The sequence below is a fragment of the Prionailurus viverrinus genome, unplaced genomic scaffold (assembly GCF_022837055.1).
Source record: "Prionailurus viverrinus isolate Anna unplaced genomic scaffold, UM_Priviv_1.0 scaffold_42, whole genome shotgun sequence".
Taxonomy (NCBI): Eukaryota; Metazoa; Chordata; class Mammalia; order Carnivora; family Felidae; genus Prionailurus; species Prionailurus viverrinus.
Genome location: NW_025927609.1, coordinates 2,081,801 through 2,209,495, shown reverse-complemented (window position 1 = coordinate 2,209,495; position 127,695 = coordinate 2,081,801). Strand labels below are relative to the sequence as shown.

Here is a 127,695-nt window from a genome sequence, read left to right as displayed (position 1 = left end):
TGGCGGGGACAGACAGAGACAGGGATTGGGAGGGAGCGCCACACGCAGGCCCAGGCTCGCTCGCCCTGTGCCGCGCATGGACGGGGGTTGCAGAAGGACCCCACCCAGGCAGGGTGGGGGAGGCCGGGCAGGGGCTTGCGCGCCTGTCTTCCGTCTCTCACTCCCGGCCCGGTGCCAGCCTGCGTTCCCATTGCCTGGAACCTTCCCCGGGGGGTATCTGGAACCGTAAACAGTAACACAAGTGACCAGGGCGGCCTCCCAGGTGGGCCCGGCCCAGAGCTGACATTCCCGCAGCGATCCTGTGGCTACTTGTTCTTGTCTGTCTCTCTGCGGGGGCGAAGTCTGTCTGGCTCGTCCAGCTCTGGAACGGCGGCCGCCTTTGTAATACCCTGAAGCGTCTGTGTGCCAAGCACGTGAGCGGTTCGTGCTGGAATGAGCCAGCATCACGGGTCTGGCAGACACACACCAGCCTCACTGTTTTCCTGCTGTGGACAGGCGGGCGGCTCAGGCAGCAAGCTGTCATTCTCTGTCCTGGAGGCTGCATGTCCGAGGACCAGGCAGGGGCGGGGCTGGCTCTGTCCTCCCCACCCCCGCCCCGCCATAGTCCTCACCTGGCCCTCCCTCTGCGTGTATCTGTGTCCTGATCTCTTCTCATAAGGACCCAGTCACATTGGGGTCGGACCCACCCTTGTGACCTCATTTTAACCCAATCGCCTCTGTAAGACCCTGTCTCCAGATGCCATCACGTGCTGGTGCTGGGGCCACTGTCGCATGCTGATCACCTGGCCTGTTCTCGGTAAGGGTCCTATCAGAGGCTGGGCCCAGTGCCTCGGGGTGTCTCCTCCACCCGCCCTGAGGCACGTCTCCTGCTCTCTGGCCTCCGTAAGTCACACGTTTGGGGGCTGTGGTCAGAGTTGCGCCTGACCTCCCCCCTGCTGGGCTGGTTCCCTGGAAAAAGTCCCTTACCCCTGTTAGCAATGGGGTGAGTACTTTTTTCTCCCCAACGCGGGGACACAGTTAGGCCAGAATATCAACAACAGCTCTTCTGACCCAAAGAGGCAGCAAAGGCCTTGTGGACAGGCCAGCGCGTGGTTGGAGGCTCATTGTCACTGTTTTGAAATTATTAACAAGTTACGAGCAAGGGGTCTGAGTTTTGATTTGTGCCGGGCCCTGTGCCTGTCCTGCCCTGATGTGCCCGGGCCCGTGTGGCGGACTGAGGGGGCTGGGCAGGTTCAGGGTCCAGACGTTACCACCATGTGGGTAAAGAGCCTGCTGCCCGTGGACGTGCCCGCTGGGCTCAGAAAAGGCAGTATTCCTGGCCAGAGACTCAAGATAGCAAATCAGGACTGGAGATCCCGCCCGTAATCTGAACTGGACCGAACTCATGCCTCATAGGCGTACCTGGGACAGGCGCTCTGTGTCACCGACTGCGATCCAGTGCTTCGAGCACAGTTTTGAGGGCTGCACCTCCGCCGAGTTTTACGGGACTCTGAAAGCCCGTCTTGGTGGCCTCTCACAGGGGCCGCAGGGACGTGCAGAGTTTCCCCAGCCGCCACCCACACACTGGCCCCAAGGTGCTTGATAACAGGTGAACCCGCACGATGTGCTCACGCAGCCCAGCCAGGGCGCCTCAGCCCCCTGGAGAGAAATACCCCGCCAGCGGAAGCCCGTTCCCATGTGATGAGGACAGCTGTCCACCCGTCCCAGAGCCGCCGCTGTGTCCCTCCCTCAGCGCACACTCCCTTTGTGACCTTCCTTTGTCTAGTCACCTGCTCACTGCCTGCCGCCCCCACACCGTGTGTGTTGGGGGCAGGTCTGTGTTGTACATGGTGAGGCCCAGGTCTACCAGGGCCGGTGCGGGGGCGGTTGCTAAGCACCTGCAGATTTAGAGAATAGGACTTTGAAAATGAACCAAACATTCAGTATCCAAGGAATATTTTGAGAAATAATATTATAGCCACAGATTGGGATATCATCCAGACAATAAAAATGACAAGTACAAAGCTGGTGGGTAAACCAGTGAGTATTCGTTTAAATTAAATTTGCTTACTTGTATATTTATATTTACATGTATAATATCTATGTATACACACATACATATATAGAGTACATATATATATATATATATATATAAAGAAGGTATATAGAACGTACGTGCACAGGGTACATACAAAAGGAGAATATGTGTATGTGTATGCATACACGCACATATGCGAGTGTGTGAATATGTGCACACGTACGGGTGTGTATGGGTGTGTGTACATGCGCAGAGAGAGAGAAACACCAGAAGAAAACACTGAACGGTGAAGACAGGCTGTTAGAGCAGGGATTATAGGTGACTTTTCTTTTGTAAAGTGTTCCGTCATTCAGACTGTTTTTAAATAACTGTGAAAGTCCGAGTCTTGAAAGGCACCCACTTCGTGCCGGGCACGCGTGCCTAGGGCTGGGAGCCCGTGGGCGGGGATCGCCCGCCCCCCCGGCCGGAGCCCAGGCCTGCCAGTCTCCACAAAGCCTGTGCAGGAGGGAAAGGGTGGACAAGTGAACGAATGAGTGAGCGAGCACTGCCTTGCCATCCCACGGTTCAGAGTGGTGTTTCCCACTGCAGAGCTGGGGCTTTGGCTCCCTGTTCCCTGAAGAGCCGTCACGCTGCCAACGGGCACCGACCTTACACAGAGGTGAGAGGCAGCCTGGGAGACGCTACACGGGCGCTTGGGAGGACAGGGTGGCACACCTCCATGCGGGGCCATCTGGCCCTGGCTGGCACCTCCACCGTCCCACCCTATGTTCCCAGGCTTTCTGGTTGGGCCCCAAACACCCTACAGACCTGTCCCCTTCTCTCCCATCACCACTGGCCAGCACTACTTGTGCCTCCGACGATAGCCCCCCACCCCCACTGCCTCTGCCCCCTCCCTTCCTTTCTCCACCCAGAGAAACCTTCCGGAAGCCCCGTCAGAGGAGGGGATGGGGTGGGGGGCACGTGGGGCCATTTTACTGATCTCTACTCAAGTGCACGCAAAACCCACCACAGCGAAATAGGGAAGCCAGCCCAGGAGCAAAGACAAGACCCCACCGACAGGCCCTCTGGCCTCCCCCAGGCTGCAGGCAGGTGATCACAGCTGCTAATTCAGCCTGCAGCCGCATCTGCTGCCAACCTTCCCAGAGGACACATCTCAACACTCACTGTTGACCCACGCCACCTCCCCGGGTAGGTCCCCGTGTCAGACTCTGTACCCCATTTGCAGCACCCGCGTCTCCCAGTGGCCCACAGACCATGAGCCAGGGACAGGCAACCCTGGAAGGGGTCTTCCTTGTGGCTGAGGTGCAGGCATTCTGGATGCTTCCACAGCGGGTGCAGACGACCAGGTTGGGCAAGTTCAGGGCCGGGGTGGGCAGGCCGGGGGTCTCCCAAGATGTCTGCAAGCCAACTCCCATGCCTCGGTGTTCAGAAGATCCCCAGGCCAGCGTTGGGTGGTTCTGAGGCCTCGGCAGATGTGCCTGCCGGGGACCCTACCTCAGTGGAGGGGAGGGGGCCAGCTGGCGGAGGAGTAGGTGCGGCCCCTCCGTCACCCCAGCAGAGGTCGGGAGGTCTGTTCTTGGGGCAAAGCAGAGTGTCTGGACCCGAGAGAGCCACAAACAGTCGAGGCAGCGGCTCCACACGGAACGCGCGTGGCCAGGTCACCACAGGCAGGACGGTGAATGTCGGGACTCATCCCATCTCTTCATTCAGCTCCAGACAAGAGACTAGAAGCTTCTTCCCTTGAGTCTGACCAGCCTGAAAGGACAATGTCCCCCGGGGGGGGGGGGGGCGACAAATGGCCCCACAAGCTCCCCTACCAGGCTCAACGACTGTAAATCCCCTGTCACAGCCAGAGGCCTCACTGCTTAATCACAGACACCCAGGGTCCCCAGACATTCGGAAGGCCTCTAACATGGCTGAGACCAAGACGAACAAAAAGAAATAAGGCTGAGTGGATGAAACAAGAGAGGGAGGGAGGAGAGAATGGTAAACAATTAAATGAAACCAGCAAGACCCTTAGGGATTCTGGCCCTCTATCTACGAAAGAAGAATAAAACTCTGTTAAAATAACACTGAGAGGGGCGCCTGGGGGGGCTCAGTCGGTTGAGGGTCCAATTTGATTTTGGCTCAGGTCATGATCTCATGCTTGGTGAGTTCGAGCCCCACGTTGACAGACAGCTGATTGGTATTCTCTCTCTCCCTCTCTCTCTCTCTGCCCCTCCCCCACCTTCAAAATAAAGAAATAAACTTGCAAAAAAGGAACATTCAGAGAACAGCGGCTCTAGGAAATCATAACTGCGCCAGAGGAAACAAAGAACTTCACACAAGATTGGGATGTCAAGGGAGAGATCTCTCTCTGAAAGCAGAGCAGCAACGAGCTGAAAAGAGGAAAGTACAGGCAATATACAAGGCGATCAGCACCCCCACCCGGAAGTCCAAGCTGTAAGTGGCAGGTGCTCCAGGAAGAGGAAATTGTCCCAGACAGAAAACATGCACTTCTGCCCTGGGAGGGGCAGTGCGGGCCCAGCCCCGCGGTGGGAAGCAGGCCCGCGAGAGGCACTTCATCGTGGGATTCCACCACCCGGGAAAGGAAGATTCTACGGGCTCCTGGAGAGAGAATACCGGGTCGTGTGCAAGCGAGGAGGCGTCAGAGAGGCTTTGACTTCTCAACAGCAACACTGGAAGCAACAGAACAATGGAACAGGCCTCGGCACTTGTGTAGGAAGATGCTTTCTCACCTACGATTCTGTATTCAGCAGACCTTCGTTCAGGCGTCGGGGTGCGTAATGCCATTTCCACACATGCAGTGCCTCCCTCGGGTGCTGGATCAGGAAGCTCCTAGGAGATGTGACCTGCCCACATCTGGGAGCTGGTGGCCCTGAGGATCACCAGGGCCACTGACGGTGGCAGAGATCCCAGGGTGACAGCTGTGCACCTGACGGTGATGGCCGCCGTCCACGCTGGGGCAGCAGACCTCGGGGCACAGTCTGAGCACTCTCTTTCCTCAGAAACACATTGTCCCCACCATCGTTCCATCTTCTTCGTCTGGGGGCAGAGGGGCAGGTGAGTGGCCCAGACTCCTATCTGACCTGACTCGGTGTAATTGTGACTGATAAGGCTCCTAGTTCCCCTCTGGGGTAACAGGAAATATGTATTTGTCTTTTTTTTCTCCCACAAGAGCTCCTAAAACCCTGGGAATTTCCTCATGTAGGGGGCTGAGAGGAGCACTTTTTGTTATTCATAACAAGCCCCCTCCAGCCACACCTGAGATTGTGGCAGCGAGTGGACTGTTGGGGGATGAGGGCTGGTCACCAGAAGCAACCAGTGATCAGAGAGTGGGGACTTTCAGCCACCCCCAACCTCAGAGAGAGGTGAAGGGCCAGAGATTAATCACCAACGGTCAGTGGTTTAATCGGTTGTGTTAACACGCTGGATATTCCCTAAAAACTCTAAGCACAGGGGGTGGCACACTCCAACTCCATGGGACAGAAGCTTTTGCACTTGGGACCCTTTCAGACCTTGCCCTATGGACCTCGTCATCTGGGTGTTCATCTGCGTCCTTTGTCATACCCTTTACGATAAAGCATAGTAGGTAAAGTGCTTTCCTGAGTTCTGCATGAGCTGCTCTAGCAAATTATCACGCCTGAGGAAGGGGAGTCCTTGGAACCCCCAATATGTGGCCAAGTCAGGCAGAAGTGTGGCTGACCTGGGGACCCACTACTGGTCCCCTGGCGACCGCCTTGCCCATGCCTCCCTGGAAGGGACTGGTGGTGGCTTTAAAACATGTCAGCACGTTCCTTGCTATCCGTCTCTGAGAAGGGCAGCTTTATACCTCATAGCTCTTCCCTTGAGCGTGGGCTGAACTTAGCCACTAGTTTCTAATGAATAGAATGTGCCGGGAGCACCTGGATGGCGCAGTCGGTTAAGCAATCGATTCTTGATTTGGGCTCAGGTCATGATCCCAGGGTGGTGAGATCAGGCCCCGTGTCTGGCTCTGTGCTGACAGCTGGTTGGGATTCTCTCTCTCCTCTCTCTCTGTTCCTCCCCTGGCTCCTGCTCTTTCTCTCTCTCTCTCAAAATAAATAAATGAACTTAAAAAAAAAAAAAAACAACAGTGCTGGTCATGCCATGTGTGACTCCTGGGGTCAGATCATCAGGAGCACTGGGGCTCTCCCCGGGATGGCTTTCTCTGGGGAAGTCGGCACCATGTTTGAACACGTGCAAGGAGCCCTGTGGTGAGGTCCCACCCACAGCCACGTTCACAGCCACGTCCACAGCCACGTGCAGTGTGATCCCAAGCGGCCCCTCCAGCCCCAGTCGAGCCTGCAGATGACGTAGCCCCAGCTGACTGCAAACTCACGAGAGATCCTGAACCAGAACCGCCCATGAAACCACTCTCAAAGCCTTGGCTCTCAGAAGGAGATACCAAATGCATGTCGCTTCACAGGCCTGCAAGTTTTGGGGCACTCTGTCACGGAGCGACGGGATCTGACACCATCAGCTCTCAGGGAGACGGGCAGACGGTGGCCCAGAGAGCGTTCCATTTGGCTGGGAGCCCTGAGCCAACAGTGGCTACAGCGGCCTTTCCTTGCCCAGTGACCCTTGTTTGCCACTTGGCTTTTCACAGCTAAACCATGTGTTTTTAAGCACACACACAGACGCACTCACACGTGTGTAAAACTAGAATGTTCACGCTCTCCATCCTGGGCACAGAGCTCACTGTGTTCTCACTTCCACAGCTAAATAAGAGGCATGGTCCGTGTTCACACTCACCACTCGCCAGGCCCCCTGCCTCCCTGCCAATCCCAAACCTCTACTCTTCCCCCATATTTCTTTTTCTGTGGAAAGAAATTAAAGATGTTTTGTCTTACCGTCTTCATTCATTCCTCCCATCATCGTTATTGTCCTCGTTTGCGATGCAAACCCTCAGCAGGAGTTTTAGGCACACAGAAGAATCGAAGAATCGTCAACAGGTGCCAGGCTGGAGGGTGGGGTTCCAGGACGCATCGTCCTGCAAAACCCACCTCTGCTCTCTGTGACTAATACCTCCCGGTTTCTTCGCCCCCAGAAGAGAATGATTTTAGGCAAACCGTTAACAGAACGTAACACACGCGAAGAAAATGCACAAATCATAGGCGGTCAGCTTGCTGAGTTTTCATAGTGCACACAGTATGTCGCCACTCAGCTCAAGACACACAGTGTGACCTGCCTGCCAAGGCTGTCGGCCGCCAGCCCCGGGTCAGGGCTCCCGGGATGGTTGCTTTGCCCCAGAGCCCTTGATTCGGTTTCCAGGGATTGTCACGACCAGGCTCCCCGAGAGCAGCAGCTGGTCTGTTCTACTATCCCGGCTGGGTCCCCACTCCTGGGGGCCTGACTCGCAGGAGGGGCTCCATCATTCCACCTGACCATGCAAGGTGGAGGCCCCCGTCCTGGCCCAGGTCCCACCCCCACGTGATGTGGGTTTTCCAGGGGTCCAGCAGATATTTGCGGAAGTAAGGAAACAATGAATAAATGAAGGCTGGCTGGTTTTCCTGACCGAGCAGCCGTGTCCTCTCAGTGGGCCCGCGGCTGAAGACTGAAGGCCCTCCCTGGGTGCCTGAACAGGAGGGAGGGGTCCCTGGGCTCCTGCTACCAACTTCCAGAGAAGCGGAGTTAAAGCCGACCCTGGCCCGGAACTGCAAACACTCAGGAGTGCGGCAGGGGGCTGTTTGTGCGACCCCCGCCCCCAGGCCTCCCCTCCCGCTCGGGAAAGCTTTGCTGCAGGTTGACGGCGCCTGGACTACAGACGCGGACCCCGGGTAACGCGGCGCGTTGGCGGATCCGAGAGGTTTGGGGACCTGAACAAGATGCCAGGTCGGGCCGAGGTCGCAGGGTCCCCGGCGGCAGGGGTGCTGCCCGGCGTCCTCGGACCCGGGCCTGAGCCAGCCCCGCGCCGCACTCCCCGCCCCGCCGGCGCCCCCGGCCATGACCTCACACGTGGCGCGGGGCGGGGACAGCGGCGCGGGGCGGGCCCGGCGACAGTGCGCGGCCCCGGCGGGAGCGAGCGCGGCCCGTGTCGGCGCCGCCATGGCCACCGTGGACCTGGAGAAGCTGCGAATGTCCGGGGCCGGCAAGGCCATCGGCGTGCTGACCAGCGGCGGCGACGCGCAAGGTGGGCGCGGGCGCGGGCGCGGGGCCTGTCGCCGGGCGGGGGGCGGGGGGCGTCCGCCGGTCCCCGGGTCCCTCCGCGCACGCCCGTCCCCCTCGGCCGCGACCCGGGGGCGCGCGGCCCGCCGACCCCGCGCTGCAGCCCGCGCTCCCGGTGCCGGCGCCCTCCCCGCCCGCCGCGCCCCGACCGCCCTGACCGCCCGCGGACGTGCCTCCGGCCACGGCCTCTGCGCCCCGCCCCCCGCCTCCGGGGGTGTGTCTGCGCGGCCGCCCTGGCCCCGGGACGCGCGCTCCCCGCGTCCCTTCCGGGCAGCGCGTGTCCGGACCCCGTTTCCCGGAGGTCGCCGAGCCGAGGTCACTTGGAGCTGGACAGCCGCCTCCCCCCTCCCGCAGGCGCGGAGAGCCTCGCCCTTCCTGGTTCCGATACCTGGGGCCTTCGTGCCGCCCCCGAACCGCCGCCTCCCCGGCCTTCGGGCAGCTCTGCCGCCGCACCCCCTCCCCCGTCCCCGCCCCCGTCCGGGCTGGCAGCGCTGGGAGTGGCGGACACCCAGAACAGCCCTTCTATTTGGAGGCCTGGGTGGGGAAGAGGGCAGGATCGGAGGTGTGCTGGCTGGAGCTTGGGAAGTTTTCTAGAGCTGTTCTCACCTGCTTGGTGCAGGGGAAGCCCAAGCAGCCTTCTGGTGGCCTGCCCTCCCCCCCATCCCTCCACCCCAGGGGTCCTACAGCCCAGCCCTGGCAGAGCTGGGCTGCTGTCTATCCCCGTCCTGGAAGCCTGCTCTTGTCCTCGGTGCTGCGCGGTGGGCCTCTGGGCTGGGAGGGCCGGTGAGGCACCTGTCCTGAGTCCCAGGAGGAACCCGGGACTGCTGTGCGGTGGGACCAGGTCTGCCTCGGACCCTCCACCTGGGAGCCCCTGGGTGCCTCCCTCCAGATGAGGGAGTGCAGACACACCCCTCTCCTCCCCTGACTCCCCATCCGGAAGCAGGGAAGAGGGAGGAGGAGGAGGCTTTCCCAAGCCCAGGAGGGCAGAGTCAGCTGCTGTCTCCAGTGTGTGCTGAGCCCTCTCGGCCTGGTGTGGTCAGCGGGCAGCGTGCCCTGCTGCACGTCCACAGCCCCTCGTGGCCAGAGCACTTGGTGCCCGTTGGCCGGGCCTGTCAGCTCCTGAGGGCATGGCCCAGGGGCTGAGGTGAGCAGCCGTGGAGTGGAGGGAGGCCTTGCAGAAGCATCACCCGTGAGATCAGACCATGGGAAAGGCCAGACACATCCCAGGAGCGCTGGGTCCCTGAGTCCCTTCTTCCATGATGGAACGGCAGCCCCTGAGGGGTTGAGAAGGTGAAACGGCACGCATTTAGGCACGGGTGCAAAGCCCTGTGGACGGCGGGGCCTGCCCTCTCCCGGCACAGACTGAACAGAGGCTGGGGGATGGGTGGGGGCGGCTGAGGGGTCAGAGAGCAAGGGTGCTGCCCGCCTGACAGGCGGAGCGGGTGAGAGCGGAGCCTGTCTGAGCTGCGGGTCTCCACTCGGCCAGCCCGGCCCTGGTGCCTCGGCCATCTGGGTCGTGCTTCCTGGACGCGGATGCAGGGTGGCTGTCCGTGCACCTGCGTGCTGACCGCGGCCACCTTGCCTCGACCCTCTCCCTGCCGGCGTCCTCACTTCCCCAGACCCGGGTGGCCTCTGCGTCTCTCCTGTGTGCTCTCTGTGACGTGTAGGTGGGGGACCTAAGTTCCACAGACTTCCGGTTTAGGGCTCAGGGCCGACCCTGGAAGGAAGGTGCAGGGGCCAGCTGCTATTCCGGGGAGAGTGGAGCCTTTCTGTCCCGTAAGGCCCGAAACCAGGCAGTGGGTGCCCACCTTGGGCCGGCCCGCTCTCTTGCCAGGGCTGCCCTGACCATGTCGCTCCAGAGGGCAGGTTCTCGGTTTAAGGGTTCCCCATTGCCTTCCAAATAAAGGTTGACCTCCCGTGTGGGTGCCGGGCAGACAGCCGCCGTGCAGAGTGGGACCCGTGAGGTGCACTTCCCCCCGGATGCCAAAGTCCGCATTTGTTGGAAGGTGCGAAAACCAGACACCCTCATGGAGCCGAGGGCCAGACCTGGTCATGGTTGGGCCGTGACCCGAGCACTTCCCCGGGGCCTTGGTTTCCCCTTCTGTAAACAGAGGCGGGGGGGGGGGGGGGGGTGCAGCCTCACCCTTCCTGTCAGCCAGTTGTTCAAGGACACAGGAGCACTTGGTGCAGAAGTGACTAGAAGACTGTAAAACGGCACGGTCTGCCTGCCGCCCCCACCGTCGGTCTCCCCTGGGGCGAGCGGGGCCCTCCCTGCCCCCCAGAAACACGCAGGACCGGCCTGTTCCCGGTGATCGGTGTGGCCCGGGATGTCCTGTCTCTGTAGGCCAGGACCCGCCCGCTTCCCTCCCCCTCTCAGCGTCCCAGCCGGCTCTGCTACAAGTGAACCCACAATTAAAGCTGCTTGTCTGAGCCCAGTGTCACTGCATGGCCACCACTTTCTCACACGTTTTATTTTTCTGGGAGCTGCTGAAAAAAGTCACGTGATGAGCAGATGCGTGGACTTCACAGCGGTCCCTCTGGCAGCAGGGGGGTGGGTGGTGGGTCCCAGGGGTGGGTCGGGGGGGGGGGTCTGGGAGGGGGATCCAGCATCCGGGAGGCGGCAGCCTCCTGTTCTTCTGAACACCCCCCCCCCCCCCCCCCCCCCCGGCTTAGGGCTGGGGTTATTTTGAGAAAGAAAAGCAGATTAAAGGACAATTAAAAGGCCCTTTTAAGACACAGCACAGGGAGGTGTGCAGGGCAGGGGCAACCCGCCCTCAGGCCAGCCTCCGTGGGGACAGCACAGACCTGCTCTGAGTCTCGCTGAGACAGAACCGGGTCTGAAAGGCTGAACGTGTTAGCATAGCATAGCCCCGGAGGCCCTTTGCTGTCTGGGGCTCCAGGCGGGCCCGCCGGGCAGGCTGTGAGGCGATCATGACTGCGGGGCTGGCCCGTCCAGTGGCACGCACAGCCGGGGGCACCCAGAGAGACCTCCAGCTGGACGGTGGGCCTGGGTGCCCAGCCTGTGCCCTCCCACCCCCCGGTCCCCACCTGTGCCCTCTGTCCTCACCTCCTGTGTCAGAGGTGGGGCTTGGACCTTGAGCCCGCAGTGGGCCCCAGCTGGCCTCACCCCAGGGTACCAGGGAGCAGAAAGCCTGGGCCATCCAGGGCCAGTGAGCCAGGTGTCTGGCTGGGGGCCTGGGGCTGGGGTGGGGACGTGGGGGGAGGACACTGTGCTGGCGTCTCATCGAGGGCACCCCAGCTGTTGGGTGCACGGTGCCCTCTGGGCCCCTGCCCTGATTTTGTTCTCTGACACTCCACTTCCCTCCCTTTGGGGGTTCATGGGACATTTGTGATTCCTTTAGAGATAGGGTTCTCTCGCTAAAGTCAAGCGTGAAAGCTGTGAGCGTGGCCGGCTCGGGCCCTGGCTGGCCTCTGTGCTCTGCCCCCGACATCTGGGTGCCCCTGCACTTGGGCCCCCTGGCAATGGACATCGGGCAGCAGGACCCTCCGCTCGCTGTGACTGAGGAGGTGTCCGGGGTACATCCTGCTGCCGGCCTCCCCCGCTGGGGCTCCCCAGGTCCTCTAGCCTCCCTTTGAGACCTTGGCTTCCCGTCTGTAGAATGGAGAGAGTGGCGGGCGCACCTGCTTTCCGGGGAGCCCCGTGCCGTGAGCCTACACTGGCTCCTCCTGAGGGCCGCCGTGCAGCTGGGGTGTCTGGGGCCTGCTGTCTCCCCACTGCCTTCCAGGCCGCACACCCGGCGAGGCTTGTGTAACCGGGGTAAAGGGCCAGAGATGTCACTTTGGGGTCACCACGAGGAGCCCACACACTGTGAGGGACCCCAGACGCTGTGGAGCCCCCGAAGGACACCGAGCACATAGGCCCTGCCTGCCTCCACCAGCTCAGGGGCCAGAGAGGGGGGCCCGGAGGGCTTGGACGCACCCAGTCTTCCTCCAGGGAAAAGGCTCCGTGAGCATGGGACAGCACGGGATGTGTGTGCGTGCTCCGGGCGGGGACTGACAGGGAGGAAGGCGGGATGAACGGGGGGGTGGTCCTCTGGGGGAGACCAGCCTGGGGCACCTCCGTGATCTGGCCCCCAGACCCAGTGTCAGAAGATGGGACCCAGGGGGCGTGGCTCTGGGGCCACTGGGCAGGGTCCTTGCGGCCTTTGCCGAGCCTCCGTGGCTGCTGCTGTGACCATGTGGCCACTGGGACACTTGCTCCCTGGGCCAGGCCCCGTCCCACCGTCAGAGAGCAGCGGGGGGACCACTGTGCAGCCCCCACAGGGCCGCCCCCAACAGCTGCACTGCATCTCGTAAGCACCACTGTATGCTGGGGCCCAAGGTCACGGTGGGGGCCCGTGACCCCCGTGGAGGGGACCTCAAGCAGACCCCTCTGCCCTCTGTGGGTGTCAGTCTCAGAACCAGCCGTGAGGAAGGGGGCTGAGATTCCTCTGGGCATGGAGCATTTCCCTCCTGCTGTGCCTTCTCCTGCCCCCCGGGCAGCTGCCAGGGCATGGAGGGGGGTGTGGCTGGGTGACGGGGAAGAGGGGGTCCTGCTAGAGTCTGGTGGCTTCTGTTTGCACGTGTGGGCTGGAGGGCAGGAGCTGGGGCCCACTTAGCTGCACTGCCTGAGGCTGCTGGGTCCCCTGGTAGAGGCCGCCCCGGGGGCACCGTCCTCTCCGGGCTCACAGCCCTCCCCCGGGGGTGGGGGGGGCAGGGAGCTCGTGGCCTTGGGCCAGTGGGCACTGTCCTTGGTGTGCTCCCTGAGCTGCCCCCCAGTGCCATGGGCTGGGGGGTTCTGCAGCAGAGGGGGAGAGGTGGGTTTGGAAGGTGCTGTCCTGTGTCTCACGGCCCCTGCTTTTCATCTTGGGCCAAGCACCCACCTCGTCCTCCCCCAAGGGCAGGGCCTGGCCTGTGGGTCTAGGAGGCGGGCAGGGGGCGGGGGTCACTCTGCTGAGCTTCAGGGGCCGCACGGGGAACCTGGGAGCGGATGAGGCGGTAAAGGGTCTGGAACGTTCGCACACACCTGGTCTCTGGCTCGGGCCACTTCCGAATGGCTCGTCTGGGTCTCTGGCTCGTCCCACTTCCGAATGCTCCTGCTGCGGCTCACCTTGCGCCTGACCGGGCTCCCCGGGGCTGGACCTCGAACCCCTGGCTCGGTGCCCTGTGAGGTGCAGGGGAGGAAGGCCCCGGGTCCTGATGTGTCTGTACCTCCACTGATGGATGTCACCCCGACCCCCTTGCAGGTATGAACGCGGCTGTCAGAGCTGTGACGCGCATGGGCATCTACGTGGGAGCCAAAGTCTTCCTTATCTATGAGGTAAGGCGCCGTGCAGGGTCTCTGGCCCCCACACCGCCACTAAAGGGGGCCGTGCACGGTGGGGAGGGACTGGGCCACCTGGCCACTGGTCGTGGTTTAGAGAGCAGGGATGCTGACGTGGGGGCTGGTTAGGACGTGACAGGCGGGGAGGGGCTGGGCCCTGGCTCTGGGGAGCGGGTAAGGAGCCCACCCTGGGTGCTTGTGGGGGAGACCGCAGCCCTTGACATGCAGGAGGGTAGGAAGCTGTGGCCCTCAGGGGTTTGGGGCCTTAACCCCCACCAGTTGTCCTTCTGTTGGCTTCCTCCATCCACTCAGCCCTCCTGCACCCTTAGCAGCACTGGGCACACCGTGCGTGTGAATGTGTGTGTGAATTACCTAGTAATAACAGCTGGGCAACAGAGTATCACCGGGTAACCGAGTATCACAGGGCAAGAGCATCATCGCTCCATTTTGTTCTGCAGAATGGAGGCCCCTTGCCCCCCCCCCACCTATTTCAGGTTTGGGGTGACCCTTCCCTCCAGCCTGGTGCCCCCACACCCACACATGTGGAATCCCTTGCACTGTGTTGCCTGTGTTGTGTTACTTTGTTTTCACTTTTGACTAGGACCGTAGCAAACTGTAGCGACCCCGATCTTCCCTGCCACCGCGGGCTGGCTCCGCGGCCCCTTCACCCCCGCCCCAGGGTAGGCCGGTCCACACCCTGCGCTGGGTGGTGCAGGGATGTCGGAGGCAGTGAATGAGCCAGTGGTTAGGCAGCCTCCTCCCATGGGGCTCTGGACCCTCCGACCAGGCTTGGGTGGCTGGGCTCCTGCAAAGCCCCAGGTCTCAAAGTCTCAGGAGCCTCACGGGGCGGGGGGCCCACGCCCTGGTAATGGTCTAGAATGTTCTGGGGGACAGGGTGGGATTCTCAAGGGAGTGGCCTCGTTCCATGGACAAGCAGCCTCCAGACAGGAAGGTCCCCGCCCCTCCTCCCTGGGCTCGTGTGCACGTGACAGGTGTGTCCTTCATCTCCGTGACCTCCGTTTCTTCTGTTAGGTGGGGATGTCGGGGCACAACTGCTGTGACATCGTGAGTGAAAGCACTCGTCACACAGTCGTGACACCACGAGGGCTCAGGAAGAGGGATTGCTTTTACTGGCCCAGGAACCAACACCAGACCTCACAGATTCGCTGCCAGAGGGCTGGGCCCGCACGAGGGGCTGGAGAGGGAGAAGGCTTGGGGGGCGGGGTGATACGAAGTGCATAGGAGCATGCAAAGACATTCTAGAAGGTTCCGAGGCTAGGAAAGGACAATTGTGTCAGTCAGACTTTGATTTCAGCTGAGCTGACCGGCTGTCTCGGGGTTCCCGGGGATGCTGGGCGCACAGTGGGGCAGGGGCCAGACCGGCACTCTGCTTGGGCTCGGTGCCCAGTCCTGGGCTTTTGCAGACTGAGATCTGCCTGTTTGTAGCTGCTTGCTCTGGGCAGGGTCTGCTGCGGGTTTTCAGGTCATTTTCCTGCCTTTTTCTGCACGGGTTGTGGGGAGGGGCTGGCTTGTGTCCTAGTGGCAGAAAATTCTGGAGGGAGTCGGGGAGGCAGGGGGGGTAAAGGTCCTGGCCTGGCCTAAGTGGGAGAAAGTAGCTTGGTGGTCCCTCAGACTGGGGGCCGCGGTCCCTCTGTGGCCCCAAGGGCCTTCTTCTGGTTCTGGCTCCTGGCAGGGGGGTACCTGCCCCCCACCTCCACCGCCAGGAATGGGACCATTTGCCCTGTCTGCCCCAGAGCCCCGCTGCCCAAGACCCTGCAGCCCCGGGTGATGAAACAGGGTGAACTGGCTGGAGGGGACGAAGCAGAGGGGACGGGGCAGATATCCAGAGCCACACTGGGCTCTGGCCCCAGGCAGGACAGTGGCTCACTCACGGCTTCACTGGAGGAGCTGGGAGGGCTGCAGGGAGGCGGTGGCCCCGTTCCTCTCAGCGCAGTGGGGCTGAGTCTTTTCGCTGTTTATAAGTGCACGTGCCTTACGTCCAGACGGTATGGAGACCTCCAGTTAAGACAGGTGGGCCCCCTGATGGCAGGACAGGCCTCCTCCCAGGGCCGTCCAGGAGGCAGGTGGCTTGTGTCCCAGGGAAGCAGCACAGGGCCATCAGGGAAGTCAAGCCAGAACCACCTGCAGGGACTGACGCGCAGCCCCCCGGGATGGAGACTGGCCCAGAAGTCCCGGCCGAGTTGCTGGTGGGCGGGGAGGGGACCACGAGCATGTGTGGCCATGCGGTCCGCTGCTCACGCACCAGGAGACCACGGGCATCCCCCTTGGGCGTGTGTGTTCTCAGCAGCCTCGTCTCTAAGCCTCAAACTGGAGACCTCCCACATGCCCATCAGCAGCGGACAGATCGCAGCCCTATGGGACCGCATGATGACAGGGACCCATGCAGACACCGGGCTGAGGGGGAGGAGCCAGACTCAAGAGCAGACACTCTGGCTGTCCCCCCCCCCCGTCCCCCCACCCCATCCAATCAATCCCTTTAGGAGGCAGGATGGCGGCTTCCTCTGCGACGAGGGTCCCGGGCAGAGGGCCGCTGGGCACTGGGCTCGTTATGTTGCCGGTCTGGGTGACCTGGTGTGCGTGGCTCCAGAACTCAGCAGGCGGCCGGCTCCAACACCAGCCTCTGCCCTGTGTAAACTCTCTGATAAATAGGCTCTCGAGCCCTGCAGAGGGTGTTCTGGAAGGACCAGCTGGGCACCTGGGTCTCTCCAGCCAACAGCCCGTGACCGCTGGCTGCTGGCCACCCCGCTTCATCACCCAGGGCCCGGGGCTTGGCGGGGGGACCTCGGGGGGCAGGACCCGTGGGCCCACTTCCAGCCAGACGGGGTTTGGGCAGAACACCCCAGTGCCCTGCCCGCAGCCGACGGTGCTGTGGGGCGCCTGTCTCGCCCCGCCCCTCTCTGGTTTCAGGGCTACGAGGGCCTCGTGGAAGGAGGCGAGAACATTAAGCAGGCCAACTGGCTCAGCGTGTCCAACATCATCCAGCTGGTAAGGCCTGCAGTGGGACGGCCCCTTCCTGCCCGGGGGCACATGTGTAGACACGTGTGTGCGCGCCCACGGAAACACACACGCACGCCTTGCACCTCGGGCGGCTAGGCTCCAGACTGACCAGGTCATCGGCTGCTCCGGGGTCATGGGGACACTCGACAGGTGGCCTCTGCGACAGGAGATGACGGAGCTTTCAGAGCAGGGTGGGCAGGGGGGCAGGACTCTTTGGGAGAGGTGTGCCGTGGCCTCTGGACGGCCTCTCCCAGCCTCCACCTGGTTTTCCCCGTGGTCATGGTCCTGAGCTTCCCAGTGACTGAGGCGGCAGGCAGGCTGCTGCTGTCCTTCCCCACCTTGCCGGGGCCAGGGGCTCCTGGGAGGGGTGGTCTTTGCCCCCAGAGCTGGGTTGTGTGCATCCTTGTCACCTGTTTCTCCCAGGCTGCCAGCTGACGCCCTGTGTATTCAAGTGGCCAGTTATCATCATGAGCCCCGAATGGGTCAGCGGGAGTGGTGGGGGGCCAGGGCTGGACCCCGGTGCCCAGGCATGGCCACCCCACCAGTGCTGCCCACCCCTCCTGCCCAGGGCAGGCGTTACCTGTGGACCTTGCCCCTCCGGGCACCTGAGGGATAGGTCCAGTTTGCTGTCCCCGTTCCGTTCAGTCCACTGGGGTGGGGATGAGCTTCCTTCTCGGGCGTCATTAGACCCGCCCGCTCCCCCCCCCCATCCTGGAGTGGGGCTGCAGCCTGGCCACTCCCCTGTCCTCCACCCCAGGGGTCTAGAGAGGCGTCCCTCAGGCCTCAGACCCCGATCTGGCCATTTGCTCTTCTCTAACCCTGTGTCTGAGGGTGGTTGTGGCCTCTCTGCTCCGAGTGAGCAGCCCCGGGGAGGGGGCTTTGGGCCGAGTACTAAACTGGGCTGTGAGGCTTGCCTAAAGGCCAGCAGGTGGAGGGAGCTGGAAAGAGCTGGTGTTTGGGGAGGAGTAGGGAGCCCAGAACATGGAGGCAGGAGGAGCAGGAGGGAGACAGAGGGGGCAGGAGGGAGGCAAGAGGGGGCAGAGGTGGAGGAGGGAGATGGGGCAGGAGGGAGACGAGGAGGCAGGAGGGAGACAGAGGGGGCAGGAAGGAGCAAGAGGGGGCAGGGGGGAGACAGAGGGTTATAAGGGGGCAGGAGGGGGCAGAGAAAGCAGGAGGGAGACAGAGGGGGCAGGAGGGAGATAGGGTGGGGGGGGAGATGGAGTAGGAAGGAGACAGGGGGTAGAAGGGGGCGGGAGGGAGACAGAGGGTCATAAGGGCGCAGGAGGGGACAGAGAAGGCAGGAGGGAGACAGGGGGCAGGAGGGGCTCCCGGGAGGAATGCTGGGCATTTTCAGGAGGGCCCCAGGGAAGCTCCCGCCATCCTTCCTTTCCCGCCCCGAGGTGCTGTTGGGGGCACACGGGGAGGATTCGCTCTCTGCCTCCAGGGTGGTGCCCCTGCACCAGCCCACTGACTCAGGAGTCTGGCCGGAGCCTGTGAGGGCCGTGTGTCGGGGGAGCCCGGGACTGAAGGCAGGTCCCCCTGGGGCTCGGGGAGCTCCCCGCATCAAGCCCGCCCGTGTGCACACGTGTACTTGTGTGCTCACGCTCATGTGTACGTGCGTGCACACGCGTGTCCTAGATTTCCGAGCCTCCTCACTTCCTGACACGGGGAGATCCTTCTCCTCGTTGCAAATACCAGGAGAAAGGCACAGGGAGGTGGGGACGCGTGCCCAGGTTTCCAGAGAAGTCCCTGGCCTTCTCCGAGTTGTGCGGGGTCTGCCCGTCCCTCCCTGCCCCCGCGGTGCCCCCGCGGCGCCCCCAGGCTCCCTCTCGTCCCCACAGGGCGGCACGGTCATCGGCAGTGCCCGCTGCCAGGCCTTCACCACGCGGGAGGGACGCCTGGCGGCGGCCTACAACCTGGTCCAGCGTGGCATCACCAACCTGTGTGTCATCGGCGGGGACGGCAGCCTGACGGGCGCCAACATCTTCCGCCGCGAGTGGGGCAGCCTGCTGGAGGAGCTGGTGGCAGCAGGTGGGTTGGGGCCGGGGGGGGGGGGTGGGCATGGCGCCCCCAGCACCCCTGTGCCACCGCTGCAGGGCAGTGGGGACGGGCCGGTGAGATGCGTCTGGCCGCTGGCCGGGAGGAGGGGGCCCGGCCTGGCCCCAGGTCAGGGCAACCCCGGCCGTCTCCGGGAGCCTCGGGCTGGGCTCGGCCGGGAGTGAGGTCAGTGATCGAGCCCAGGGCCTCTGGGAGCGCAGCGTCGGGGACCCCCGGGCAGCGTTTGTGCTCCTGGTGGGGACGATGGCTCCAGGGTGACATCCTCTGCTGTGTGGACACGCCCTGTCTGTCACTGATTCCCGGGCGTGGGTTACAGACCTGGTCACCGTTCTCGGGGACAGAAGAACTAAGCGTTGGTAACGAAAGACAGAGTCCCAAGGTTGCCAGTCGGAAAGTGACCTCTTGGAGTTCAGTTCGGTGGCCCTAGTGGGGACCTGGCGATGAGGGGTGCCCCCTCCAAGGCTCTCTGGGAGGCCTCGTGGCCTCAGCGTCTGCGGTTCAGCCGCCCCGCCCCTCCCCCACCCCTGCGGCAGGACCTGGGGACCCGGTGCGGTACAGGGGGCCTCGGAGCCTGGGACCGGCGGGGGGGCCACGCTGCTAGGGGGCTGGGGGTGGGCGACAGGGGGCCAAGGGAGCAGGGTCAGGCCGGCGGGGCCTCAGGGCTGGCTCCTCATGCAGGCAAGATCTCGGAGAGCACGGCACAGACTTACTCGCACCTGAACATCGTGGGGCTGGTGGGCTCCATCGACAACGACTTCTGCGGCACCGACATGACCATCGGCACGGACTCGGCCCTGCACCGCATCATGGAGGTCATCGACGCCATTACCACCACCGCCCAGAGGTGAGCGAGCCCCCCTTCCCCCGCCAGCGAGCTGGGGTCCCGTCTCCCAGCCACGAGGCCCCAGCTGTGCACCCGGTCTCCGTTAGGCCGCCCGCCGGCCCCGGAGCAACCGTGCGTCCCCGAGGGGCCTTCAGGCTGCCGGCGGGGACCCCCGGGCCCAGGCAGGGCGCGTGGCCTTCGGCCCCAGGAGCAGATCAGTGAAAACCGGCCCAAAGGCGGGCTGTGAGCCCAGCCACGGGTGGCCCGCACTGCAGGGTCTCGGCTGCCCTGGGCGTGGGAAAAGCCGTCTCTCCTACATCTGCTGTGTCTCCAGGGCGTTTCCCTGGCAGGGCGGGGGCCGTGGGCGGTGTGGCACTGCCCCTGTGCCCGGGCTGCTTCTGCTGGGCTGTGCCCGCTCGTGCAGCTGGCCCGGGGGCGGCACTGACGCGTCCCCCTGTTCCGTGTCCACAGCCACCAGAGGACCTTTGTGCTGGAGGTGATGGGGCGGCACTGTGGGTAAGGGGACCGCCCTGCCGGGCGGGAGGGCGGGGAGGGGCTCCTGGGGAGCAGGCCTGGGGCTGCAGCGCCTCCGCGGGGCCCGAACGGTGCAGGTGCTGACTTGGTGCCGAGGGACTGGGGGCTCGGGTGTGGTGAGTCCCATCACAGCTCAGAGCCATACGTGGTGCTGGCTACACCCCGCCGCCCGCTGGAGCCCCTAAGCGTCCTGCTCGCCCAGGTACCTGGCCCTGGTGTCCGCCCTGGCCTCGGGGGCTGACTGGCTGTTCATCCCCGAGGCGCCCCCCGAGGACGGCTGGGAGAACTTCATGTGTGAGAGACTTGGGGAGGTGAGTGTGGGGGGGTGGGGTTCTCCTGGAGGTTCCTGCCGCAAGCCGCTGGGACACAGAGAGATGGGTGTCCCCCAGGAGCGTGGCCTTGGGCAGAGGAAGCAGGGGAGGGCGCTCAGGACGCAGGCCTGGGCGGGCCTGGGCTCGGCTCCTTGGTCAGTGCTGACATGGGGAGAGGGCAGGCGTGGGACATGGTCGTGCCGGCCTCCGGAGGCTGTGGCCGCTGAGCCTGAGCCAAGGGAAGTAGCCTCATGACGATGGGTGGATGGGACACCGGGCAGTGACCCCAGCAGACGAGGCCCCAAATGGGCCATGGGGGCAGGATGGGAAGGCAGTGGGGGCTGAGGCTTTGTCTGGGGGAGGAGCAGGGTGTTTGGAATACAGTTCGGGCCGCCCCCGGATGGAGTCTGCCCCGGGGACCCCCAAGATGCCCCAGCCGGCACGGGCTGGCCCCTCAACCAGGCCAGGGCTCAGTGGAGGACAGGAGGACCCTGAGGTGGGGGGACTATGGTGGGAGTTGGGGGGGGCCTTCAGATCAAGGGGCTGCGGTCTGGATTTGAGGCAGGGGGCCTCACGGTTGTGCTCCGAAGTTCACGTTCAGGCCAGGACTGCGACCTCAGGGCGAGCACAAGGCAGCCCAGGGGCTTGGCCCTTTCTTCAGTTCAGGAGCCCCGGGAGGTCAGTCTGACGGGTGGGCCCGGGGCTGGCTCTCGAGTGTCCCCGTCCCCGTGTGACGGTGAGGGTGGCATCAGTCTCATCCACTGCGGTGTTGCCTCCAGCCCCTTGGCCTTGCATCTCTGCTCAGGGCTGGTGAAGCCGAGGGCAGGGCCACGCGGAGCCCAGCAGGTGGGGCTGGCCGGAGGCCCATGTTGTCCTTGGGTAGAGTCCGGGGCCTCGTGGCTTTCACCACGTGGAGCGAGGCTCTGTAGCATGGTCTCTGGCTGACCTCGGCCTTGGCTCACTCGCTGCGACTTTGGGGCTGGGCCTTTCCTAAGGTGCCTGCCCTCAGGGTCAGTTCTTTCCTGCTGTGTGAGGCCCTCGGGCCCTCCCTAGGCTTCCCTGAGCCTCAGACACCCTCCGTGAGGTGCGGGTGCTACCCCTTTTTTACCCACCTCCCTGCCTCTTCTATTCCACCTGCGGCCCTGCCTCTGGCTCCCTCACCTCACCTGTACCACCATCACCTCCTCCAGGCAGCCCTCCACTCCCACTTGTCCCTCCCACTGCCCTGGACCCCACAGGAGCGGCTCAGGCCCTGTCTTCTCTGAGGCTCTTTGGATGCTGGGGGGCAGACACGGCTTGTCGGCCAGAGTGAATATTTTGTATGCTTTCAAAGAAAGAAATGATTGAGAAGTGTTCTCCCCAGAGAGCTTTGGATTTGTGATGATTAATCCCACCAAGGGCTGGTGCAGGATGCTGTGGGTCCCCTCGGTGCCCCATTGGCCCCTCCACAGCCCGGGGAGGGGGTCTCACGCCAACAGTGCCGGGTGTCCAGGGAGGCCTGGGTGGTGGCCAGCGCTGTGAGGTCACTCCATTCTAGGGCTAAGAAAACGGAGGCCCGGAGGCCTGCCTCAGTGTGTCAGGCCAGCTGCCTGAGGATTGATTGGCTCGCGGACCTAAGTTCAGGGTCCCTCTGGCCCCATCCCAGCTCCTGGCTCCCGAGTCCCGAGGGGGCTGCAGGTGTTCCCTGGGAGCATGTGCAGCGACCTCCCTGTACCGTCTGCCCGGTTGCCAGCCCCAGGGCCCCCCGTCCTCCCCTGCTGCCCCCACCTGCCAGGTGTGCGGGCAGAGAGCCCTCCTCCAGCGCCTCCCCCACCCCCGGGGCGGCAGGGGGAGTAGGGTCCCCGTTGGCACATCTCAGTCCACGCCTGCCCTCTTCTCATGTGGATTGTGGGCCCCTTGGTGTGGACCCCAGGGGAGGCTCGCAGACGGCAGGTGTCCCGGGCAGATGTCTGCAGGCGGGCCGCTGAGCCCTGGGGCATCTCTGACCTAGACTCGGAGCAGAGGGTCCCGACTGAACATCATCATCATCGCGGAGGGCGCCATTGACCGTAACGGGAAGCCCATCTCGTCCCGTTACGTGAAGGACGTGAGTTTGGGGGGGGGGGGGTCACATGGGGTGGGTGGGGCCTCGGTGGGATGGGCACCCCTTTATCTCCAGTGCCAAGTGCTCTTGCTGGGGCCCGCCCCCAGCACCCCATAGACAGCAGGCTCCTGGAGGGAGCTTCTTCATTCCCGGTGATAGCCAGATGCGGGGTAGGTGTGCCAGGGGCCCCCCGAGAAGGCCCGGCCCCGAGGCTGAGGTGTGACCCCACATCTGTCGCGAGCCTCCTGCCCCTGGCTCCCAGTCTCCATTCAGAACACGTTCCCTGCAGGGCCAGGCCCGTTCCCCATCCCAGAGGCCGAGTCCAGGCCCCCAGTGCCATCCCAACGATGGGGCCCTGCCCCTGCCGGTGACCCCTCGGGGGGACGGTGACTCCCACCCTGTGCAGGGCTCACAGCCCAATAACAGACTGCGGGGAGCCCTTCTTCCCTGTGACCTCCACCCACCTACCACGGTCCACCCCCCGGGCCCCGGGCCCCCGTCCTGACAGGGCACAGCCCCTGGGAGCCTCTCCTCCCTTTCTTGGCTGCCACACTGTCCGCGTGTCCCCGGTCAGGAGCCAGCCCACCTGCTGCGTCTGCACAGACTCAGGGCCTGGGGGAGCCTGACCCGGGGGGCTGAGGACCAGGATGCTGCCAGCAACAGGACCGGGGCTGTAGGGACGCCATCACACGTCCACACATGCAGAGAAATGCCCCCCCGCCCCACGGGAGCTCCACATGCACACACACACACACGCCCCGTGGGCACGAATCCTGAGCCGGCTCACGGGGCCCTGGGGGGCTGACACCCTGGTATCCCTGAGATCGGGAGGGGCGAGGACCAGGGTTAGGGGCCCGAGGGGTGGCAGGGCAGTGAGGGTGGGCGCTGAACCCAAGGACCCCTCCCCCCCCCCCCCCCCGGCCCCGACTCTCTCCCCATGAGCAGCTGGTGGTCCAGAGGCTGGGCTTCGACACCCGTGTGACTGTGCTGGGCCACGTGCAGAGGGGAGGGACCCCTTCGGCGTTTGACCGCATCCTGGTAGGTGGGGCGCTGCTCTGTCCCGGGCGTGCACGAGTGGGTGAGCGCGGCAGGCATTTTCTCGCTGCCGCTGGTCTCACAGATGGAATGGAGACAGGGCCCCTCCATTTCTGTGTGGGTGGGAAACGCAGGGCTGGGGACCTGTGTCCCCGCCCCTCACCTCAGCAACCTGGGCTCCCGGGCCCCCCGGTGATGGCTTTTGGCCCCCGGAAAAGGGGGCGGTGCGTGGAGGGCAGGACCCAGGCTCCGCCCTTCTAGGGTCTGAAGTCTGGTGGTTCTGAGTGTGGCCCACAGTGCCAGCACGACAGCTCTTATGACCTGGGGGAGGCCCTGGGGAGGCAGAGACCTGGCCTGTGGCCTGAGTGCCGTCACTGATCAGCCCAGCTGATCACTGCTGGGTCCCACCTCGTCCTCTGCAAAGTGGGAATCCTGTGCCACCAGATGGAGACAGGGTCTGGGGCCCGGAAAGTCCCCACGGGTGGTAAAGTGTCCACACACGAGGGCTGGTTACCCTGCGCCTGGGGCCTGCACCTGCCTTCCCCAGGAGACCCCGTGTGCTGTCCCCCTAGTCCCACACAGAGAAGCAGGGACGCTGACCCCGGACAGGGGCCTTGCCCGCCTGGCTGGGCACTTTTTGCAGCCTGCACGAGGCTTCAGCACTTGGGAGAGCCTCCTGAGGGCCCCAGGACGGCGGGACGGAGCACTGTCCTCCTCGCAAACCTGGGGGGCAGAGATGTGAGGGGACGGGTCTAGGTGTCCCCTGCTTATGAGAACAGAGTGGCCTGCCAGTTTCGTAGAAGCTGGTGGAAGACACAAGGCGCCCGGGTCAGAGACAGAGGAGAGCAGGTCCTGAATGTCTTGGCCAGCCCAGCCCACCAGCCCTCCTTCTCACGCATGCTGAGGTGTGGGGTGGGGACACAGGAGCCGTGACCTGGAGCCCAAGCCAGCAGCCTTGTCTGGAAGCCCGTCCCGCCTCCCACCCGTTGCCGTCAGGCTGAGCGACTGGGGTGTCCTAGCGGGGCTGTCCGAGACCCCGGAGGGGCTGTTGTGAACGGTGGTCACATGAAGTCATTTCTGGGATCACCTGCTCCAGAAGCTTGGACCGGCCTGTGTGTGGGTGCACGTGGCTCGGGGGTGGGCCGCCCCTCCCTGAGCCCCGCCCGCCCCTCTCCCTGCTCAGAGCAGCAAGATGGGCATGGAGGCGGTGATGGCGCTTCTGGAGGCCACTCCCGACACGCAGGCCTGCGTGGTCAGCCTGTCGGGGAACCAGTCCGTGCGGCTGCCCCTCATGGAGTGTGTGCAGGTGGTGAGTGACCAGCCCCGCCTCGGGCCGGCCAGGGTGGGGGTGCTCCCTGCAGAGATGCCTCCGGGGGGGGTGCTTTGCCCCCCTGCTCTGCTCACCCGCCCCCTTCCCGGCTGGCCGGGACCACCCGTCCCTCCAGGTCCTGTCAGGGCACAGGCCCCGTCCCCACCTCATGTCCCCACCCTGTCCCGCTGCTCCCCTGTCACATGCCACCTCCTGTCGCATTTCGGGGTATCGGGGGCCTACAGCCCTCCAGGGAGGCGAGGGAGGCGTGAGCGTGTCCTCAAGGTGGGCCCCACGAGAGGTGTGGGGGCGGCCGGAGCTCACTGAGCTCCTGGAGTCGGGCGGCGGCCGTGAGCGTGCCCCGGGCCTCCTCCAGCCTGTACCTTTCTTTTGGTGAAGACAAAGGAGGTACAGAAGGCCATGGATGAGAAGAGGTTCGACGAGGCCATCCAGCTCCGCGGCAGGTGAGGGGCTCCCGGGGCCCGGCGCCGAGCGCAGTCTGTTCCACAGGCCCTCGGCAGACGCCCACGTGGCTGTGCCCCTGGCCCTCAGGGCGCACGCCCTGGCAGAGACCCTTCCTTCCGAGTGTGTGTGGCCAAGCGTAGAAGTGGAGCAGCAGGACGGAGGCTCAGGGTCCCTGTGACGGGGGAAGCGGGCGGGCTGCGAGGTGGACGGGAGCTGCCACGCAGGGTGGAGGGGAGAGGGGCGGCTGGGGCGGGAACCCGGAGGGGAGTCCACAGAAGGAAGGTGGGGGTCAACCTGCAGCGGCCGGGAGGGCTGGACCCGCAGCACCCCCTCCCCACCCCCCTGCACAGGCCGGATGCGGGGCTGTCGCTTTGCTAAGAGGGGCGTGGGGGCCGTGCTCTTCGGGGCTTTTTGTAGCCACCAGAGTGGGGTGGTGAGCCACGCTGGCGTCCAGCTTCTTCGTGGCCGCGTGGTGGGGCCACGGGCTGTGCTGAGCTGTGTGGCTGTGGGCTGTGCGCTGCATGAGGCATGACCGGCTTCCCTTCCAGGAGCTTTGAGAACAACTGGAACATTTACAAGCTGCTCGCACACCAGAAGGTCTCCACAGAGAAGGTGAGGGGGGGTGAGCTGCAGGGCCCTTGTCACCGTCACCTCTGGAGCCTGCCCCTGGGTCCGCCCGTCCGCGGAGCCGGGGTCTGCCCTGGGAGCAGGAAGCTCTGAGCTGGCCCTATGGACCCTCCCTCCTGTCTGGGTCAGAGCCATGAGCTGAGAGGCTTGGCCTCTGCCTGACCAGCGGGTCCCAGACAGCCGGCGTCTGGGCCTGGAGGTGACCTTGGCCGGTCACGTATCAAACAGCTGGAGAAAATTAAGTCAGGCCTATAGGCTTAGGTCAGGACAGAGGGGAGCTAGTGCTTATGAAATGTTATAAAACAGCCCAAAACCTCATGAAATGGGCTTTCTTCAAAATAAGAATGATAACGGGACTTGTTTCTGAAACCCGGGGATGAGGAAAGGGTCCCGCTGGGACTGTCCCAGCCAGCGGGGCCCTGGCCCCCATCTGTCCCAGGGGCTGGTCAGGGACAGGCCGTACCCCCAGTACAGCAGAGCTGTCTCCATGTCCCCTCCTGGAACCGCTGGCGTGACCACATCTGGGGCCACAGGGCTGTGTGACCAGGACCCACCAGAGCCACATGTGACCACGGAGTCCTGGCCACGAGGCTGCCTGTAGCAAGGTGGGCTGTATGTGCCACACGCACCGGGTTCTGGGGACACGGTCTGGAAAACAGTGGAATAGTCCGTTGGTAATTTCTTCGGCTGATTCTAGGTCGGGGTGATGTTTTGGTTACCTCCCGCAACTCCGGTACTAAAATAGCGTCACCCGCTTCTTTGCACTTGATGAATGTGGCCCCTTCCGCTATGCATCCGTGCCGCTCGCCAAGATCTTGGGGCGCTGGCTGCTCTGAGCCCAGGGTGTGGGGTGATTGCTGGAGGCTTCAGGACAGGCGCTGGCTCTGGCCCGAACCCGCGAGCTGCCCCCCACGAGCTGCACTTGGCCGAGAGCGACCAGAGGACTTGAGCTGATGAGCCGGGCGGGCCTGCACTGTGGCTCATTTGGGTCTCTGCCAGGAACTTGTGGGACAGATGTGTGCCCTTCCCAGCGGAGTCCACTCGCTGGACGGTGTGCAGGCAGGCAGGGGAGCCTGGCCCCTTTTCCGGGGGCCGCCCCCTCGCTGACTTGTGTCTGGGCTGGCTGGCTCCCCCCCGCCCCGCGCTCACGCTGCCATCTCCTTCCTCTTGTCTGAAGACCAACTTCTCCCTGGCCATCCTGAATGTGGGCGCCCCGGCGGCCGGCATGAATGCGGCTGTGCGCTCGGCGGTGCGGTCTGGCATCTCCCAGGGCCACACGGTGTATGTCGTGCACGATGGCTTTGAAGGCCTGGCCAAGGGTCAGGTAGGTGCGGCTGTGACGGCAACCAATGGTTCTGCGTGTGTGCTGGTGTGTTTATAACCCACCCCCAGCTTGTAACAAGGACCGGGGGGCTCACGGTAGAAGTCTCAGGCAATGCCCCAGGGCAGGTCCCTGAAGAAAGCGGATGAGAGGCCCTCGGGAGAGGGGCCTGGGGCTCTGCTCTGACCTGCAGTGATGGTCAGTGCCTGGCCCGGCCCCCTACAGCTGCACCTCCCCACCGCAGGTACAGGAAGTGAGTTGGCACGATGTGGCCGGCTGGCTGGGCCGTGGCGGCTCCATGCTGGGGACCAAGAGGTGAGCTGCTGGCTGATGGGCCTGGCTCCCTGGCCACCGTGGGCAGCGGGGGGCGGGGGATCCAGAGGCAGGCTCAGGAGGAGTGGACGTTGCCGGGGGAAACCAGCCCCGTGGCCTGGACTAGGTCCTCGCTTCTGGCTGGCGGCTGGCCCGCGGTGGGCTGCACCCCCTCCCCAGACCACCTGTGCACAGGAGAGTGGCCCGGGTGGCCCCCCGCCCGCAGAAAGCATCTTGTCAGGCAGCTGGCGGGCAGCTCCCCCTCCCCTGTCCCACTGTGGGCCCCACTGACGCCCGGGCGCTGAATGAGAATCACAGCAGCACATCTAGGGCTGGCTCCCCCCACCGCCACCCGCGCGTCTCGATCAGGTGCCGTGTGGGAGCGTGTCCTTCTGTCCAGGCGCTCTGGGCCACGTTTATTTGACTTCTGTCCACTGCAGGACGCTGCCCAAGAGCTACATGCAGAAGGTAGTGGAAAACATCCGTACCTACAACATCCAGGCCCTGCTGGTCATCGGCGGCTTTGAGGTGCGGGCCACTGCAGGGAACGAGGTTGGGGCAAGGACCCTGGAGAATGTCTTCTCTGCCTGGGGCCGCTGGGGTGGCCCTTCTGGAATCCCCATGCTCCTGGCTGGGGAGTCACACCAGTCAGCCGACTGATGGGGCCATGGGGCTCGGTGTGGTGTTCGGCTCTGGGAAGGTTTTTACCTTCTCCTATAGGCTTCACAGAGTTTAAATCCGTGCTGGCTCCCAGGTGCTGGAGAGGGGGAGGGGGAGGGGAGAAGCAGGGGGGTGGGGGGCAGCTCTGACCTTCTGAGCAGCAGCTCTTGGTGGGGGTGGGCAGCCCCAGGGCAGGAAACCCTGTGGCCTCCTGGTCCATCCCCACTCTGCTCTGGCCTGTTCCCCCAGTTCCCCCCCACCCCAGTGAGGTGGGGTCCCTGGGAGGTGGGGCCACTGGGAGGTGGGGCCCCTGGGAGGTGGGGTCCAGGGAGGTGGGGTCCCTGGGAGGTGGGGCCACTGGGAGGTTGGGTCCCAGGGAGGTGGGGCCACTGGGAGGTAGGGTCCCTGGGAGGTGGGCCAACTGGGAGGTGGGGTCCAGGGAGGTGGGGTCCCTGGGAGGTGGGGCCACTGGGAGGTGGGGTTCCCAGGGAGGCGGGGCCATGGGAGGTGGGACCCCTTGGGAGGTGGGTCCCTTGGGAGGCGCGGTCCTTGGGAGGAGGGGCCACTGGGAGGCTGGGTCCCTGGGAGGTGGGGCCCCTGGGAGGTGAGATCCTTAGGAGGTGGGGTCCCTGGGAGGTGGGGTCCCAGGGAGGTGGGGTCCCTAGGAGGTGGGGCCACTGGGAGGTGAGTTCCCTGGGAAGTGAGGTCCTGGTGAGGTGGGGTCCCTGGGAGGTGAGGCCACTGGGAGGAGGGGCCACTGGGAGGTGGGGTTCCAGGGAGGTGGGGCCCCTGGGAGGTGGAGTCCCTGTGAGGTGGGGCCACTGGGAGGCAGTGTCCCTGGGAGTCGGGGCCATGGTAGGTGGGGCCACTGGGAGGTAGGGTCCCTGGGAGGTGGGGTCCCTGGGAGGCGGGGGCTACTGGCAGGCGGGGGCCCTTGGGAGGTGGGGCCACTGGGAGGCGGGGTCCCTGGGAGGCGGGGCCATGGTAGGTGGGACCACTGGGAGGCGGGGTCCCTGGGAGGCGGGCCATGGGAGGTGTGACTACTGGGAGGCAGGGTCCCTGGGAGGTGGGGCCCCTGGGAGGTGGGATTCCTAGATGGTGGTGTCCCTGTGGCAGCTCGCAGACATTGTGCTGTGCATGGTAGGCCATCGTTGGTGTGACATGGTGCTTGGCCAGCCCCAGTGACAAATGCCCATTCTTGCCCTTTCCCTGAGGTACCCCAGGCCCCCTGCAGCCCGCCCGGTGTCGAAGGTGGTCCCAGCAGGGTGGGCGAGTCTCCTTCCTGTCCTCCTTGGGGCCCCGTTTCCCTGGCTGACGGGCTGCGGAGCCCCTGGGTGGGGTCCGCCGGGTCGCGGCCCCGGGGTGGTTGCAGGGGTCCCGGCACCCAGCCCCAGGCACATAGCGCATCAGCTGGGGAGCAGGGCCGAAGCACCCCCGGGCTGGGAGCCCGCCTTCGCCGCCCAGCGCAGCCTTATGCGCCCGCAGGCCTACGAGGGGGTGCTGCAGCTGGTGGAGGCGCGTGGGCGCTACGAGGAGCTCTGCATTGTCATGTGCGTCATCCCGGCCACCATCAGCAACAACGTACCGGGCACCGACTTCAGTCTGGGATCGGACACCGCCGTCAACGCCGCCATGGAGGTAGGTGGGGTGCCAGGCTGGACGTGGGCGGGCGTGGGGTGGCCCCAGGAGAAAGTGGCGAGTGGCACGGTGGCGAGCTCCCAGGTGGGCTGTCCCTCGAGGCCTCATGGGTGGCAGGCAGGACTTGGCTCTGGGGTCACTGCGGAGTGGGGACGGTGGCTGTCAGGGCCAGAGCTGACTCAGCTGAGCTAATGCACGTGTGGACGTCGGGCCACGGTTCTGTCCAGTGAGCAGCCACACGTGGACGGGGGGGAGCCCAGCCCCGTGGCTGGGACGTGGGAGGGTGGGCACTCGGGAGAATGTGCCGTCCCTAGAGCAGGGCAGGCCCCATTTGGTGTTCCATGGGGGCCTCCTCACGGCTCTCCACCTCTAGACCTCTCCCACGCCATCCGTGGCCCCACAGGGGGCTTTCCCCCAGGGTCCAGCACTTCTGTGTTCGGGGGGCCCCGGGGACTGAACCCAAGCAGCTTCTGCGTCACGCTAGAGAAAGGAGAAAGGAGAAAATAAGAATAAAGCAAACAAAAGACTACAGACCTCCCCCGCCCCATCCTGATCTGCTGACCCGGACCTGTGGTCTTGCAGGGGTTTTCTTCAAATTCACCCCCACCCCTGCCATCCTGGCAGCTATATAGGGGCCACCCATGGCTCCTCTGAAACTTCTGTGCCTCTGCCCCTCACCAGCACCAAACATCGTCCTGTTTTTCATGCCTCTACGACAGGAAGAATTGTGTTGTTTTCCTCTGTACCTTGATTTTTGATGAAGTTGAACTTTTGTTTCTATATTTATTGCCCATTTATGGGTTTTATGGAAAATTACCTTTTTCTGTATTTTGTCCATTTTCCTCCTGGTGAGTTTTCTTTTGTATTTGTCAGTGCTCTTTATGTATGTAGGACACCGATCCTTTGGCAAACATTGGAGCTGTTTCCTCCACTTTGCTGGTTGTCTCTTACTTGGGGTTTAGCCTCATGGTTCAGATCCCACTAACCCACTGGTCTTGTTGGTCCTTTCTCAATTCTTTGTTTAATGTTATAATTTTTTTCTCAAACTCTGAACATTTGGGTTAGAATCATCCTGTGTCGCATCATCACTGGCATCTGTAGGATGTGTACCTTCACGTGTCGCCTCGTCCCTTGTTACAATGACCCTTCGGTGGCTGGAGCGTCGCTCCGTGTACAGATGAGAGGAATGAGGCCCAGTGTTTCCCTGGCCCCACGTCAGAGCCTCCTGGCCCCATCCCTGGCCTCCACACGCTAGGTGCTGGAGACACCCCCATTGTCCCCCGGGCGAACAGTCGCCCCAGTTGAGGACCTGATTCTGAGGGCCCTGTGGAGAGCATGCGGTGTGGGCTGTGACACCCTGGGCAGCTCTGGGGGGAGACCCGGGTCCCTGAGGGGCAGTGGCTCCCTGTGGCCCACGGGGAAGTCCCCGACCACCTCTGGCCCCCAGAGCTGTGACCGCATCAAGCAGTCGGCCTCGGGGACCAAGCGCCGCGTGTTCATCGTGGAGACCATGGGGGGCTACTGCGGCTACCTGGCCACCGTGACGGGCATCGCCGTGGGGGCCGACGCCGCCTACGTCTTCGAGGACCCTTTCAACATCCAAGACTTAAAAGTGAGCCGAGGCCCCGAGCCCTTCTCCTGCCATAGATGTCCCGGCGGGGCTGAGCGGGGATCCTCTCCTGAGACACACACGAGCCAGGCTGGGGGCTCCCTGCCGGCGAGGGGACCCCGTTCATGACCCCCAGCGCCTCCTCCCCGACCCCGTGCAGACCTCCACCCAGCGTCCGTGTTGTCGCTGCCGTGGCCTCCTGGCCCCAGCCACCCACCTGGCTTCGCGGCCCAGCCCCATCACCAAGGGCCCCGCCAACGTCAGCCGACCTGCGTGCGTCCCCGTGACCCCTGGGTCACACTGGCCCTGCGGTTAGCCTGGAATATTCCTTCCCAGACAGCATTGGGGCTGTGGGTGGGTGCTGTGCGGCTGCCGTTCTCGCTCCAGGCTCACCCTGTGTACCCCCCATGCCCGCAGGCCAACGTGGAGCACATGACCGAGAAGATGAAGACACACATCCAGAGGGGCCTGGTGCTTCGGTGAGGCTGCCGGACCCGGAGGGTGGCTCGGGGCTGCTGAGGGGCACCGGACCCTCCCCCAGCACTGGTCTGTGGCCGGGCCCGGCGGGGGCTCAGCGTCTGGACGAGACCCGAGCCGGCCCCGGCCCTCTTTCCAGAAACGAGAAGTGCCATGAACACTACACCACGGAGTTTCTGTATAACCTGTACTCCTCCGAGGGGAAGGGCGTCTTTGACTGCAGGACCAACGTCCTGGGCCACCTGCAGCAGGTAGGGGCCCAGGGGCCTGGTTCTGGCCTCTGCCTCCATCTGACCCGAGCTGAGGGGCCCCAGGAGGATATGGCAGGATGGGGACCCTTCCCTGTGCACGACCTCGTGGGGCACCCGACCCTTCCCCCTCATGCCCGCGCTCACCTGCTCGTCACCCCTCCGTGCGTGTGAGGGGTGGGGGGTGAGGCTCCTGTCCCCCTGAGTCCTCACCACCAGGACAGGGCAGGGCCGGGACCCCTGTGGCCACCTCCGCCCTGCCTGGTCCCCTCCTTCATGGCCTCCTGGTGGCCCTGCAGGAAGCCTGCGCTGTGCGGGGCCCACAGGGGCCGCCCGACGGGACGGGCAGTCAGCCCACCGCCCGGCCTCTGGAGATGGCTCTTAGGCTGGACTGGGGTAGACAAAAGGACTGGGGCGCCGCAGACAGAGATGCAGGGAGCTTGGACGGGATGGGGTGTCAGGAGCCGGGAGGGCTCTCCTGCGGTCACGGCGGGGCCGTTCTGCTGGGCTCCTGCCAGAGCCCCCCCCCCCCCCCCCCCCCGTCTCTGGCGTGATGGAGGCGCCCTCACCCACTGCGTTTCCAGGGCGGAGCTCCGACCCCCTTTGACCGGAACTACGGTACGAAGCTTGGGGTGAAGGCCATGCTCTGGATGTCGGAGAAGCTGCGGGCCGTCTACCGTAATGGTGCGTATGTGGCAGGAAGGGGTGGCGGCTCCGGGCCTGACCTCGCCCTCTGCCCGGACCCAGGGTTCAGGGCAGCCTGTGTCCACAGGGCGGGTGTTCGCCAACGCCCCCGACTCAGCCTGCGTGATCGGCCTGCAGAAGAAGGCGGTGGCCTTCAGCCCCGTCACCGAGCTCAAGAAGGACACCGACTTTGAGTGAGTGCCTCCGAAGAGAGGGGTGGCCTGCCCAGCCACGCTCGGGCCCTGACCCCACGGAGCTGCCCCGTCTGCCTGCCCAGGCCTGAGCCCAGGCCGGGGCTCCTCCCATAGGGTGGGGTCAGCGGGCTGGTCCGGCTGCGGACACCCCCCTCGCTCCCCCAGCCAGCCTGTGCTGAGCCCCCAGAGACGGACACCCCAGATACCGCTGCCTGGCTCCACTCCAGGCGGTGTCCCGGTGCTCAGAGGATGGGGTGCCCGGGTTCTCAGAAGATGGGGCATCTGGTGCTCAGAGGAGGGGGTGCCGGGGTACTCAGAGGAGGGGGTGTCCGGTGCTCAGAGGAGGGGGTGTTGGGGGTACTCAGAGGAGGGGATTTCCGGTGCGCAGAGGAGGGCGTATCTGGTGCTCAGAGGAGGGGGTGTCGGGGTACCCAGAGGAGGGGGTATCGGGGTACCCAGAGGAGGGGGTGTCCGGTGCTCAGAGGAGGGGGGATTGGGGGTACTCAGAGGAGGGGATTTCCGGTGCGCAGAGGAGGGCGTATCTGGTGCTCAGAGGAGGGGGTGTCGGGGTACCCAGAGGAGGGGGTGTCGGGGTACCCAGAGGAGGGGGTGTCTGGTGCTCAGAGGAGGGGGTGTCGGGGTGCTCAGAGGAGGGGATTTCCGGTATCCAGAGAAGGGGGTATCTGGTGCTTAGAGGAGAGGGTCTCCGGTGCTCAGAGGAGGGCGTGTCGTGTGTCGGGGGGCTCAGAGGACAGGGTGTTGGGGGTGCTCAGAGGAGGGGGTATCTGGTGCTCAGGGGAGGGGGTCTCCGGTGCTCCGAGGACGGTGTCCCCAGCGCTGACCGCACCCTTCCGCCAGGCACCGCATGCCGCGGGAGCAGTGGTGGCTGAACCTGCGGCTCATGTTGAAGATGCTGGCGCATTACCGCATCAGCATGGCCGACTACGTGTCCGGGGAGCTGGAGCACGTCACCCGCCGCACCCTCAGCATCGACAAGGGCTTCTGAAGCTGCGCCCCAGCTGCCTCTCCCCGCCCCCTCTCTCCCTCCCTGGAGTCTGCGGGCGGGCGGTGGGTGGGCGGGGGCTGCAGCCCTCTGGGTCTGGCCCCACGGTTTCCCCCTCTCTTCCGCTGCCCGCCGGGGGGAGTGCTGCCCCGGGGGGGGGGGGGCGAGGGAGGGGGCCTCCATGTGGGGACACCACTGTCCTGCTGTGGGCCCTGCTGTGACCCTGCTTCTGTGTGCACTGGCCACCCTGGAGGAGAGCTTGTCACCTTTTCTGGAAATAAAGTCACCTGACTGTGGAGGGTGACCGGTCTGCAGGGAGCAGGCCCTCTGTGATCTGGGGCGGTGGGGGGGGTGGCAGTGGGCAGCTGGTGGTGCCCCCCGACCTGCACACACAGGGAGGGCCTGGCCTCCCCCAGGCTTGGGAGCATTTCTGAGCCTGGCTCTGAGCCCTGGGCACCCTCCTGGAACGGTCCCCAGGCTGCCCGGGCTGGGGTCTCGGCAACAGAGCCAGAGACCCAGGGGCAAGCAGCTGATCTGAGCGAGGGAGTATCCGTGGAGACACTGGTGGAGGTGGGCGACGAGGGAGGCAGAAACGTCACCCGCTGATCCATCCAGCACAGGTTCTGGGGGTGGCACGGAGGCTTGCTCTGCAGCATGACGCGGCACCGGGGTCTCGGGAGGAGAAGCTGAACCTCAGTGACACCACCTGAACTTCTGGGCACCCCCTCACCCGCGCCCCGTTCCTCCTGAGGTCACCGCACAGCGCACTTCTGGTCCCACTGTGGTTGCCTGGGCACCTGCCCTCAGCACCTGCCGAGGCTCAAGAGGAGGGCCTGGGACCCACGGGGTTTTGTGGGGAGCCCCTGGCCTTTGGGGCTCACAGGCCACATCCAGGGCTAGGGCCCCTGCTGGCGCCCGCTGTCCCTCCGGCTGCCTGCACCTCCCGACCTTGGCAGGGTGCGTGTGGTCGCTCCCCGGGGAGCGGCAGGTGTGGTTGGGGCCCCTGCGGGGGACACACCCTCCTCACCGTGCGGGCCCCAGAGCCTGAGGGCTCCCAGGTGCCCATTGCTGGAGCTGGGGTGCCTCTGGTCTGCTCTGCCTGCCACGAGATTGGGTGGTCCTGGGGCAGGCCAAGGAACGGGTCCCAAGTGTTTAAACCCCTGTCTCAAGAGACCAGGGACAAATTCCTGGGTCCCGGAAACCTCAGTGTGCCTGTGTGTGAATGCCTATGTGTGTGCGTGTGCACGTGCGTGGACGTCTGTGCGTGTGAGTGCACGCGGGTGTACTTAGGCGTGGGGTGGGGACTCCCGGGGGAGACCCTGGCTGTGGCAGACACCCTCCAGGGTACAGCCATGAGTCCGGTCTGTCCCATGGCCACACCCAGCCCAGACGCCACACTGGCCCAGGCTCTGCTCCCTGCTGACCTCTCCCTTGCCAGCCGCACCCCCCACCCCCCACCTCCCGGCCTCCAAGTGCCAGTGAGGCCTCCCAGTGCACCCAGTGCCCAGCTGGGGGGAGGGAGCCAGAGAGGCTTGGGAGCCCAACTTTCCAGGATGTTTTTGCTACTTTTTCTTGAACGTGCCGTGTCTGGAGACACGTTCTTCTGGGGGTTGCCGCGCAGGCCGTGACTGCGGCCCGGCCCCTGCTGTCCCGTCGGCTCCTCCTGGCAGCCAGGCCCCGGCTCCCCAAGCACAGGGGGGCTCCCTGTCCTGGAGGAAGCCCCCCCAGGCCTGGGTGTCCTGGGGCCATCCCACGTTGGAGGGCAGGCTTTGAAACCCAGACCCGATGGGCTCTGCCCTCCGGCTCAGCTTCGAGGACGCCACGCGTGGGGCCAGCATGACAAGGTGTCAGGTGCAGGGCCCATGTTCCCCGAAGGTGCCAGCAGGCGGTGTGTGGCCTGGCCACAGTGCGCTAACAAACGTGCCCTCTGCACCCAGGGCCAGGGGCTTGCCGCCGTGGGAGGCCCCGCCCAGGGCAGGCGAGAGACTCCTGGGGAGCGCACAGCCGAGGCCCTGACAAGTCTGCCTCTGGTTAAGCCAGACACGCACGTGGCTGGGAGGGAGCCCACGGCGGATCCCTCCTGTGGGTCCTGCCGTGCACAGGGGTGGGTGGGGCGGGCACCGCAGGAAGGTCGTGGCGAGCGGGCGGTGGGCCGTGCCTGGGAAGGGGCTGTGGGCAGGCAGCAGGGCTCAGCTGTGGGCTGGAATTCGCTCAGGACTTCTGCTCCCCCCCCTCCCCCCCCCGGCCAAGGAGGCGGTGTTGGTTTCCAGCCACAAACACAGAGGCTTCAACAACCCCGTTTGTGACTCACAGAGGCTCAGGGGCGCGGGCACGGCCTAGCTGGGTCCTTGGCTCAAGGACAGCTGGGACAGATGTCAACCGGGACCACCGGACTTCAGGCCCTTCTGAGCTGCCTGGTGGGGCGGATTCAAGGTCACTAACCAAGGTCGTGGGCAGGCGGGAAGCTGGTGTGAGCTGCCTGGTGGGCGAGGAAAGGGAAGATGTTCTGGATTTAACAGGACCACCCCAACTGGCTCTAAAAAAGACAACGCTTTATTGAGTGTGACAACCATCCAGACGTACAACAGAAGGCACGCGCGGACCCTGCGGCCACCCTTCCGGATACCCCCACGTGGCGACCCCTTGCTTCCACTCCCCAGGTCCCGAGGAGCCACGACACCTGATATCCACCACCCGCCCAGTGTGGCCGGGCCAGTGCGAGCGCGGCCTGCCACGGTCTCCCCGGCAGTCACCCCATCTGGGTTCTCGCACACAGTGGGTGAAGTCCCACCCCTTCGCTTACAGGGCGACACAGACACTAACGGGAGCCAGGGCAAAGGGAACCCCCCTCTCCGGTCCCGCCGTTTCAGCACCAGTAAGACTAATGCCTCAGAGGCCACGCTCCTCCCCGGCCCCCGGAGCTGCTGGGGGGCAGGAGGAAGGGCCCCGGGCTGCAACACTACCACTCGGGGCCTGTGCACCACGGCAAGGCCTGTGGCTCTGCCCACGGGAGAACACGTTTTAGATGGGGTTTCCGGGCATCCTCCCCGGCCCCGCTGCCTGTCCTATGGCTGTACCTGAGTCTCCAGACAGGAGCGCGGGCCTGCCCACCCCCGGCCTCCCCCCGCACGGCGTACAAGACCCCTGCACCCTGCCAAACACGTGGGCAGCGGTGGGCACGGCCGCGTGGGTCTGCCGAGGCTGAGGCGGAGCCCGGAGCCGCTGCTGCTTCGAGGACGGCACCATCCTGGGCGGAATCTACCCCCGACCCGGTGGGAGAGCCGACAGGGGAAATGCACGTGCACGTGGCCCTTAGCTTCAAAACAACGTCAAGGCTACGTCCGTCTCCTAGGAAACGTCTGCTTCCAGACTGGACTTGGGGAAGATGTTTATTAGGGACAGTGGCTGCGACGCCACCTGAGAAGAGGTGAGGTGAGGCGAGGCGAAGCGAGGCAGGCGGCACACGCCTGGGCCCCGCACGGCGGAGCGAGCCCGGCGCAGTGCCCGGCGCCCTTCCCGCCTTCTATACCCGGGGCGTGGCCTTCCCAGGCGGGGCTGAGCTTCTGGGGACACAGCCCGCATGCGGACACTCAGGATGCAGTGGAGGCCGTGGCTGTGGACCCCACACCTCCCAGATGCTGGGGCACAGGGTCCTGGGAGGAAGGCCTGGCGGCTCGGGTCCCGGCTGACCGTCATTCCACGTCCTCTTGCGGCTCCTGCTTGTGCAGAGCCTGGAGCCGGCTGACCACGGTCTGGTGCACGGCCTCCAGCCCCTCGGCGTCCAGCTCCCGCAGCAGCAGCAGGATGGCGGTCAGGACATTGTTCTGGGGGCAGAGAGTCACTGGCTGAGGGCCAGGCCGGGCACGGCTAGGCTGCCCCCACCCTGATGTGCACGTCCCGGGTGAACAGCCTTCCAGACAGGAGACACCGGGCAGGCCCTCAGGCAGACAGAGCTGTGGCCGCCTGCGGGCACTGCCCAGAGAGGCTAAGTGGCCAGCCCTCAGTCACACAGCGAGCCAGGCAGCCGGAGGCAGAAGGGAGCTGAGTGGCCCGGGACGGCGATCAGTAACGTGTGACCAGACACGTGTGCTCAGGTGTGCCATGCGTGTGCACACGTGCACCCACAACACACGCATGGCACACGTGAGCACACGTGCACCCACAACAGGTTTCTGTCTGCACTTGAGCAAGAAAGGATTTTGCACGTGAGGACTCCAGCTCGTTCTTCTTGTGGGGTGACAGGAGAGTCACGTGTGAGCAAAGGGACGTGCTCAGAGGGTCACCGGGCTGAGCCACAGAGCCCCTGCGCAGGCTGAGCCACAGAGTCCCTGCGCGCACCAGAGCGCTGACCCGTGGCCTCAGCAACGCTCGGGTGTCCCGCTCCACCCCCGTCTCCCTACATCTCCAGGCTCCCCCTGGCCTTCTGCACTTAGGCTCGCAGGACACCCCCCTGCCCACCCCTGGGGGAGGGAGGAGCCACGGTCCAGGTCCACGTTCACAGCAGAACCAGGGCCTCCTTCTTTACCGTCCCCAGAAGTTGCTTTGGTGACTCTGAGTCTGCGTTTGTGGAGGGCACCGAGCTGGGTCAGTGTTTAGTCTCGGGGCTCCCCCCGCCCCCCCCCCCCCAGTGCCCTCCAGAGGCCTGGGCATGCCCGCAGGGCCTGCCCTGCCCCGGGGCTGCGTACGGGGGGGCTCCTCCTGAAAGGTGTCGGAGAAGCTTGCACAGACTGCTGAGCTGACCCCACGCACACACCCTGCGCGGGACCGTCAGCTGTGCGGGGTGTGGTCCCCAGCCCCGGGGGCAGCTGCCAAGACTGGCATTCAGTCTGCGGTCACTTCTGTCGGCGGCTCTGGGGGGACGCTTCTCCCGGAGGGTGGGTCGGCCCCTTCCCGGCACAGGGCCTCGGTCCCTCTCCCTCTGTGCCCCCCACAAGCTTGACAAGTTCCTCGAGGGGGTGCTGGCGGCCCCCGCCCCCCGACTGTGGAGACTTTGCCTCGTGGGCCCGCACCAGTCCCATGGCTCTGCTCAGGCAGCACCCTCCCACGTGACCAGGTGGCGGGGTCCCCACTGGGCCAAGCTAACGGCGGTAACCCTGTCCTCCTGGCCAATGACGGCTCCCACTGGGGACGTGAGCAGTTCCAGCTGATGAAGTCGGGCCTGCTGGCTGGGGGTACACGCGACAGCTGCTCTTTACCAATGAGGGGACACATACGGGAAGAAACGGTGTGAGCCTGGATCGGAGGGCCAGCCCTGTGACCAGCAGGGGAACAAGCCCCAGCACGAGCCAGAACGACACAGGAGGTAGACAGACACTTGGAAAGGGCCGGGGTCTCTGACCGAGCTGCCCACATAACCGACTTCTTGTCAACAACCCATTACTCCTCCCAGGGATGAGGACCGTGTCCACCTGCAGGCGGGAGGCCCCCCAGCAGCGAACCCCTACAGCTTTCGTGCCACCGCAGCAGCCGCCCCGCCCCCAGGCCAGAGCCAGGGCTCTCCTGCAGCTGTTGGTGGGGGGGGGGGGTCTCCTCTCTCTCTAGGCCGGCTCCTTCCCACTGACTGAGCTTAGAGCCAGCGTCCCGCCCTCTGGGGCCTGGCTCGGTGTCCCTGGGTGTCTCCAGCCCATCCAACCATCCCCCCACCCCGCCGCCCCCACTCTCCACATCCCGGGCAGAGGGAAGGGGCAGCCACCTCCAGCCAGGCTGTCTCTGTCACACTCACCCTGTTCCTGCGACCGCTCACGGCTTCCCTCTGTGAGAAGGAGGGGAACGGGTCCCGGGAAGGGGGCTTCGGGCTGAGCTGGCCCTGGACGCTGCAGGTGGGAGAGAGAGCACAGGGTGTGTGAGCCTGACCTGCTCGGGGCCCCACGTCAAACCCTCCGGAGGCTGAGCGCAGCGAGGGAGGCAGACTGCCACTCTGTGATGTTTCTGGGGAACAGGGTGGGGGAGGGGCGGGGGGATGGGAGGGGACGGAGCAGGGTAGGGGCAGGGGGATGGGGTGGGGGGGACAGGGCAGGGGAAGGGCAGGGGGACTGGGGGGGATGGGGTGGGGAAGGGGCAGGGGGACGGTGGGTCTATCCTCCACAACCCCCCGCCAGAGACAACTTTGCTGTGCCTGGGCTCCCACCGGGGCTGGGTGCTCTGAACACACAAAGCTAACGCAGAGCAGGGGCTGCAAAGCCCGCCCCCAAGGTGGCGTCCATATGGCCTCGCACGCGGGGCAAACACAACAGGTGGCTTTGCCGTCGCCTGGACTCAGCCCGACAGCCTCACTGGGAGCAACGGTTTCTACAACATTCTGCATGTGTGGTTTATGCTCAGAAACACCCACGACAGTGCAACCCGCCCCCCAAGGCTGTGTCAGCTGTGTCAGCCGTGTCGGCAGTGCTGTGGCCCAGAGGGCCCTCCCTCGGGGCACACGCCCCTCCCATCCCCTCCCCCGTGGCAGCTCAGCAGGCCACGGTCACAGCCACGTGACTTTCCCTCAGGTTCTGCGGTGCTGGGCCCAGCAACGCTCCCGTGCCCGCCCGTCCGCTCCACCCGCCCCCACCTTGGGGCTGCTCCACTGCCAGGGCTGGTCCAGACCCACACAGGCCCCGGGCCCTGAGCCTTGCGACACACAGCAGAAAGCCGGCTGGGATGGGGAGCACCCGGGATGGGGAAGAACCACCCTGGGGGGTTCCCTTCCCTCACTCCCCAGTCATGCAGGCCTGGGAAAGGCCCACTGACCCCACAGCAGGACCCCAGGGACAGGCCTGCCGTCCCTCCGGCCTCACCTGGCCTCCTCCTCGCCACAGCTGAGCGCGTCCCGCTGGGTCTCGGCGGCGGTGTTCAGGGCGCTCAGGCCGTAGGACAGCTCGGTTCGGCCGTTCCCTGCTCCCTCTCCGCCGGGGGCCGTGACCTCCTCTCCCTCCAGCAATGCTCGGGACAGCTCCTCCTCGGTCACCGCTTCAGATGACGGGAAGGGAGCAGAAGCATCAGTGCGGACCCTCCCTCCCCCCCCGCCCCCAAGCCCCCTGGACCACAGCATTCGGCTCTGCTTTAGACAAGAGGCATGCCTGTCCGCCCCGCTGGCCAGCTCAACAGCACGGTGGGGTCGTGCCTGTCACACCCTGGCCCTGGCATGTGCCGGATGAGAGCCTGAACTTCAGCAGTTCTGCAAGTACTCATAAGAAGTGAGGGGCGCCTGGGTGGCTGTCGGTTAAGCGTCCGACTTCAGCTCAGGTCATGATCTCACGGTTCGTGAGTTCAAGCCCCATATTCGGCTCTGTGCTGACAGCTCAGAGCCTGGAGCCTGCTTCGGATTCTGTGTCTCCCTCTCTCTCTGACTGTCCCCTGCTCATGCTCTGTCTCTCTCTGTCTCAAAAATAAATAAAACATCAAAAAAAAAAAAAGTGAAATTAAGGTACACTTTAAAAAGGAACAGAGTGCACAACATTTAGTCCGTTTCACTCACACGCGGCTTAATTTCCCGGAGTCAACGTATATGAAAACTGCTCACCCGGGGGAACAGAACTGCACACGTGGGGAGGGCCAGGGACCGGCACGGCCATTACAGTGGACCCCAGGAAACAGGCACGGGCCCCGGACAACGGGTGTGGCGCAGACCCGGGCTGCAGGGAGGCGCCCTCCCGCCTCCAACAGGAAAACCAGGGGACCCGGTGCTTGGAGGGCAAGGGTCCCCTCTGCCTGCAGGGACGCTGCCAGCCCTCCCGGACCCTCGACGCGCTCGCCAGGGCGCTCAGGGAAGTGCAGCAGTGCATTCTGACAATAAAAGGGCAGCGGAAACAACTCTGCTCTGACAGTGGGGCCGATGGGCAGCGTGGGGTCCATGGGCAGCGTGGGGCCGTGCCCGGGGCCCCTCGCCCCACTCACGCTTGCGAAGTGAGGAGTGCAAACCTGGGGGCTCCCCCCAGAGACCATGGTGGGGGGTGGGGTACACCTGCCAGGTCCACAAGGATCAGCAACGCGCGGGAAGGGCAGGGGAGGGGAGGGGCCCCCGTCGGGGCGGCGCCGCGGACACCTACTCTGGTTGTCCAGCTTCTGCAGGTGCGGCAGGTTACGCAGGACGGTCATGCGGTAGAGGTGTGGGTCGGGCCCGCAGCACGGGTTCTCCGCCAGCCACAGCACGCGCAGGCGCGGCAGGCCCTTCAGGTAGTAGAGCTCCGCCAGGCTGGGGATGCGGTTCCTCCGCAGGTACAGCTCACTCAGCTGCTGGCACCGGCTCACGGGCTCCAGGGTGGACACGCTGTTGACGCTGCACGGGGACAGCACGGTGTCAGCTGTAAGGCCCGCGCCCATCCGCCCTCCCCCGGGAAGCTGATCGAAGCTGGGAGGCACGAGTCACGTTCAACGAGGTGCCCGGGGCGAGGAGAAAGCGTCAGGAGTACGGGCAGCAGTGAGCAACCCCCAACTCGGTGAGTTGTTAGGCTCACCGAGTCAATGGGGAGGTAGGAGGGCCCACTCTCCCTCACAGGACAGGAAACAGGCCTCCAAGGGACCGTCTCCATGCCCCAAAGCAGGCAGCAGCCAGCAGAACCCACAGCAAATACAAGGAAGCCCTACCCTACACACGCTGGGCACCGAACTTCTGAGCCCCGGCTTGAGCAGCAGGGTATATGGGTTTACATTTTCCGCAGAGATGTGAGCACATCACAGACAGAAGGTCGCCCAGGCATCTAGGCAGAGACTCTACGGTCTAAACGGACACAAGCAGAAAGCTCGCACCTCCACAAAAGCAAGCGGACCGTGAACACACGCTCAGCACAGTGTCCAGCTGAGCTCAGAGCCCAGCGTCCTCGTGGGCCTGGTGGGAGCTCCTCCTCCACAGCTTTGGGGACGCTGCTGCTCCCTGCAGAGCCGGAGGGCACGGGTGCGGCCACTCCAAGAGACCCTGCCCGACGAGACCTATCTAGAACATTCTCTCTGGAGTCTGTATCTGCGTTGGCAGCGATGTCCTGATTCTTCCAGGGACACCCCTGCAATTCTGAACACTCACTGACCGCAGTTACCAGCGCTCAAGGTGTGCGGGAGCTGCCCAAGGCACAGGCAGGGGTGCGGTGGGACCCGAGGCTACACGCTGGCCCGGTCCTCCTCGTCGACCACCGGGCTATCTGTGGTTGGACTGAATGTCTGTGCCCCCCAAACTCATACGTTGAAACCTACCCCCCAAGGTGCCGGTGTTTGGAGGTGGCTGGGTCAGAGGAGCCCTCACAACGGGACCTTAGGAAAGAGACCCCCGAGCTCCCAAGCTCCTGGCCCCACCTGAGGACCCAGCAAGAAAATGGTGTGTGAACCGGAAAACAGGTCTCGCCGGACACTGAAAATCCAACACCCTCATCTTGGACTTGTGGCTCCAGAATGGACTGAGACAGGCCTTGTACACACGAGGTCTAAGACCGTCAGGAAATGACCGCACCTCACCAAAGACCGGCACCCTGTGTTCACAAGGCAATTTACACCCAGTCCCAGTGCCGCCAGATACCCAGGCCCTGGAACCTGGGCTCAGTCAACAACCCCAGGGCCTTGTCCTTTCTCAGAGCCGTCCACAGGGCGCTCAGAGAGGCCCAGCGACCTGCCCCAAACCACTCCAGGCACGGCAGAGCCGGGGTTCAAGCCACACCTACCTCCAGGTTTCCTGCTACTTGGGGGAATGGAAGGCAATATATTTATTTGTCAGGTAAGGCTTCCTGGGGTGTGGGCTCAAACCTCGGCTTCACTGATACGAGGCAGTGACAGTGACAGCTGGTGTGTGTGCACTGGCTCAGCGCTGCAGCCCCTCCTCACTGCCCCCAAGGGGCAGGCGCTGGTATTATTCCCATATTACAGATAGGGAAACTGAGGCCCAGGGACCTGAGCCTTGCCCGACGTGGGAGGGCCGGCATCTGGCAAGCGGTGATGACTCACGGGCTCTCTCCAAACAGCCCAGCTGCCAGAAGTCCCGGCAGCACCTGGTTCAGCCACGGATTCCCTAGTCTGTTAAGATGCCAAGGTCTCCAGAAGAGGTGGCTATGATCGGTCAGAGGCCGTGTTTTGCGGGGACACTGGTGGAGCTCCTGGCAGCTCCGGAACCAGAGGGCAGAAATGGTGGGGGTGCTGGAGGCCGACGTGGCCACCTCGAGGGCAGCTGCTCATCACGTGGGGGTTGCACCCACTGAGCATGGTGAGGCTGGGCACAGATGCAGCGGGGCGTGCTCGAGGGGACGGCCGGGGACCCTCATAAGGAGGCAGAGCTCAGGGGGGCTGAGGCACAGCCAGGCCTTGTGCCGCCGACCCTGCTCCGCGCACAGAAGCTCCCCACCCCCACGCCCCCAGACAGACTCTTGTTGGGAGCTTTCAGATTATCCGAGGGGATCTGAGCCTTCTCCTTTTGAGCCCCGTGACTCAGAGCACAGCAGGCGTTTAGGTACCTGAGGGTGATCACTTCCAGGCTGGGCATTTCCCGGCAGATCGAGACCTAGGAAGGAAAGGAATGTGATGGCAGACACCGCCAGGCGCTCTCTCCGCGAGCCCGGCACAGGGACGGGGTGGCACCACAGACAGCCCCATCTCAGCCCTCCGCGCCTACGCGGGGCAGCCGCTGGCCTCATGGGGGCTGACACGACACGTGACAGCAGGCAGGCTCTGCACGACACTCCGCTTTGCACCCAGACACTCCCTCAACATGAAGAAGCCCGCGCTCTCTCTAGGACTTTGGAGAGCATCGCCGCTATCAGAGGCTGCCAGAATCCCTGAGATGCCCGCAGAAGACATCAGGGGAGGGGACCTCAATGGCCCCTGCGTGGACAGAGAACCTTTCTTTTGCTGTCCCTGAGGCACGGGGAGAAGGCTTGGCCAACGGAGCTGGGGCAAAAGGGAGACAGGATTGGAACTGGACCTCACACCACATTAATACTGTTGATTCAGGGAAAAGACCAATGGGGCGCTTGGCTGGGTCCATAAAGTCAGCCTGGAAGGCCGATGGGGGGTACAGCCCCCACAAACGTCTGTGCTGCCACGTGCCAGGCGTGGAGCCAGATGAGGCCCTTGACCTCCAGAGGCTCACGGTTGGCTCAGAGTGCTTTACATGTGCAATGGGTTTGTTTTCTGCTACAGTGGCATTTTTGGGTTTTAGGGGTTTTTGGGGGCTGCTGAATATGCAGCATTTCAGCTATAGCAGGAGGTGGAATCAGCTTTTCTGGATAGCCCAGTGTCTCAGCAGCACTTCTGACTGTTTTCAAGGAAAGGGACGGTTCACGTTACAAAAGTGAGAAAGAAACCACAGGTACACAATCCGTGTGTAAGTCCGGGACGTTCACTCTCGGAGAGGGAGAGGGCAAGACCGTTCACAGACCCAGAGCTCAGCTCGGGGCACTGCCCCCGCCCACCCCAGGTGCCCATCTCTTCCCGCCACGGCCCGGGGGGTGGGGGTGGGGGTGGGGGTGGGGAGCAGAATGCTGGATCTGACCAAGAACAGGGCCAAAACGGGCAACTCCTCAGTGACCCAAAGCCTTCCCCCTCCCCTGGGAGACCTGGGACACGAAGCCTTTCATCGACTAAATACTGAAAGGAACTTCAGAATAAAGCTGGGCACTCGGGGGTATGTTTTTCATTAGTCATTCTATATTCCAAGCACTGCTAAATGAACAAAGTACCAGATTAGGGGCTGAATTGAATGTGTGCGGTTCTGTAAATTTAACAGTTCTCTTGAGGGACAGGTGACACCTTTGGGGACCAGGGGGCATCTGGAGATGATCAGCAGAATACTTACATCTGTGAGGCGGCTGCCCCTATGGAGAGAGAAGACATACTTTAATTCTGTTAAAGCTGAGTAACAAAACAAATAGACACAAATTAGTGACAAATGTCTACAAACTAAAATTCTATAATTCCAATGATAAAGTGAGGGAAATCTTGCCCAGATGACTCACAAAGGTGTCGAAAGTTGTCACACGACTGAAAACTGTTTATGTCTGGTGCCTGAGGGGTGCTTCTCAGACTGAGGAGCCGGAGGGCTGCCCCACTTGGAGGGCACAAAGACCCACTCACCCTCCAGGCTGCTGCAAGGCAGGACCACTTCCCTCACTGATGTAAGCAGACAAGCAAGTCCTTGTAACAGGCCACGTTCAAAGGCTGAACACGCAGCTTATGAGACCAACACTAGAGAGCCTGAAATAGGGCCCTTGTCTCTCCCCGCTCTGGGGAAGCATGGCCACCCCACGCAAGACAAAGAAGCATATTGTTGAGAACAAACGGCAGAGCCAAATGTCAGAAGTGCCAGGGCAGAGGGAAAGGCTTTTTAATGCACAGGCAGAGCCCACTGCGGTCAATCTGCCCACACTTCCTGCGAGGCCGGTCTGCCCCTGGCTGGGCTCCCCACGCCCCACCTGAACTGTCCAGTGTACAGGGGTGCGTGAAGCCTTGCTTTGAGTCCCCAGTGAACACCTGTAGACCTTCCCAGAGTTCATGGAGTGCTTCTGGTCCTTCCTCAGCCCAGCCAGACCTGGTCACCCCCCAGACAGGGAGTCACCTGGGGACAGCCCCTCCCCAACAGGGCCCAGTTACAAGAATGTTTATGGATTCCTTACTTGGGAGTCTCAGTTCTCTCTCTTTCCCACTAGAAATGGTGTTAATCACCTCGATCCCCCACCCGATTAGTAGACCTGGCTCCCAGTGGCTGGCAATGTCAGAAATCAGACCCTTCCAGAGGGGACCCGTTTGCCCCATCTACCCGTTTGTCCATTGCATTGGACCCAATGCCATCTAGAGGGCTGACAAAGAGACTTCGCGGTAATGCCAATTGTCTCAATGAGTGCATGTTTGGGGCCTGGGTCTGAAGCACCACCACTCCGCGGGGGCAAAGATTCTGGAATGATCCTTGCCAAAGGCCACCTGGGCTGGTGGCAGCACTTCCTGCATGCTGGGCGGGCGGGCCCTGGCACTTGCTCTCCTCCGTCCCGAACCCTTTTCTGGCCGCTCCGCAGGCCCTTCCCGCCCCCCGCCCAGAGCCCAGGTGCCGGGCGGGGGTGCTGGGCAGCCGGAAGGACGTGAGGGGACGGCCCCGGGCTCTGGGCCCTCACCAGCAGTTGAGCTTCCGCACGCTGTGCAGCTCCGAGGCCTTGGCCCGGGACAGGACCATCTTCCGAGTCAGCTTCATGGTGGAGGGCCTCCCGGAACCCGCCCCCGGCCCCCGGCCCCCGGCCCCCGGCCCGGCCCTGCCCTGGACCAGCCGCCCGCTAGCCACGGGTTCCCGGCTCCATGGCGGCCTGTCTCCAGGGGGCGGGGCCCGCGTCGTCAGGGGCGGGCCCTGCGAGCCCATTGGCCATTCCTTGAGGGGCGAAGCGGCGCGAGCGAGGTGGGGCCGCCCGGGCAAGCGCTCAAGGCGTTGGTTCGGCCCTCGCCTGCCCCGCCCCGCCCCTCCGGCTGCGCGCGTCCAGGCCTGCGCGTGCGCGGCGTGGGGGGACGGGGGACGGAGAAGTGTCTGCTTCTGACGTAATTCTGCTGCGACCCAGGTGAGGCCCCTCGTCGGGACAGACCCGCGATACCGAGTCACCGAGCACCGAGCAGCGAGGCCCCCAGCTCCGAGTCTTCGAGCCCTGAGATCCTGAACCGCCCCAGCCCCGAGCCTTCTAGCTCTTGAGCCCCCGAGCTCGGAGCCTGGAACGTAGACGTGACAGTGTCTTGACTCCCTGAATAACGGAGATTTACACTGTTCAGATAAGAAGCCAGCCCTAGGCCCGGGTGGATTCCCTTTCCCCTTGAGCATAAAGGTACCCCCCCACCCCGTATTAGGCGTTTCAGAAGCCAGAGGCGCAGCTTACGTTGACTGTCTTTGGGATCTCAGAGCTGTTGAAGGTGACAGGACCCAGCTTTAGTCATCCTCCTCTGTCCCCTTTTCCACTGGCCCCCCTGTTCTGCCTTTGGCCTGCCCGGCCCATCGGCAGAGCCTGCTAAGTCGCTCCACCCCTGATGTCTGTTCGCCCTCACTGTCTGATCCGGTTCTCCTGCAGGTGGTATCTGATCGTCTCCGCCTGCCTTTAGCAAGACCCCCGACCCGCGATGTCGCAGTACTTTTCCGTCCCCTGGGCCCCCCCCCCCCATGCTGACCTTGGCTGTAAACCCCATTTGTCTTTGTATTTGGAGTTGAGGCCAGCCTCTCTCCCCTATTCCAATAGCCTTGAATAAAGTCTTCCTTACTGTTTTAAGAAGTGTCAGAATAACTTTTTCTTGAGCGGAGGTCAGAGACTGCTTTCCCAGGACGTCACGGCAACCTCTGAAGCCCAGGGCCCCTGAGACTGGTGGAGGGCCTGCCCGTACCAGGGGCCTACTGCGCGACAGGAGGGGGAGACGCCGTGGGAGAGAGTAGACTTCCCATGGGGTCTCCCGTCCCTCTCAGCCCTGCTGCTTGTATCACAAAGACGACATAGGGATTTTACAAAGAGGAAAGTCTGCCCATGGAAGTTGAGCAATTATTGCTGTTCTGTGGGGTTTGTCCACGTGCTGTGTTTTGCTGGGCCACGGGGTGCCGTGAGCAGATTATCGGTCAGATTCTTGCCCTGAGGCCTCTCATCAGTGCATGGGTGAGGTGGCCCCCCCAAAATGGTGTGTGAGCCTCCTCAGGCAACAGAGAGCAGTGCTGTTCTTTGAGGAGGAAGGAAGCCCGTAAATAGTGCCAGTCGGAGCTCTCAGACGGACCCTGGGTCTAGTATCAGGCTCTGGCGACCTGTCCAGGTCTCAGGGCAGGACAGGAGTGCAGCCTCACTGAGAGTGGCAGGAAGAGTCCAAGAAGCCCAGGCTGTGCAAGCTTGCAGAGGCCTTCTGGCTGTCCCAACTTGGGAGCCGCATCAGGTGACAGGAGAGTCTGCCCAAGGTGTGGGTGACCTGCCACCAGCAGATGGAAGCCAACATCTGCAGAAGCTAGTCCTGGGGAAGGCGGAACAGGCAGGGCACGGTGTGCTGTGGCCGTGGGCCGGGGACATGTGGGAAGGGGGCTTTGCAGTTGCTGGCCCTGCTTGTCCCCACCTGGCTGAGATGGCCTCTCCTCCTCCTACCAGGACTGGTGTGGTCCAGGTACAAGAACCAGACCAGGTGGGGCATGAGCCACGCCAGGGAGGCTGTGGGACAGGCCCCAGCTCTCGGCAACAGGGCTGCACCTGGGAGGCTCTGTGTAGGCGATGGCGGTGACAGGGGAAGGTGTGAGGACCCTGCAGGTCTGCCTGGAGTAGGTCGACCCTCAGGTTCAGGGTGTGTGGATTTCCCTGTACTAACCACTGGGGAACAGGAACCACTGGGCCCTGAGTCCAGGCGGCCTGGGCCTCTGGGAGGAATCTTCTCAGCGGAAGTTGAGGATGGGCCCCTGTCAGGCACCCACACAGAGGGGAGGAGGAGACAGGTGTGCTTACGGCCCTCTGGCCTCTGGGGGCCTCTGCAGCCCCTGCCGGCTGTGTGGCTGTTCAAGAGGGTGGCTGGGGTGTGAACCGGTTGAAGGTCCTGGTGACTCAGGTGACTCTTGTAAAGTGAGGATTCTTTGCCTGCTTAAGTAGAAGTGTGTCGGTTTGGATGTGTCCCTGTGCATCCCCAGAACTCCCTTCCCCGTGTAGCTCCGACGAGAGATTTGCATGCGCTTTGGAAGGTGGAAGACAGCAGGTGGAAGGCCGTCCCGGGCAGAGATGGGGAGAGATGGATGGACTCAGAAGGGTGGGGTGGGGGTGGGGGCCCAGGGTCTTCCCTGAAGTCTGTCCTCTTCTTGCCGACAGTGGCCTTACCTGCCGCCAGCAGGCCTTGTTGCTGCAAACTCACGGTGGCAGAGCTCTGAGGAGGCCACCGCCGTCCACAGACCTCTCCACAGCCCCCCTCGTGGTCCTGCTTCCAGAGCTGGCCACGCCGAGCTCCCCAGCTCCCCTGCAAGCTCGCTCCTGTGCATCTGCCCCCCTGCCCTGGGAGAACTGCTTCTCGCTCCCCCTTCTCCAGTTTCTCCCGGACTTCTGTGTCCCCAGCTCCTTCCCGCTACTGTGTAAAGATGAGCGCCTGTAACACATCTCCTATTTTGCCATGTTCCCAAGGCTCCTGCTTCCTGGAATGAACCCTGACACAGGCAGAAATGCAGCACCAATTTGCTTAAACCAAAACGGAAACACCGGTTCCCGTCGTCGGGAAGCCAAGGGCAGTGGCTTCAAGTGTGGCTGGATCCAGGGCCTCGGTCTTCGTTATTGGGGCCCGGCCTCTACTCCCGCTCCCAGCTTACACTCGCCCGCATCAGATGCTGTCTACCCTCTGCTTCAGGCCTGCACCGTGGCTGCTTGAGTCCAGCAGAAAGCAAGCTTTTCCCAGTGACTCAAGTGCCTGTTTGGGGACTGGCCTGGCATCAGTCCTATGCACCCCGAATCCGGCTCTGTGGCTGGCTGTGCAAAGCCCGGGTTTCCGGCCTGAGCCACGTGCCCAAGGTGGATGATGGGAGTGAGGGAGGGGAAGTGACCCAGAGGAACATCAGAGAAGGGAACCCGCTGCTTCAGACTGGCGGTTGCTGTGGGAGAGGTGACAGCCCGAACATGCCTTGTCTTCTGCCCCCACCACGTTCTCTCCTTGTGTCCCCTGCACACACTTCCTTATTCCAAGGGAACTTCCCTCTCCCAGCGGTCACTCTGGGGCTCTGCTCACTGGATTCCCACGTGGCCCTGGCTACTGTAGGACAGTGTCCTTCCCTCACTTCTAGCCCAGCTGAATCACGAGCTTCATTTCTGCCAGCACCACATCCCAGAGACCCGCGTGGCTTCCCCGAACTCCTGTGAGCTTCTGGAAGCTACACCCCCAGCGTCTCCTCCTTGTGGCTCCTTGAAGCCCCCGGGTTGGAGGGGGAGTGGGAGGGGCCAGGTGGCCTCCAGGCCGGGAGGCATGGTCCTCCCTCTGCTGGGGTCCTGGCCCCTGTGCAGTCTGGGAGATAGCACTGCTCCAGCAGGCGTGACAGGGACCCAGGGGCGGGGCCTGCTCTCCTCTCAGGACCCTGGACGGGCTGACCACTCCGCCCTCATCCCCAGGGGGCTGCCCCACAGCGGGTGGGGACTGAGGAAAGTTCGGGGTGTTTGGGCTGGACGGTGGCAGAGAAGAAGGTCCTGGGGTGGAGAGGGAGGAACCTCCTCCAGGTGTGAGCTCTGCTTCTCCGATGGCAGCAGAAACTGTCAGTAGCCAGCAAGGTCACCCCAGGGTGGACCGTCCCCAGACCTGCCTACCTTCCTCCTGCCTGGTTTTCCTCTGGGGACTCGGCCTCCGTGTGTTTTAGCCACTCTGCCTCCGGTTCTGCCTCCGCTCTCAGCTGAGACCCTCCCGGGCACGGCCCCCGGCCTATCACTGCTGGGGTACAAAGGCGGGCCCTGTGGCTCTGGGTGCACAGCTGGAGGGCCACCCGGCCTCAGAGCTCCCTGGGGCTCCTGGGAGAGCACCGGACTCGGGCGGCCTGGAGCCGCCGGCCCGTCTCCCCGAGCCGGCTGTCCAGGGCTCCCTGAGGCCTCGCCTGCCAGCGTGGGGCCGGCTGCCTCTCACACCCAGGAATACCCTTGAGGGCAACAACCACTGCCTGCTCCCTCCACGCTGGGCCTGCTGGCGATCGTGTTCTGACCACGCGGGGCCGGGGGTGACTGGGACTTGCCCCAGCTTCTGCCCTAGCTTCCCTTCTCTCTACCCACCCCTACCCCAACCTCCAAACCCTTTGGTTATCTGGTTATCCGCAGCTATGTAACAATGGCTCCAAACCTAGCAGCTGACGGCGGGAGACATTACCTCTTCACGGTGCCTGAGGGGCGGGAATCTGGGAGCCGTGGGGCTGCTGGCCTGGTCTGGGGCCTCTCGTGGGGTCAGGCTGTGGGCCCGGGGCCGGGGGCTGGGGACCAGGGCTGCCGTCTCTGGAGACCTGAGTGGGGTCCGGGCTCGTTCACGCGGCTTGTGTGAGAAGAGTAGCCTGCATGTGTTCATTTAACACAGTGTCCTGAGAGGTTGTTTGGGCCTCGGGGTCCTTCCCAGCTCTGTCCCCATATCTGTTGCTTGGAAACGCGCTGCCTGCTATGGCTGTCGGGAAGGCACGTGGTGCAGGGCATTGGCCCCTGCGCCGATTTGCTCCCTCATCACCATCACATCTCAACCGTCCTTTCTGAGAGGTCATTCCCAGAATGCAGATGATCTGTCAACCTCAGGCATGAAGGCATGAAGGGACGATGGTGTCCCCAGCATGAAGCCCACTTCTCTTGGTGCTCTGTCCGGACCAGGGCTCTGCAAGCCACAGCCACTGCCTGTTTTTGTAAATAAAGTTTTATTGGCACACAGCCACACCCATCCATGTACCTGTGGCTGATGGCTGCTTCCTGGCTGCAGGGGGCTGAGTAGTTAAAACGGAGCCCCTGGGCCTGCGGATCCTGAAGCGTTACCAGTGGCCCTTAGAGAAGCCGTTGCAGCCCCGCCCTAGACTCTGGCCGTGTTGTCGCCCCACGCCCTGGACCCACCCCAGCAGCCAGCTTCTCTGCTCCCGTGGATTATTCACGGCCGGCCACAGCATGCCCATGCCACGTGGCCAGACTGCTCTCTTTTTCACTGACTGAGTTTTCTTTTCGCTGCCAGAACTTTTTACCTTGGCCGTGTTGTCCACGCCGTGAAAACGTCCTCCGCGTTTCCTTTCGCTGGATGTGAGCCAAGTCGCAATCAAAGTCAGGACTGCTGCGTTCCTGCTTTATGGCCAAACGCCTCTTTATTTTTATGGGATGGATGTTTCATAATTGCTCTTGCAACGGCGTCCTGGCAGACGCAACGTGGCCTTCTTGTGAAATGTGTGGTTTTTTCTGGAAGGGAAGGAGCCACAGGGGCGACATGAGTGCTGATGTTTGGTCAGCAGCCTGTTTCACGTACTGCTTCCCCTTCACCGACGTTCCCACAGAGGCCCTGGGATACTCGGAAGCCAAAGTCAGACCGCCCGTGCCTGCCCCCCCAGAGCTCTGTGTGATTGCTGTCTCTTGAAATATTAACTGATCCTCCGCCGTGTGCTTTCAGTCAGTGGAATGGCTCTCAGGCCAGAAGGCCCCCCAGGGAAGGAGCGCTAGCCCAGAGTCTGGGCACGGCTGCCAAAAACCAGCTGCAGACGCCGTGGGTCTCTGCTTGCTTTGCCTGTTAACTAAGGTCTAAGATCCCTCCCAGGGGTGGTGGCAAGCCAGCTCCTGCGGCGGGTGCCGGCCGGCCGAAGGCCTGGACTGCCGGACTCTGACAATGCAGCAGTGACAGGGGGGCGCCTCCTGCAGGTGAGAGCCTCCAATCAGCCGTCACACCCCCGCTGCTGTCCACCCTTTACCTCCACGGTGCTGACCGCTTCGGAGGAGGGCTCCAACCACCTTTGTGCCCATCACAGTGCCTTGAGAAATCCATCAAGCACTGCCCTACGTAAGGGGCTCTGATGGGTTCTGATGGGCCACAGGGGTCCTGTGGGCCCATGGCGCTGTGGCTCACCGCTCTGTGGAGAGGCAGGGGCAGATAAAGGCCAGGCGCCTTCCAGTGGAGGGTGTCATGGGCAGGAATCTGAACACTAGGTCAGCACGCCCAGGGGAGGAAATGAGGGCGTGGTCAGGCGGCCAGGAGTCAGCTGGCAGAAGTGCAGGGCCCGGGAGTGGCACTGTGCCACCGTGGGGGGCATTGTGCACTGGCATCTGGGAAGGAGAGGGCGGTGGTCTTTGTGAGGTGAGGGCACTGTGGGGGGTGGTCTGGACCTTTAGGAAAGCTGTGGTCAGCTTTTTTGTGTGAGGGGGTGGAGTCAGAATCCTTATCCTTCTTCCAGCCAGGAGGACTGAGAAGGGGCAGTCCAACCGGGGTAGAGTTTAGACATCTGTGGGACCCCATGGCCAGCACCTGCCACATGGGTGCTGTGAGGTTAGATCTTCCCTGCCCCCTCGGTCCCTGCCTCACTGGGAATGGTCTCCTGGCTTTGGGTACTTCCAGGAAGACGGGGGTGAGGGTGGCTGCAGGCATCTGGGCGGAGGAGCATCCTGAGGTCTGTAGGGGAAGTGGGTCCCAGGCTCCAGGCCCACTTCGGTCTCCTGTCCCGCCCACCAGCCGACCCCTGCCCCCACTCCCCGTCCCTGCCCGACGCGGTTCCGTCGGGCCTTTCAAGGAGAAGCCGGCTGCTCCTCCCTCAGGAGGCAGGTACTGGCCCAAGAGCCCGGTCCGGGGCGGGGCGGGGCGGGGGGTCCCCTCCGGTGGGGCGTCTCCGTGCGTCCTTGGCGCTGGCGGGCGCGGGACTGGGGGGCTGAGCGCCCCGGGCTGGTGACGCAGAGCGCGCTGCGGGCGACGCGGACCGCGCGCGCGGGACGCACGCTCGGCGGCGAGACATGCGGGCGGCCCCGCGGGGCCAGCTGGCCGTCCTGCGCAGCGGCGCGGGTGACGCGGGGACACGGGCCGGCTCCGAGCAGGTACGCCCGCCCGCCGCCGGGGATGGACAACACCGGGGTGCGGAGAGACGTGACAGGACCCGCGCTGGGGCCGGGGCGCGGGCCGCCGGCGCAGGTTGGGGGAGGGGCGGGGGCGCGGGGTGGGCGGAGGGTGCCCCCCAGGGTCCAGGGCCGCGGGCCGGGCTGCTGGTACAAGCAGAGGGCGGGCTGCCGGGTGGGCCTGGGCGCAGGCCGGGGTGCCGGTGCGGGCGCGGGGCACACACTGGGGCGCTGCAAGGGCGCAGGTTCGAGTGTAAGCTCCGGGGTGGAGATGCGGGCCTGGGCTCAGGCGGGAGTGCGGGGTGCTGGGACCCAGGCTGCAGGCAGGGTGCCGGCACAGGCGTTGCGACGGGGCCAGGGTGAAGTCTTTCCGGGGGCGCCTTGCTCCGACCTGGGGAGATGAGGAACTTGCCACATCTAGGACTTAGGCTCTGACCACAGCTTTCCCACCCCCACCCACCGCAAGACCACGGGGCCCATTGCCGCCGGCGGCAGGCACTTCCTTTGATGGGTGTACTGCTATTTACAGTCTGGAAAGTGTTTTCCCTGCAGGGATTTCTGAAGATGCCTGACCTGGGGATGGGCAGGGAGCATGCAAACGGTTTAGAAAGAGAAGTAGGAAGGGGGGGGGGGGGGAACGTCTGGCCAGCGTGCCCTGAATAGCCTCACATAGGGAGTCTGTGGGTTCAGCCTTCTGGGCTGGGCTGGTGGGATATGGGGCGGAGACCCTGTCTTTGTGAGTTCCCAGGGTCCCGGCCTAGTGGCTGCTGCAAAGGACAGTCCTCAGGACTTTTGTTCTGTTTGGACTTGGTGTCTATTCCCAATGTCGTCAGGGCACAGCCTTCCAGCCTGCCACCCCCGGACTGCAGGAGCCTGGATGGGGGGGCCCACCTGGGCGCAGGCGCTGCCGTGTGGCGCCCTCCCCATGCACCTGTGCTCGCTGCCCGTGGCCCCTCCCACTTCTCTCTCCTCCTCGGCCCTGCGTTTGGACATCCACCCCACTGTGGCCCTGCCTCTTGCAGGCCCGCTCACTCCATGGCAACAGCTTCGCGTGTCTGTCGGGGGTCCTGTGCCGAAGGGCATCTATAGATGTGCATTTGTTTGTTTGTTTTTCAGAAACACTTATCTAGATACACTGATATCATATATCTATTATCGTTAGTGTTTATACCATTACGTTCTATTTTTTGAGTCTGTGTCCTTGGTTTTTTTTTCCCACTTTTTATTTATATATATTTTTTAAATGTTTGCTTAGTTTTGAGAGAGAGACAGAGAGGGACAGAGACAGAGACAGAGTGTGAGCCGGGGAGGGGCAGAGAGGGAGACACAGAATCCGAAGCAGGCTCTGGGCTCCGAGCTGTCAGCACAGAACCCAATGCGGGGTTCAAACTCACGAACCATGGGATCATGACCTGAGCCAAAGTCGGATGCTTAACTGACGGAGCCACCCAGGCGCCCCTTTTTCCTACTTTTTAAATAAAAATTTCCAAACATACACAAAGTTGAAAGAATTTTGCAGTGAACCCTTAGATGTGCATTTTGTGTGACTGTATGTGCAGACCCGTGTGCCATCATGTTCTATTTATGTATCTATGTGCCTGTCTTCTTGGAAGTCATTTACTTACAAAGTGCTCTTTTTTTTTTTTTTTTAAGTTTATTTATGTATTTTTGGAGAGAGCATGAGCGAGCGCTTGGGAGGAGGGGCAGAGAGAGAGAGAACCCCAAGCAGGCTCCGCACTGTCAGTGCAGAGCCCGACGACGGGGTTTGAACTCACAAACCGTGAGATCATGACCTGAGCTGAAGTTGGACGTTTAACCCACTGAGCCACTCAGGTGCCCCCACCTTCATCGTCCTTACCACACGTGTTTGCCATTGCATATGGAGAGTTAGAGTTACAAACCGGGGTGACCACAACTGCCTTCTGGTGATATGTGAAGAAAACGATGGAGGGTTGGATTTGGCGGGGGGGGAGCCCCCGAGAAGGTGGATGGGGGATTTTGTAAGGTCATGGTCAGCCCTGGGTTTCCGGACTCTTCCAGGGCCCAGACTTGGATGGGGGAGGGAGGAGGAGGGGAGGGCAGGGGAGGAGAGAGAAGGTCAGTCAGCATCCCCAGTACCCCCCCCCCCCCCGTTTTGCATGGCTCCTGGCCCTGCCTGAGGGGCCAGGTGACAGCGATGGCCTTAGGGCTGCTCAGGTGTGAGGCTTGCCACACTCAGGCAGCTTGTGAACAGAAGTTTATTCTCACAGCCCTGGAGGCTGGAGGGCTGAGGTCAGGGTGGCAGCACGGGGCGGGGAGGGCCCCCTTCTGGGTTGCAGACTTCTGTCCTCACGGTGGGGAAGGGGCGAGGGCGCTCCCTGGGGTTTCCATCAGAGCACGGACCCCGGTCGGTCGTCAGGGCCTCGTCACCTCCCAGAGGCCCCGCCTCCGACTACCATCGCCGCTGGGGGGCGGTTTCCACATGTGAACTTCAGGCGGGCACGTTCGGACCATAGCGGTCCACTCCTGGCCCCCAGATTCACGTCCTTCTCGCATGAGAACTACATTCACTCCATCCCAACAGCCGAGGGTTAACTCATTCCAGCAGCTACTCCGAAGTCTGATCTCAAGCTCATCCGAGTCAGGGGTGGGGGAGACCCCAGCTGCGTTTATCCTGAGGCGGATTCCTCTCCGGCTGTGGGCCTGTCCCGCCAGCAACGGTGGGGCACCGGACGGGCACTCCCACTCCGAAGGGGAGCAACCGGAGGGGTGACGGGGTCCAAGCCAACCTAAACCTTAAGGCCCCTGGCCTGGTGGTCCTGCCCGATGGCTTTTCTGGGCACAGCCCACCCCACAGCTCCACTGGGTATTGTCCTGGCAGCGGCCCTGTCCCAGGGTCGGGTGCCCAAGGCTCTGGGTGGCCTCATCTGTTAAAATCTGGGTGGAGGCGGCTGACCCCCCAGACTTGCACGCTTTTCAGAACAGCAGTGATGGCATCGTGCAGGTGCCACTAACCCTGGCCACAGGGGGCCAGCTGGAGCGGCGCCTGGGGCTGCGGGGAATTGGGAGAGCCGGGCCCAAGATGAGCGGGGTGCAGGGCAGCTGTGGCTCCCCGTTTGCAATCGTTCCGCCCCCCCAGGCCCTCACACTCTGGGCCTGTGCTGGGAGGACGGCCCCATGGACGGGGATGGAGTGCCTCCTCCGGCCCTTCACAGTGACCTGAGGTCGCTGTGGCTACACACGGGCCTCTGGGGCCCTGGGGATGTGCATGTGCTTCCAGACGACCCGGGGCCCCTGCTGGCGGACAGAGCTGGGGCAGCCGGGGAAAGGCGCCGACCAACGAGTGGACAGGCCCCACGCGAGGAAGCACGTGCCCCGTGCTGTCAGGACACCTGCCTCATTCCCCTCTCTGATCTATTCCAGCAGCCCTCCATGGTGTGTTTCCAGAACCTTCAGCCTCACGAGCTGGAGTAAAGGCTGTCCTGAGGGAGGGAGGAGACCGTGGCAGCTGGAGAGGAGGCAGCCCTCACGATGGAGCCCCCCACCCTGAGGAAAGCCGGCTCCAAGCAGGAGGAGGCCTTTGGGGTGCAGCCCCGGAGGGTCGCTGACCTGGGCACGGTCCCCAGTCTCCGGCGCAGCAACAGCAGCCTGCGCAAGGTCAGGAGGTCCCAGAACCTCTTTGGCAACAGTGAGAAGGTAGGCTTCCGGTGGCCAGCAGGGCCCCCCTCCGCCGGGTCCCCCAGAGCCCTGGTGGGGCACGGCGACCACCCAGGGATGGGTGTGTTTCTTGCTTGGGCAGAGGCTCGGCTGAGCCGGGGAAAGGGGACCTGGAGAAAATGGTCAGTGGCCAGGTCCGCCCCCTCCTTGCATCGCACGCCCCTTCCTGTTCTTGGTCTGGTTGGGAGGGCGTTAGGCAAGCACTGCAACCCGGTCCCGGGCAGACTCGCCGGAAGCCGTCACCCCTGACCTCACTGTGCGATGACTTCACGTCTCCGATGTCACCGGAGGGCCCTGAGCACCACCGACGTCCTGGGCTAGATTCCCCAAGGCCCGCGACAAGAGCGTGTTGAAGGGCATGTTTGACTCCCTCGGCCCCTGGTCAGGTGGCGGGAGGCCGTTGGCCTGCCGTCTCGTCAGGACAGAGGCAGGTGTCCACACCCCTACCCGCCGCGCCGCTTTATTCCCGAGGAAGGCAGCATTGACAGAGAAGCTGGAAAGTGCCTTGCTACTTAAGTAGGGCAAAGGAGGAAGAGGTCCCACAGGGCTGTTCCTCCCACACCTGAGAGCCGGGGCCGGGCACCCCCGCCCCGCTCACGCCTTCTGGAAAAGTCCCGTGTAGCTCGACAGGGAGCCCAGGCGTATCTAGGAGTGGCGGAGGGTTTGCTGTCCCGAACAGTGTTGCTATGACTGCCCGGGGATCTCAAAGCGCCCTTTTTATCCTCAGCAAGAAAGCCTCAGTTCGTGGATCCCCGAAAATATCAAGAAGAAGGAATGCATGTACTTTGTGGAGAGCTCCAAACTGTCTGACGCTGGGTAAGGGGCCTGTTAGTGTGGCCACCCCTCCCCCTGTTCCCACGGGCCGGGGCCTCGGCGGGCTCCGTTGGTATGTGTGTGTGTCTGTGTGTGTTGTGTCCGTGCATGTGTGGCCTGGGAGGCACAGCCCGTGTCTGCATCATGGCTTCAGCGAGCCCAGTCCTGTCTTCATGGCCTCGCGGGCCCAGTCCCGTGTGTGTGTGTGTGTGTGTGTGTGTGTGTGTGTGTGTGTGTCTATATCTGTGTGGCCTTGAGGGGCCCAGTGCTGTGTGTGTGTGTGTGTGTGTGTGTGTGTCTGTCTGTATCTGTGTGGCCTTGAGGGGCCCAGTGCTGTGTGTGTGTGTGTGTGTGTGTGTGTGTGTGTGTGTGTCTGTATCTGTGTGGCCTTGTGTGTGTGTGTGTGTATCTGTGTGGTCTTGGGGGGCCCAGTCCTGTGTGTGTGTATGGCCTCAGTGGACCCAGTCTGTGTCCGTGTGGCCTCGGGGGGCCCAGTCCCGTGTCCGTGTGGCCTTGGGGGGCACAGTCCCTTGTCTGTGTGTCTGTGTGGCCTCAGTGGGCCCAGCCCGTGTCCGCGTGGCCTCGGACGCTTGCGGCAGCCCCACGTGCCCGTCCAGCTGTCTGTGGGTGAGCAGCTTTGCCTCATGCGTCCTGCAGGTGGGGTGCAGAGAGCTTAGGTGACTCATCCAGGGTCATCAGGGGACCGCTCCGCAGGGGCACTTGGACTTGAACGTGCTCATTTGGGCGCCACGTTGCATGCCTCTAGAATGTTCATTTCCCTCTGGAGTAGAGGGTGTCACAGTGCCGTGGGGGCTCTACGGGGACTCAGGGAGAACGCCCAGCCTGGGCCCCTTGCTGAGGTCGGTGCCAAATGCAGACCGGGCCACCTCACCCTCAGGAACCGCCCCCCCCCTTGCCTCTCCTACCTGTGGGGCCAAGACCACCTCCGCGGGCAGCGGTGGCCTCTACACCTCCACATGGCTGGACGTTTCCCTCCTGGGCCACTGGCTGCCCAGCAGGGCCGCCCGGGAGCTTGGGGGCGCTGCGGGCAGCTTCGGAGGAACCTCCTGGGAGGTGTGGCGCGTCCTCGCCGTTCCTTGAGGAGTATGATTTGTGTCAGCGCCTCCCCCCCAGCCGTGCCCGAGACGTGCTGTGCCACCGACCGGCCACGCTCTTTCTCCTCCGCCTTCCTTGTCGCCTACTGAGCTCTTGTGGCGGATGCCGGCTCTGCTGTGCGGCCCTCCCTGACCACACGGGGAAGTAACCTCTCTCCCCAACACGCTCCATCTATCTGTCTTTTTACCAGTCCCTCGCGCCCCAAGATCGTGTGGCTTCGTGGCGGCAGAATCCGTCTTCTGCTTCCCACGGTGGACGAATAGCATCCAGCCCCCGCGTGTCGAATGACCTGGGGGGAGGAGCCCGCGTGGGGAAGGGAGAGAGATTAGGCCGCGGCTCAGGCAGGAGGGATCACCGCCGACGAGGCCGTTCCCGGGGCCCTGCGATCTGCCCGCCGTCGTCACTGAGGGGCTGGGGTTCACGCCTCCGGCGTGGCTCCGCGTCAGGGCCGCATCCTCATTGCTCCGTCCTGGGAGCAGACCCTTGAGCCGGAGAGGGTTGCCAGCATGTTCCAGCTGGCAGCTTGGCAGGGAGTGCCAACGTACTCGGTGCGTCATCGGAGCTTCCCAGCCACGCTGCTTGCTCTGACGACGTACAGAGAGCGTTTTGTGTCGAGGTTTCCAGTCTTCGTTAGCTTACAGGAAGCTTATGAAAATAGCCTCCGAGGGAACGAGTGTCACCCGGGCGGCCCGTGCAGGACTCGCTGGCTTCAAAGTCGTTCCGAAGACTTACGCGGCAGTCTGGTCTCCGGCTCGCGGGGCCCGGAGCCGCCACCCACCCGACCCCGGGCCCCTTCTTTCCTCTGAGCTAAGACCCAGTGGAGGATGCTGACAAGGGTCAGCGAGGGCCGGGGGACTCAGCTGGGATTTGAGGCTGAAACGGGGCTTCCTACTCCTTCAGGGCCCCTTTCCTGCTTTGAAGAAATACTGCTCAGGATGCCTTTGGTTCTGGAAATTTCCAGGAGCACGTTTACTAGCATCGGGTTTGACGCAAGGGGCTGCTACAGGGGGCTGTCGCTCGGATGTTACATTGAGGGCTGGGAAGCACGGGACCCAGTGATGGCCGGAAAGGTGGGGGCACCCAGAGACATTTTCTTGTAGGGTACCGTGTGATTGGTTAACGGCAACTAGAATGAAGTACCGGTGTCCTGATTAGCCGCGTCTTACGACCTAAAGCAGTTTCCTAAATTATGTTTCAGAACCTGATGGAAGCCGGGGATGGGGTTTATAGCTGGAGAGGTGAAGCAGGTGCCCGGAGGTCCCGGGGACGGCAGGAAACACAGGGAAGGCGGGGAGCTTGGCGAGGTGCATCCGAGTGGGCGCTTCTGGTCATCTGCTGCCTGGGAACTCACCAGGCGTGTTGGACGTCCTGGGGGCGGCCGGTTCCTGGGTCTTTGTCTGGAAGCACCAGTGGCCCGCAGATTGTTTTCTGGTGCTCCCTCATGGAAGAACAGGGCATTCTCCTTGCTTCCTGTTTTCCTTCTCAAAGATTTGGGACCCCACGTGGCAAGAGCGGGGTGTGCGGAGCGGCCGGGATCCTGGTGGCGGGGGCTGTCCCGGCTGCCTGGCGTGGAGGTGGGCAGTGTGCCCACAGCCCTGATGCTCATGGGCCCCCTTGTGCTCCCCACGTGGAACCAGAAGGAAAGCAAAGGAAGGTGCTCCCCGGGGGCCGGCAGACCCCAGAGAGATGGGGTTCTGATTTGAGTCAGAGACGGCGGTGTAGACTTGTTTCTGAGGGTCCTTGGGGTCGCCGTACGTGTTCTAGGACAGCAGTCACAGCGCAGGGATGCCCAGCAGGCTCAACAGGGAAAGCACACGGGCGGGTCCGAGACTCCGTGTGCAGGCTTGCGACCTCTGTCCCCCGTCTCCCTCCCCAGGGGCATGCCAGCAGGGGAGAATGCAGCTGTGTGCCGGGCTTCTGTCCTGCGAAGCTGTTAGGGGCTCAGCGCCCGGGGTTAGTCCCGGGCTGGTGACATCGGCACCTCTGCCTAGCACCCCCCACATTCCAGACGCCCAGGGAAAGCAGGTGTTGAGCACAAATCGTGTCCTCTGCACAGTCTGGGATGAGTGGGTTGGGGAATGCAGACCGTTCTGAAAGCCCAGCCTAGTGAGCAGCCCCTCCCGAGACAGTGGTCCCAGGCCTGCGGGGGACTGTGTCCTGCACAGGGTGTTCCCCATCAAAGGGGTCCCTCCAGCGGATGGAGAGGGCGTGCTCCCTTGTGAGAGCAGAGTGCGGTCCAGGAGGAGACGGTGGGAAGGTCCTCCCCGTCACGAACGGAGCCTTGGAACAGATTTATTTATACACCTTACGTATTTCCATCAAAGGCGTTGGGGTCGCCCCCACCGCCTTCCAGACCTGAACCCCCCCACCCCCCACCTCCCTACATCCCCATAATCTAATTAGTCCCACGTCCTGAGGGTCCTTCTCAGCTCTGCCCAGATTTAGCTCGTTTCCCTTCCCACCACCGCCACCCCAGACCTTCCCCATACTGTCACAGTTACTTTGCGACCTTGACGTATTGGCTCTTTCTCCTCCCTGGAACCCTCATCCATAAAACACAGAGACCGAAGCGGATGCTTCAGAAGCTGTCTTCAGGACGAGGCGTGCATGCTTAGTAAGACCGAGGCGCCTCTCCAGACTGCACGGAGCAGCCCAGATGGAGAGCTTGGGCGGCCACGTAGATTTAAGATCTAATCTCAGCAGAGGGGGTGGCTCAGAGACGAGGTAAGGAGGTGACCCGTCTTAGGCCATTAGAGACTGAACAGAAAGCCTGGGGGCAGCGCTGGGCCAAGATACGAGAGCTGGGTCCTCGTCCTGGTGACTCCCCCCTCCCTGCCTTTGACCATAAATCGAGGTGGTCACACAACACATAACGTGTACCCTGTGTTCCCTGCAGGTCTGAAAGCGCCTGAGTCTCCCTGAGGGGTCGATGGAGGTCAGAGGGCGCACTCCGAGCTCTCCACGGGTGGGGCTTGTGCTCAGAGCACTGGGGGCCCCTGCGGTCACCACACGCAGAAGGAGGGACAGCCCTCGGGGAGGAGCCCAGCAGCACCTGGGTGCAGGGCAGGCCACGGGTGTCTTAACCCATCCTGGGTGCTCTGCATGCTTAGTTGTTTGGCACTAATTTTATACGTTATTTCTAGAACCTCTTTAGACCCTCAGGGCATTCTGTAGGCTGGGGGTCAGGGGATGTACTGTTTTCCCCTTGTAGCGGTGGAGAAATGGAAAGCCAGAGCGTCTGAGCGGGGCAGCCCCGCGTCCTTCCCTGTGCCACCTGCCCCCCAGCGTCCTTCCCCTGTGCCACTTGTCCCCCAGCATCCTCCCCCGAGCCACCTGGCCCCCAGAATCCTTCCCTGAGCCACCTGCCTCCGAGCATCCTCCCCCGAGCCACCTGCCCCCCAGCGTCCTTCCCTGTGCCACCTGGCCCCAGGCTCACCTGGCCTCGGACTGCTTGCTTGTCTCATCTGTCTCTCGTCCTTCAGGTCACTTGATACTAACGAGATGTCAGAACCTAAAAATTCACAATTTCCAATGTAAGGAGGTGTAGAGAACACACTTATCTCCTCTGTCTCCCGAAGCCCCAGTGAATAGCAGGAAAGGAGTGAAAAGGTCTCAGTCCCCGAACCTGAAGGACACGAGAGGGGAGGTCACCGTGGGAAGGAGGTGCTGAGGTGCTGCGGCAGGGAAAGCAGAACCCAGAGCGGGGAGTCCCGGGCGCGGGTTCTCCCGTAGCGTCGTCCAGGTGCCCGGCGGGCTGGCCCGCGTCTGTCGCGTGCTGCCTTGAGCCTGCACCACGCGGGGGCTCCTTACCCTTTTTACTCCGGAACCATCATAGATTTTAGGAAGTTTCAAAGATGCCGCGGGAGCTCCCCGGGTTCCGAGCCTGGTCCCGCCCCTGCGTCCTCTGCCCCCGCCGCCCTGAGCCCCCGGCAGCCACGAGTCTGTTCTTCATGCCCGCAACCTTGCCACTTCGAGCACGTCACCTGAGGAATCCGACCGAAGTGACCGTGTCACTTTCCACCCAGCGCGATCCCTACGCCATCCATCCGGGTTGTGCGTATCGGCAGTCCTCCCCCCTTTGCTGCCAAGTGGTCGGTCACTCTCAGCTTGCCTCCGTCGTCGGAAGCGAGATTTGTGTAGACAATAAATAATCGGGTCTTACTCTTTCCATCCACTCTGCAAAACCTGTGTCTTTTCAAACTGGTGTATTTACGACTCTATATTTAAGGTGAGTTTTGATGTTAGGACTTAAGTCCGCCATCGCATCTTTCCGTTTTAAGGTTTTTCTTTTCCTGCCTTTCCAGGTGACTTGAACATTTTTCCAGAGTTCCGTTTACCCGTTCTGTCATTCTTCCTTCCTTCTGCTGTTCAACCTTTCCACCGTCCATCACTTCGCTTCTGCTTAGAGAACGACCTTTATCCACCCTCGTAGGGCAGTCCTGTGGGTGACAGAGTCCCTCCGTTTTCTTTCATCCGAGAACGTCTGACTGAGCCATGCGTCTGCTGAGTGTTCAATTCTGGGTTGGTGCTTTTGTGCCCAAGCTGTTGTGCCCCTTCCTCCTTGCACTTCCTGAAAAAAAAATTTTTTTTAAGTTTATTAGTTTATTTTGCGAGAGAGAGAGCGCGTGAAGCATGAGGGGAGGGGCAGAGAGAGAGAGAGAGAGAGAGCGAATCCCTAGCAGGCTCCACGCTGTTAGCGCAGAGCCCGACACAGGGCTCGAACCCACGAACTGTGAGATCGTGACCTGACCCGAAACCAAGAGTCGGACCCTCAGCCGACTGAGCCCCCCCCAGGCGCCCTGCTCCTGGTACTTCTTTCTGATTTCTGATGAGAAGTTGTTTGTTCTGTGAGTTACTTTGCCCCAGTAGGCAAAATGTCATTTCTGTCTTGCGGCTTCCAAGATTTTTTCTTTGTCTTCAGTTGATGCAAGTTTGACTTTGGTATCCTGGCACACATCTCTTTGGGTCTCCCTTGTGTGGCGTTCCCTAGATTCTTGAATGTAGAATTTATGACTTCTTTCCAAATGTGGGAAATTTGGCCACTTTTAATTTTTCTTTGCTATTATAGGTAGGGTTTTGTTTTGATTTCACTTTCTTTAATTGTTTTTAATGTTTATTCATTTTCGAAAGACAGAGACAGAGCGTGAGCAGGGTGGGGGCAGAGAGAGAGGGAGACACAGAATCCAAAGCAGGCCCCAGGCTGTGAGCTGTCAGCACAGAGCCCGACACGGGTCTCGAACTCACAAACTGTGAGATCATGACCTGTGCTGAAGTCAGACGCTTAACCAACGGAACCACCCAGGTGCCCCAATTTCACTTTCTGTTTGTTACTTCTGTATAGACATAAAATTGATTTATTTCTATTGACCTTGTATCCTACAAACTTGTTAGAGTTACTGTCAGTCTTACACCTTTTTGTAGATTCCCTAGGGTTTTCTACACACACAATTCCATCACCTGTGAATAAAGATAGTTTTACTTCTTTTCTTCTATATGTGCCTTTTCTTTCCTTCCCTTCCTTCTTTTCTTTTTCCCTCCCTTCCCTTCCCTCTTCCTTCCCTTCCCTCTTCCTTCCCTTCCCTCTTCCTTCCCTTCCCTCTTCCTTCCCTTCCCTCTTCCTTCCCTTCCCTTCCCTTCCCTTCCCTTCTCTTTTCTTCCCTTCCCTTCCCTTCCCTTCCCTTCCCTTCCCTTCCCTTCCCTTCCCTTCCCTCCCCTCTTCCTTCCCTTCCCTTCCCTTCCCTTCCCTCTTCCTTCCCTTCCCTTCCCTTCCCTTCCCTTCCCTTCCCTTCCCTTCCCTTCCCTTCCCTCTTCCTTCCCTTCCCTCTTCCTTCCCTTCCCTTCCCTTCCCTCCCCTCTTCCTTCCCTTCCCTTCCCTTCCCTCTTCCTTCCCTTCCCTTCCCTTCCCTTCCCTCTTCCTTCCCTTCCCTTCCCTTCCCTTCCCTTCCCTTCCCTTCCCTTCCCTCTTCCTTCCCTTCCCTTCCCTTCCCTCCCCTCTTCCTTCCCTTCCCTTCCCTTCCCTCCCCTCTTCCTTCCCTTCCCTTCCCTTCCCTCTTCCTTCCCTTCCCTTCCCTTCCCTTCCCTCTTCCTTCCCTTCCCTTCCCTTCCCTTCCCTTCCCTTCCCTTCCCTTCCCTCTCCCTTCCCTTCCCTTCCCTTCCCTCCCCTCTTCCTTCCCTTCCCTTCCCTCCCCTCTTCCTTCCCTTCCCTTCCCTTCCCTCTTCCTTCCCTTCCCTTCCCTTCCCTCCCCTCTTCCTTCCCTTCCCTTCCCTCCCCTCTTCCTTCCCTTCCCTTCCCTTCCCTCTTCCTTCCCTTCCCTTCCCTTCCCTCTTCCTTCCCTTCCCTTCCCTTCCCTTCCCTTCCCTCTTCCTTCCCTTCCCTCTTCCTTCCCTTCCCTTCCCTTCCCTCTTCCTTCCCTTCCCTTCCCTTCCCTCTTCCTTCCCTTCCCTTCCCTTCCCTTCCCTTCCCTTCCCTTCCCTTCCCTCTTCCTTCCCTTCCCTTCCCTCTTCCTTCCCTTCCCTCCCCTCTTCCTTCCCTTCCCTTCCCTTCCCTTCCCTCTTCCTTCCCTTCCCTTCCCTCTTCCTTCCCTTCCCTTCCCTCTTCCTTCCCTTCCCTTCCCTTCCCTTCCCTTCCCTCTTCCTTCCCTTCCCTCCCCTCTTCCTTCCCTTCCCTTCCCTTCCCTCTTCCTTCCCTTCCCTTCCCTCTTCCTTCCCTTCCCTTCCCTCTTCCTTCCCTTCCCTCCCCTCTTCCTTCCCTTCCCTTCCCTTCCCTTCCCTTCCCTTCCCTTCCCTCTTCCTTCCCTTCCCTTCCCTTCCCTTCCCTTCCCTTCCCTTCCCTCTTCCTTCCCTTCCCTTCCCTCTTCCTTCCCTTCCCTTCCCTCTTCCTTCCCTTCCCTTCCCTTCCCTTCCCTCTTCCTTCCCTTCCCTCTTCCTTCCCTTCCCTTCCCTTCCCTTCCCTTCCCTTCCCTCCCCTCTTCCTTCCCTTCCCTTCCCTCTTCCTTCCCTTCCCTTCCCTTCCCTCTTCCTTCCCTTCCCTCCCCTCTTCCTTCCCTTCCCTTCCCTCTTCCTTCCCTTCCCTTCCCTTCCCTTCCCTCTTCCTTCCCTTCCCTCTTCCTTCCCTTCCCTTCCCTTCCCTTCCCTTCCCTTCCCTTCCCTTCCCTCTTCCTTCCCTTCCCTTCCCTCTTCCTTCCCTTCCCTTCCCTCTTCCTTCCCTTCCCTTCCCTTCCCTTCCCTCTTCCTTCCCTTCCCTCTTCCTTCCCTTCCCTTCCCTTCCCTTCCCTTCCCTTCCCTTCCCTCCCCTCTTCCTTCCCTTCCCTTCCCTTCCCTCTTCCTTCCCTTCCCTTCCCTCTTCCTTCCCTTCCCTTCCCTTCCCTCTTCCTTCCCTTCCCTTCCCTTCCCTTCCCTTCCCTCTTCCTTCCCTTCCCTTCCCTTCCCTCTTCCTTCCCTTCCCTTCCCTTCCCTCTTCCTTCCCTTCCCTTCCCTCTTCCTTCCCTTCCCTTCCCTTCCCTTCCCTTCCCTCTTCCTTCCCTTCCCTTCCCTTCCCTCCCCTCTTCCTTCCCTTCCCTTCCCTTCCCTCTTCCTTCCCTTCCCTTCCCTCCCCTCTTCCTTCCCTTCCCTTCCCTTCCCTTCCCTCTTCCTTCCCTCCCCTCTTCCTTCCCTTCCCTTCCCTTCCCTTCCCTTCCCTCTTCCTTCCCTTCCCTTCCCTCTTCCTTCCCTTCCCTTCCCTTCCCTTCCCTTCCCTTCCCTCCCCTCTTCCTTCCCTTCCCTTCCCTTCCCTCTTCCTTCCCTTCCCTTCCCTCTTCCTTCCCTTCCCTTCCCTTCCCTTCCCTTCCCTCTTCCTTCCCTTCCCTCTTCCTTCCCTTCCCTTCCCTTCCCTCTTCCTTCCCTTCCCTTCCCTTCCCTTCCCTTCCCTTCCCTTCCCTTCCCTTCCCTCTTCCTTCCCTTCCCTTCCCTTCCCTTCCCTCTTCCTTCCCTTCCCTCTTCCTTCCCTTCCCTTCCCTTCCCTCTTCCTTCCCTTCCCTTCCCTTCCCTTCCCTTTCCCTTCCCTCTTCCTTCCCTTCCCTTCCCTTCCCTTCCCTTCCCTTCCCTTCCCTCTTCCTTCCCTTCCCTCCCCTCTTCCTTCCCTTCCCTTCCCTTCCCTCTTCCTTCCCTTCCCTTCCCTTCCCTTCCCTCTTCCTTCCCTTCCCTCCCCTCTTCCTTCCCTTCCCTTCCCTTCCCTTCCCTTCCCTTCCCTTCCCTTCCCTCTTCCTTCCCTTCCCTTCCCTCTTCCTTCCCTTCCCTCTTCCTTCCCTTCCCTTCCCTTCCCTTCCCTTCCCTTCCCTTCCCTTCCCCTCCCCCTGTACCCTTTCCTCTCCTTTCTTTCCACCACCCCATTAGCTAGGACCTCTAGTGCCATGCTGAATAGCAATGCTGAGGGTGGACAGCATTGTCTTGTTCCCAATCTTAGTGATGAAGGGTTCAGCCTTTTATCCTCGAGTATGATGTCAGCAGTAGGATTTTCACAGATGCTTTTGTACCAGGTTGAGGAAGTTCCCCTCTGTTCTTGCTTTGCTGACAGTTGTTATTACAACTGGGTGTTGAATTTGATAAAACACTATGCATCCAAGCAAACGATCAGACGGCTTTTCTCCCTTATTCTGCTAATATGATAAACTATGTTGATTGGTTTTTAAGTGATAACCCAACCTCGCATTCCTAGGAAAGCTCCCATTGGGCCATAATTTTTTATTAAGTTTTTAATTTTAATTCCAGTGTAATCAGCATACAGTGTTAGATTGGTTTCAGGTGTGCAATACAGCCACTTCTGTACCTAACTCGGTGCTCATCACGGCTGGTCACAATTTCTTTACACTCGTTTCCGGCCTCGCCCCCCTTCCCTCGGCCCCGCCCCCTCTCCCTCTTCCCTTGGGGACTCTGTGACGTGCCTGCTCCCGCTTCCTTCACAGCTCTGAGGCTCAGAGCCTCTTCACGTCCTTGTTCATTTAGGTCTGTTTCTCTCTGGCATTCATGGTGGGTCATTGTTATGCTCTGTTTTCAAGTTCACGGATTCTTTCCTCTGCCACCTTCATTCTGTGGCTGAGTCCATCCACTGAGTTTTGAAAAGATTTTGGTTTGTTAGTGCATTCTTTTCAGTTTTTAAATTTCCATTTGATATGTCTTCCATTTCTTCGCTGAGACTTTATATATTTTCCTTTTTTCCAAGTGTGTTCGTGATTCCTTGGTAAAGCAGTTTTATGGTAGCTGCCTTAACGTCCTTGTCAGATGATTCTAACAACAGCGTCACCTTGGCATCGGTGGCTGCTGTCTTTTCTCATTCTGGTGGAGATTTTCCTGGCTCCTGGTGTGATGGTGATGTTCAGTCTGAAACCTTGACCTTTGGGGTATTATGTTATGAGACTGCATCCTGTGGTTTAGCAGGTGCCCTATGACGTGTCTGTGGGGGAGGGGGGCCCTGCCTCATTACCGCCACGTGGCGATGGGAGTCCAAGCCCCTCTCAGCCCGGGTTGCCGCTCGGTGGGAAGGGGTGGGAGCCTCAGCTCCCCGCTGGGCTTTCACTGACACGGCTCCTCCTCACAGCGGGGGGTGGGGTCCTGACGCTCCACTGGGCCCCTGCTGACACCCCCCACGGGGGGCACGGGGCACCTCCTTCCCTCCGCTGACCGTGACCGTGTGGTCTTTGCAGGAAGGTGGTGTGCGAGTGCGGCTACACACGCCAGCAGCACTTGGAGGAGGCTACCAGGCCCCACACTTGGCAGGGCAAGGATTGGGACCCAAAAAAGCATGTCCAGGAGATGCCAACAGACGCCTTTGGTGACATTGTTTTCACGGGCCTGGGCCAGAAGGTGGGGAAGGTTGGTCTCCACCCCTCCGCTGCTCTCGCTGTGACTCGCGTCACCCTTCCGTGACCTGAGGCGCCTCCGGAGAGGCCTCGAGCCTTGCCAGCACTAGGGACAGGGCGGGCGGGGCTTCACGAGGCTCACAGGAGACCCAAGGGTGCCCTCGGGGTTCTCGGTCACCACAAAGCAGGGCGGGTGCGTCCCACAGCAGAGAGGCGGGGGTCAGAGGGGTGCCGTGAGTGCAGGCTGGGCGGAGGGGGCTGGAAGATGGGGCTGGTCTTCCCAGGGCGGCCTTTTGTCCCGCTGGGCCTTTGCCCCTTCCCCCTTCCTCTCGATCCGTGTCCCGCTTAGGCGTGGCCGCTCCTGCTCACTGGATCTAGACCCAGGGTGGGGGGCGGCTGCCCACCTGGCTGGGCTCTCGGGCGGGCTGGTGGGGGGGTGCCCACAGCTGCCCTGCCGTCTCTAGGGCTGGGCTGGGCCCCCCGCTGACACAGGGTCCCCCCTGCCGCCCTGTCACTTCCCTGCAGTACGTTCGCCTCTCCCAGGACACACCCCCCAGCGTGATCTATCACCTGATGACCCAGTATTGGGGCCTGGACGTCCCCAACCTCCTCATCTCGGTGACAGGCGGGGCCAAGGACTTCAACATGAAGCCCAGGCTGAAGAGTGTCTTCCGAAGAGGCCTGGTCAAGGTGGCCCAGACCACAGGTAGCCCTCGGGGGCTGGAGCCATGGGCGGGCTGAGCAGACAGCACCACGGCTGTTGGGACTAGGGGGGTCCTCGGGGGCCACCCAGGCCGTGCCCGGCCCAGTCAGACTCCCCAGCCCTCGCCGGCCCACGGCGGCTGCCGCTGGGCGTGCTCGTGGGGCAGACAGGGCTCCAGCCAGCTCCCGAGAGGGACTCCCTGCTCTGCCCCCACAGGAGGCCTCGTTTAGCCACGAGGTAACAGCGGGAGGTGGAGGAGGCTGGAGGCGGTCGTGTTCACCGTGGGGCCTTCGGGGAGGGTCTCCACGAACCAAACCCCTGTTACCTAACCCGTCTGTTCACATGTGGGAGGGGGGGACAACGGTGTCCATCTTTACACATGACGTGACTGCCTCGGGGTCCTGTGCCCCCCAGGGGTGCACCCCCAGTGAGCACAGGGCAAGGCCCCAGGCTGCGTGAGCTCCACGCAGGCAGCCCCGGGTGCTCCCTCAAAGTGACGCCGGAGAAGCAGCCGTGCTGCCCGTGGCCTCCAAGGCGGCTACGCCGGGTTGGTTAGGGGCAGGAGAGCAAGGATTCTGGTCCGGGTGAGACTGGGCCACCCAGAGGACGCTGGCTTTAGGATCTGGTTTTAGCAGCACGTCAGGGCCGCGCTCTCCATTTGGTCTTTGCCCTGAAACAGAGGCTCGGTCAGGGTCTCACTGGCCCGTCTCTCTTGGGGCTTCCGCAGCACGTGGGATTTGGTTAAATGCAGCCTGCCATCCCCCAGGCACGCTCGTGACCTGCGCAGTGAGTCCATTAGGTGCTCACCTGTCCCCCAGGTAATCACAGGTGACGGTTTTACCTCGTCTTGACAGTTATCTTTTTAGGGTTCGACAGCAAAGTCCTTGCTGTCACCTCCCAGCCCCAGAGCCAGGGCCACACGTTTTAGATGGTTCCTTACGGCAGCACCACGCACAGTTGGTTTCTAGGCACCGGGTGGTGTGCCGTGGCCGGCACTGCCCCGGTAGCAGGCAGCCCGAATGATAGAGAACTTCACCCCTTTTCCGAGGAGGCAGCTGCACGTCTACCCCGTGTCTCCTCTCATCCGGACACGGGCTGGAGGAGCAGAGCGCACTGGGGACCTGCTTTCTCCTGGCAGACAAGGTGCAGCAAAGATGGCCGGTGCAGATTCAGGGCTCCCAGACCTGGTGTTCACGGTGCTCCCTGCACGCGATGCCCCGAGCGGGTCCCCCGGTCACGGTGCTCCCTGAGTGCGATGCCCCGAGCGGGTCCCCCGGTCACGGTGCTGCCCGCATGTGATGCCCAGAGCGGGTCCCCTGGTCACGGTGCTTCCCGCGTGCGATGCCCCAAGAGGGTCCCCTGGTCATGGTGCTCCCCGAGTGTGATGCCCTGAGCAGGTCCCCTGGTCACGGTGCTCCCCGAGTGTGATGCCCCGAGCGGGTCCCCTGGTCACGGTGCTCCCCGAGTGCGATGCCCCGAGCGGGTCCCCCGGTCACGGTGCTGCCCGCATGTGATGCCCAGAGCGGGTCCCCTGGTCACGGTGCTCCCCGAGTGTGATGCCCCGAGCGGGTCCCCTGGTCACGGTGCTCCCCGAGTGCGATGCCCCGAGCGGGTCCCCTGGTCACGGTGCTTCCCGCATGTGATGCCCAGAGCGGGTCCCCTGGTCATGATGCTCCCCACATGCGATGCCCCAAGAGGGTCCCCTAGTCATGGTGCTCCCCACATGCGATGCCCCAAGAGGGTCCCTTGGTTATGGTGCTACCCAAATGCGATGCCCCAAGCAGGTCCCCTGGTCACGGTGCTTCCCGAGTGCGATGCCCTGAGCAGATCCCCTGGTCAGGTCACACAGGGCTGGGAAGTGTGTGCCCTGTCAGGGCCCCTGCAGGTCACATGGCAGTGGGCAGTGTGGCAGGACAAGTGGCCAGGAGCAGGGGTACAGTCCGCCACACTCAGGCCCCGAGAGCTGAGGAGAAGAAGGGACGTTTATGACTTGGAGTAGAAGAATTCAGACACATGCATTCCGAGTGCAGGACAGGGAAGCAGCAGCAGGAGGGGGGTGGGGGGGTGGGGTGGGGGGAGAGGCCCACAGTCCCCGCTCCCGGCCGCACCACCTCCCTGAGCAAAGTGGGAACCCTCGGCCCCCAGAGCTGCTCCGTGAAGGCAGAATCGCGCTGTGGCCGCTTCCTTCGTGGTCCCGGTCCTGAGACTTAACACCTGATGACGAGTTTGAAAGCCCCCTGAGCCGGGCCCCGCAGATGAAGGACAGTGGGCGTCAGAAGCACACGGGGCCGCGGGCATCAGGCGTGTGCGTGGAGGGTGCACAGCTCCGGTCCTGTCCCCAGGGGCCTGGATCATCACCGGCGGCTCCCACGCGGGTGTGATGAAACAGGTGGGCGAGGCGGTGCGTGACTTCACGCTGAGCAGCAGCCACAACGAAGGAGAAGTCGTCACCGTCGGAGTGGCCACGTGGGGCACCGTGCACAACCGTGAAGACCTGATCCACCCCTCGGTGAGCTCGGCCACCTCTCCTGGTGGGCGGCGTCAGAGGGGGTGACGTTAGGGCCCCCTGGGTCTGCAGTGGACGGGCCGCTGCCTGGACACCAGGGTAAATGCAGCACGGAGGGCGGAGCCTGGACAGGGGTGCAGGAGACCGGGGCTCACGCCCAGCCGCACCACAGACCCTGATGGCCAGGGCGAGCGGCTGACGTGGCTGGACCCCCTTGCGATTACAGGATGGGTCCACGTAAGAGCCACCACGGGTCTTAGAAACACAGAAACGACTTAGCAGAAAGCAGGGGCGTGGCCGCCTCTGCGCGGCCAGAGAGTGTCGCGTTCTGATCCCAAAGCCTGACCTCTGAACCCTGTGAACCCGGCCCTCACAGGTGCTCTGAGTCCAGGCGCCACGGTGCTCTGGTTCTGGTAGTCATTACCGAGCCACCCAGGCGCCCCCCTTCCCTCCGGCTTCTGATCCTCGGTCCTCATGTCCTTCTGGGCCTTGGCTGGCGGCTCCTCAGTGTCCAGAGCTACGGACGCTCTGCCGGCGCGTCGAAGCCGGTCGAAGCTCGCTCTGCCCGCCCCCCACTCCCGTCTGGCGTCACCAGGCGTGCCCTTGCACCTGTGCTCCTACCGCAGCCTGTTCAAGGCCCCTCGGACGTTGTCCCTCACGTCCCCAGCGTCCTTCCGGTGTCCGCCCGTTGCCTGGTTCCAAGGCCATCTCCACATTTGTGCGAGTTTCTTATGGCGACGCTCCACTTCCTGATTGTCAGATCTGTTCCGGTTTCCCGCGGCCGCTGCAACAGACGATCGCGCACCTGGTGGCTCAGAGCCGCAGAAATGCGTTCTCTCCCCTTCGGAGCCAGGGCTCCGGATCGGCCTCGCCTGGCCCGGATCCCGGTGCGGCGGGGCCCTGCTTCCTCCGGAGGCCGGAGGCCGGCGGGGGGCGGGCAGCCGGTCCTTGCCTTCCGGTGGCCGCTGGCTTTCCCCGGCCGTGGCCACATTGCCCCGATCTCTGCCTTCACGGTCACTGGGCTCTCCTCCTGTTGTGGTCAAATCTCCCTCTGCCTCCCTCTCGGAAGGTCGCTGTGGAGACATATAGGACCCACCCGGATACTTCAGGATAAATCTTCCCCGTGTTACGATCCTTAACTTAAATCTATAGGGGCTCTTTTTCCAAATGAGGGAACGTTCACAGCTTCCAGGAATGAGGACTTCGTATCTTTGGGGGTCACTTTCCAGCCTACTAGGCCCCCATTTCTGGCAGTCAAGATGCAGAACTCTCTGTCTGTCTGTGTCTGACTCTCTCCGGCCATCCCCAGGGCGGCTTTCCTGCCGAGTACGTCGTGGACGAGGAAGGCCAAGGGCACCTGACCTGCCTGGACAGTAACCACTCCCACTTCATCCTTGTGGACGACGGGACCCACGGCTGCTACGGGGTCGAGATTCCCCTGAGGACGAGGCTGGAGAAGTTCATATCGGAGCAGACAAAGGAAAGAGGAGGTGAGGGAGCCCCCATGTGTCTGCTGTCCCTCAGGTCATACGTAGACCACCGGTAGTCACTCTACACCACAAGCACGGCTCAGTCTGGAAATAGCAACGTGCATAACTCGGCCCTGACGTGTCTTCCCTCGTGGGTGAGATGGGCCAGGTTCCAGGACACGGGAAGGGCAAATGCACAGGATGTGAGGGGCGGAGAAGGGACCGGAATAGCAGCAGGTCCTAGCTCTGTGCCAGGTTGGGCGGGCCCCTTCAGAGCCATGGTGTTCAAGCTTCACTGCGCGTCAGAGTCCCCGGCGTGCGGGGAGAACTTGCCCTTCTCTGTGCTCAGGTGAGGCTGAGGCTGCCGGCCTGGGGACCGCGTGAGAGCCCCGCTGTGCCCCAGAGAGCCTAGGTGGGGGTGTGGGGCCGGAGACACCAAGGCGGCACGTCGGGGGACGTTTGCTGCCCCGGAGAGATTTCTGAAGTCTTTGCAGGTGCCCTGGCTGCCGGGACGGATGGGGGGGCTCAGGGCGAGGGCTGAGCGGACGGGACAGAGGATGGAGGTCCCGACGCTGTGCTCCCCTGCCATGTGTGTGGTGCCTAAAGCCCACCCGCTTGGCGTGCGCAGACTTGAGGCTCCACGAAAGGCATGCCGAGGAAAGCAGGCTGGTCGGGGTGGCCTCTGAGGCAGACAGCCCTGCCTTCGCCTGCACCCCCAGAAAGGGAACAGAAGTAGAAGGTGGACGAGCCATCTCAGGGCTCGAATTTGCTCTCATCACGTACAACAGGCAGATGGTCCACTGACGGCCGGGCGTCAGCCTTTGAAAACCACTCAGTACCAACTGCCCATCTCCATCGATGCCTCTGGAGCTGGCGGGAGGCGGGAAAGAGGGCCCCAGGGGGAGGGTCTGGGCCCCCGCATCCCTAATTCGGGGTTCATGCTTCGTCCTAGGAGTGGCCATCAAGATCCCCATAGTCTGTGTGGTGCTGGAGGGGGGACCTGGCACACTGCACGTGAGTACTGGCCTGTGGGGTGGGGATCTGAGGTGCAACCCTGCTGCGGGGGGCGCTCTGGCCCAGAGCCCCGTGACTGGCACCCCAGCAGGGTCGTTGGCAAGGGGGAGGGGCAAGGAGAAAGAGTGGTGACTGTGGGTGGGAAGGCAGCCTTCGAGGAGGTGCCCTGCTGCGGGGTGGGGGGACACTGGCTCCGGGCCTGGGTGGCTGACCAGTAGGAGGGGCCGCAGGGGGACCCGCACGGCACCTTCTTGCAGGACCCCAGGGTGGCCACTCTGCACAGTTCTCGAAGTGCCGGCCCTCGGGCACCCCAGCCCCATGGGACTAGCAGCTGGACGTAAAGCAAGTTCCTTGCTTGTTTTAACACATTCTCCTCGATGGAGGAAGGCTGACCGCAGGGACACATGATGCTCTTACAGCCTGCAGGTTTGGGGCAGGAGCAAAGACATTGCATTTATGGGACTGGAGGAAATGTGTGTTCATGCTTAGGAATGGCAGGAGAGCTCCCCCATTTCAGACCCAGTCCCCGGGGGACAGGAATGCATCTGGTCCCCTGTCCCCTCCCCACGCGGGGTTCTCTGCATGGAAGCCCCGCTCCCTCACGCCCAGAGCACGGTGCCTGCTCATGTGGAGGGTGTCCTTCCCGCGGGGGTCCGAGTCCCTTCCTGAAGTTGACCTCGTGCCGGGTGTCCAGGGCTCTCCTCGTGTGGCCCTGGTCTCACCCTGGGCCTTAACGAGGGAGCGAAACCGCAAGCCGGCGGCACGGTCCCCCGGGGATGGCTCCCTCAACCACACACCCGTGGGCCGAAACGCCGTAGGGCTCCCGTTCCGGTGGCCACGGTCCACCTGAGCAGTAGGCCTGAAGGAGCCGGTCTGTCAGGTGGACGCCCCTGTGTCAGGATTAGCGCCTTTCGCCCCCAGCAGCGGAGGCTTCCAGACTCAGTGTTTTCGCTTCATTTCTCAGTAGCCCCGTAGCCTTGACGCTGAGATGCCCGTGGTTCAGGGGTCAGAGCGGGGCGGGCACTCGGGCCCCGGGGCTCACCGTGGGCCCCTGCGTTTCAGACCATCTATAACGCCATCACCAACGGCACCCCCTGCGTGGTGGTGGAGGGCTCGGGCCGCGTGGCCGACGTCATCGCCCAGGTGGCCGGCCTGCCCATATCTGAGGTCACCATCTCCCGGATCCAGCAGAAGCTGAGTGTGTTCTTCCAGGAGGTGTTTGAGACCCTCACTGAGAGCAGGATTGCGGAATGGACCAAGAAGGTAGGCACACAGGCACCTGCTGGCTCCCAGACGCCCTTAGCCTGGAATCAGGACCAGGGCCTAGAAACAGAGACCCCGCGGGCCTGGAGCATGGATGTGATCTTGGAGGAGCGGGGGGCTTTGTGCCAGGTGGGGGCCCAGGGTGGACGGAGAGCCCTCAACTGAGGCAGCACGTTGTCCCGCCCAGGGGGAGGGCATGTCTTGAACCTCTGTCCCCAGAACTGCAGGCTGGACTGGGGAACGGACGGGGCTGACAGCACAGCCGTTTGGGAGCGAGGACTGCCTGGGTCAGGGGGCAGGAGGCGGCTGTTGAGCCCAGCGCAGGGCAGAGGGGTAGAGGGCGAGCTTCAGGCGGCGCGGGGCTGCCGGGTGACGGCCACGGGATCTGGTGCAGCCTCCAAGCCTGGTGAGCCCCAGGCCGCCCGGGCAGATTAATGGGGGCGTTTGAGCCCTGGCAAGGCGGGGGGGCAGGGGGACCGTGAGGCCGCAGGGGCCTGAGCGCGGCTCCTGGGGGCCGTGGGGTGTCTGCGCGCCCCTCAGCCGGAGGCGTCGGCAGGCGTGAGCCCATCCTGAGGATTCGCAGCTCCGGTGAGCGTTCCAGGGGACCCCAGCCCCGGTCTCCGGGGTGTTTGGGAGACCCAGTCCCCGGGGGCAGGCTGGTTATACTGCCTGGAAGCAGGGAGCCTCAGGTCATCAGGACCTCCTCGTGAGGACCGGGCACGGCTCTCATTTCAGGTGTCCTGCTGGTTCTCTCTCGCCCTTTGGTTCTGGGGTAATTTTAGGTCCGTAGAATGGTTGCAAAGGTAGCAGAGCGCTTCTGGCCAACCGTTACCCAGCCCGTCCCGAGGGTCACATCCCGCAGAGCTGCGGTCAGAACTGAGAGACGAGCCAAAGCTCGCACTGTTGCTTTTGACGTTGGTCTGCTAATGTCCTTTCTCCGTCCCGGGATCCAAATCAGACTCTACCACATCGCGTTTAGCCTTTTCCCTTTCATTATGCGCCCCCCTCCTTCCTCCTTCCTTCCCCTCCCCCTCCTTCCTTCCTCCCTACTTCCTTCTTTCTCTCCTTCCTTCCTTCCTTCCTTCCTTTCCTTTCTTCCTCCCTCCCTCCTTCCTCCTTCCTTCCCCTCCCCCTCCTTCCTCCCTCCCTCCCTCCCTCCCTCCCTTCCTTTCTTCTTTCTTCCTTCCCCTCCCCCTTCCTTCCTTCCTTCCTTCCTTCCTTCCTTTCTTCTTCCTTCCTTCCCTCCCCCTCCTTCCTCCCTCCCTCCCTCCTCCCTCCCTCCCTCCCTTCCTTCCTTCTTTCTTCCTTCCCCTCCCCCTCCCTCCCTCCTTCTTCCTTCCTTCCTCCCTTCCTTCCCTCCCCTCCCCCTCCTTCCTTCCTCCCTCCCTCCTCTCTCCCTCCCTCCCTCCTCCCTTTCTTCCTCCTTCCTTCCTTCCTCCTTCCTCCCTCCCTCCCTTCCTTCTTTCTTCCTTCCCCTCCCCCTCCTTCCTTCCTCCCTCCCTCCCTCCTTCTTCCTTCCTTCCTTCCTTCCTTCCTTCCTTCCTTCCATCCCTCCCCCTCCTTCCTCCCTCCCTCCCTCCTCCCTCCCTCCCTCCCTTCCTTTTTTCTTTCTTCCTTCCCCTCCCCCTTCCTTCCTTCCTTCCTTCCTTCCTTCCTTCCTTCCCTCCCCCTCCTTCCTCCCTCCCTCCTTCCTCCCTCCCTCCCTCCCTTCCTTCCTTCTTTCTTCCTTCCCCTCCCCCTCCCTCCCTCCCTTCCTTCCTTCTTTCTTCCTTCCCCTCCCCCTCCCTCTCTTCCTTCCTTCCTTCCTCCTTCCTTCCTTCCTCCTTCCTTCCTCCCTCCCTTCCTTCTTCCTTCCCCTCCCCCTCCTTCCTTCCTCCCTCCCTCCCTCCTCCCTCCCTCCCTTCCTTCCTTCTTTCTTCCTTCCCCTCCCCCTCCCTCCCTTCCTTCCTTCCTTCCTTCCTTCCTTCCTAAGCCTGACGCTATTTAGCCAGCCACCAGATTGCAAGGATTTTCTAGAATGTCACCACAAACATTGGAAGAGAGACTGGGGGCTCTGGGGGTGGGCGGGCAGGCAAGGTGAGGAAGCGGGGGAGGAGTCTCAAGTTCAGCGGTGTCGGGCGTTCTGCAGACAGTCTCGTGGCGGGCGGAAGCCCTTACACTTGGGTGTATTTCCTCCCGGCAGACCTCTCGCACACGTGGTGTATTTAGTCCTTACACGTCTTCGTCTTCACCGTGGGGAGGCGAGGTGGTGGCCTCGTGCCGGGGTGCTGGCTGTGTGTCCGGGGCCTCGATTCTGCGGGCTCCCCTCGAGGAGGCGGGGGGCCGCCCGTCACCCCAAACCTCACCTGGGCCGTGTCGGTTGCAGATCCAAGACATTGTGCGGAGGCGGCAGCTGCTGACCATCTTCCGGGAAGGCAAGGATGGCCAGCAGGACGTGGACGTGGCCATCCTGCAGGCCTTGCTGAAAGGTGAGGGCCGGGCAAGGTGGGGCGGAGGGAGAAGCGGAGGGGAGGTGCCCGGGGCCCGAGCTTGGAGGCACCAGAAGACCCACCCCTGAGTCAGAGGCACCGGTCAGAGGGCAGCCGGGGGTGGGCCACGTCGGGGCCCAGCTCACGGCCCCGCCAGGCAGGTGGGGGCCCGCAGCCGGGGCTGGGGGTTCGGGCTCCTTTCTCCGACTTACCTTCCTCAGCGGAGCCCGAGTGCAGCCGCACGAGTGGTCCCTGCGCGGCATCGCAGCCGCCCATACAGTGTCGGGGAAGGAAGAAGGCCTTGGGAGGCCCGCTGCTGACCTGCGTGCTTTCTCATGTGCCGGCGCTCCCACGGCCCCTCCTGGGCGATAGAGCTCCCGCGGCGGCCGCCCCTGGGCCAGCCCCTGGCCTGCCCTCCGCCCCACACTCCCCTCTCCCTCCGATTCTGGGGGACGGCAGGTGCTCCTGCCCCTCCCGCTGTGGACGACGTCCCCACGCCAGGAAGCCATCGTGCTGGCTCCTCACCCCCGGGGGACGCGGCCCAGGCGGAGCAGGGCGGCAGGAAGCTTTGCCGGGAGAGGGGGGCAAGCCTGGGCTTGTTCCGTGGCCTCCTCCTGACAGAAGGACTCGGGATGGCACGTAAAACCTCACGGAGCCAGTGAGACGGTTAAAACCCGGACCGGGGCTCTCATTTGAAGACCCCCGTCCGGGGAGACAGAAGAACCGGGAAGAGCCGGTTGAACAGACTCAGAGCAGCTGTGCGGGAGCCGGGATGCCACCAAGGACGCCGAAGGCCGGGAAGCCCCTGTGAAGATCCACGTGACCACAGGGGTTCGACAGTGTCCGCTCGTGGCACTCGACCCTCCTGTTCACAGACGGGGCAGTGAGAGCGTCTGTCCCCTCCTTGCCTTCTTCCGTGAAGGGACCACGGAGCAGGAAGAGAGAATGCCAGGCTGCCACGTCTGGGAGGTGGTGACGAGGGGCCTCGGGCCCTGAGCGGGGGCATCCCTGCACAGCGCCGGGGCGGGGTGGGGAAGGACCCCTGCTCATGGCCAGGACGGAGCCCAGCGCCTGTTCTCCGAGTTCAAGAGCAAGTGAAGATAATGCTGTGAATCGTGGTTTCTCCTGGGTGCGGGGGGAGCTGAGCGGGGAGGCCGTGCGGGCCTCTGGGCTGTGGGAATGTTTCATTTCTCGTTCGTGGCGGTGGTTACACAGGTGTGGCCGTCGGCCAAAAGTCACGGTGCCTCCCACGTGTGCCGGGGGCAGGGCAGGTCCTGGGGGAGAATGAGGGCATATTTATTTCTGGAAGCCAACACAGTGTAATTGGTTGTTCAGGGGAGAGGCGGTGGGCCTCTGGGAGAAAGTGGCTCTTTCTTTATTATGTGTGTAATATATGAAAACAATAGAAATGCGTATATGGTTTTTCAGTAACAGTCCCCTTTAAAGATTTGTTTATTTATTTTGAGAGAGAGACAGAGAGGGAGGGAGAGAGAGGGAGCGAGCAGCAGGGGCAGAGAGAAAAGGAGAGAGAGAGAATCCCAAGCAGGCTCTGTGCTGTCTGCGCAGAGCCTGATGGGGCTTCAACTCGTGAACCGCGAGATCATGACCTGAGCCAAAACCAAGAGTCGGATGCTTAACCGACTGAGCCACCCGGGCACCCCAGTGACAACCCCGTTTAAAAATCAACTTTATCGTGGCGCCTGGGTGGCACAGTCGGTTAAGCGTCCGACTTCAGCCAGGTCACAATCTCGCGGTCCGTGAGTTCGAGCCCCGCGTCGGGCTCTGGGTTGATGGCTCGGAGCCTGGAGCCTGTTTCCGATTCTGTATCTCCCTCTCTCTCTGCCCCTCCCCCATTCATGCTCTGTCTCTCTCTGTCCCAAAAATAAATAAACGTTGAAAAAAAAGATTAAAAAAAAATCAACTTTATCGAGGTTATGGTTTAAAGAAGGTGACGTCCCCCATCCTGGGTTTACTGCTGGATGCGTTTGAGCGGGTGCGTACCCTGCGTACTGATGCAATCCAGATACAGGACAGCTCCCCCCACCCCCAAGAGCTCCCTCGTGCTTCTGTGTGCCTTGGGTAACCATCTGTCTGCTTTCTGTCCTTGGAGACGGTTTTGCCTGTGCTAGAAACTCACAGAAATGGAATCATACACTCGGTGTTCTTTTGTGTCTTGCGTCGGCTCAGAGCAGCACGTTTGAGATTCTTCCACGTGGGCGTGTGTCAGAGCTCTGTTCCTTTCTACTGCTGAGTGTTATTTCACTGTGCGAAGGTTAGGGTTAGCTCGCTTCTCCACCCGCCTGTCCCCGGACCCGAAGGCCGCCTCTGGTGTGGGGCTCCGATAAAAGCTGCAGTTTGTTCCCGTTTCTCTCGGGTCCGCATCTCGGGGAGTGGAATTATGGTTCTCTGTGGCACGGGCACGTTTATAAGAAACCGCCCAACTGTTTTCCAACAAGATGGCACCGCCTTCCCTCGTTGCCAGCCGTGGACGTGGGCTCTAGCTTTTCTGTGTCTTCACCGGTGCTTGACAGGGTCAGTGTTTTAAACCGAAGCCGTCCTAGTGGGTGTGAAGTGACAGCTCGGGGTGGTTTGGATCTGCGTCTCTCTGATGGCCCGTGACACGATGCGTCTCTTCCTGGGCTTGTTGGCCGCGAGTTAGCATCCGGGGGACGTGCCTTTCAGATCGTCTGTCCGTGTTTGTTTGGTGGTCTGTCTTCTCAGTTTCGAGTTGCAGGAGCTCTTGAAATACTCTGATACGAATCCTTTGTTAGAGAGATGCCCCGGGGAGGTTTTCTCTTGGTTCCTGGCTCGCCTTCTGAGTTCCTTCAAGTTGTCTTTGACGAGCAGAAGGCTTACGTCTTACTGGAGTTTCATCTGTCCGTTTTGTCCTGTCTGGTCCGTGTCCTTCGCACCCCAGGAAATCTTTAGCTGCTCTGTGGCTGCAGATCTTGTCTCGTGTTTCGCCGTGGAGAGTCTGCAGGCACCGCCTTTACGTGTAGGTGTCTGGGGCACATCTCAGCTTGGGTCTTGTGTGTGGTGTCAGGCGAGCGTCCAAGTTCCCTTTTCACTTCCCCAAATAGCAGCCCATGCTTTAAGGTGTGAAACCCGCCAGGGAGAGCAGGAAGCAGTTGGGAAAGCCGCTGTAGAGCCTGGGTGGGGCGGTGGTTCTGCAGTCAAGGTGAGAAAGGAAACTGACGGGATATGCAGTGGTAACTTCCGAGGGTTCGTGCGAACACGCCTGCCTTTCAGACACCCGTGTCTTCTGTAAGCGCTGGGGCCAAGGGGCTTGACCAGGAGGTGGGGGCGGGGACGAGCCAGAGTGAGGCTGAAACCCGGAGATTCCCCGATTCCAGCACTGAAAGGAAACGTGCTTTTCACAAAGGTGTGTGCGTGGGGGGGATTCCGCCACTGGGCACACGGAGACACCACGGTTGGTGACAAATCCCTCCCTGTGTGACATTATCAGATGGCAGGGAAGTGGCTCTGAGACCCAGACGGAAGCCTCCTGACACGAGTGCTCTTACCTGCAGCCTCTCGGAGCCATGACCACTTTGGCCACGAGAACTGGGACCACCAGCTGAAGTTAGCGGTGGCGTGGAACCGCGTGGACATCGCCCGGAGCGAGATCTTCACCGACGAGCGGCAGTGGAAGGTAGGGCTCCTGGGCTACCCCGTGGAGGGCCTTGTTGGCCCCCGGGAGCAAGGCCAGGCCCCGGAGGGGGGCCTCTGCCCGACCCCAGCCCTTCCCCCGGTGGAGACAACGGCAGTCCCGTCTCCAGCGGCCTTGCCATCAGGGTGTGCGAGGCCTGCCCCCCACGGTGCTCTCTCTCAGCCTTCAGAGCTGCACCCCGTGATGACGGCCGCCCTCATCTCCAATAAGCCCGAATTCGTGAAGCTCTTCCTGGAGAACGGGGTGCGGCTGAAGGAGTTCGTCACGTGGGACACCCTGCTCTACCTGTACCAGAACCTGGACCCCTCCTGCCTGTTCCACAGCAAGCTTCAGAAGGTGCTGGCCGAGGAGCCGGAGCGGCCGGTCTGCGCGCCCCCCGCCCCCCGGGTGCAGATGCACCACGTGGCTCAGGTGCTCCGGGAGCTGCTGGGGGACTTCACGCAGCCGCTGTACCCCCGGCCCCGGACCGGCGACCGGCCGCGGCTCCTGCTTCCCGTGCCGAACATCAAGCTAAACGTGCGTGCTGGTGACGTGGCCCCAGCCCCACTTGGCCCGTGTGCTGGGCCGCTGCTATGTCCTGAGGGCTTCTTTTTAAAAGAAATTGTGCTTTATTTTTTTGGGAAAGAAATATGCTCCATTGTAGTCTGCCAGGGCCCCCATAAAAAAATACCACAGACCTGGTAGCTTAAACAACAGATGTTTAGTCCCTCACGGTCTGGAGGCTGAAGTCTGGGCTCGAGGCATCGCGGGGCTGGTTTCTAGGGGGGCCTCTCTTTCTGGCTTGAGGACAGCCGCCTTCCTGCCACGTCCTCACGTGGTCTTCGCTCAGCGTGCAGGCAGAGAGATACGGAGAGCAACGGGGTCCCTTCCCCTTCTTACAGGGACACAGGTCCCATCAGATCAGGGCCACAACCTATGACCTCATTCAACCTTAATCACCTCCAAATACGGTCACTTTAGGAGCTGGGGCTTCAATGTATGAACTTTGGGGACATGTTTTCATCCATTATTCTCCCTTTCTAAAAATTTCAGACAGTACAAAAGGTTATGCAGGGAAAATGATCTCCTTCGTGCCTTGTACCCCCCCGTCCTGGCCACCAGGTGAAATTGGATTTTCATGTGGTCAGGTCAGCAAGATTCCGCCACATCGCTGTGAGGTGCCCAGCATGTGCACTGCCACACAGGAGCGCGGGAGAGATTGTTTTCTAGTCTCCGTCCATGTTTGATGGGAATCTTGACTCATCTCGGTGTTAAGTGGGAGCCTGGCTTCTGAATTTATGTTAGCAAGTATCCGTCTCCCAGTTCTTTAAGTTTTTTAATGTTTCTTTTTGAGAGAGAGAGAGAGAGAGAGAGAGAGAGAGAGCGTGAGCAGGGGAGGGGCAGAGGGAGAGGGGGACAGAGGATCTGAAGCAGGCTCCAGGCTCGGAGCTGTCAGCATGGAGCCCGACGCAGGCCTCAAACCCATACACCGTGAGAGCATTACTTGAGCCAAAGTCAGACACTTAACCAACTGAGCCACCTAGACGCTCTGTTACCAAAACATTTTTAATCCTATTTTGATCTCAACTTGATTGCATTGTAACATGTGTTTACTATGATACTGGATTATGTTGCTGATATTTTCATGGTTTTTGCATCAGAATGTTTGAAGCTTTGATTGTGGTTTTATTTTGGGGGCTGTCTTGGTCAGGTTCTGGTATCAGCTTGATGTTGTCCTTGTGGAAACCATTGGGAAATCTTCCTCATTTCTTTGCTCTGGAACAGTTTATGTGGCTGGAACTCCCTGTTCTTACAGATCAGCAGGCTCTCCTAGGAGTCCATCAGGGCTCAGTGCCTTTTTCGGTAGTAGCTCTGAGGATTTTCTCAGTTTCTTTTCTGATAATTGATCTGTTGAGCTTTTCTATGTGTTCTAAGATTAGATTTGGGTTTTTCTCTTCTGCTAGAAAATTACCCGCTTCCTTGAGTTTTCAAATTCATCCATCGTCCCAGGTAGGCTATGCCTGACTCTGGAGAAAGACGTGGCTGTGGCTTGGTTTTGTATATTCACAGTTCTGCATTTCTTAATTCCAGCGTATTTAAGATGCCCTTTAAGAAGGTCAAAATTGGAAGCTACAGTTAACTGTGTCTACAACTTAATTTGTCGATTAAGTTTTTAAAAATATAAAGATAAGCTTTTAGGAAATGTACAAAATGACTTGAAGAAAGTGGAATTTTGTGCTTGAAGTGGGAAGTTGTTCTCACCTCTGGTAATTATTTCCAGACCATCTGAGTAGGTGTTTACTTACTGATCAGCCAGGAAGCTGGATTCCCATGTGACTGTGTAAATTGAGTGTGTCTGGGGGCGAGGGGCCCTCCTGCTCACAAGTAATCCTTGTCTGTTCAGCAACAGTTCCTTGTTGGTCTTCTCTGCAGGCGACACTGTAGGTTCCCTTGAGGAGCTCACTGCCACGAATCTATAACAGACTCTGTGTTGGAAGTTTACCTCACAGAAAAAGGCTGGATGCCGTCAGCTAAGATGAAGGAGACTAGAGGTGCCTGGTGTGTAACATGAGGCTACAATTGTTGGCAAAGGAGTTAGCTGGGTGTTCCACTTTCTGAGTGTTTCCACATGTCTCCAGAGTGATGGTCTTAAAACTCCAGTGTACATGAGATTGATCTAAAGTGTTGCTGAAGATGCAGGTTGTAGGGCTCACCCTCCAGGAACAGTGGTTCCAGAAAGGTGTGGAGCTGGGCTCAGGACCTGCATGCTCAGCAGGCACACCCAGGGATGCTGAAGCTAGTGGGGACCTAGGAGAGGTTCTGAATGTCCACTGCTCACCAGGTGCAGGGAGTGAGTCTCCGGTCCCTCTACAAGCGTTCACCAGGCCACGTGGCCTTCACCATGGACCCAGTCCGTGATCTTCTCATTTGGGCCATCATCCAGAACCGTCGGGAGCTGGCAGAAATCATCTGGGCACAGGTAACCAGACCTGTTTCTCAGCACACACGGCTACATGTGGACTCAGCCAGGGAGAGTGGCCAGAAAGCCAGTGCCGACAGCAGGTGGAGGAGCACGTGGCCTTGGAGGGAGGGCGGTGGGCGTCCATGACCCCAGAAGAGACCCAGGGTGCCCAGTGGTGGAGAACAGAGAATTTGGCTCAGGCAAGGAAAGAATTTTAAGAAGCTGTGCTGCCCCCTGCTGTTCTGTCCAGGGGCTGAGCTCAGGGGGCACACACAGCTGGGAGGAGCCGCCCTCCATGGCCCACACAGGGGGATTCCGGTGGGTCGGCACCTGTGCTGTGGCCGTCCTGTTCATTAGACAGTCTGTAGGCAAGTTACATCCCCGGAGGTGCTACATCTCTTTCCACTGACCGTTAGGGGTCTCAACAGAGACAGTCTCGTACTTAGATGGGGGAAGAGCCCCTTTCTGAGCCACCTGAGAACATCGGTCAGCAGCTCCCTTGCCACTGGGCCCGTGGGCAGCTTGGTGGTCATGACGGAGGACATGCCAGGTGGGGCCTGAAGCCAAGTGTTGTGGGCCCAAGTCTCTCACACGTGGTTCTCCTTTACTTCAAGCAGATTCTCTTCTTAAAACAAAGTGTCATTTTTTCTCAGAGAGGTCCCCTACCTCTCAGTGTTGGCCTTTCCAAATTGCTGTTGTGGAACCGGTCCCCTCCCCAGTGACACCAGCAGAGTAGCATAGGTGGCTTCCTACCTGGTCTGTGGTTCTGGGGGTTTTGCCCTCTCCCAAAGTGTGTGGTGGGTCCGTGGTGGAGCTGGGCCTGACCGTGGCCTCAGGCTTGCTCTGTGGGGCAAAGTGGATGGGAGGCCCAGAGATTTCCAGGCTCTGCCACCGGCCCCTCGTCCTGGGCCAGTGCTGCCTTCTGACCAGGCAGTGCTTTGAGAGCTTCCCTTGAGATTTTCTTAACATCCCTGGTGCCGCTGAGGCAGGGCGCCCAGAGCCTTGAGAGGTCTTGCGTAGACCTGGTCCCATTTGTGCTCTTCAGCCCCATGCCGGGGGTTGACCAGATGCCCAGGGAGCGCTGAGATTCATGCCTGCATCGGGTCCGTGCTCTGGGTGGGTGAGCAGACCGCTCCCGCTGGCCAGTGCGGGAGCCCGGGCCACCAGCTAAGGCTCACCTCTAGATCTGGGGTGACCCAGGTGATACAGACAGGAGCACAAGTAATCAGCTAGTGGCCCATGTGTCGCGGGGCCTCTGTTCTCATCACCCCTGGGCAGCGTGTCTGGGGTTCCCGGGCTGGACCACCCAGGTTCTCACTGTGGCCTCCCTGGTACCCAGAGCCAGGACTGCATTGCCGCGGCCTTGGCCTGCAGCAAGATCCTGAAGGAGCTGTCTAAGGAGGAGGAGGACACGGACAGCTTGGAGGAGATGCTGGCGCTCGCTGACGAGTATGAACACAGAGCCATCGGTGAGTCCACAGGTGGCGGCCTTGGACCACGGCTCCCCTCCTCACATGTCACCCCAGGATCCTCGTCCCCGGCCTCCGCCCCCAGTTCTGTCCAGACCGTCTCATCGGCTGGGGCTGCTCCCTGACGCTGTGCCCCGGCATCAGGGACTAGGACCCTGCTGCCATGACACGGTTTTCCTCGTCCCAGGGGTGTTCACCGAGTGCCACCGGAAGGATGAGGACCGAGCTCAGAAGCTGCTCACCCGCGTGTCGGAGGCCTGGGGCAAGACCACCTGCCTGCAGCTAGCCCTGGAGGCCAAGGACATGAAGTTCGTGTCTCACGGAGGCGTCCAGGTGACGTGCTGCAGGCTTGCTTCCGGGAGGAGCTGTCCGTGGTGCTGCCGGTGCGGGTGCAGCCCCCGCTCACACAGAGGCACATGGGTCCCTGTGCTGCGGGGACCCGGGGACAGGCCTGGGCCTTGGTCCTGTGCTGCGGACCGACACACCCTCTCCACTCCCTTTGCAAGTCAGCAAACTGGTGCTAAGAGAGAGTGGGCGGGGGGTCCCCTACCTGGGAGCCTACAGTCCTCCACGCGGCCCCAGCCCTTACCTCCGGGAAAGACTGCCCGGCCCTGCCCACCCGAGCCTCTTCCTCCGCCGGAAGATGACGGGGCCTGTCCCGTGCTGCCCACCACGCTGCGTGGCTGGGGGCTCAGAGTGCCGTGCTTGGGGCATGCAGGCGTGTGGCGCCGAGAAGACACATTGTTCACCCTCAGGGGTGGGGCACAGGGGGTGCCCACCGGCCTGAAGCTGCCTCCTCTGTCCACAGGCCTTTCTAACCAAGGTGTGGTGGGGCCAGCTCTGCGTGGACAATGGGCTCTGGCGGGTGATCGTGTGTATGCTGGCCTTCCCGTTGCTCTATACCGGCCTCATCTCCTTCAGGTGCCAGCCTGGCCGCTGGGCTGTAGGGGGAGGGAGGGGGTGCAGGGCCCCAGACCTTCCTTCCCAAATGTGCTTGCTAGGGGCAGGTCACACCTGTCTTGGTGGCTGCTACCAGGTCATACGGTGATAGAGAGGCATGCAGGCGGGAGGCAAGGGGGGAGGGGTCTCTCTGTGTGCTGAACACCTACTGTGCCAAGCACCAAAAATGGGCTGAGCACTGGCCCTGCCCTGAGCACCTCTCTGCACTGAGTGCTGGCCCTGCCCTGAGCACGCTCCCTGCACTGAGCAACCCCCTGCACTGAGCACACCACAGCCCTGAGCACCCTGTCTGCACTGAGCACCCCTGCCCTGAGCACCCCTGTCCTAAGCACCCCTGCCCTAAGCACCACTTGCCATGAGCACCCCCCTCTGCACTGAGCACACCCCTGCACTGAGCTGGCCCCTGCCCTGAGCACCCCCCTGCACTGAGCAGCCCCCATGCACAGAGCTTCCCCCTGCACTGAGCACCCCCCTGCCCTCAGCACTGGCTCTGCACTGAGCTCCCCCTGCACTGAGCACTCATCCTGCACTGAGCATTCCCCTGCACTGAGCACCCCCCTGCCATGAGCACCCCAGCACTGAGAACCCTCCATGACCTGAACACCCCCTTGCACTGAGCACCCACCTGCCCTGAGCACTGGCTCTGCACTGAGCTCCCCCCTGCACTGAGCATCCCTGGGCCCAATATTTATTTTCAGTCCCGGTGGAACCAGAGACAGGTGCTCTCAGGGCCCTCCCCATGTGGGGCCTTGTGGTGGAGCCCCCGTGTGGCTGTGTGTGGAGAGTCCGTGGGCTGCATGGATGCCCCCTGTGCCCAGGCCCGTCTCTGCCGTGTGACAGGAACACACCAGCGCGGTGGCCCTGCTCCTTAGGGGAGGCGGAGGTCCTTTGGGCTCCAGGCCCCTCACAGCCCACCCCCCTCCCGTCTGCATCTGCCCTGCAGGGAGAGGAGGCTGCAGGCCGGGCCGGGTCTGCCCCGGGTCCGAGCCTTCTTCAATGCCCCCGTGGTCATCTTCCACCTCAACATCCTGTCCTACTTTGCCTTCCTCTGCCTGTTCGCCTACGTGCTCATGGTGGACTTCCAGCCCACACCCTCGTGCTGCGAGTACCTCATTTACTTCTGGCTCTTCTCCCTCGTGTGCGAGGAGCTGCGGCAGGTGTGCCCGCCCAGCCCCCTTCCCCGCTTCCCTTGGGTCCCCGGCCCCCGCGGCCTGTCCACTGGTCCCCATCCCCACCCGCGTCCCCCGGCACTGGAACCCGCGGCTGGCTCACCTTCTCCGTAGGCCCACGGCGGGCTAACCGGGCACCTAGACGCTGCAGTCAGGGTCCAGGGTGGCATCAGAGTTCCCCAGGAGACGAGTGCGGGAGGCGGCGCTGTCCAGCTGGCTTCCCCTCTGGCTGTGCCGCCTCCTGAAGTCCGACCCGTTCCCAGGGGGCAAAGCCCCAGATCGGAGGGTGGGTGTGCCCTCCTCCCGAGGGGGGCCGTCTGCCCCACCCATCCGGTTGCCGGGGACCGGGGCTGCCGTGGTCCTGCTTCTCTGGTCTTCTGCGGAAGCAGGTGGACAGGGGTCCTGTGGGAAGCTGGCTCACACAGACAGGAGGGGGTTGTCCCTGCCACACACATTTGTGGACTGAGCAGGGTTGCGGTGGGTCGGACGGTGGGCTCAGGGCCGCCTGGCAATACCTCTGCCTGGGCTCCTCTCCCACTCTTCCTCGACCCAGGGTACCCGGGGACGGTGGGAATCTGTCCTCTTCCTGGCTAGCTTCACTCTCCGGGAAGGAGGGAGTGTTTTCATTGCTGCTGGTGAGGTTGGTGAAGACAGACCCCTAACCTCGTCCTCTCGCAGCTCTTCTATGACCCTGACGAGTTCGGGCTGATGAAGATGGCCCTCCTGTACTTCAGTGACTTCTGGAATAAACTGGATATCGGTGCCATCTTGCTGTTCATAGCAGGACTGACCTGCAGGTGAGCGGCCTGTCTTCTCTGAGGCTTCCCGTCTGCGGCTGCGGCCCGGCGGGCTCACGTCCCCTCTGGCCATGTCTGCTGTCTGTCTGGGGGACAAAATCTGCCCTGAGCAAAGGGGAAGTTGCCAGAGCTCCCGCCCCCTCAGAAGGCTGCGCACCTGCAGCCCAATGACTCCGCCTCCTGCTGGGGCTCCGCCCGCTCCTCTGCCCATTAGGGCCACGGGTGTCCCTGCCTCAGTCCCTTTCTTCATGAGGCAAGAGGGACCAGCCCAGCCATGCTGCTTCCCAAGAGGCCAGCATGGCCCACCACCCCTGCCCAAGGCTGGGCTTCTGGACCTTTCCGGATAACACCTCCCTGGAGGCACTGCTCCATGAGCTCACACCCTGTTTTTAGTTCTCTGGGGTCCGGGGGCCTCCAGAGCACACGTGGGCTTGGTCAGGCGAGCGGGCAGCTGGGGACGGGCTCTGGGAGCGGTGAGCTCAGGGGTCCTTGACTCTGCTGGGGGCCAGGCTCATACCAGCGTTGCTGTACCCCGGGCGCATCATCCTCTCTCTGGACTTCATCATGTTCTGCCTCCGGCTGATGCACATTTTCACCATCAGTAAGACACTGGGGCCCAAGATCATCATCGTGAAGCGGATGGTAAGGGGATCAGGGGGTCCGGATGCCAGTTGCAAGCGGGGTGCTCCAGGGCTTGAGCAAAGCACGTCCCTGCTTTGCCTTTGGGCTCCCAACCCCAGCATGCCCATCACAGGTCTTCGCCTGTATGTCACCTCTTCCAGACAGCCTCCCCTGATCTCCACAGCTCATTCCCGACCCCTGTTACAGCTCCTATCACTCCCTCCGTGGGTCATAGTCATACCCAGCCCCTCCTACACATCATGCCCAGCACCCTATTAGGATGTGGGGGCAGGCCAGGGCTGTGGCCCCAAGTGTCCCTGTCCAGGGTGACAGCAGCTCCTCCCACCACCGCAGAGCACACAGCCTGAGTATGGGGGGCAGCGGGAGTGTGTGGGTGGGCGGCTGCAGCTGGTGCCACCCTGTCTCTGCAGATGAAGGACGTCTTCTTCTTCCTCTTCCTGTTGGCGGTGTGGGTGGTGTCTTTCGGGGTGGCCAAGCAGGCCATCCTCATCCACAACGAGAGCCGGGTGGACTGGATCTTCCGGGGTGTCGTCTATCAGTCGTACCTCACCATCTTCGGCCAGATGCCGGCCTATATTGACGGTAGGACACGGGTCCCTGACGGCTCCGGCAGGGGTGCCTGGAAAGCCCCCTGAAGGCTGGGAGGTGAGGGGCGGGGAGTGGGGTGGCTCCCCGGGGGCCCGTGTGGCAGGAGACCCGGTGCATGTGATGCTTAGTTGCAGCGGGGGGGGGGGGGGGGGGTTGGCATCAGCTGGGTGGGGGGAGCCTGGGCCGTGGCTGAGATCTGGGGTGGGCCGAGGGTGCGGCCTGGGGCTCTGACACCCCTCCCGGACACCACATGCCACCCTGTCCCTCCTCCTCCTCCTCTAGACGGAGAGAATCCTTTCTGTACGCTGAGTTTTTTCTTTTCGACAGCATCATCGAGATAGAACACCTAATAGGAAAAGCTCACCTGTTTGAGGTGTGTGCTTCAGTGGTTTTCACCGTACTTACGGAATCGCATTTTAGAACATTTGCATCACCCACCAAAGACACGCACCCCCCTTAGCAGTCACCCCCCTTGTCCCCAGCCGTTGGCGACCTCTAATCTGCCTTCCCTCTAAACAGTCTGCCTCTGCTGGACATCTCGTATGAACTGGATGATGCAACGTGCGGTCTTTGCGTCTTGCTCTGTCTTAGCGTGACGTTTTCAAGACTCAGCCATATTGTAGCCTGCGTCAGCATTTAGTCCCCCTTTGCTGTTGTTAAACAATGTTCCATTGCACGGACAGGCCACATTTTGTTTCTGCATTTGTAAATCGGTGAGCTCCTGAGTTGTTTCTGCCTTCTGGCTGTTATGTATAACATTGCTCGGAACGGTTGTAACAGTGATGTTTCCAATTATGTGTCTGTGTGGACGTGTTTCCCTCCCTTCCGCTTGGATGCAGGTCAGGCAGTGGAACGTATGCCTGCTGGGTTGTGTGCTGTCTTTACCAGTTTGAGAAACGGCCACGCTATTTTCTACAGCAGCTGCACCATGTCTCGCGTCCCCACCGCAACAATACAGGGCCCAGCGCTCCAGATTCGAGCGGGCTTGTCACTGTTGTCTTTCTTGCTTCTGGCCATCCCAGTGGGCACGAGACGCGTCTCATTTCCCTGATGGCAAATGTGCTCGTGTGCTCACGGAGCCGTCCGCGTGCCTTCTTTGGAGAAACGTCTGCTCCTATCGTTGGCCCATTTTTCAAGTGGGTTATTTTTCTTTCTTCCTGAGTTACACGGACGCCAGTCCCTTCTCGTACTTCTGACTTGCAAATATGTTCCGCCATGCTGCAGGCTGTCTTGTCCCTTTCTGGATGGTGTCCTTTGAAGCACCAGGTTTTAATTTTGGCGAGGTCCACCCCCCCCCCCCCCAGTCGCTCTGGTCACTTGTGCTTTTGCTGTCGTATCTCAGAACCCGCTGCCTGACCCAAGATCGTGACCATTTACGTCTGTGTTGTTATTCTAGAAGTTAGAATAACTTCTTACTTTTGGCCTTTGAGCTATTTACGTTAATTTTGTAAACAGTGTGAGGCAGGGGTCACTCTTCTGCATGCAAATACCCAGTTTGTTGAAATCCCCATTGAATTGTCTTGGCCCCTTGTCAAAAACCAATGGACCATTAATGAAAGGGTTTATCTACAAACTCTCCATTCGGTTCCACTGATCTGTGTGTCTGCTCTTGGGCCAACACCACACAGCCTGGTGAGTGTCACTTTGTAGTAAGTTTTACGATTAGGACGTGTCAGGCCTTCAGCTTTGCTCTCCTTTCTCAAGATTGCTTTGGCCTCCAGGTCCCTTGGGTCCACACGCATTTTTGGATCAACCTCCCAATTTCTCCAAAAGGCATCTAGGACTTTGATGGTGAACGTGGGATGTCTTTCTGCTTATTTAGATCTTTAACTTCCTTCAACAAAATTTTGTAATTTTCCGGGTCTAAGCTACGCTGTTTTTGTTAAGTTTATTCCTAAGTGTTTTATTCTTTTCCATATTGCTGTAAAGAGAATTGCCTTATTCATTTTATTTTTGGATTGTCTGTTGCTAAGGTATAGAAATGCGCTGTACGTGGGGTGCCTGGGTGGCTCAGGGTCATGATCTTGCAGTTTGTGAGTTTGAGCCCCGTGTCGGGCTCTGTGCTGACCGCTCAGAGCCTGGAGCTGCTTTGGATTCTGTGTCTCCCTCTCTCTCTGTCCCTCCCCTGCTTACGCTCTGTCTCTCTCTCTCTCTCAAAAATAAATAAATATTAAAAATTAAAAAAAAATTTTTTTAACGTTTATTTATTTTTGAGACAGAGAGAGACAGAGCATGAATGGGGGAGGGTCAGAGAGAGAGGGAGACACAGAATCCGAAACAGGCTCCAGGCTCTGAGCGGTCAGCACAGAGCCCGACGCGGGGCTCGAACTCACGGACCGCGAGATCATGACCTGAGCTGAAGTTGGCCGCTTAACTGACTGAGCCACCCAGGCACCCCTAAAAATTTTTTTTTTTAATACACTGTATTTACACGTCGATCTTGCTGAGGTTCTTTATAGCACTACCAGTTTTTAGTGGATTCCCCGGGATTTGCTGTGCAGGAGATCATGTCTTCTGCAAATAGAGATATTTTCTCTTGTTCTTTCCCACCTGATACCTTTTACTTCTTGTTCTTGCTGAATTATCCTGGCTAGAACCTCTGGTACAACATTGAATAGAAGTATCCAGGACAAACATCTCTTTGTGGTGCCTGATCTTAGAGGCGGGAGTTTTTTTCAGTCTCACTATTAAGTACGAAGTTCGCTGCGGGTTTTTGTAAACGTCTTTCATCCGGGTGAAGAAGCTCCCTCCCACCCCTAGTGTCTTGATTGCTTTCATTATAAAAGCGGGCACGGCTCTGTCAAACGCTTTTCCTGTACCTGTTGAAATGTCTGCATGATTTTTTGTTCTTTATGCTACTAACACGGTGTGTTCATTAACTGATTTTCAGATGTGAAACCGGTTCTGCCCTCCTGGGACAGACCTCACTCGGTCACGGTGTGTAACTCTCTTTATGTGATGCTGGATTCAGTTTGCCAGCGTTTTGTGGAGGATGTTTGCATCTATGTTCATAAAGGGCATTGGTCTGTGGTTTCGTTTCTTGTAATGTTTTCGTCTGGTTTTGGTATCAGGGTGACACTGGCCTCCTAGCACGAGTTAGCAGTGTTTCCTCCTCTCACTATTTTGGAACACTTTGTGAAGGATTGGTTTGAATTCTTCAAACGTTCAGGAGAATTCACGAGTGAAGCCCCCTGGGCCTGAACTTTTCTTCGTGTGAAGTTCTAAAATTATTACTTCTGTCTCTTTCCTTGTTCCAGGTCTGTCTGGATTTCCCATTTCTTCCTCAGTCCCCTGTGGTGCCTTGCCTCTTTCTAGGACTTTTTGTCCATTTTTTCTACACCATCTACTTTGTTAGCACACAATTTTGCAGTATTTCCTTACAGTTCTTTTTATTTCTGTAGGGTTGGTGGTGATGTTCTCTCTTCCGTTCATAACTTTAGCAATTTGAACTTTTTTTCCCCCTTGATCAGTCTAGGCTGTAATTTTGTTGGTCTTTTCCAAGAACCAGATTTTGGTTTTATTGATTTTCTTTATTGCTTTTGTATTCTCCATTTCACTTATTTGCCTTCTGATCTTTATTATTTCCTTCCTTCTGCTTGCTCTGGGTTCAGTCTGCTTTTCTTTTGTCTTAGTTGGCTAAAGTGGAAGGTTGTGTTACTGGGGTGCCTGGGTGGCCAACTCTTGATTTTGGCTCAGGTCATGATCTCATGGTTCATGAGATCAAGCCCTGTGTCGGGCTCCTTGTGGATAGGGTGGAGCCTGCTTGGGATTCTCTCTCTTTCTCTCTCTCTCTGCCCCTCCCTTGCTTGAACTCTCTCTCTCTTTCAAAAAGTGGTAGATTATGTTATTGATTTGAGCTCTTCTTTTTTAAAAACATTTTTAAGTGTTCTTATTTATTTTTGAGAGAGAGAGAGAGAGAGAGCAGGGGAGGGGCAGAGAGAGAGGGAGACACAATCTGAATCCAGGCTCTGAGCTGTCAGCACAGAGCTGGGCACAGGGCTCGAACTCATGAACTGTGAAACCATGACCTGAGCCAAAGTTGGACATTTAACGACTGAGCCACCCAGGCACCCCTCTTTCTTCTTTTTCATAGCACCTTCTTGTAGGGGGACTGACAACTGGGCGCAGGGCAGCAGGATACTGACTTGCAGTTTTAAAAAATTAGTGCATGCTCACTGTTGACAATTTTAAATCCAAGTAAGTATAAAGAATAATGTCCATAATCCCACTTCCGGGTGTTAACCATCATTAATAACTGCCACTTAGTGTGTTTCCTTAGAGTTTTTTTTTTTAAGTTTATTTATTTTGAGGCAGGGAGGGGCAGAGAGGGAGAGACAGCATCCCAAGCAGGCTCCATGCTGTCAGTGCAGAGCCCGACGTGGGGCTTGATCCCACAACCCTGAGATCATGGCCTGAGCCAAAATCAAGAGTTGGGTGCTTAACCAACTGAACCACCCAGGTGCCCCTTGGAGGGTTTGTTTTTTTTTAACGTACAAGCTGGACATATGTTTTGTTGAATATGCCCTTCACTTTTCTACAAACGTGGGACTACATTTCTGTTTGTAATCACCTGTTGGGTATGGGTACATTACCTGTGCCGCAATTTTCCTTCCCCCCCCCCCCCCCCCCCCCCCCCGCCTCCCTTCTTTTCCCGAGAGTTGTTCATTTACTCCGCTTGAATTCTGTCCACGGCAGTGGGCTCCCTGTGGTTGGGGGCTGTGTCTCAGTGGTGACAGCCCCTCCCCCTTCCCAGGTGCCGGCCCTGTCCCGGGCCCAGGAAGTGGCCTGGAGGGGACAGCTGGGTGCTGGGTGGGCGTATGTGCCTGGGGCGGGAGTACAGGTCTGGCTCCTCACTTCCCTCGCCCGCGGAGGACGCTTGGGGGTAGACAGACGCCTCTCTCTGGACCTGAGCTGACAGCTGAGGTCACCCCGTTGTGCAGGTGTCCAGGCCTTGAGGACGCTCATTGCCGAGGGACTCTGGTGACTCGGCGTTGGCTGTCTTTGTTCCCTGTGCCTCCCCCGCGCCCCCCCCCCCGCCAGGTGTGAACTTCAGCCTGGACCAGTGCAGCCCCAACGGCACAGATCCCTACAAGCCCAAGTGCCCGGAGAGCGATGCCGTCCGGCACGAGCCTGCCTTCCCCGAGTGGCTGACGGTCATCCTGCTCTGCCTGTACCTGCTCTTCACCAACATCCTGCTGCTGAACCTCCTCATCGCCATGTTCAAGTGAGGGCCCCGGGCAGCGCGGTGGGCGGGCTCTTCTCGCCCCCGGAGAGCGCAGTGGGCGGGTCCTTCTCGCCCCCGGAGAGCGCGGTGGGCGGGTCCTTCCTGCCCCTGGGCAGCGCGGTGGGCGGGTCCTTCTCGCCTCCGGAGAGCGCGGTGGGCGGGTCCTTCTCGCCTCCGGAGAGCGCGGTGGGCGGGTCCTTCCTGCCCCTGGGCAGCGTGGTGGGCGGGTCCTTCTGGCCCCCGGAGAGCGCGGTGGGCGGGTCCTTCTCGCCTCCGGAGAGCGCGGTGGGCGGGTCCTTCTCGCCTCCGGAGAGCGCGGTGGGCGGGTCCTTCTCGCCCCCGGAGAGCGCAGTGGGCGGGTCCTTCTCGCCCCCGGAGAGCGCGGTGGGCGGGTCCTTCCTGCCCCTGGGCAGCGCGGTGGGCGGGTCCTTCTCGCCTCCGGAGAGCGCGGTGGGCGGGTCCTTCTCGCCTCCGGAGAGCGCGGTGGGCGGGTCCTTCTCGCCTCCGGAGAGCGCGGTGGGCGGGTCCTTCCCGCCTCCGGAGAGCGCGGTGGGCGGGTCCTTCTCGCCCCCAGAGAGCGCGGTGGGCGGGTCCTTCCTGCCCCTGGGCAGCGCGGTGGGCGGGTCCTTCTCGCCCCCGGAGAGCGCGGTGGGCGGGTCCTTCTCGCCCCCGGAGAGCGCGGTGGGCGGGTCCTTCTCGCAGCGCCGGCCGGGTCTCCTGTAACCCGCGCTCTCCTTGCCTCCCGCCAGCTACACATTCCAGCAGGTCCAGGAGCACACGGACCAGATCTGGAAGTTCCAGCGTCACGACCTGATAGAGGAGTACCAGGGCAGGCCCCCCGCTCCGCCCCCCTTCATCCTCCTCAGCCACCTGCACCTCTTCATCAAGAGGGTGGTCCTGAAGATCCCCGCCAGGCGGCGCAAGCAGCTCAGTAAGGCCGCCTGCGCCGTCCCCGGGGGCGCTCTCCGCTGGCTTGGGGTGCGGTAGGGGGGCCGGTGGGTGAGCGTGGCTGCTCCTTCTAGAACCCTGTTGGCTCAGCAGGCGTGCAGACCCTCGGACGGGCGTGGGGCGGGGTCCTCCCCGTCAGGGCCCCTCCCCGCCAGAGCCTCCCGTGTCCCCTGCACGCGGCGTTCAGGCCCCCTCTGTCCGCCCCCCTGCGCCCGCAGAGAGCAAGCTGGAGAAGAACGAGGAGGCCGCCCTTCTGTCCTGGGAGATCTACCTGAAAGAGAGCTACCTGCAGAACCAGCAGTACCAGCAGAAGCAGAGGCCGGAGCAGAAGATTCAAGACATTGGCAATAAGTACAGGAGGCCGGGGCAGCCCAGGCGCGCGCGAAAACCCCCCACGGCCCCAAGTCGCACCGGGGACACGGCCCACCTGGGGGGGGGGGAGAGGCTCGGGCACTGCTCCTGCGGTGGGAAGCTTGTGTCCTCCAGCTGACCCATGGCTCCCCCCTTGGGAAGCCCGGATCTCGCGGGGTGGGGAGGAGGGTGAAGGCTGCACCAGCACTGGGGGCAGGGCTGACCCTTGACCTCCTTAGGAGGCATGGGTCGGGGGAGCTGGTCCTGCTGGCCCTGTGTCTCTCCCTGGGCCAGGAGAGGAGGGGACACGTGCCATGTGGCTATGGCAGCTCCCGGCCCTGGTGCAGTCCCATGGGCCGTGCAGGGAGAGGGGCGTCCTGCCTCCTGGTGGGGGCGGGGGGGGGGGGACAGCCAGCAGGCGGGCTCCCTGCAGGCAGGTGAGCACCCTCTCCTCAGAGCTGTGCACCTGCCTTGCTGGGTGTCTCTCAGCTCATCCGTGGGCTGGAGCCAATGATGGCAGCCATCGCCTGGCACGGCTTCCAGAGCGTGCCGGAGGGAGGGCACATGGAGAGCGGGTGCGCGTCTCGGCTGGAGACGCAGGGGGTCATGCTGCCCTGCACCAGCCACCTACCTGCTCTCCCTGGTCGGGTGAGGGCTCCGAGGCCCAGGGAGGCAGCATGGCCTGTGCGGCCCCACAGCCCCCAGGGCTGAGCTGAGCTGACCCCCACATGCACCTACAAAGGGGGTGGGGGTGGGAGTTTGTTGGTGATGAGGTGGGGTCTCCGACAAGCTTGTCATGGGGACTGAGTCACAGGGGTCCAAAGCCACCCCGTCACCTTCTCTCCAGTAACCACACAGCATATCCGCAGGCTGACTTGGGGAACACGGCAGGAAGCGGTTCCGTGGCTTTTGTGGGATTCGGGAACACGTGGTGAAGGGGGGAGTAAACTGCCTCCCCCCCCCCCCCGAGAACTGTTCACAGCGGGTCCCGGGCCCAGCTCAGCACTCACTGGTCACTGAAGGGGCTGCTGACTTTGTTACTACGAGCGTTCTCTGAAGGTGCCCTTGAGGGGAGAAGTAGGAAACGCCGGGCACAGCCAGGCAGGAGAGTCTGGGCGGCGTTCGGCCACGGGGTCCCTTGTCTATATACTTGGCAGCCAAAGTTGGGTGACGTCCCCATGTGGTAGCAAAATAAGGCAAACCCAAACAGACGCTCCCCAAACAGCGGCACCGCCCATCCCCCGAGCCCATCGGTGCCCAGAAGCAGCTTTGATCTTTGCACTTGGCTGTCTAGCGACCTGTCAGCAAATCAAAGGGAGGACTGCTCATCCCTGTGTGACTCCCAGCGATGCTCCCACGGCTGGCAGTGTGGCTGTGTGAGCTGGGGGCGTCCACTTGCTGGAAGATCTTCCCCTTCGGGGCCGTGGGCAGTGTTCCTTCTATACAGGAACGGGTTAGAAATACTTTCAGATTCAGGGGAAGGTGCCTGAAGTTAAGGGGTCCCAGGTAGGGACTCGCACCTACAGACTAGCATTGTGTATCTTCGACATCCAGGCCCCTGGGGCCGGCCCGGCTGGGCTCAGCTGGGTGTTCTTTCAGGGTCAGCACCATGGTGGACCTGCTGGAAATGGAAAGTCTGAAGCGCTCAGGCTCCATGGAGCAGAGACTGGCCTCCTTGGAGGAGCAGGTGAGTTCCAGGCCAGCGCCTCTGTTTCCGGGTCATGGATCTGCCTGGCCGGGGCACCGCTCTGGTGCAGGGGCTTCAAGGATGAGCACGCTGGGGAAACGGCCAGGAGAAGGAGCTGGGGGATGTTGGGGCCATCGTTCCCAACCGGAAGAGGTGCCATCTTTGCCCTCCAGAACGTTCTGCCAAACACTTCCCCACTGAGCTTCACCACCCTGCACTGTGGGGCGTCTACACCATGGGCTGCTCTGAGGGAGCCGCTCTCCTCCCCAGCTCTGGTTTCCTCAGAGCTGTCCTCCGAGGTGACCGTGGCCGCAGGACTCCACATTCAGAAGCTGTGGGAATTCCAAACGCCCGCGGCTGCTTTCCCAGGCTAACCGTGGATGCTGTTGTGGAGGGAGGGCCCCAGGGCAGCAAGATGCGTTTGAACCTCTGGGTGGAGCACTGGGCTGAGTAACATCAGAAAGCGTGTGGACGTCTCAGACCAGCCCCAGACGGTTGGAACGCTGGGTCAAGGTTCTGATGCTTCTGCACGAGGGGGAGCTCAGAGGACGTTGCCAATAGGCAGCAGGCAGTCAATGAACAGCCTCCGCCCCACTCGTCCCCCATCAATGCCCACTGATGGTCCCCCCACCAGTCGGGCCACGCCTGCTGGGCTCCAAGTCCTGGACCTGAGACAGGCAGCCCTGAGCAGCCTCACATCTGAGAGTTATCACCTTGCAGGCCAGCTTGGCTCAGGTGCTTGAACATCTCTTCACCCATCCGTCCATCCATCATCCTTCCATCCTCCCATCTTTCCTTCCTTCTCTCCTCCCTCCTCCCATCCATCTTTCCTTCCTTCCTTCCTTCCTTCCTTCCTTCCTTCCTTCCTTCCCTCCTTCCCTCCTTCCCCCCTCCCTCCCTCCCTCTCTTCATCCATTCATCCACCCATCCATCCGTCATTTCATGTTTCCTGTGCCCCTCATCCATGCCACATCCAGGGCTGGCCTGGGGAACATCAAGGCAAACAGGCATTGCCTCCCCCTCAGAGAGTTGCAGTCTGGGGGGCACAGACATAAACGCCCATTGTCACAGTATGGTTTAGTAAGTGCAGCAATCAAGGCAGATGCAGGGGCTGGCGGTCAGGGAGGCCTCGGGCCTTCAGAATAAGAGGGGTGGACTGGGAGGAGGTTGGGTCCCTGCCCCTCTGTGCCCCTCTTGCTGGGGGCTTTCTTATGAGCACCCCTGCTGCCCATAGCAGCCTCCCAGCAGGCAACACCTGAGCCCCACACGCTGTCACAGGAATCTTGTCTCTTCCCAGCTCTGCTGTGTCAGGTGGGGGCAAGCCACTCGGCCCTGTGATGGTGGGGTGCCCACCGTGAGCCAGCCCCTGCCCTGGGACCGCTGTACACGGGGGTCTGCCCCGACTGCCTTCTCCCCTGTGGGTCCCTGCCTTGCTGACGCCCTCCCAAACGGGTGCAGCTGCTGCTGAACTGAGTTCTCCTGGCCCCGTTGGTCCCCTGGCTGCCACCATCCCCCGTAGTTGAACATGTTTGACTTCCAGGAGTTTCTTTTCTCTGGGAGGAGCAAGAGCCATGGGGAGCCTCGGTGGGCGGCCACGCTCCACCTTCCTGCGGCTCAGGTTTGTCGTACTGTGGCTTCAGGATGGTTCAGCGGCCTCTGCCGTGTTCAGTCCCAGTGGCCATTGCGTCTCACGGGTGGGCACTGCCCGTGACACCGAGGGAAGCAGGGCAGGCTCTGATGCCCATGGGGTCACTGCAGCCTTCCCATAGTGCCCTCGCCGGTTCGGTGGGGGGCTGGGTGTGCTGTACAGAGGCAGGCGTGGACCAAATCTTGTTTGGGACGTGCCTTCCAGGTGGCCCAGACGTCCAGAGCGCTGCACTGGGTCATGAAGGCCCTGAGGGACGGTGGCTTCGGCTCAGAGGAGGGCATCCCCGCCCCGGGTGAGTGCGCGGCCCTGCCAGCAGCTGGTACCTGCTTGAGTCTGGGGGTCTGTGGGGAGGAGAGGCAGCAGGCTAGATTCTGGCGGGGACTGGGGGTAGGCCGACTGAGCTGCTCCTGGGTCCCATGGGCCCGGGGGAGGGTAGACTGCCCCACAGAAGCAGGGGCCCTGCACAACCGAGCCCGTGACTGGACCTGGTGGGGGGCTTTGAGAGGGGGCCTGCGCATCATGCTATACAGGAGGGGCCGCTCCAGGATGCACCCAAGACCCAGACCAGGTGGCAGAAACCATAGTCCGTGTGTCTTTTTTTTTTTATGTTTATTTATTTGAGGGAGAGAGAGAGAGAGAGAGAGAGAGAGAGAAGGGGTGAGCAGGGGGAGGGCCAGAGAGAGGGCCAGAGAATCCCAAGCAGGTTCCGCACTGTCAGCACAGAGCCTAACGTGGGGCTTGATCCCACGAACTGTGAGATCGTGACCTGAGCCAAAGTCAGACACAACCGACTGAGCCACCCAGGTGGCCCCCCAAAGTCCATATTTCTAAGTTTGCAGCCAGCCAAGAAATGGGCAAGACTGGCCCTCCTGGGGCGGTGCTGACCCCGGAGGGGGCACACGTGCCCTCCCTAGCCGGATGGGCTTCTGTAAGGGCCGTGAGTCCAGCTAATTACCGAGAGCTCTGGGGCAGCCACACAAGGAGGCAGGTGCTGGCTGGGGGGACACTGCCCGACCCCAGATCTCTGTCCCCCCAGGGCCGTAGTGGGGAGCCCCCCTTCGGGGCTGGTGGTGTTCAGTCTGGTCTCGGGGAGGCGGAGGTGGCCCAGTTCTGGGGAAAGGACCATCGAGGACGCCCCTGTCCTGTGGGCCAGGTGCCTGAGCCGGGGCCCGGCTTTGCCCACGGCTCCCTGTGGCTGTTCCCAGCACCCCAGAAGGCCTCAGAGGGGCAGGACCTCGAGCCGGACGGCAGACAGGAGGAGGAGGACGTGGGAGACACCCACCACGTGAACGCCCGGCACCTCCTGTACCCCAACTCCCACGTCACCCGTTTCCCCGTGCCCAACGAGAAGGTGCCCTGGGAGGTGAGTGCGGGTCCTGGCGCTCTCCCACCGGGCCAGAGGTGCCCCGTGTTCTGGACACGGCCAGGCGCCAGGTGGACAAGCCTGTGCAGCCTCACAGGGACGTGCTGGGCAGAGGAGGAAACTGAGTCACTAGGACCACACAGCTAGAGGTGGTGGAGCTGGGCGCCCAGTGGGCTGCTGACCCTACAGGGAGCTGACTGCCCCGTTACCTCCAGTGGCCTCACTCATCCCAGACCCCAGCATCCCCAGGGACTGGTCGCTGCCCCTTTCGTGAGCGCAGGTGAGGGATAGCATCGAGGAGGGAGGAAGAGGAAGGGCAGCAGCATCTGTGTGCCCTCCCCGCCCCCACGGGCTTTCCCTCTGGCCTTTCTAGAACATTCCAGGCTGTTGCCTCCATTCCTTCTCCCCAGTCTCTGCCAGCTGGAGTCCCTCTAGAGTCCAGCCTAGACCCCTGCCCCATCCTGGGGGCTCCCCTGGACCACCAGTGCCGTCGCCAGCCCCTTCGGCTGGGTCCCTGGGGGTGGTACGCTCAGCCTGCCTGAGCTCAGAGCTACCCTGTGCACTTTGGGGTCTGTCTCGGGGTCCATGGCGTGAGCGCTTTGAGGAAGAGGTGCTGCTGTCGGTCATCCTGGCCACAGGGCCCTAGCCGTGGTCAGGGGTGCCAGTCTGAGGGCTGCAGGGGCCCTAGCCGTGGTCGGGGGTGCCAGTCTGAGGGCAGGACCGGCGTCTTTGTGCAGACGGCGTTTCTCATCTACGACCCGCCCTTTTACACAGACGACAGGAAGGACAGGGGCTTGGTGGACCCCGTGGGAAAGTGAGTGTGCACATCCTTGGCCCTGGGCAGGAGGGAGGGTGGGGGACCAGCAGGCGCTCCGGGGTGACGGCCAGAAGGAGCTCAGGGTGAGGGCCTGCCTCCTGCCTGGGCAGAGTGCCCTGTCCTCCCCAAGGGCTGGGACATTCCGGGGAGGCACCTGGCTGGGGGCACCTGCCAGAGACACGGGGCTCTCTGACAGTCCTGGTCACTGCCCTCTCTTACGGGGACATGGCCTCTCCGCTTTTCCCAGCGCCCTGGAGCCTCTGTCCGGGATCAGCTACAACGCCGTGGACGGACCCATAGACCGGCGGAGCTTCCACGGGGTCTACGTGGTTCAGGACGGGCTCCCTCTGTGAGTGCGGCCGCCCGCCATCCCGCGTCAGCCGGGCCTTTGTGGGGCTTGCTTCTGGGGTCAGCCGTCCTGTCCTGGCAAACTAGCCATCTTTCTGATAGAAGCGAACAAAATGCAGAAGAAAAGAGATGCTGATGTAAAACGCTGCCTTACTCGATGAGACCCCTCTCTGCGTCTCCCAGGACACTGGCGTGGAGCTGGGGAGGCACACTTACCCCGGCTGGCCTTGGGGCTTGGCCCTCGTCCCTGAGTGCCCTTGGTGACTTCCCGCCATCTCCACAGATTCTGACAAAGAGCAGGCTTGCCCTGAGAGGGAGAAGTTGAGGGGCCAGCGGGGTGGCGTCAGGGGACGGTGGTGTTTCCCACTTCTGTTCTCTGTGGGGACGGGCACCGTGTCCCATTGTACACTGAGTACATCCAATGTCAAGATGTTGGGCGACGGTGGCGTCACACCCAGCAGTCACTTGGTGAGCACCTCTGGGTGTCAGCCTGGGGTCCTGGAGATACAGGAACCTCCTCTGCCCAGGGTGCAGCACCAGGGGCCGGAGGAAGAGAATTAGGGGAGGGACCACAGACGGGGCCAGAGGTGGCTTGGGAGAGGGGGCAGGTGGGGCGGCCTCTCGGGAATGTCCTGGAACAGGAGTGGGTGTCTGTGCCCGGAGCCAGAGGTGGTATAAGGAGGTGGCGGGAGACGGCGGGGTGTGAACGCGGAGTCCCTGGTCCCAGTCGAGGTGGCAGGAGGCCACGTGCGATGGGGCGGACACAGGTGGTGCCGTGGGAGAGAGCAGGCTGGAGAGTCACAGAGGGACCCACCGGCCCTGCCCCTGCATGTGTGAGGCCTTGGGACGCAGACGCGTGTCGTGCGGCGCAGTGGGCTGGTCACACGGTCTCTAGGGGTCGGGACGGCCACATTAACACCTGTGCTGGACTTCTGCTCCCAAGGAGATCTATCTCTTTCTTTTCCAATCAACTCCAAGGTGACCCGAATCTCTTGCCTCATCTCTTGGAGTCCCTAAAGGACAAGATTTGTCCCTAGGTGGACAGTCCTGGGTGGGGAGGCAGATTCGGCCAGGCTGGTGGAGGGGATCCTATCCCAGCCTCCACACACTGGCTCCTTCCCTGCCTCCCGCCGAGGAGAGCGGCCTGGGGTCTGAGAGCCCTGGGCCAGGGCGGGTCCAGGTAGAGTTGGCACACTGCCCCGTGAGTGGCCCCCGCCCACGACCCCACCTGGTCCCGCCGGATGCAGGCAGCAATCTAAGCAGACCCGTCCTCCCCAGGAACCCCATGGGCCGCACAGGACTGCGTGGACGTGGAAGCCTCGGTTGCTTTGGACCCAACCACACGCTGCAGCCTGTGATCACCCGGTGAGTGTGCCACTGAGGCACCCACGGGCCCCTCCCCACGTGCTCAGAGCTGAGGGGACAGATCGCACGTGGCACATGGTGCCAGGCTCATGGTGGGGCCTGGATAAGTGTAAGTGCACCCGAGATGCAGGGCGGGGGTGTCCCTGTCCCCTAGGAAAAGCCCAGGCCTGTCCCCACCCCTGGAAGCTGCCCTTGCTTCCTTGTGGGCCCCCCTCGGTTAGCGGGCCTCTGGGAGGAGGGCAAAGCCATGGCCAGGGCCCAGGACCACAGACAAGATGATCCCGCCAAGCATTTCCAGAGTAAGGAGAGGAGCAGGTGGGGCCAGGCTGTGTGCTTCTTTGAGGCTCGTGATAAAAAAAATATTTTCCTCAAAGGCCCGTCCACTCCAGTCCCTCCAGTGGTGTGGAAGCAGGAAAGACATCCTAATGGTCCCCGTCTCGGTTCTTCCCCTGGAGCCATGTTGGGAAAGGAGACAGGGTTGCCCCCGTCTGCCCCATGTCCTCCTCGGGGGGGGGGGGGCTGACCGCAGAGTCCCCGTGAGCTGCTCCTTTTACAGGTGGAGGCGGAACCAGGATGGAGCCATCTGCAGGAAAAGCATAAAGAAAATGCTCGAAGTGCTGGTCGTAAAGCACTCCCTCTCGGAACACTGGGCCTTGCCAGGGGTAAGCCGTGCAAGCTGTCTGTCCAGAGCGTCTGTCCCTCCACCCATCCCACCCAACGACGGAACACCTGCTCCTACAGTCCCCGCCCTGGGCAGTTCTGGACTCTGTCCCTGGTGCTGAAGGACAAACCGGTACTTGGCTTTTTAGGAGGGATTCTCCCTGCTGTCTACTCATTTTGCTGTAGTGAAAACGGGTTCAGATACTCTCTGGGGTGAGCACTGTGTCCCGAGCACCAGGCTCAGCACTGCGGCTGCGTCAGGGGCTAGGCTGCGTGTCCTCGAGGAGCTCATGGCCTTGGAGGCAAATATGACTCCCCATGCAAGTGTCTCAGGCAGGCACCTGCCTCTTGGTGTGCGGCCCTGAGCTGAGCCCTAAGGACAGGACAGGGGCCAGGGCTGGGAGGAGGGGGCATATGGCCCCTCAGCTCTGGAGTGGCAGCTGGTTGCAGGGCTGACGGCCAGAAAGCATCCGGGGCCTTGTGGGGATCAACATAACTGGGCTGCAGAAGGCCCGGGCTGGGCCCCCCAGGTGTTACTCCCAGATCAGTCTGCCTGCCCCGACTCCCACCCGTGTTCTGGGGGTCCTGGCAAGAGGACCACGTTCCCTGACAAGCTCTGGGTCGGTGCACAGCATCTGGGCTGCAGCCCCATTTGGGAGCCTCTCCTCTGAGCCTGCTTCTGGGAAGTCGTGATTTACCCCAACTCGGCACCCACCGTGGCCCAGTGGCCGCTCTCCTGGGGGCAGCCTGTTGGTGAGCATGTGTGGGGTGGTGGTTCCACTGGGTCCCCAGGATGCAACAAGGATTCTGGGCAGCTCCAGCCCTGCAGCCACGATCCCCTGTGCCCCCCAGCTGAAGGAGCACCACTCTGAACCAGGTATCGGGCCGGCCTCTCTCCCAGGGGGAGATTCTAGCACGATTCAGCCTTCCTCTTGGGCACTTTGGCCTCTCCGGGTGGGACACTGGCCCAGTCCCTGGTGGCATCTTCCAAGCAGTGCACCTATAGCCCCGACCCTGCATGGGTCCCCCCACCACTGCAGCTTTTGGGGGGCACAGGCGTCTCAGGGGACAAAGCAGATGGATGTGATGTGGACTTCGAGAGACGTTAATAACAAACAGGGTCTCTCGGAGGGGTGGAGGCTGGGCAGTGCAGGTGCAGGGCCCATGTCCCTGGGGTGGGTGGCGTTGGGAGAGGCTGGGAGCTCAGCCTGGGGGAGCAGAGGTGAGAGATGGCATGTAGGGGAATGCAAGCAAATAGTTAAAACGTGCCCTTCTGCTGGTGGCCAGGGCACTGGAGGGCAGGGCGCGTGTTGCTTTATGGGCGCCCACACGTACTCCCCAAACATTGTACCTCTGGTCTGACGCACGCCTGCTCCGCACAGGCTGACGTGGGCAGTGCACTCTGGACAATGTCACTCCAGCCCTGAGACAGCCAAGCGGCCAGACACTCATCTGCCTGTGGCTCCAGGGGGCTGGCCTGCTGCCCACTCTGGGCAGATGGCCAGTGGAGGTGGGTCTCCGAACAGCCTTCAGACCTGCCCCTGCCTCCTCTCTGCCCAGGGCTCCCGGGAACCAGGAGAGATACTGCCCCGGAAGCTGAAGCAGGTCCTCCGTAGAGAGTTCTGGTCTTCCTTCCAGAACTTGCTGACGCAGGGCACAGAGGTAAGGTGGCCTCTCTGCTGCGGTCCCATCTGTGTGCCCCGGCCACCCACGGTGTGCTGGTGGGGAGGGCTGCAGGGTGAGCCGGATGGGGCACTGGGGACCCTGCTTCCGCCCCAGGAAGGAGCTGGGACCAGGAGGCGTGGCCCTGGCTCTGGTCCCTGGGCACCTGCCTTCCTTCCCTGACCTTCTTCTCTCCAGGTCAGGGGGGCAGGCCGCCTCCTCTGCCACACACACTCTTGCCCTGGAGCACGTGGGTGCACGGGACCACAGTGTCTGAGTCTCCGAGGGCAGAGGGGGCATTGGGCCAGCGCCCGGCTCCCCAAGGGCTGGACGGGGGTGGGGGCGGGGGGCCTGTATTCTCCACTGTCTTTTCTTAGTTACGAAAGCGGTACGTTACACGTTTGGTGTAACACACGCCCCTTCACACTCACCCACAGGAGCCCCGCTCCAGACTTTGTTTACTTCTTTACATGCCTGCCGCGGGCTCTGTTGCCAGTTTTCTCTCTGCGCTCGAACACCCATACACTCTTAATAAAAACGGGGCCACACAGCACACGCTTCTCTGTAACTTGCTTTGTCACTTAATTTGCAATGCTCATATTTACAAATTTGCCTCCTCTTTTCCATGGTCGCATAATGATTTGTGTCATGATTTCTTGAACGTCCTCTCGGTGGACCCGGAGTTGGTACTGGTCCTGTGTCTCTCCTATCTTAGGATGAAACAGGCGATCGCTGATATTTAGGGTGTTGACCTGTGAACCTGGTCATTTCATAAGGGCTGTCCTGTGCAGTGCCCCAGGGAATAGCACCGTCTCTTTGTAGAAAATAATTAAGTAGTTTATTTATGGAGGTGAAACATAACATAAAATTAACCATTTTAGAGTGAACAGGTCAGTGGCATTTAGTGCATTGGCCATGTTGTGCCACCATCACCTCCCACCTGTTCCAGAACATTCCATCCCCCATGAGCAGTCATTGCCTTTCCCCCCACCATTCCCTGGCACCCACTGACCTGCGTTCTGTTCTGCGTCCCGGCCTGTTCAGGACACTGGCTGTAAGTGGAATCACACAGGACACATGCGGGCTTTGGCGTCTGGCTTCTTTCACTTAGTGCAATGTTTGTGACGTCCGCCATCCCTTTTTATCCTCCCGAGGACAGTCGAGGCGGGTGTGGATGCCAAGCCAGAGACCAGGAGGGCGCTGAGGGAGGCGCGGACCCCGCGGTGGGTCGGGCACGCGGGAGGTGGCGTTGGGGAGCAGGCGCCACGGGGCAGGGAGAGAGCCCGGCGGGGCCCCGGGAGCAGTGGACGGCTGTGCTCAGTGTCCCTGGGCCAGGACGGAGCAGAGGACATGCGTGGGGCCCCTCCCTCGGGGAGGAAGCCGTGGCGGACGGGCTCACCCCTGCGCTGCCTCCCAGGTGTACAGAGGGTACGTGGACGACCCAAGGAACACGGACAACGCCTGGATTGAGACCGTGGCCATCAGCATCCACTTCTCAGACCAGAGCGACATGGACCTGAAGAGGCTGAACTCTGTATGGGCCTGGGCCGCAGGCTCCTGGTTTGGGGGGTGGGGGGAGATGCAGGCGAGTGAGCTCTGGGGGTCACTCGGGGCCTCCAGGAGGGGTCTGCCTGGCCTCCCAGGGGGCCGGAGCTGGCCAAGACCAGAGAGCGGGGGCTGCAGAGAACAGAGGGCTCCGAGAGGCACTGGGAGAGGCGAGAGGGCACCAGCAGGTGGCTGGATGGGGACCCTCGGATGGGACTCCCTGGGGGAGGCTGGTTCCTATGCCTTCATGGGGATAATGTCTCCACATTTATATCAGTCCCACCGTCCCTAATCCAGACTGGATTTAAAGGACAAGACACCTGAGATGAAGGCCACCTGCTCTTTTCTCGTCAAGGACTTTCAGAGCTTGGCGGGAATTTCCCGTCATGCTTGAAGTAGCTGTTCTTTCTCCCCTTTGATAGAAGAATACAGGGAGGCAGCCCTAGGCAGAGACTAGGGGTGCGTGTCACCCCCCCCCCCCCCCACCGGGCCCTTCTGAGCCCGGCCGCAGCTCTGGGGTGTGGGGCAGAGGCGGGGCCGGCTCAGGAGGGAGTCAGGACCTACGTTTGCCCTTGCAGCACCTGCATGCCTGTGACCCCGGGATGTCCGTCCGATGGCAGGTCGTGGACAGGCGCATCCCGCTGTATGCCAACCACAAGACCATCCTCCAGAAGGTGGCCACTCTGTATGGGGCTTTCTACTGACCCGTGGACTCTGGCCGGGCCCCGGTGCCCGGGGCGGGTGAGGCTGGTCTACCCACAGCCCCCTTGGAAGCTCGGCTGCCAGGGACTCAGGCCGAGGCCGGCCACCCAAGGCACGGGCCGCCCTGGGCCTCGGATGGGCAAGGGGCTGCTGCTGGGACACCTCGGGGTGTGGTCTGGGAATCTGCTGCTTCTCACAGCCACCTCGAGTCACTGAGCAGACGAGCCTGTGAACTGGAGGGCGTCAGGGCGCCCTGAGAGGAGAGCCGAGGCCACCCCAGGGCCGGCTCTGGTCACACGGCCATTCCTCACGGCCGGCGTGGCTCCTGGGATCCTGCCAGCCATGGCTGCCCCTGGCGGCCTCAGCCCTCAGCCCAAGTGACTCCCTCCTGGTCATGTCGTGAGCAGCTCACCCATCACCAGATGTGCCCAAGGCCCCCATTTCCTGCACAGTTGGGACTGTGGCCTTGTCCTGGAGCCCACACCCCAGAGGTGGCACCCACCGTGACTTCACTCGGACCCTCACCTGCCCTGGGGTGGGGCCCCGTGGGAGCCTCAGTTCACTGCCCTGGCCTCTCAGGGCTGAGCCCCTTTGAGGGGCAAGAGCCAGGCGAGCACACGCCTTCTCTGGGGGTCAAAGTGTGTCTGCCTCTGTGATGTCCTGGGGATCCGGGCAGGGGCTCTCCACGCACAGCACTCCCTGTGAGCCCAGGGCGGGGTAGGCGGTGGGCCTAGATGGTGGGGGAGGGGGGCGCTCTGCTCAGTGTCCATGACTCACAAGCCATCAGCATAAACCGCCAACAGTCATCAGGGCCAGGATATCGTAAAACCCAACATTAAATCTGTTGCCCGTACCAGCCCGGCCAGCCTCTCTGTGTTCCCTACAGACAAAGTTACAGACATGGGCAGTGGTCAGGGGGCTGTGTCTGGGCTACTGAGACCTCTTCCGGCCCGCAGCCCAGCTGCCTGTGGCCCGAGGGCGTCTCCTGTGGCCATCTCCCCCTGGGTTCCTCCCCTTGGACACCCTGCAGGCTCCTCGGGCCCAGACCGGTCCACCCCCACCGGCCCCCCGTTTTTCATCCTCCTGGACCCGCCTCCAGCATGGCCCCCGGTGCCCAGGCTGGGACTCAGCAAGGCCACGCCCTTTCCGTGGCTGCCCACGCCCAGGTGTGGGGGGGCCTTGGTTTTTTATCTAGACTCCCAACTAGCATCCGACTGGCAGCACCGAATAAAAACATTTTAGAATGGAAAGACTCAGAAAATGTGTCGCTCGTGCATCCTTTCTGAAGGATCTTCTTTGTTTTTATTTTTATTGTTTACTTATTTATTTATAATTTATTGCCACATTAGCTAACATACGGTGTATGCAGTGTGCTCTTGGCTTCAGGGGTAGATTCCTGTGGTTCATCACTTACATACCACACCCAGTGCTCAGCCCAGCAAGTGCCCTCCTCGGTGCCCGTCACCCATTTGCCCCTCCTCCCAGCTCAAACTGTCAGTTTGTTCTCCGTATTTAAGAGTCTCTTACGGTTTGCCGCCCTCTCTGTCTGAAGCTATGTTTCCCCTTCCCCTCCCCCATGGTCTTCCGTGAAGTTTCTCAAGTTCCACATATGAGTGAAAACATATGGTATCTGTTCTTCTCCGACTGACTTATCTCACTCAGCATAATACCCTCCAGTTCCGTCCACATTGTTGCAAACGGCAGGATTTCATTCTTCCTCGTTGCCAAGTAGTATTGCATTGTATATATAATCTTCTTTATCCATTCAGCAGTTGATGGACATTTGGGCTCTTTCCATAATTTGGCTATTGTTGAAAGTGTTGCAGTAAACATTGGGGTACACGTGCCCCTGTGCCTCAGCACTCCTGCATTGACTCCCTTGGGTCAATTCCTAGCAGTGCTATTGCTGGGTCGTAGGGTCGTTCTATCTTTAATATTTTGAGGAACGTCCACACTGTTTTCCAGAGCGGCTGCACCAGTTTGCCTTCCCACCAGCAGTGCAAGAGGGTTGCCCTTTAAAAGAGCTTCTCTAAGACGGATTCCAGAAAAGCGAACCGCGCACTCAGCTGGGCTGCTGTAACAAAATTCCACAGACGGGGCGGCTTAAACAATGGACTTGTTTCCAGTCCTGGAGGCTGGAGGTCTGAGACCCAGGGGCCAGCACCCGTCTCGGGTGAGAGCTCCCCTCCCGGCTTGGGGACGGCTGCCTCTCGCCGTGTGCCGAGTGCCTGTCCTCAGTGTGTGCACGGAGAGGGAGCGAGTGCTCCGGTGTCTCCTCTCAGAAGGACTCTAATCCTATGACGTCAGGGCTCCACTCTTAAGGCCTCATTTAACCTTAATTACTATATTGGAGGCCCCACCTCCAAATACAGCCACAAGGGGAGATAGGGCTCCAGCATATGAATTTGGGGGTGGGGCGGACACAATAACACACACACACACACACACACGTGCACAGGTGCACAGCCCAAGCTCTGTGTAAGCCAAGAGACCATTAAGATGTATGGCTGCATCTTACACCTGTTGAGGCACAGCATAAAAAGAAAATTTAACAAGCGCTCAGCACTAAAGCCCCCGATGGGGTCACTGGCAGCTGGCGATGGAGGGCGATCCCAGCGCACGGGTGTCCTCTTGCCTAGGACGACGGGGGCGGGCTGGCCGGCCACACTGCCACGCGGACGGTGGCGGCTCCCGGACGCGGGCAGCAAGCCGGGCTGTTGCCGGGCGAGCAGCCGCTGGCAGGACAGACACACACGAATCACTGTGAACCCCCGGCGGGGTCAAGTGGAACGACAAAATCGGGGAAAAACAGGAACCAGCGGAGGATGGTCGCTGTGCAACAGAACGAGAGGAGACACTCAAAACGCCTCAGCGATCAGGACACGCGTGAATCGGGGTTTTCATACTGGGATAAAAAACAACCCGACTCGTTCTTTCTCGTGGCGCCTCGGACGCGGTGGGCTGCTTCAGGATGACGCGGGACGTCTTCCCAGCTACCGGCTGCCGGAAACTCGCCGAACGGAAACCTCGTACCCTTTTTGAGAAGCGAATGGCCGCAGACGCTGGATGGACTTGGGGGAGAATGGAGGGGTGACGTGGTCTGGGTCACAGGTGGCCGTGACGGACAAGGCCTCCCCGTGAACGGGGGTGTCTTGACCCACGGCCGCATCCGCCTGCTGCTGAGCGGGGGGATTCCTGCTACCGACCCGGGAGGATGGGGGGAGAAAGCGCGACTCTGCTCGGGGTGCGTCGCGGATGCCAATCTCAGTGCTCTCCACTTGGTCCTTGTGGGACAGGGGAGAAGGATATTGCCGGCCTCACTGACCCACGGACCCCGAACTAGCGGGATCCGCGAGCTTTTCAGTCTCTCGAAGGAAGAGGCCGTCCGCCAGCACGTTGTGAGAACGCCCCTAAACAGAGAGGGTGAGAAACCTCGGGCCAAAGCGCCCAGGGTCTTGCTCCTCCGCGTGTCCTCCAGCAGGGACGTCGGCGCACTGCTCGGAAGGATCAGGACGCTAAGAAGACTAAGCAGGAGCTGCAGAGTACGGCAGACTTGTGGGCAGCCGCTTGAAGGGGGCCAGGGGCAGACCGCCAAGAGACGGAGGCTAAGGAGCAAGAAATAAATAGGATGATGCCTTATCAAACCACCTTAATTAATTTTTTTCATTCACAGCAAAACAGATCAACCGGGAGACACTCGGGTCGGAGAAAAGGGAGCATGGTCAGTCTGATGGCACATAAAGTGTGCAAGAGACACCTTCAAGTTGAGAGGCCAGGCCACGCTGTGACGGTGGTAGAGACGGGCCGGGAGGGCTTCTTCCGCGGGGGGTGGGGTAGCTCAGGAAAGGATTCTGAGCAGAACGTATCTACTGCGTTTTTTCTGGGAGGCATGGAGCAGCTTGGAAATAAAGGACTCGGACTGTTAAAAAAAAAAAGAATAACCCGACTCATTTCTGTTGTTTTCTGTGTATTTGTCTGTATCACCTGAGACAGAGAGACTCAGAAGAGCTGGCAGAGTGGAGAAGTCGTCTGGGCAAACGCTCTCAGAGAGAATGGTTAGGGAGACAGCGCTAAGCCGACCGCCAACCCCGGTCCGGGCCTTCTCGAAGGAGCACACGCGGGTCCTGGGTTAGAGAAAGGCACCCATCTACGGAGAAGGCATCGCTGTCAGGAGCCGTGACCCACCCAACACCCTCGCTTTTTAAATATGTAAAGCAAACTTGATAGAAATTCAGGGGAAATTGGCAAATTCACAGTAACATTTGAGATACTTCCTCAGGAATCAAGAAATCAAAGAGGAAGAGGAAAATAGGGCAGAATGTGAAGAACACAATGAAGACCTAAGCCACTCTGTGTGGTGTGTGTGTGCACATGTATACATTCATACATGTTATGTATTTATACATATAATGTATATATTAAGCATATATACATTATGTACAACTTATACGTAAGTTTGTCGACACATAAATTATATAAATGATGTACAACGTATTTATATACATAATAAGAAATATATATTTATGTCTGTATAATAACTTAAGTGTAACATGCATACAGGGGCGCCTGGGTGGTTTAGTCGGTTGAGCGTCCGACTTCAGCTCAGGTCGTGATCCTACAGTTTGTGGGTTCGAGCCCCGTGTCGGGCTCTGGGCCGACAGCTCGGAGCCCGGAGCTTGCTTTGGATTCTGTGTCTCCCTGTCTCTCTGCCTCTCCCCTGCTCGTGCTCTGTGTCTCTCTGTCTCAAAAATAAATAAATCATTAAAAACAATTTTTAGCATGCATACACACGTGACACATCCATAAGCATACACTGCTTATATATGTGTGTGTATATGGCTCTGTACCCCCCACCCCAATAGCAGCAGCAAGAGGCCCAGAGGAGACGCACGGTTCTCAGACACACACAGGACATTCACAAAAACCAGGCGTGCTCTATATACACCACCGAGCAGATCTCAGCAACTTTGCCAAGGCGGCTCTGGGACGGGGCCACACGCTCCACACTCTTAGAACAGTCACATTAGAACAAAAACGTACAGCAGAAGGGACAGAAAGTACGTCCAGCGGTTCCAGGAGCCTGTGCTTGGGATGTTGAGTGACCGGTCCCCTGACCAGCTCGGAGGGCAAGGAGGTGGCGTCCAGGGCAGGGCACCGCTGGATGATGTGTCCCTCTGGTCTCCGTTCTCCCTGGGGGGCTTCTGTCCTCACTCTGAAGCTGCCTGTTTCCTGGGTGGGAGCACTGGTGGGGAATGGCCGTGCCTCTCGGGAGAGCAGGCGCTGTCCCTGCGACTCTGCACAGCGCTCGGTCTCTGGGCCACCCCCACCTGCTCGGGGAGGGGCCGGTGAGGACCCGGAGCTGGGCATTGGCCAGGGGACCCAAGGGGGCCACCACGCCCCGCGAGGACGTGCCCTTCCACACCCTCCTCCCCGCCTGAGACCCGCACCGTTAGTCGTGAGCAGACCAACGCGAGACAGCAAGGATGTTCGTGTCCCGACCTGCCGGCTGTGGCTGGAGAGTCTCGTGGGGAAGGTTTCTAACCGTAGCTGCACTTGGAAGACTGAGAGTGAATTATCTAGGGTTATAACTTAAGAAACTCAAGAAACGGCTACGACATAAATGCAGGGGCCAACGAAGTCAGGGTTTACGGAGGAGGAAAAAATAAAGCAATGGTGTGATGAATACATTAAAAAATTGGTTCTTGGAAAAGACAGTCCAGACAAAGCAGACAAAATGTGGCAATCCATCCACCGGCCGGGCTCTCGAAGGGCCGCTGGCCCCCTGGCCCTGCCTGTTCGGGTCCCCCACCAGCAGCCCGCAGCCCTCTCCCTTGGTGCGGCGGCAGCCCCTCCTGTGAGCCAGCTGGGGTTCTGTCTGGGCGTCCCCTGGCTGGGCCAGGGCAGGAGCTGGGGCCTCCTGGGGCGGCCTGGAGGCTGGGGCGGAGAGGGCTGAGCCCGGGCCAGCGAGGGGGTCGAGACAGCAGAGCGGCACTCCAGCCTCACCGAGATGTTTCACTCCTTGGCCTGGTTTCGTCCTGGCTCCCGCGGCTGCCGGGAGCTCGGCTCTTCCGTGCTGGTCCCCGGAGAGATGCTCTCAGACTTGCCCAGCAAAACCACCTTCCTGATGGGAAAGCAATTAGCCGGCTGGTGCAGCTGCCTGGCATCCCTGGGGACAGGAAGCCTGGACTCTGGGTGGATAAATGGGTGAGCTAATCAGCCCTGAGCCCAATTACAGTCGGAAGGGCAGCTACAGAGGGCGGTCCGCGTGGCCAGGAAAGCATTAGAAGGTTTCTGGTGTTTTGAGAGCACGGGCTGGTGGTCTGGAGTGGACGGAGAGCCAGACTCTCTCAGGGCTCTGTGGCCCGGGTCTGGCCGGCAGCCAGAGCCTCCTGTGAGGGCAGCCTGCGGCCAGGAAGACCGCTCACCACACAGCCTTACACGAGCACCTTGAATCCATCCATCCGTCTGTCCACTGATGCAGAACCACTGACACCTGTGACCATCCCTGAAGCGCAAACCTGGGTGGCACGTTACTATTTTCTGTTATCGAGGCAGAATACGCTTCGTCATCTGGGCAAATCTTAACTATGAGCGGCCCGATGTGTTTTTACTTATGGTAACAACCAGCACTGAGCTCCAGATCCAGATCATGCAGCCCAGGAGCAACCCCCCCCCCCCCCGCCCCGCCCCATCCCTACTAGAACGTTCCCTAAGCAGAACCACACAGCGTGAGTTCACAGTGTCTGGACTCTCCCACTCTGCTTAATGTCTGTGGATCCCCCTGCATCGGCACCGTACTTTTTGGTAGTAACCCCGTTTAATTTGCTTAATTTAAACATTAAGATATTCCTTAACTTGGGGCTCCCTTCCAGCCTCTCTTTGATTTGCCATACGCTAACATGCTGGCAGCTTCAAGCCTCTTTAATCTTTAAAGATTTTAATCTCTTTAAAAGACAGCTGGCTGCTCACAGCAGAAATAATCCCGTGTTGTGGGGTTCCTACACATGAGGACGTATATGCCGTGTCAGCAACGCAGCACCCACTGCACGTGACGTGGCCAAACGTGGCCCGACGGACCACCGTGGTAAGCAGCGACAGCTGGACGTGACACCCGGAGCAGCCACTGAAGTAACGTGGCAGAGAGTTACAGCTGGGGTCAACTCAGGACGGAAGACGCAATCATAACACTCACTGCCAACAGAGGCAGGGGGAGAGGAGAAGGGAGCAGAGCAGAGGAAAACAGGCTAGAGCCCGAGCGCCGAGTGTGGGTTCTCACAGCCAGGACACCACCGCCGGGAAACGCTGTGGCCTGATTCTGTTCTGCCCTCCCCCACATCCCTGTCCGACCCAGGACCCGCATGGCAGTTAGCTCTTCTCACTCTGTGGTCTGCTCCGGTCTGTGACAGTGACCCAGTCTTTTCCTCCTGTCTTTTACGAAGTTCACAGACCAGTCACCTTGTAACATGTCTTTCAGTTTGGGTGTGTCTGAAGTGTTCTCACCAGTGCAGTGAGATTATGCATTTTTGGCAAGAACGTCACAGAAGCGATGTTGTGTGTTTCTGGGTCCATCACATCAAGGGCTGAGTGACGCCGGCTTGTCTTATTACCGATGATGTTAACCTTGGTCACATAGGTAGGGTGGCTTCTGCCAGGCTTCTCTACCGTAAAACCATTATTTTTCCCTTTGTAGTTAACAAATGTAGTGAGAAAGACACTTTGGTGCTATAGAAACCCCAAAGGAAGCGGGACAATGGAAGCAGACCCCTGTGCTGACCTAATTGCAAGGAGGCCATGGTGACTATGCTGGTGTCAGACAAAACCGAAGTCAAGGCAAAAAATCTCGGGGTAAAGAGGGTTATTTCATAATGATAAAGGGTCAATTAATAATAAATACATATTAATCTGAATATAGGACTTCAAATGCAAGAAGCAAAAACTGGTAGAACTGAAGGAAAGCAGACAAATCTACAGTCACAGAGACATCAACACCCCTCTCTCAGTAATTAATAAAACAAATAGAAAATCAGCAATAATGTAAAATACTAGATTCACACTATCAGCAGACTTGACCTCATCGACACTTCTAGAACATTCCGCTGAGCAACCATAGAACACATTTAAGTACACATATAACGATTATTAACACAGCCCACTTTTTGGGCCATAAATGAACCTCAACAAATTTAAAAGGACCCAAAGGATACAGAGTGTGCTCTCTGATGATGGATTTAAATGAATAATCAAAACCAGAAAGATCTTCAGAAAATCCCCAAATATCTGGAAACAAAATAAAACACTTCTAAGTCCATGAGTCAAAAAACGAATCAAAAGGTAAATTAGAAAGTGTTTCAAACTTAGTGAATTTCATTACAAAATCCTGAGATGTAGCTAAAGCAGGACTTGGAGGAAAATTTATAGCACTAAAATGCCTGTACTAGAGAAGAAGAAAAGTCTCAAACCAGTGAGCTCAACTTTCACTGTAAGAAACAAACAAAAAAAAAATTGAAGAGAAAATTAAACCCGATGTAAGCAAAAGATCAGAATGGATGTCAATTGGGAAAGAAAACAGAAAAAAAAAAAAGAAATCAATGCAACTAAAAATGGGTTCTTTGAAAATGTCAATAAAATTGATAAACTTCTATCCTGACTGACTGATGAGTAAAAGAAAAGAAAGCTGATGCAAACTACCCGTATCAGGAATGGATTGACATCACTTCATACTCTGTATTGAAAAGATAACTAGGGAGCATTATGAGTAGCTTTATGCTGATCAATTAATTCAGATGAAACAGACAATTCCTCAAGAGAGATGAAGTACCAACATTCGGTCAAGGAAAAAAAAACTAACCTCAGCAGCTCTATCTCTATTAAATAATTCAACAGCATACAAAAATGGTGATACATCATAGCCAAGTGGGATTTATTCCAAGGGCATAAGGTTAACTTAACACTTAACACTTGAAAATCTGTTAATATAATCTTCCATATAAACATACCAATCTTAAAAAAAGGTTCTCAATGGGTGAAGAAAAGACATTTATTTGACAACATCCAAAACGCTTCTTGATAAAAACGCTCAGCAAACTAGAAATAGAAGGTATCAACCTTAAAAATAGCCAGTTATTTTACTGGCAAAATGAGTTTATTCAGGAAGCGCAGAGGAATTGCAATTTGGAACACGGCAAACTACAGTGAGCCACATGCAAGTCCGAAGAGACAAAGGAAAGGACAGCTTTTATTAGGTTGCAGGAGGAACTTGGGGAGGGTTGTGTTGAACAGGAGTTTATTGGAGAAGAACAAGAGTTCGAGGTTGTGACATTTCCTGATTGGCAGGAAGTGGTGGTAGGTGTGTTGTTGCTGGGGCAGGGAGGGATCTTCCTTCCTTTTCTTAAAAGGAGATTAAATTCCTATCGGAAAAATGTCCTCCCTCACAAGATAATTATCTTCCTCTTCCTGCTGGTGATGCAGGCTTCAAGGAGCGATACATGTGTGAAAGTACCCCTTCGGTACATCCTGACTCCATTTTCAAGAGGTTTCCTCTATTTTCACAAAGGAAACTTCCTCTAATTGATATGAACAGCTTCAAAAGATCTACCACCAACGTTATTCCTAACAGACTGACTGCTTTCCCCCTAAGATCAGGATGGACAAGGATATCTGCTCTCAGTCCTCCTATTCAGTACTGAACTAGAGGCTCTAGCCAAAGCAATTAGGCACAGATTGAAGTAAAAGGCACGCAGACCGGAAAGAAAGAATACTCTTTTTATTTATAGATAACATGATTGTATATGTAGAAAATCCTAAGATGTGTATGAAAAAGTTAATGGAAGTAATAAGTGATTTTAGCAAAGTTAAGTTTGGTATACAAAAATCACTTTTATTTCTGTATACTATCATTTAACAAACAGAAATTAGAATAAAGATACCATTTACAATAACATAAAACTATCAGAAATAAGTATGACAAGAGATGTGCAAGATGCGTAAACCAAAAACTACAAAACACAACTGAAAGAAACAAAAGCAGTTCTAAATAAATGAGAAGATATACCATGTTCATGGACTGAAAGACTCAATATTGTCAAGATATTAATTCTCTCAAACTGATCTATGGATTCAGTGGAATCCCAAACAAAACGCAATAGGTTTTTTTGGTGGAAGTTGGTAAGTTGGTTCTAAAATTCATGAGGGAGTGCGAAAGATCTAGATGACCAAAAGAATATGAAGGAACAAAGCTGGGAGATTTACACTACCTGGTTCAAGAATCATTATAAAGGGGCGCCTGGGTGGCTCAGTTGGTTAAGTGTCCAACTTTATGTGTTTGAGCCCAGCATTGGGCTCTGTGCTGACAGCTTGGAGCCTGGAGCCTGCTTTGGATTATGCGTCTAACCTGTCTCTCTGCCCCTCCCCTGCTTGTGCCCTGTCTCTATCTCTCTCAAAAATAAACATTAAAAAAAAGAACTGTTATAAAGCCACAGCAATAAAGACAGCTTGGACAATTGGCATAAAAATAGGCAAACAGACCAATGGAACGCAGAGAGCACGGAGGGAGACTCACACACATCTAGGACCACTGATATTCAACAGAGGGTCACAGGCACCTCAGCTGAGAAGGGACGGTTACTTCAACAAACAGCCCTGGAAACTGAATATCCACACGCAGAAAAAAACAGACTTGAATTATATATCTCACGCCATGTACCCAAACTAACTCAAGATGGATAAGAGACATACGTGGGCATATACAGCATGGCACATTCATATTACGTGCTCCTACAAAGGAATAACCATCGACTGCTGCAGTACCAGGAGTGCAGAGAGAAATGAGCTAGACTCCGCCTATACAAGTTCCAGCAAGCGCGAGCTCATGGACTGGGCTCAGCAGGTACTTGCCTGGGGAGGGGGCTGGAGGGAAAGGGGAAACTCTGGGCTATTTATTGCATTATTCGCGGTGATGGCTTCACGCGTGCATGCAGGTGTCAAACACAGAGAATGCAAATACGTGTGTCATTACACCACAATAAAGATGCTTTTGAAACCCCGGAGAGGGCTCTGATCCAGCTTAAACGCTAGACCCCACCCCACATTCCCTCGCCAGGACCTGAGAGGGTGGGGGCTGGGGCAGGACCCAGCCGGGCGGAGACCCAACGTCACTAACCAGCCTCGGGGGCCTGCGGGAAAAAGCACCGCTTTTTCGGTCTCCGCCCGACACCCACCGCCCCCAGCCTCAGAGCCGGGCGGCAGGGCAGGGACTGGGTCTGCGGCCCTTACCGCCCGCCCTCAGCCCCGCCCACAGCCTCCGAGACCCCGCCCCACCTCCGGTCTAACGGCACCACCTCCCCCCAACAGACCCCCCAGACTCCGCCCATGCCCCGCCCCTGTCCCACAGGCCCTTCTTTGCCCTGGCCCCACCCCTCTGCGGACTCCGTCCGAGCCCTGCTCCGCCCCTCCTCCGCCTCAATCCCCGCCTCATCCCAGATTCTGCCTTAAGGCCCGCCCCACCACGGCCTCAGACCCCGCCCCAGACCCCACCCCACGATGCAGTACAGCCCCGCCCCCAACCCGCCCCATCCAAGACTCCGCCCAGGCCCCGCCCCATTGTGCCTCACGGCCCCGCCCCCTCGCCGCACCCAGGCCCCGCCCCACCTCTCCTTACAGACCCGCCTCCAGCCCCGCCCTACCCCCGGCTCCACGCCTTCCTGCCCTTGCAGCTCCGCCCCCACCGCAGGCCTCGCCCACAGGCCCCACCCCGTCTCGCCCTTGCAGCCCCGCCCACAGGCCCTGCCCCTCGTCCTCAGGCCCCGCCCGCGCCCCAGGCCCCGCCTCGCGGAGCCGCAGGCAGAGCCGCGCGCGTCCCGAGCGGCCGCAGAGGTGGGCGCAGGCCCGGGGTCGCCTCCGCACCGGGGTGTGGCTCGGGTCGGGCTCGAGCGGCCGGGAGCGTCGCGCAGAACGGTGTCCGGAGGCGGCCGCGCAGGTAAAGCCCCCGCCCCGGGGGTCGCGGGGGTCGCGGGGGTCGCGGGGTCCGGGCCCCGCCCGCCAGGCCCGGCGCGCGGCGCCGCCACTCCACGCCCCAGCGCGGCCGCGCGCCCAGGGCTTGGCTTTTCTGTTCTCGGTTTCCTTCTTTCTCTAACACAACTGAAATAAAAAGGCGCCGCCCCCGCTGCCGCGTGCTCCGTCCTGTCGGGGCTGACAAAGAGGACCTTTAGCTCTTACTACACTTCCCCGAGGGCTGTCGGAGGGAGCGCCGCCAGTCGGTGGCTCATCCGGCCGCCCTGCATTACGGTTTCTTAAGAGAACCCTGCAGCCCGGTCCTCTCGGTTTCCAGCCTTGAGCAGCTGGGGGCCGGTGGACCCTCGCCGGGCCGGGCAAGCCCCTGGTCCCCTAGGTGTGCAGTGGGTGTGTCCAGGGTTCCTGGACCCAGCCAGCGGTCGGCACGACCTGTCCTTGCTCTTCTGGGTGGCGTTGGGAATCCCTGGAAATAAGTTACAGAGACCCCCGCTGGTCAGATGCTTCAGTGTGCCCGTGACATGCCCCCCAAAGTCAGAGCGCTCCGGGGTTCCCTGCTGGAGCACGGTCACTGATGCTGCTTGCTGCTCTCTTTTAGAACTGACAGAACCCCGCTTTCCCTGGCACGCGAGGAACGAGAGTTCATGTGTGTGTCCGATGGTCGCTTGCGCAGCGGCGGCCGGGGGAGTGGGGGAAAACGCAGCTCTGCGGCACTGAGTGAGCGGACGCTGTCGTGTGTCCCCGGGCGTGCTCAGCATGGGCCCCGTGGGCAAGCAGAGCCCCTCAGCCCCACCGGGCCCCACGGGAGGGTCTTGCCTCCTCCTCCTCTTCTGCCTGCGCTTGGGCGCTTCCTGCCCACAGGGCTGCCAGTGCCCTGACCACGCCGGGGCCGTGGCCGTCCACTGCAGCGCGAGGGGCCTGCAGGAGATCCCCAAGGACATCCCTGCCGACGCCGTGCTCCTGAAGCTTGATGCCAACAAGATCGCCCACATCCCCAACGGGGCCTTCCAGCACCTGAACCAGCTGAGAGAGCTGGACCTGTCCCAGAACACCATCGAGACCATCGGCCCCGCTGCCTTCTCGGGCCTGGCCGGGGGCCTGCGGCTGCTGGACCTGTCTCATAACCGCATCCGCAGGATTCCCAAGGATGCCCTGGGCAAGCTCAGCGCCAAGATCCGCCTGTCCCACAACCCCCTGCACTGCGAGTGTGCGCTGCAGGAGGCGCTGTGGGAGCTGAAGCTGGACCCCGAGTCGGTGGACGAGATCGCCTGCCACACGGCCGTGCGGGACGAGTACGTGGGCAAGCCGCTCATCCAGGCGCTCGACTCCGGCGTCAGCTTCTGCAGCACCCACCACAAGACCACCGACGTGGCCATGCTGGTCACCATGTTCGGCTGGTTCGCCATGGTGATCACCTACGTCGTGTACTACGTGCGCCAGAACCAGGAGGACGCCAGGAAGCACCTGGAGTACCTGAAGTCCCTGCCCAGCGCCCCCGCGTCCAAGGACCCCGTCGGCCCCGCGCCCTAGTGCCCGCCGGCCGGAGCAGCGCGCTGCCCGCCTGTCCCCCAGCACTTTTGTAGAGGATGGTGACTGACTCCTGCTTGCAAGACCCCTGAGCGGCGGGTCCCCACAGCCCTTCTGTGCAGCACCCCACCCTTCCAGAACCCTCTCTCGTGTTGTGTTTTAGTCACCACGCCGCCTTTCAAGTCCAACATGTTACCGTCGGGCCCGCTTGACGAGCCAGGAAACCAAAGCTTGGAGAAACGGCATCGCCCGCCACGACACAGTTGGGAAACGACCCAGTCGGGACTTAACACCGGGCCGCCTGTCGTGACGTTCCATGTCCCTTGCACTCAGCTGGCCGCTTCCCTGTGGCGTCCGTAGGGTGTGAACAGCGTTCAGAGAAGAATGGGCTCGCGCCCGGGAGCGTGAGGTCAGCCCGCAGGGGGTGGGGTGCGGACTGGTCTGTTGGAGGCAGAGTCCTACACCGCAGAACTGGGTTGCCTTGCCCCCGAGTAGCGGTTCCTGAGCACACCTGACCGCAGAACTCTTTCCAGAGCAAAGTAGTAGAGACCAGGTTTTTCTCGAGAGGTAAGTGAAAAAGCGTAGTTCAAACTAACCTTTGAACAGCTTTGTTTATTCTCAGAATGTTTGTTAAGAGTAACGTTTGTACTGAAATTTCACTCCGGGGAGAGGGGGAAAAATCGTAAAAATCAAAACCCGAGAAAACCATGGACAGAAGCCCGAAAAAGGTCCAGAGTGGATCGTCAAGGAGGGCAGTGTCCGCAGCCAGACCGGTGCGTCCCTGCCCTCGGTCCCGCCACTGTCCGAGCCTGGTTTGGGGGAAGGCCCGTCATCCTGGGTCGATACTGTGCCTTGCTTTTCTGCTCACCGATGCCTAAAGCAGGTCCTTCTCCAGGACAGGAGGACTGAGATTTGGTGTCTCAAGGCCAGTCAACGGGATGCTACCTTTCTCCAGCAACAGGAAGTCTGTCCCTTCCTCTCTCTGTCTCTCTGCCTCTCTCTCCACCTTTGCCACCAGGAATCTCAAGCTAATTCCTGTACAACTTTATGTTCGGGGCAGACATTACCTCCACCTGTGTAACTGTGATCTGTCTTCCCAGTTTTATTTTTTGATGTCTTTTGTATGAGTATTTATTTTTAAATTGCTTCAAATATTTGGGGGGGGAGACAAAATTGGGACACATTGCTCATGAACTTGAGGTATAAAGGGTACAAGTTTCATCGAGCAGATGCTTGGAAAGGTTTAAAATAGAGGGTGGTCTGTACTCGGAAAGCGTCACATGATCTGACATGGGACACGAACACGGGATCCTATCTGAGTGTTGATTCGGAGATTCAGATTCCCCGGCTGAGACCCAAAAGGCTCGTCCAAACGAGGTCATGATTTTTTCAGTTATGGTGCATTAAAAAGAAACAGCTGTCAGCTTCCAAATACCCTCCCGCACCCAAACCCCCCACTTCTCTGCCCCCCGTCCAGATCAGGTGTGCAGGGATGGGGGGCAGGGCCCAGGGCCGCCTCCCGCAGCCTGACACTCCCAGGGACGAAGGTAGGTGCTGCTGCTGGCTGACCAGCCGGGCAGGGGCCCCACCCGCCCAGGGTGCATGTGGTGGGGAGAGGGGGGCCACCACCCGAGGAGCTCACCACCTGTGGGTTTGCCCGATGGAGGTGACCCGCTACAGGTGCGGGGGCGGCGTGCCGGGGTCCTGCGGGTACGCCTCCGTGCTGTGAGGGAGGCCTTGGCTTTGTGGGGGCCTGTCCCCTGCCAGGGAACTCGACATTTCCTCTTACGCCAGAATGAGCCCAGAGAGCCCGGATTCCACCCAAACGCGGCTCTTCAGGGAGAGCGCGGGGCGTGGGGGCTCCTTCCCCCCTTGCCTTGTTGAGGACCCTGGACACACCAGAGGGTCCTCTCCCTCGTACCCTGAGCCAGGGTCCGGCTGCCAGGCCTTCCTGGCCTTTCCGGGACCTCGCCCTTCAGGGGGTGTCCCAGAGCGCACGCCTCCCTCCAAGGAAGACCACCGGGTCCCTAAACCCCGGGGCCACGAAGCTCCTTCCTGCTCGTGCGCTCCCCCCCTGGTCCCCGGGAGCCCTCTGCTCTCCCGGGCTACGATCATCGTCTCCCCTCTTTCCCCTCCCCTTGAGGGACCCCTTAACGACACCCTGCCAGGGCCCACCCCCTTCCTCGCTGCCACGTGTGAGTGCATCCTGCTGGACGCCCCCAAGGGCCCCACGGCTGAGCGGCCCCAGCCCTGCACCAGTGGGCATTTACTTCCGTCTTAAATCTGCCGGGGCGGGGCAGGGTCTAGCTGGCCTCCCAGGGAGAATCCGTGGCGACAGTGTCAGGTACGCGACAAAGGGGGTGTCTTGGCTGGCCAGTCTCAGGGGTAGTGGGGTCACAGCCTTATGGAACGTGGGTGGCCCTTGGCTCTCACTGTGATCCCCAAACAAGGGACCTTCAAAGCTCTTCATGCACATACACATATCCAGTCTGTGAAGCCCGTTTACCGTGGGAGGTAACGCATCACAAGGTCTGGGGGTCAGGGCAGGGTGACTCCAGGGCTCCCCATGGGACAGGAGGTTGGAGCAGCCACCCTAGCTCAGGGTGGTGGCGGGGCCGCCCTTCCTTCCCATGGGGGTTGGTGGAAGGGGTCTGGCTTCTAGGGAGGCCTGAGGGCCAGAGGGGTGACGAGGGGCTGTGAGAGGCTCATGGAACCCTTCGGGGAGCCTGGTCTCCCTGCCCAGCTGCTCTGGTTGGTCTGGGGGAGGCTTCCTGCTCCCTTGGTCCCCAGCCTCACCGTGGATGTGCCTCGTGGAGCCCAGAGTCCCACCCCCAACCTGACCCTAGGAGGGGATGCCTGATAACTCGTGGCTTCCTGGTGCCCCAGCCTGCCTCCACCTTGGGCTTTGGGGTCGCTCCCTTGGGTGGCCCAGTGGTGGGGATGGGCCATCTGGACACTCGGGGGCCGTCCCTGGTGGGTGGGCTCCTGGGCAGAAGACCCCTGCGTGGAGGGCGCCCCCAGCTGGGCTCCATGGGGAGGACAGGACGTGCACCGCCAGGGTTCCTGCGCGGCTGGGACTGGGGGCTCCTCTTGTAGGAGGAGCCCTGGAACCAGGGGCCACCTCCGCCATGGGGCCCTAAGTCCCCAGGTTGACCTGCAGTGAGGGTGGATGATGGTTTTAAATTGGACACGCGATTGGGTAAACCCAGGTGTATTTTCCTCTTTTTTTAAAAATTTTAAAAAATGTTCTTTATTTATTTTTGAGAGAGACAGAGTGCAAGCAGGGGAGGGGCAGAGAGAGGAGGGGACGCAGAATCCAAAGCAGGCTCCCAGCACGGAGCCCGACGCGGGGCTGGAACCCACGAACCGTGAGATCAGACCTGAGCCGAAGTCGGACGCTCAGCCGACCGAGCCACCCGGGCGCCCCTCGGGTGTGCTTTTCTTAATGGAAGGTGGCTGCGGGCAGCAGGGGAGGGGAGTCAGGCGGTTGAGAGCAGGGGCTGCACAGCACAGCGCTTCTGGCTCCGCCCTGTGGCGTCTTGGATTCTGCACGCGGTCTAAGGAGTGTGCATGCAGACGCCCTTGTGCGGGGCTGCAGGGGGTCAGCTCCTCCCAGAGGGTCAGCAGAACGCTGGGGCATCAGCCAAGTCGAGGCTGGGGTGCGAGGGCGTCTGAGCGGTGGAGCTGGGTCCCGGTCACGAGCACTGGAGATGGCTCGGTGGGCGCTGTGTGCCGGCCTCAGCCCTGCCGGCTTTCCTGCACCTGCTCCCCGGGCTCCCTTGCCGCGGGTTCTCGACAGATGCATTTACAGGAGACGTTGACCCTGGACTGAGTTACCGGGGGAGAAGCCAGGGCTGCTTTGGCAGACTGTGGCCGAGATGGAATGTTCTGGATTTGTGGCAGCTCCCGGCAAACTCAGGAGCCTGGCATGGTTTCTGTAGTCCTCTTTCCCGGAAGCTGGGTCCAAAGTCTCACTGCCCTCCCCGCTGCCTCTGACCGTTCAATAAACCCCTTTGTGCTTACATTGGCTGGAGTGGATTCTGTTATCTGCGTCTCTGACCCACTCGACCCAGACCTGCCCCCCGTTCCTCCTTGCTGCAGACCTTGCCAGTACTGAAGCTTCCGGACCCAGCACACCTGAGAGCCCACGGCGTGGCAGAGGGGTGCCGCGGGTGCGGGAGCCAGCTTGTACAGGCTCCAACCGGCTCACGACGGCCAATAGTTAAGTTGGGGGGCATCTTGTGAGCCAGTCGACATCATGATGGCAGCTTGAGGTTGACCACGGGGAGAGTCTGTACCCCAGGCGATTGATGGCACCACAACCAGGCTCCGCTCTCCCGCTCCAGGAGATTGTTAGC

The 127,695-nt window shown here is 61.0% G+C and overlaps 4 protein-coding genes and 1 non-coding gene across 24 annotated transcripts; 4 read left to right on the top strand and 1 right to left on the bottom strand.

Moving 5' to 3' along the window:
• Nucleotides 1-8,038: 8,038 nt before the first annotated feature.
• On the top strand, nt 8,039-34,231 carry PFKL (phosphofructokinase, liver type). Its single transcript, XM_047847006.1, has 22 exons — nt 8,039-8,168; nt 13,450-13,523; nt 16,455-16,532; nt 18,386-18,575; nt 19,281-19,446; nt 19,897-19,941; nt 20,162-20,270; nt 22,261-22,356; nt 23,299-23,391; nt 24,572-24,697; nt 25,097-25,161; nt 25,711-25,774; nt 26,967-27,113; nt 27,355-27,425; nt 27,863-27,950; nt 29,568-29,720; nt 31,168-31,332; nt 31,747-31,808; nt 31,946-32,057; nt 32,639-32,738; nt 32,827-32,932; nt 33,791-34,231. The coding sequence occupies exons 1-22, from the start codon at nt 8,084-8,086 to the stop codon at nt 33,936-33,938; spliced, it is 2,343 nt and encodes a 780-aa protein (XP_047702962.1). The 5' UTR covers nt 8,039-8,083; the 3' UTR covers nt 33,939-34,231.
• A 2,239-nt stretch (nt 34,232-36,470) lies between these two features.
• On the bottom strand, nt 36,471-52,177 carry CFAP410 (cilia and flagella associated protein 410). Of its 2 annotated transcripts, none has more exons than XM_047846933.1 (7): nt 51,687-52,177; nt 45,685-45,703; nt 44,345-44,391; nt 41,963-42,192; nt 40,712-40,883; nt 39,658-39,748; nt 36,471-37,759 (listed from the first exon to the last, which is right to left on the bottom strand). In XM_047846933.1, exons 3-7 carry the CDS (start codon nt 44,371-44,373, stop codon nt 37,628-37,630), a joined length of 654 nt encoding a protein of 217 aa, XP_047702889.1. In that variant the 5' UTR covers nt 44,374-44,391; nt 45,685-45,703; nt 51,687-52,177; the 3' UTR covers nt 36,471-37,627. The 2 variants fall into 2 exon arrangements, with proteins under 2 accessions (XP_047702889.1, XP_047702888.1); XM_047846932.1 differs by lacking the exon at nt 51,687-52,177 and adding an exon at nt 46,994-47,215.
• A 669-nt stretch (nt 52,178-52,846) lies between these two features.
• On the top strand, nt 52,847-111,065 carry TRPM2 (transient receptor potential cation channel subfamily M member 2). Of its 19 annotated transcripts, XM_047846913.1 has the most exons (36): nt 53,539-53,621; nt 53,719-53,810; nt 53,994-54,083; nt 57,770-58,042; nt 58,795-58,879; nt 62,554-62,716; nt 69,670-69,838; nt 70,351-70,531; nt 72,871-73,037; nt 74,344-74,524; nt 75,456-75,517; nt 76,580-76,780; nt 79,146-79,248; nt 82,779-82,900; nt 83,081-83,434; nt 85,740-85,877; nt 87,199-87,328; nt 87,516-87,661; nt 88,137-88,249; nt 89,232-89,445; nt 90,136-90,254; nt 90,764-90,896; nt 91,307-91,478; nt 96,525-96,708; nt 97,458-97,639; nt 97,875-98,007; nt 99,607-99,694; nt 101,547-101,634; nt 102,548-102,705; nt 103,443-103,519; nt 103,770-103,871; nt 105,149-105,235; nt 105,792-105,897; nt 107,456-107,557; nt 108,975-109,091; nt 109,681-111,065. In XM_047846913.1, the coding sequence occupies exons 4-36, from the start codon at nt 57,878-57,880 to the stop codon at nt 109,804-109,806; spliced, it is 4,668 nt and encodes a 1,555-aa protein (XP_047702869.1). In that variant the 5' UTR covers nt 53,539-53,621; nt 53,719-53,810; nt 53,994-54,083; nt 57,770-57,877; the 3' UTR covers nt 109,807-111,065. The 19 variants fall into 19 exon arrangements, with proteins under 19 accessions (XP_047702873.1, XP_047702870.1, XP_047702875.1 ...); XM_047846918.1 differs by lacking the exon at nt 53,994-54,083; XM_047846916.1 differs by lacking the exon at nt 53,719-53,810 and having other exon boundaries at nt 53,607-53,621.
• Nucleotides 105,851-105,927, top strand: LOC125159153 (Z6 small nucleolar RNA). The gene has a single exon (XR_007149704.1). It is a non-coding gene; the product is annotated as a Z6 small nucleolar RNA (small nucleolar RNA).
• A 10,580-nt stretch (nt 111,066-121,645) lies between the features above and the next one.
• Nucleotides 121,646-127,359, top strand: LRRC3 (leucine rich repeat containing 3). Its single transcript, XM_047847109.1, has 2 exons — nt 121,646-121,778; nt 122,409-127,359. The coding sequence occupies exon 2, from the start codon at nt 122,567-122,569 to the stop codon at nt 123,338-123,340; it is 774 nt and encodes a 257-aa protein (XP_047703065.1). The 5' UTR covers nt 121,646-121,778; nt 122,409-122,566; the 3' UTR covers nt 123,341-127,359.
• Nucleotides 127,360-127,695: the final 336 nt, after the last annotated feature.

What these genes read in the sequence shown, in the direction of transcription:
- PFKL (XM_047847006.1), top strand. Translation starts at nt 8,084, where the DNA reads ATGGCCACCGTGGACCTGGAGAAGCTGCGAATGTCCGGGGCCGGCAAG. An exon ending in TCCATGCTGGGGACCAAGAG is followed by an intron (nt 27,426 to 27,862) that starts GTGAGCTGCTGG and finishes TGTCCACTGCAG; the next exon opens with GACGCTGCCCAAGAGCTACA. An exon ending in TCAACATCCAAGACTTAAAA is followed by an intron (nt 31,333 to 31,746) that starts GTGAGCCGAGGC and finishes CCATGCCCGCAG; the next exon opens with GCCAACGTGGAGCACATGAC.
- CFAP410 (XM_047846932.1), bottom strand. Translation starts at nt 47,070, where the DNA reads ATGAAGCTGACTCGGAAGATGGTCCTGTCCCGGGCCAAGGCCTCGGAG. An exon ending in GCAGAAGCTGGACAACCAGA is followed by an intron (nt 40,884 to 41,962) that starts GTAGGTGTCCGC and finishes CGTCATCTGAAG; the next exon opens with CGGTGACCGAGGAGGAGCTG. An exon ending in TGAGCGGTCGCAGGAACAGG is followed by an intron (nt 37,760 to 39,657) that starts GTGAGTGTGACA and finishes CTCTGCCCCCAG; the next exon opens with AACAATGTCCTGACCGCCAT.
- TRPM2 (XM_047846917.1), top strand. Translation starts at nt 57,878, where the DNA reads ATGGAGCCCCCCACCCTGAGGAAAGCCGGCTCCAAGCAGGAGGAGGCC. An exon ending in TCATCATCGTGAAGCGGATG is followed by an intron (nt 90,897 to 91,306) that starts GTAAGGGGATCA and finishes CTGTCTCTGCAG; the next exon opens with ATGAAGGACGTCTTCTTCTT. An exon ending in GATGCCGGCCTATATTGACG is followed by an intron (nt 91,479 to 96,524) that starts GTAGGACACGGG and finishes CCCCCCCGCCAG; the next exon opens with GTGTGAACTTCAGCCTGGAC.
- LRRC3 (XM_047847109.1), top strand. Translation starts at nt 122,567, where the DNA reads ATGGGCCCCGTGGGCAAGCAGAGCCCCTCAGCCCCACCGGGCCCCACG.